This window comes from Gasterosteus aculeatus, chromosome 8 (assembly GCF_964276395.1).
Source record: "Gasterosteus aculeatus chromosome 8, fGasAcu3.hap1.1, whole genome shotgun sequence".
Lineage (NCBI taxonomy): Eukaryota > Metazoa > Chordata > Actinopteri > Perciformes > Gasterosteidae > Gasterosteus > Gasterosteus aculeatus.
Genome location: NC_135695.1, coordinates 11625762 through 11766724, shown reverse-complemented (window position 1 = coordinate 11766724; position 140963 = coordinate 11625762). Strand labels below are relative to the sequence as shown.

Here is a 140963-nt window from a genome sequence, read left to right as displayed (position 1 = left end):
TAAGCTCTGGAGCGTGCATTATGATTTTATGCATACAAATTGATCATCTTCAGGGCTATAAATGGAAAAAAAAAAGTTTAAATTTTTCACTGAGCATAGATGGGGATTTAGAAGTTGGTTGGCTACAGGCAAAGATGCATTATGGCTGATATGATTATGCCATCAAAAAATGAGAATCTAGGGCGAGTGAATCACCCCTGGCAAAAAGAGGCTTTATCAAAACTCTGGGACCGGGACTTCTTAAATCCTACTGGCTCTGGATACATTACCTACACAGCGGTTATAGGAGGATGCCGTAACCTGAAGGGGTCTCAAGGTCACAGAGGACCTGGATGGATAAAACAAATGTACTAATCACATAAAATAAACATCTATTCAAATGAATGAAGCACTAACTGCAGTGTTTACCTTCGTACCACAGCACCAGAAGCCACTTTGCTGAAATGGCATTTCTAAGGTAAAATGATAATGATAATCAATATGAAGTGTTATCGCAGTAAGGAGCCAGCCACTTAGTTGTATAGTTGGCCTGATGGCCTGCTTAATTATATCATAAAATGTCTTCCCCACCAAGAGCTGCTTTGCCAGAGTAATCCTTCAGTTGTGAGTTTGATCAATCAGCTGAGGTTAATAAAGCTCCAACGCTGCAAGCAGCAAGGTCACCCCACACAGTGGTCATTCTTCCCACTAGCTAATGCATCTAATGTGAAGCAAACGTGCGGCTATGTACTTATTCTGTAGGGGGAGATGCAGAAGAAGGGGATATATCTGGGGGGAGGGAATGGAATGAGAAAGAGTGAGACAGCTAAAGAGATGCAGAGAGATTGGTGTCACGTTTGGGGTCATTAGGCACAACACACTGCTTTCATTATATCAAACCGCATAACATTCATCAGCTCCTTCACTAATGGAGCGGTGCCTCATTCTGTCTGCTGCTGTTAAAAACAGCTCTTCTTTGGAGGAGTTCAGCGGGATGTTTTCCCCTCTCAACACTGCTGTATTTAAAGCAACCTGTGTGACACTGAACCTGACTAAATCCGTCCAAAGCAAAGCTGAGGTATTCTACTCACTTATGAGGGAGCGAGAGCGAGAGAGCAGTGCAGATCCCTGCTTAATACATTTATCTCATGCATTTTGCAGACTGTAAAGTGCACATATTAATGCCAAGCATCAAGGAGGGAGCTAATACAAGTATACATGGATGAAAATGGGCCCTTAAAATGGCCCTACTGCCATAGAAAAGACCTCCTGGATCGGAACATGGGCAAAAAAAGATCTTGGATCAACTTTACCAAACTGCAAAGTTCCATCTATTGTTTAAAGGGAAACATATTGTTTAGAGTTAGGAAGCTGTAGCACAAGTAAAGAATAAGATCACTGTAAAATGTGAATGTCCATGCAAGTGGCTCCTAAACATTAATTACTGAAGTATTTTGGACACGGTCCTGATGAGAGGAACTATTTAGTTTTCATCTCCACACCATCTCAATAAGCCCCAAGTTCCAATAGTCCACAAAAGAAACATTCAACCTGAAGATAAAATGCAGAAGTAAAAATGGCAGAGAAAAGGCAGAGAAAAACGCAAATCTTCTTGGAAATATATTCAGGGATGCAGAATTTTGGTCTACAACTTGCAACTCTTTTTCCATGCTAAGAATCTCAACATATAACACATGTCCTAAATCCCTAAACGACTATGCCGGCTGATTGGCAACCACAAATTACACGACCTGATTTCCGTAACTCAGAATCTTATCAACGATGGTCTCAAAGGGAACACAAACTAATTGGTGCGACGTTTACGTTGCGTTTTCTAATGATGGGCGCTTAATTAATCTTTGCAACGGCGGCTAGTGAGTGTGGGAGTTAAAGAAGAAGATGTCTGAGAGGATCAAAGTCATTCCAGTGTACTGGGGGGGGGGGATTAGGAAAATGTGGTGGAGACAATTCAGCATCCAAGCCTCCAGTGAGAAAAATCCTTTCAGACTGGGATCAAAATCTCAACTGGAGAAATCATCCCGACTTGCAGCGGCGCTAGCCGAGTTTCTGACTGACACGTGTGAGGGCGGTTATGTGATATCATGGTAATCCCACTGAAGTCCCCAAACACAATCCTTCTACCTCATGGCCAATGCAAGGAAATATACAGCGAAAAACCTGCAGTCCAACCTTTAATACTTCAAAACTAGGAAATGTCTTTGTTATTGTCGGAGATAAATAGTCTCTGGCACATTGTTGGTTACTTTTCTGAGGTTGGTGTTCATGCCTTCACTGTCAAACATAATGTTTTCCCCAAAAAAGAGCAACAAATAGAAGGAAGCAAAGCTTAGAATTGACTGCAATTCAACACAAAGCAAGTGGTGCTGATGCAGGGACAGGCAGGTTCTAGACACCAGAAAAGGAAATATATTGTCCTACTTTCTGTATTATGTTTATGTTTATTAGATGGTATTATACTTTTGGGTTGAGGTACACTTTCAAAAAAACTAAATGTGTTCATTAGTGGCATCTTTGTGGCCCTGTTCATTCATTGAATGATTCCAGATATACGGTAGTGAGGCAGCAGCATGTGACTGTAAATGTTTCAGCTGAAGCTTGTGCACATTTCACTTGTTTGTTCCTAAGACTGTTTGACCCTGCAGTCAAAGTGCGTTAGTCTCCATTGGTAATAATATGGCCAGTGTAATAAGAGTTTTTACTGTTACAAAGCAGCCATGCATTGATTTTTCTGGGGGAATTCATTACGTCTCCTGCAGATGTAATACTTCCACAACTAGTGGACTGAAACACAATCGCTCAACAGCTTTGATGGTACAGTTTCATTTTGTTGAGTATCTCAAACGTATCAAGTTTTAAATTTGACCCTCATTTATTGGGGGTCAGGTGTCTAAAATGTTTAGTGGTTTGGTTATTAAGGGTTTGGCACCAGTAAACTCTTATTTGACAGTAGATGTTTGCCTTCTGTGTGTACAACCACAGGTTTAGAAGTCCTCCTCTTTACCTCCAGTATCGCTTCTAAACAAGATGTCTAATTTTACAAAAAAAACTCCCTTTGCTGACTCTCAAAAAAAGAAAGAGGAGGCACCGCTGGGTGCATCAGTCTGCTCTTACAGTCGCCAGCTCAAGTTACCTCGACCAAGTGTGGAAAGGGACGCACATCGGCCGACAGCACTGCTCCACTGCATCACTCTGCAGCAGTGCTCGCAGGGAGCCGAGGCGGTCTGCACCTCACACACGGAAACAGACCCGGCCCGGCAGCTGAGGCTCTCTCCACACGGGCTTAATACTCTGTTAGGCTCCAAAAATAACCTTGCTTGCAATTCTTACAGCAGGACAACTCTGATGTCTTCTATTCTGATACATTATCAGGGTCATGGTGAGTAAACAGAGAGAGTTTGTTATGCTGTTAAGGTACAACATACAAAAGCGGTATAAAACAAACACACAGCAGCACTAACGTTAAAAGTGATGGCAATATCAATAAATAAAAAGCATGCACCTGCTCCATCCAATAGCATGGCAACTGACAGGGAGGCAAAAACGTGGAAATAGCTGGATGACATCATGAAGTTCAAAAACATGTGGTTACCTGGCAGATCTCATAGTATAGACCTAAACACAATAGAATATGCATAAACCAAAAATAAAAAGAGCCATCAGCCAATAGGATTCTGAAAGCAGGCAATAAAAGGTGCAATGGGAAAACAATTATAGCAGAAATGACTACAAGTAGCCTGGGCGAACAATATGGGAATATGTCTGACAGTCATGACAGGAGGCAACCGAGAATAAGGTCAAAACCAGACACTCGGATGTGACAACGTGAAGCCATTTTCCGGGATGGACGATATAATATTCAAAAAGCCTCCTCCGCACAGACACGCGATACAGGTCAAACCGGCTATTTACAGGCCGGTGGTCTCATAAAAGTGGTACTTTTGGGACGCCCTCGTGGAGACAAAAGAACGGTGCCGCGAGGTGCGCGCCGGTGCGGTACTCGTCTCGCTCCCCAGCATCACGTCCACCTGTCCTCTCTCCCTTTTATGCGCTTCCCTAAAACCGCATCGTGCACCCGCAACACTCCCACCTACCCAGTACACCGGAGGAGCCATGTGACGGGGCAGTGCCCGGCTCCGGCCTCTCCGCTTCCCCCTGCGGCGCTCGGTGTCGGTGCCGGGAGCTCTCGGCGCCGTCACCGTTGCCAGACGCACCGGCGGCGGCCGAGGCGCCCGTCGCTGCCGACCCGGTGTCGGGCATGCTCTCTATCAGCGAGGAGCCACGGAAGATGAAGGTATTCTCCGGGGAATTGTGCAATAGTATCGCATCTCAGGAGGAGGGCAACGCACGGGTGAAGTGCAGCGACCGGGGCGGGTTCAATGCGCGTGAAAGTGAAGTGAAGGTTGTCGGCGCGGCGGCGGATCCTGTTGGTGCTCCGGAGCAGGATGCGCGGCTAGATGGAGAGCTCTCCTCCTCCGACGAGTATGGAGGAGGGACAAAGAGAGGGAGGACGCAGGGGGAGGGGGGGCTGGGTGGCGCACGCACACACACACACACACACACACACACACACACACACACACGCTCACCAGAGCAGCCCCATGACAATACGAGTATCGTCCTCGTTGTCTCAGGAGGGGAATTTTAAAAGATATTCGGTCGTGATGAATTGAAATGTGTAGTCAGGTTATGTAGGTTGTTGTTTTTTCACACATGCATGTCCCTGCAGTTCTCCAGTAGACATTTATAGTTATTGTCCTACAGTGACCTCTGCCTTCCAGCAATTGGTTCCAAATATAGAATGTGACTTTTTCATTAATGATAAGAAATTGCGTGCTATATATTAATAATGTTTATGTGATAATGCAAAGGCCGTTGAGTTGTCATGTTGTTTTAGAAATTGTACCTAAACGCAATAATCCTGTTCGCAGCAGGTTTTATCAGGCAGGTGGTGAAAGTCCAGAAGGTCGCAGTCTGAGAGTACAGTGTAACCTGTCCTGTAATAGTTCATACATGTATAAAATATTTTTATAGATTACATTTTACACTGTCTCTCCACCTCAGTCCACTAAATACTCTCCATCATTTCCTCCCTCATATACATTTTGTTTAAGCAAATTTGGTTGTCATGTGTGTTCACGTTTGCCTTCTGATGGGCAAACAATAGTCACGCTATGTCAAAGCGAGCCTACGCCTGAGCACATCCTTCAAAACAAACACTGATGTTTGTTCATGAGCAGTTTTTCCTAAAGATGTTTACGTGTTCCTAAAAAAGAAAATTCCACTTTTTCGTCTTTAAGGTCAGAATGCTCGCGCGTTGACGGTGCTCAACAGCTGTGAGGTGGCAGTCGTCACACTTTGTGCACACAGCCTATAAATTATTTTGACCTCAGGTTAAAGCTCAGGGGGCCTCGGGCCTTGTCTTGTCAGCATGTATAGCCAACCTACCTGGATTGGCCAGTCCCCCTGAATACCATGTTTCAATGTACAGAAAGAAAGCAGGCAGCCCTTCCCCTTATGAGGCTCACTGCTCATAAGTAGCTAGACTTTCAGCATAAATTCTGCATAAATTCTTTACTCACCACCTCAACAGCTGCAAAGAGCTGCAGTGGAACACACTGTACATACATACAAACACAGACACACGTGTGCACACATACTTTTTACTCAGTTATTATATTTGGGATATGAACCATGAAAGACAATTGCCAAAAATTACCACCAATGACATACAATATGCGTTACACTATATGCAGTTTATCAGTTAAACAGAACTAAAGTTTAACAGCACTTCAATAAATATAATTCATACATTCTGTGAGGAGACGCCGTGGTTCAATATCATTTTAGAGACTGGTGCTGTTGAATTTTTATTTTTCGGATGTTTTCTAATATTCTCCGTGACAATTTAAATAACTTCACTTTCATTATTTTATATCGTCAGAAACACTGAAAATGGTAACAAATCAAATTAAATAGTAACCATTTTATGAAAGAAACATATTGCGGTATATACTGGATAGTTTGTATTTAAGAACACATATCTTTATCATGCCTTAATCTTTTTCCACATAAAATTGGTTTAAATATATTTTTCATTCTTTAGAAAGCCACCCTATCTATCTATCTATCTATCTATCTATCTATCTATCTATCTATCTATCTATCTGTCATCTCTCTTCCCCCAGAAAAAGACATTATCTGTCAAAGGTTTCCTCATTTCATTTTTGAAGTATTTGATAACCAAATGAACAGTTCTTTAACTATGTTGAGGAACAATTCCCTTTTTGTGATCTAAATGGATTTACATTGAAAATTCCAGTTAACAGCAAAGGGGAAGTTGTAAATCTTTCCAGAGCATTGTTGTAACCAAAAAACACACATGTCTCCTCTAGGGCAAAGAAGGGGGTGGTTTTAGTTTAAAAACAAATTTAATAATTACACAAATGCTTAAAATGGAAAATGATGATAGATAGATAGATAGATAGATAGATAGATAGATAGATAGATAGATAGATAGATAGATAGACAGACAGATAGACGGACAGACAGACGGACAGACAGTCGGATAAATAGATCGTCAACAGCGGTAGGTACACGGACTGAATTAAAGGGCGCACAAAGGGCGGGACTTATCAGAGATTGACAGGTCTTGAACCAATTAGATTTTAGAATACTCGACGCTGTAGAAAGTGCCGTCCAATTACAATCGAGGAAGGGAGCAACAGACATTTTGGTAACCTAAGTACAGACGATTGTCGCATTTGAATGTTGTTAAGCTTCAACAGAAAATAAATACGGCTTAATAAATGTGTCCGCCGGTCGGGTAACGTTCACTCCGACGTTAGTGTACACAGCAGTGAGGTAAACACAATGATTTTTTCAAAGACAAACGTCGGTGTCACTCTTACCAGGAAGCGCACATGAAGTGTTTAGAGTGTCAGAATCATACGATCATGCTGCGTTCAGTGTTCTGGAGAGCTGCTGTCCACAATCTGAGGCCAAGGTTTGTTAAATTAACTTACTCCACAACTTCTGTGTGTTGGCCTCTAACTAATGCAATTAGCCACTGCTAATTCAAAACCACCACTCTGTAACCTTGTATTTCACTTACCTTGTAAGTTATGAACATTCGATAGAAAGATTTAATGTTTTACACTTTTCGTGAAGCCCCCAAGACACTAAATGTGGCAATGCAATATTCCCAATATTTGCCTGACAGAAAATGTAGTTGAAGACATCAATACTGAAAAAAATGTAAAACTTTATAGTTTTCCTTTAACCTTATACCTGCAAGTTATAAATAGGAATATGTTTGTATTTTTTTTTGCCACTTACTTAAATACATAAAAACCACACTTGTGCTCCAGAATAATTACTATAAGTCTGTGCTAATTTGTAAAACAATGTCTGTTGCATTGTTTGGCCAACGATGAATAAAAGCATATTTGATTATTAGACCACTGTGAGATTAGTGAGGAGCTACGGGTTTCTTACCATTCACTTATCTCTCCTGCAGAAGAACTCCAGCTTGCAGATTAGTGTCCACCTGTGGCGGAGTCCCTGTTGCACTGGCCGACGCTGAGAGCATTTTTGCATTATCGTCGGGCCATGGCAGGTGTGGAGTGGCTGTGGTGCGAGCCAGTGGTCCCGCCTCAGCCACGGCTCTGAGGTGTATGACCGGGCTCCGTTGCAACCTGCCCCCTCCACGCAAGGCCCTGTTACGCAGCATCACAGACCCTCGATCCAAAGAAGTGCTGGACCGTGGACTTGTCCTCTGGTTCCCAGGTCTGTTCCTTTTGACTGCAGTCAAAAATAGTGCAACTGCAAATGTAAAGCAAAGCGCACGCAACCCCTCCCCAGCTTTCCCCTCAACGTGTTTCTTGAACACCTATTCGCTATGGCTCCCAAAAAGACTCCCAGACAAGTCCAGATATTTAGCACGCTAGATTTCTGGACTACTTCGAGGCCCCAACGGAACTCTCGGTTTGCGTCTTTGGTCAGTTCTCACATTGATTGGCTCTAATGGCAGCTTGAATAAGGGCTGCGTCCTGTTGTGTGAATTAACCATTAAGTTTCAATTCCTGCATAGCACGCTTTTAAATGTGTTTTTCTCTTGCTGCAATTTGGAATCATTAACTGTATCTTGACGTATTAGTATTTTGTCTATTAAATGACACAATGATATTGTGTTGTTGTGTTTCATGTATTCATATTCTTAGCGCCCCACAGTTTCACAGGAGAGGACAGTGTGGAGTTCCACATCCACGGCGGTCCGGCTGTCATCACTGCTGTCCTACACGCGCTAGGTAACCACATGTCATGTGATGCACCATCACTTTGCTGTATGTTCGGTTAGTGTGTGTCCGCAGCTTTGACTTCAAAGCTGTAAGCCTGCAACACAGTAACTATTTGAGTCGTGTGGCTTCCCATGAATCTGACTTAAAATATTCCTACTTCTAAGATACTTATATAATGTGCCTTGGCAGGCGTAGCAATCCTTGTGGGAATGACAATATTATCTGCAATACTCTCACTGGTCTTGTAGGGGGCAGTATTGTATCAGAGTAAATGTTAATAAAAGCTTGTTGTTAATAATGTAAAAAAGAGGAAAATGTAAGTGTTGACCTGCTTTTTTCAGAAACAGATAATAGTGTTGTTAAGATAAAGGTGAATAGTTTCCTCTAGTTCCACATCATGACCTACATTTACCAAATAATGGATGTTTCATTCAGTGTCTCCTACTGAAGTGAATTAAAAAGTATGAAAAGGTTGCCTCTTTAACCTTGACTTGTGCCTGTTTTCATTCCAAGTGAACCCTGAATGACACATTGACCCTACATTCAATCCTCCCCTGTTTGTGTGAGTGAGTTGTGTGATTCATGCCCAACTTGGGTCTCATTCATTTCTCCACGTTCTGTGTGCGTTCTGTGTGTTTCTCAGGAAGCGTGCCTGGCATGAGGCCTGCTGAAGCTGGAGAGTTCACACGGAGGGCCTTCCAAGCGGGGAAGCTGGGTTTAACGGAGGTAGTTCAACACGAGAATTTCAAAACACATTGAGACAGATATGCGCAGATTAAACCTCAAGAGCCTTTTACTGCGTAAGTGGCAAATGGAAAACGTCGGAAATGAACAGGGACTTCCAGTTCATGAAGTCAACAGTGAAATATGTCTCCTTACATATGTTGCCCTTTGGAGCCTTCTTTTATTGATCTGTCAAATGTAAATTTGCGGCTAAAGCTACCGGGCTCTGGTAGATGTTGATTTTCTTTAAAAAGCTGCCAAACATGCGTTCTTCCATTATTGAAAATGTTTATTCTTGATATACTGTTTACAGTCTGTTATGATTGAATACATTTTCCGCGAGTATTTATTCAATGATTGAAAATGTAAATGCTTTGGTGCCAGAAATGGATAAATATGACATGTGCAGCGGTGATAAGTTGTGAATGGCCCTGCAGGTGGAGGGGCTGGGGGATCTGATCCATGCTGAGACGGAGGCTCAGAGGAGACAGGCGCTCAGGCAGATGTCGGGAGAGCTGGGACGCCTTTATCGGGACTGGACCCACAAAGTGAAACGGGTAGGTCCGTCGCTTCCACAGCTGTTTCAAGCACAAGCAGGGTGATGCAAAAAGAGATGATTCCGGAGTCATCTTTCCTCTGCACTATAAACAATTAACTGAATTTATCTTTAACTTCCAGTTTCTACACAAAGATCGGTGGATTTGGTATCAGTGTAATCAGATGTTTTATTTGTTGTGCTTTTCTTGATCTCAACAACAACACCACCAACAACCCAACCACACCTAGTTTTTAAAGTGACCAGTGCACAGAGGGCCTTTAGCAATTTAATTTATTTGGTCTCATTCTGATTGAGCATGACGGCAAAAACAAGCCGACCTGCCGGAGTTAATGTTGTTTCTCTGAAAACCGTGTTTTGGAAAAAGTATGTCTGTCCTGTGCGACAATGCTCTTGTTTTTTCTATCACCACAGCTGCTTTTTCAACCCCCCATTGTGGATTAACTAATAGGAACCTGAGACTTCCTGTTTTTATGTTGCTTTGGCACATGTAGCACAATACCTACTCTGTATGGTAAATGTATAAATAATGTTTTTATGGGACCAGAATTGGAAAAAACATGAAACAACAAGAAATGGGTTTCATTCTACTTCAGATCAAAATATCATTCTGTGAAGTACAATACTCTAATCACTCAAATGAATATTTTGAATTACTTGGGAAGGTCCCTTCCAGGGAATATTAATAATTGTTTATTTCACAATAGATGAGAAGAGGTTTTTTTGACAACAATACATTATGATTCGCAAAACTTCTGCTCAACAGACGGGTCACATTTGCTAATTTGTTAAGACCCTACATGTGATTCTGTTTCTATTACTATTATTTTATGAGTGGAATGGCTCTGTGACAACAGCATCTTCTTTATTCAGAGGACCTTGTAATACAGATGTGTAATCCGGAGACCTCTTTGAGTTGTTAATTCTGACATTATGAGTAATGTTCTCTATTTTTAATTATTGACATTCTCCGCACACAAAGTTTTTGTAAAGCTGTGGTGTTGTTCCAGCTTCACTCCAATTTGTTGTTTTCTTATCTCACATGGAGCACATGTGGCTTTGTGTTGTTTTGGATGGATTAAAGATGAATTATACCACCCGCAGCTGCTACATGACCTAAAACAGCCACACAATCAACACATGGATTTATTCTGAGCACCAGAATTGTTGCTCTTATCTAAACCATATTTGGAACTATATACTAAATAATACAGATAAGAGTAGCGTAACAAAGGAAGAATGAATGAAACTGTGAAATTCACATCAGGGGTGAGTGACCTCGCTGATTAAAAGCTACATTTAGCTTATTTCATATTATGTCAACAGGATACACTGTTACAGGAGTTCAGTACGCGTATAAATCAGTCTCTTCTTCTGCCTTGTGCTTTGATAATCATGGGAGTATCTGTAGAGCAGACCTGTCAGCGCCCACGCACAGCTGTATTTTCCATTTGTTGAAGTAAATCTAGTATGGTGATACGGTCGCTTTGGTTAGGAAAGCAAAACGGTCAGTGGCTGCAAACCTTTGAACTGAGCCGATACTAACTTTAACCAATAAAATGAATGTGACACCCGCCTCTGTGGTCCACGCATCACGTTAAACCAACTGTCCATTTTTTAGCTTTCTGGTCTCAGCCCGCTCTGTATCTTGTGTGAAGTATTTGGGACACCTGACTTGTAGTACACTGTTTAACGTTCATTTATACACCTTCCAAATAAGCTTATTCCATGAGTAGCTTGTTCTTGACGATGTTGTTTGAATCCAAAAAATGTAAACAGCAGGTCATTGACCGCAGATGAACAATTCAACTTAATGGGTGCAGGCCAAACCCTCTACTGTGAATTGTTTAGAAGAATATAGCCAATTGGCAACAGATCTGACAGCAGGTCCAGGTGATCTCCCCTGAGAAACTGTTCAGCTGCTCCTCTGAAACTCTTTTAAGGAGAGTTCCTAGAACCCGTTAAACTACACCTCTACTTTGCAATCACATTCTTTGGAAACACTACAATCAGAAGTATACCATCTGCTTGATGCAAGGGGTCAAACCCTTATTTGACATTAAAACAATAATGTTTTTCTGACCGTTGACTTCCCACTTTTGTGTATGTAAGAATGGGAATCTGACGCTTCCTGTTTTTGTGCACCCTTAATAGTATTGAGTTAATGTACCGCTTTTCAATCAAGATACAGATTGGTGCTGCTCTGGAAATACTGACCCGATGTGCAACTAGTTCTTTAATTGTTCCGTTAGTGTCTGATGGTTTTGTACATGTGCTGCATTGACGTATGGCTGAACACTTAATCAAATCTTTGCATAATAGTAATATGGGCGAAGAAGCAGCTGCAGCGCCCACAAGATAAACTTAACATTGGCTCCCTGTTTACCGTTAACCATTAAGATAATTAGCTTAACTATTGGCCCTCAACTGCTGATTCTTCTGTTTTCAGTGGAACCAAGTTGTTGATTTCCAACACTGATTTCAGCCTCTTCCCTTCTGCGCAGTGTCTGGCTCATGTTGAGGCCTTCATAGACTTCAGTGAGGATGAGCTCATTGAGGACGGGGTCTTGGACAAAGGTTAGTGTACACTTTGTCGCCCTCATCCCTCGGCTTTCTCAGGGGTCTGTTTGGTGCACTGTATGGAAACGCGTAGAACCCAAACTGCCTAAATGACTGTTTCCTTTTAGGAAGTACGTAGATAACGCCAGGGGGACAGCAGAGGCGTTTGTCCTCGCTTCAAAGCCAACCTGACAGGCCAGTCCTCCAGGAACAGTGCTGTCAGCAGTAACGTACTGTGCTCAGCGTGCACGTGCGGGCGAACGCATGCTGTGTGCTTGAACAATTAAGTTTGGGCGTCGTTGTGTGCGTGCTGTATGCCGGCTGCGAGCGCGGGTGGGGAAGTGTGTGTCCCCCACCCCCGTCCAGGTCCGTCTTCTGCCACTTATCAAAGCTCGTTAGAAGGTTGTTGAGGAGTTTTGACACAATGAAGCCTGTTGAAAGAATGTTTGTTTCGGTGTCACAGAACGTGGACAAATCAAATAATAAAAGACTATGAACCTGGCGTATGTCCTTTACCATCGGAGGATACACCGCAAATTACATATTTTATATGAAGTTCTAGTCACATTCAGATTTTTTTTTTTTTTTTTCGCAACGCCGTGAATGTGAAGTTGTGTTCGTCAGTTCCCTCCTCCGTTTGTCTTTGTCTCCTTCCCAACTCCCACAGTGGACAAATGGGTGCGCGATCTGCAAGCAGAGATGGAGCGTCACCTACAGGATGAGAGGAGGGGCGAGCGGCTGCGCAGCGGAGTGCAGGTTGTCATCGCAGGAGCCACCAATGCGGGGAAAAGTAGCCTGCTTAACACACTCTGTAAGAGGACCACAAAACCAGCACACGCACCCAGCGTGATAAACACAGAGTGACTTCCTATCCTCTAGATACAGACCAAACTGGGCAATCATTCCGCTGCCAGCCATGGTTTTATCTATCATCCTATAAGCAGCATGGACGTGCAAAGTTTTGAGAAAAGTGTTATAAGTCTATACAAACATATGATGTGTTCCGTGCCCAGAAAGCAGGAAAAATTGTTTTCTTTGACCAGACGGGATCTTCTGCTGCATGACTTTTTATATGAAGTTGCTTTACTTCAACAACAAGGGTTTAGTTTCAAAACAACAGATTTACAAGTTCTTGTTCTTTCGTCAGAGGTCCGTGGATGTTTTTCCCAAAACTAGCGAAAGATTTAAAGAATCGTACAAAAGTTGTCTGTACAAGGTCCAATCATAGCTGTGCTGGAGCTTCATATTTGAGTTTGACAAGTGGAATTGGTGCTTTTCTGAGCACTTGTGCTACTAAACTACAAAAGAATGTGTGGTCAGGCACCATTTTTAACAGTCGATCCTGCTCTTGGCTCACATGAATTACAATAGTCCGACTTTTCCAGACACAGATTTAATCGCTTACAATTCACGTTCTGGCCGTGCACCAGACAATTCATTAACATTTTTTAATATATATATACTGTATATAGATGTAAACCGTATAAATCGTTGCTTTTAAATGAATTATTCCCTTGTCTATCCGCACCAGATGGCAACTTAATGAATCCCTTTTTTATGCACTAAGGTTATGTTTGTTTACAATATGGTATCCTTAATCATTAAAAATCACTCTATATAAGCTATCCTTCTAAAGAGGGGGCTTGGCAGGATCTCCTCACAGCTTCCTATCAGAAGAATAGACATATTTATCAAACTTCCGATACAATCAAGTTATCATTTCCTCTTTTGATTAGTCTTCCCTGGGGCCTTGGCTCACACCCAGCGAGCATAGACAATTATTCGGGAGTTGGCAGTGCTTTTTTACCACGGGATACATGGCAGTGGTCTGCCAAGTTCTTGAAAAGATGATATAAAATGGTGACAAAACCTCTTCTGTTTTGTTTGCGTGATGCAGAACTTACGTAAGTATAGATTTGTCTATATGAGGCTGATAAATAATGTCTATTTCTTTACGCAGGCCAGAGGCCTGCGGCCATCGTGTCTCCCATTGCTGGCACCACCAGGGACGTAGTAGAGACGGCGCTGGACATCGGTGGATTCCCGGTCCTGTTGAGTGACACAGCCGGCCTCAGAGAGAGCCTGGACCTGGTGGAGAGAGAGGGCGTCCGCCGCGCCCGCCAGAGGTTGGCGGAGAAAACACTTGTGATTAATAATATTCTTTAATATATTTAAGTTATCAAGTTTTCCTATGTTGTAAAAATTCCCAGAATATTGAGAAAATGGTAATCAGAATGTTTTCCGCTATAAGTGACGTCTTGTGTCTCGTTTAGATCAGCACTTCTTCACTTGAGTGTAACATAACATGTGTCCTTGAAAACAAAGAAAGGAAGAAATAAGTCATTGCTTTCCCCGGTAAATCAGTTATACTTTTGTAATGTCTATCTAACGTCCAGAGTTTATGTTATTGCTGAGCCGTAGTTATAAATACATGGCAATAACACTGTGAGGAGGTTGCGTAATGACGATACTCCTTTCCGTGTTGTAGACTATTTACCATTAAGAGCTTCTTCATGTGAGGTGTACGGAATTAACATGTATGACAATCCACTGACAGCTGCTTCCACTATTTGCACTAGGATGAATGAATGACAGCACTTTATCATGTACAGACAGAAACTGACTCTCCATCAGACATATGGGCACGCTAGCACATACATACAGTGTGTCAAATCAGCTGTTGGTGGTTTGTGACAGGATTTGGTGTTAGAGAGACGAGGAGGAAAAAGGGAGGTTACACAAAGGTTACGTTTCTAGTCTTGGTCCTGCTACTAACACTTTATTTACATATTGATTTAACCAATACAGTGAGTCTTTGACACAACTGGAAATTGGCCATAAGATCTACAGAATGTATGGACTTCAGCAACTATTCAGTATAAATAATGAACATTTTCATTCCAAGAAAGACACGTGTCTATTGTTTGCTTGTGTCCTTGGCAGGCGGATGAAGCAGCAGACACATCTATTAGATATTACATCGCTAAATCTGACCAAGACCTTCTCATTCTAAGAGAATAATATTGGAAACGTAATTCATGAAGTAAATGTATTCACAAAATGTAAATCCAAAGATTACTTGTCCACAGACTCAAAACACTATTTTCAGAGCAGAGATTCTGTATTTCCTTCATTGTTTGTTTAAGTTATTTGGGCGACCTGGTGACCCTATAGGAAGGGTGGGCAGTTTGTATTCTAGGGGGAACTTCTTTGTGCAGGGAGCAGGTCAGAGGCTTGTGACCTGGGTCACTACAGGAAGGACGTGGTGAGTACAAGCATCCGCTGCTGCTGCTGCTGCTAACTGCCCAGTGGCACCAAGTTAAAGGAGTGCTTGAAGTGAAACCATTCGGATTAGTTCATTCTATATATCAATGGCATTATTAGGGGGCTTAGCAGGGTCTCCTCACGGCTTCCTATCACAGGAATAGACATATTTATCAACAAGATGTGGGAAACATTCCTCAGATTTTTGACCATATTGACATGACGAGTTTACCGTTTGAGACGATATGAGCTTTGTAACATGGTGCATTATCCTGCTGGCGGTAGCCATCAAAAGGTGGTCTGTGGTCATAAAGGGAGGGAAATGGTCAGCAACAATACTCAGGTAGGCTGCGGCATTTAAACAATGCTTCGTCCATCCCTTTATGACCCCGGTGTATCCATCGGTACAAACTATACATCACAAAATGCTGTTGATCGAGAGTTGAGGCTATTCCCCTTTTCCAGAGTGGAGCAGGCAGATCTGACCTTGGTGGTTGTGGACTGTACTCATCTACCTTCTGATGCAAAACAAATTGCAACCTTCCTACAAGGGCACCTCAGCAGTGTCCTGCCCGCTCAGGAGCAGCCGGAGACCGGTAAGATATCTTGGCCTCACATGCTCCACCTGCACTGTCGGTGATGTTTTGAACCATATTTTGAAGTGGATTTCTAGCAGAGTGAAGTGCATATGGGATGTCCAGACTCTGCCAAAGTTAAAAATGCTCCCATTAAACAGACCTCTGTTCTTTGCTTGTAAGTCTTAGATTTATTTTGACACCAGTTACTCACTTATAGCCTCATCATGTATTATTAAATGGTGCTAGTGTAATTTGACATCTGCTTAATTTGGCTTGAAAGACTTTTTTTTGGTGCTGGAGACCATTCGTGTAGACATCTCTGTGTCGGAAGACGGAATAGTTGATCAACGTGTTTTCTTAATTCCTTTTTTTTCCCCCAGTATTCCCTGAGGACAGGTTTCTTTTGGTGCTTAATAAAACGGACCTGTTGCCTGAGGGAAAAAGGCTGAAGCTGGACAGCGAGCTGAGCTCGGTGTCGGGACTCCCTCCTGTATGTCAGATTTCTTGCAACACTAACGAGGGACTTGAGGACTTCCTCGCGGCGCTTCACAACAGTGTCAAGACTCTGTGAGTTTTAAACTGTTATAAAAAGCAATAGTATAGCACTTATTAATTAGTTTAAAAAAAGTATAGTATGTAAAAAAAAAGGACATAGGTGATGTGACAGAATTCTGTCAGTCCTAAAAAATAATAAAGGTCTAAATAAGTCATGATAAAGCCAAATTATCGTGTCAAAAAACTTGCAGTGTTTTGTGAAATAAATAAAAACGGTCATATAGTCAGTTGTAAAAATAGCATTTTAATCTATATATCCAATATTTCATTAAAGACGTTATAGTATATTACGTATATGTGTATGTTAAGTAATAAAGAAGCCCTTAAGTGAACGTATAGTATGTCATACAGGTCATAGTAGCGATAAGATGTCATAAAGTGGTCTCATAAAGGGCAATACTGGCGAAAGAAACAATGCAACTGTTTAATGGGTATATCCATCCTTTCTAAAGGACAAACTGGTAACTCAATTTCAATCATTTTGTTCTTTAACTTCCTCTCTAGGTGTGGCAACCCTCTGTCCTGTGCTCCCACCCTGACCCAGGCCCGCCACAGGGCCCACCTGCAGCAGTGTTTTGCAGCCCTGGCTCAGTACCAGCGATACCGTGACATTGACCTCGCTCTGGCAGCCGAGGGCGTCCGGTTGGCTCTCGTGAGTCTGGGCCGTATCACTGGACGTGTCGGGGCAGAGGAGATCCTGGATATCATCTTCAAAGACTTTTGCATTGGAAAATAGTCAGTTGAGTTCTAGCAAAAACATGAAATGTATTTCATATTGTTCTGTTTGCCTGCTCACAGAGGAAAGCTGCGTTCTTGTCTGATCCCAGAGTATCGGTAAAGAAAGGGAACTGCCCCATCGTTATGTCTCATTTTGAGATCCTACAAAAGACAAAAGGGGAAAAGGTATGTTCTCTGCTGCAGGGTCACTCTGACCCAAGACACCGAAATCTTTCTCCCGTTGATGCTGCAAACCGGACTGAAATAGTTCTCACAAGATGACAAGTGCCTCAGAGGCCTCATGTGCTCGACAAGAGTTTTGCAAGTCTGGAGGGTTAATTTAAAAATAGCTTCTTAAAGTCTTTGTTAGTTGGACATTGGACTCTTGGGTCCCAACAAAACTGCCGATTTAAAGCAAAGCCAGCTGCAGACCTCTGCAAGGTCAAGTTTTGGATGATGACTCGTACTGAAGGACAATGAAGATTTATTTGGGAGCTGATATCATTTGCGTGCGTGCGTGCGTGCGTGCGTGCGTGCGTGCGTGCGTGCGTGCGTGTGTGTGTGTCCTTTGAGTTTTTACTTGTCATTAAGTTTTTGAAGATTCATCATGTTGTTTCTGTAATTAAAAGTAATCCATTTTCATGATGTTCTGTAGCACATTTTATGCTTCATCACATGATGTGAAGTATCAAGGTACCTGTATTTAAAAGATTGAATTGGTACAGTCTAAAATCTTTGTTTGAAGTACATCTCTAGCCATAAAGCAGGTAAGATAAATCTACAACATTAGTACGGAGGGAAAACCAGAGTGTACCAGCTTCCCTCCTGCTCTGTGGGAAAGGGACAGTATTTGGAGGCAATGACTGTGCCCTTTGTTCTCTTGTCAATCTGGCCTCGATCAAATATTTATGTTCCCTCGTTGACCTCCTCACCCTTCTTCCCCAGTCGGTTTCTTCTCGCCCAGTCGCTGACGACAGTCGCCCTGCTGTACACCAGCATAACTCCCCGTCTCTATCTTTTTGTCTCTCTGCTAGCCGACCTTTCCTCTTTCCGCGCTGCTCCGTCAGCCCTTTTTTTTTGTTGTCCTCTTTCATGTTCCATCTGATTAATGACACGGGCGAAGTTAAAGCTAAATCGTGACTTGCTGTTGTACAAACAGTGGCAGCTCATTCTGGAGCTCGATCCTTCTTTGAAGTGGTGTCTGCAAGTGATATGTTATGCCGTTCTGTGTTTTGCTTGTTGGTGTATGGATTAATACTATATATTTATATATTTTACTTTCTATCAGTTTCCTGTAGTTGTCATGAATGACTGCCCTGAGATGGTACAGTTGCACTCTGTAGCTACTGGACTAGATGTTGGGGTGTGTGTGTGCGGATTGTAAACACTTCATGTTAAACAAAGGATTTCCTGTGGAGAGGAGGCAGACTGTCTTACCTGTAAGTCTCTTCTATTATTTTTAAAGCATAGGAACATTTGTCTCAATAAACACACATCATATTTCCAACCTTTTTTGATACGTTAACTTCCAAGGTGTATTATAGAAAATGTATTTGTACATAACCTCCAATGTATCATGAAGTAAGTATTCAAATTTGAAAGTGTTATAAATTAAACATTTCCATGAGTTGATAGGGCTCAGGACGGTCTGTAAAAAGCTATATGTACATACACGTAGGTCTGCAAGTGTTTTTTAACGATATAATAATCATAAAATGGTTCAAAGAAAACACAGCTGTTTCCAGCTGCAGTACTGTAGAGGCTCATCGCTTTGTGCATGTGAAAAGAAAAAGGAAGCAGTAAAGCTTGAGAACAGTAGTAGCTAGTAAACGTCTCATAAAAGAAAGTCATACTTCCAATCTTATTCATGTCAAATGTCATCCTACTGAAGTTTTTATGACCGCCAGCGAATGCAGATGTGTTAATGACTTTGTTGGTGTATGCATTGTAAATTGGGGTGTAGTAGAAATTCAAACAGACAAATAAGCAGCTGCTTCCCAGACCAAGTCTTTGTCTTTGTTGTGTTTTGAAAGACCGAGACGAACAGTACAGACGACAATGCAGCTCAAGATTGAGTCAGTTTTAATCATATTTCAAAATAATGATTTCCCAAACAGCAGAAACCACAACGAGTGACACAAAATTTTAAGTATTTACACCAGTGTCACAGAGATTTGTACATTTACCTTTATGAACCCAAGGCCATTCACAGCAATTGTAACTTTCACAAAGTAACTTTTTTTTGTAAACTGTAACATACAAATGAATCCACTAATCCTCAAAGCTGAAAAAGAATGCACAGAACAGCAAATATGTCATTAATATAAAGTCAGAGTTTTTACAAGTTGTATCGAATGAGGAATATATAAATGTTTCATGGCAACATGCTGATCAGCGTGGCACGTGGTGAGACGTGTGTCTTCCCTTTATCTCCCCTGAAAGATGAAGCATTGAGAATAACGTCAATGACAGCACAGATTCACATGAAAACCACCAAAGAACTACAACAAAAAGATGAAGCTTTGATTTATCTTCTCCTTTTTAGGCAGACAAACATCTCATGTTTACCAATCGTATAAAGATCTAATTGTGATCTCTTCCCACAGAAGGTTTACCGAGTTTTACTGATGTCAGCTTTGTCATTTAACTCCATAGACACACACATCAAATATGCAGCTTTATTATTGTGGGGTATTGTGGTGTTGGCATCTTGTGAATTTATGACTCCTTAAAAATGTTTTTCCGTTGTTATCTTTACTGTCCATCCTTCCTGCTGCTGCCCTCAGATTCCTCTTTTCTGCTGAGTCCACAGGCACCGCCGTACCTCTGCACTGCTGTCATCAGTGTCGTATATCTTATCAAAAGGACGGCTGTCACAGTTTGAAATAATTTGTGGGCGCTGCCTTCCTTTTATTACTCTCCTACGTCGGTTCAGAAATAATAGCTGGTTCTCTGTTTCTATTTTACCTTAGAATTTGGCGTTTGCTGGAGCATGTTTCTTAGCTCAATCTTCTCCTTCAGTAATTTCTCCACCTGAACAAAATAAACACGTTTCATTTCAAATAGAAACAATGTAATAAAACAAACAGGTTTGACCTTATTTTTCCCATGTTACCACATTAATCCTCACTATTTCCACCCACACTCAATAGCACACAATACCTACCGTGTTGTCATGAGTCCTTTGCAGCTCGGCTGCGTCAGCGAGCGCCTTGACGTACTGCTGTTCACAGAGTGAGCTTCGCACCAGCAGCTCGCTGGACTGTGCTTGGATCTCCGCCACCTGAAAGAAGAATATTTCTAAATAAATGTGATATAATCATCACGTGTGTCTTTTATGAGTATTTTCACTATACTGATGTTTTTCCGACCTACTATTAAACCATGACTATTTTGTGACTTTTGTTCCCCACAATGTTTTTTCGCACTTTGCTGCTGCATCAGCAGAGACAAAAGTTTTTTGCTTTGTCTCCGAGGTCGCCTCAGACGACATCTGGCTCTTTAGCTGTAGGCTTATTGTGAATGATTCACTTCCTCCCTTGAGAAACTGGTTTCCTATTCAATTTGTTATTTGGAATATTCCATCAGAGTTATGGAGTTTATAGGAAGGTTTGCAAGTACAAATTCGGAAAACTATCATTTTGAGGCACTTTAATTGAGTAATTCTATTTTATGCTCCTGTGATACTTCTACTACAGTTGGGAGGGAATTATTGTACTTTTTAATCTGCTAAATTGAATTTACATCATCGCGAGTTAGTATGGGCTTTTCCAATTAAGACAGAGAAAGAATAGGTTTATAAAATACATTTGTATTATGTAATCTTGTTGTATTTAAAAAAAAATTCCAACTAACTCAGATGGACATAACTTTTTGATGGACCAGGCTGTAGTGTCCATTGTTCTGCAGAACATGAGGTTACTTATTATTATTTCAGCACATTCTTCTCATAATAGGATTGTGTTTAGATCTGTATCTTTCTGTGTTGTAAAAGCTGTGCAAACAAAATAACCTCTGGAACCTCTGGAGGCGTTTTACTGTGGAGGATCTGAGTATGTCTTCCATCGCTGCTTACAAGTTGATGAAGACGAAATGAAAGTTCCTATTAATGTAAAACACTAAGTTGTATCACTGCCTACTCAATATACATAAGGACATCAAATTAACACACATAATATCTTGTGCATACCCTGTCGCCCACACTGTTTAAATACAGCTGGAACCTTTTCTCCACATCTCTGGACAGGTTTGTGCAGCTGTTCCTGATCGTCTCCATCTCGGCCTTCTGGCTTTCACAGGTGAGGTGAAAGGTCATCTTCTGGAGAAACAGCCTGTCGATCTTTGTTAGGAAATCGCTGGTGACGCTTTGTATCCCGTCCAAAGACTGAGCAAAGTCCTCTTTGCACTTCCTGGGTAAAAAAACAAAAACATCAGACAAACCACATGAGTATTTAGTCTTAATACTTTCAGTGACTCATACAGATGATGTGGCAAAACAGTACTTAGTGTAGGTGGTGAGCTGCTCCTTCAGCATGGTGGTCTCGCTGCGCAGGCTGCTGGCATCCTGGCGGTGTGTGTCTCGGTCTTTGATGGCGTTGTCTTTCTCTCTGCTCAGGTACTGGACTACGTGTGTGTAGTTGTTTATATCCAGTTCATACTTAGAGTTGAGGTTCTGCAACTTCTTAAGTTCAGCTGAAGAGTTCAGTGGAGAGCAGAATTATCACAGGAACTTTTCAATTTTAATTTTACATTTAGTAACATTTTCTGTGTTCATTACTATTCTGGTATCATTTATATTTAGATATTAAGTATTTTATAGATCAGTTATTAGACATTATTCAGGAGAACTTTAAAAATGCCAGGTTGTTCATTTTATACCAAAAGGGAAGTCATTAATCAATTAAAGGTAAAAAAAATATTGAAAGTATCATAGTATTAGATTAAATCTCCTAACAGTATAGAAGTGGAGTGCATACCAGAGTTACAGGGCGGAGAGGGCTGGTATGAAGTGGCAAGACGTGGGCACGATTGTTTTTGCTGTGAAACCCTGAAATCACAGCTAGTCTAGAAATGAAAAAGAAAAAAATATAGACATTTTTTTAAGGACTATTAATTATTGGCTTTCTTATTATTGCCATAACATGGTGGTGTCACTCAACTCATTACACACATTTACTCAACCAATATTGTGTTCATTTTATTCTTCTTTATACATTTTAGGTGGAAATAATAAAATATATAAAACCATAAATATTAAAACTTAAATGGCGAATGTTTCATGTTTCAAATATTTGTTGAGTTTTTTACTGAAACAATGAATGAATCAATGTGAAAAGGAATCTAAAGATTAATCAATACTAAAAAATCAGTTGCAGTTAAAAATAAAAATCCTCTTTTAACACAAACAAATAGTCGTAGTACCCAGATATATAAATATATAGCAGTTACAAGGGTCTTTTATTAGTTTTTGTACATTTTCAATGCATGGCTTTAACTTGTAGCCGAGTATCAGTACCTTAAGTAAAAGGTCTGGATTCTTGTTCCACCACTGGTCACAAATAGGCAAACTAAATAATGCTTAAAGAAATAATCATGTTGTATATTTTGCACAGTGCAACTTAGCTTAACCTTCATTGATACCTGTTGTAGACAACATTTCAAATAAAGATTTTGATGTTTTAAAACTACTACTATCAGCTGCTTAACATTGTACCGATCAAGTCATCTACTTACCTTCGCTTGCTTTAGGTCATGTGCTGATTTGTTAGCAATAGTCTTCAGACTTGCCAACTCGGTCTCCAGAGCAGTTTTCTCAGCCGTGTGAGCTCCCAGCTGAGCTGCCAGCTCGCCCTTCTCCTTTTGCAGCTGGAAGTTGTTCTCACTGATCCGGTTGAAGTTCAGCTCCAGCTCCTTCAGGATGAAAAATGGGAGCTCACTTGGCATCATTATCACGGTTACAGCTCTGAACATATATATTAGATCGATATTTAATATATTATACTGTGTGACAGCAAATATTGATGCTGCACAAAACCTTTGATCAAAAACTGTGCAGAAATGATCACATCTTATTCGTCAAGCCTCCTTAAACCGGACATATTATGGTCTCTTTTGGGTTGCATATTTGTATCTGAATTCATTGTTACATGTGTACATGCAAATGGATCTCTTAAAGTCCAGATTGCACAAAAAAAGGTATTTTGTTTAACTTTACTTAACTTTTTTTATGCATACCTCTTATATACACTGTATCAGACAAAAAATTCTAATTCAAACCAAAGTATAACATCACAAGTCCTTTAGCGAGACTTTTAATATCTAACTAAATAAACTATTAAATGTTAACAACACAAGAACAATCTCTGACCTCAACCATCTTTTCTTCTGCAGACTTCTCTGGCTGTCCGTAGATGAGGAAAAGCACCAAGCTGACGATGATCAGGGACTGGATCAGAGAGGAAAAAAAGAAGACGATCCTCATGTAGTAGCCACAGCTCTTCCCTTTGGGCTTGTGCTTGTGCTCCCTCGCCTCCAGGCCAAACTTGGCTCGGGAGTAGCTGGAGCTGTACATGACAGAAGGCAAATGGTGGCAGCTGATTTTTGGAAGAACTGAACAGATGTGATCTTTTGCTAAAAATCCACGAGGCTTCCGTTCAGATGTGATCCTCTCCGCACGGCAGGTGCTCAGGATTCGAGGTGGACACCAAGAGGAGAAGAATGTGGTGAGAAGTGTGTCTCCGCCTGCTACAGCTCTGACTCACTGTCGGGGGGGGGGGGGGATGCACGCGCAGAAATGACAACGGATGGCTGGATGTCAACGGTGACCCTTAGCTGTGTGAAGGGGCCATGTCTATAAATGCTGCTGGAGGCGCACTTTGACTCCTGGTTATCCTCCTCCTCCCGTTTACCTCTGTCGAAGTTTACAACTGTAAACCCGCCGAAACTCCCACACGTTTCCCTGGTTGAGACAAAAGAAGATTACTGGGGCTTAAGTATTAAACAAGCATCCCCTCCGCACATTTTAACATTTGTAGAATTACTCAGTCCAAAAAGTACCAATATAACTGATACAACGTCCTCCCTTGGGTATCTTTCCTGGATTAATACAAAGAGAAATTATTTTCATTGACCATGTGGGAAATAGCTAAATTGACTCCATCAATTTGGAAGTGCTTCACATTAGGACAGGGAAAGATTACTAAACAGCAAAGAGGCAATACAGGTCCCCTTAACGGTTAATTCAAGCCAGTTATTGGGTATTTTATTTTAGACTATAATATTTAATTCATTTTCAAATATTTAGCTAAAAAGGAACTAGTACACGTGACAGATAATTGCAATGGAGTATAATGTACAATAGTGTCCTGTAAAATATGGTGGATTAAAAGTAGAATCAAATGGAAGCACTCAAGAACATGCAGTAATTTTCCACCAGTACCTGGATGTGATATATTAAGAAACCAGAAAAGATCATCCAGCAGTGCCACAATTAAATATAGCAACTACAGAATTACTAATCATATTCCCTTGGTGGAAAACAATGTAAGCCATGCAAGGAGTAAAAGCAGAAAACGCCAAACAAACAAAAAAAATTCCACCATATCCTGTTCCGGCGAGCGCGGAAAGGAGTCATCGCAGTGGAGGAGTGAAAGAATGAAAACAATAGAGACCTGTCATTCTTCATGGATGAGGGAATAACAAATTGTCCCTGCTGTACGGACACACCGCCCCTCCCCCCCCGCCCCGCTATCTGCGATGATGACGTGAGGAACAGCCGGCTCTCCTAGGGAAGTGTTTAAAATGGGAAAGGCCCTCTGAGGCCGGGGTTTTCCTGCTCCCCATTGTGTCCCTGAGAAAGTAGCTCACCGGAAAAAAACCTCATTTATGAAGGTGTGTGAGTGACAGAAAATGAGTGACTGAAAAGAGTTAGGACAGACATCAGATCAACTCGTGGACAAAAACAGGAAACAGAACGGTTGAAGACTGAGATAAAAACACCGCTTAAGATAACTGACCAGACACATTTGGGTTCAGAGGGTGAAACTGTAGCGCTGCAGTAATACTCATTGGTGGATAACTGATACGGTGTTTTAACAATAAATGCAGATATACAGTGACGCCGATGAAGCTCGACAGTAACGATGTCTGCAGATTTAAAGCAGACATTTTAGTAAAACCCAAAAGACAGAAGAACGCTGATGAAAGCAGAAAATAATTATGAAAACTGACATTTGGATGTGGTATGAAAAACAACCCTGTGTCGTCATTGGACCACAGAACCTTCAGAGTAGGACCGAACCAGTTCAGACCTCGAGAGGGACTCTGCTGCCCCCTCCTGACAAAAATATAGAAAGCCCATGTGAAAATTAAAAACAGGATTCAACGTGCTTTCTTTTTATATCGAGAAACGGCTTCAAAAAGCTCATCTGTACAATGTGTTTCGACACAATCAATCCATCAACGACAGAAATGTCATTGTCAAAAGAGGGGCTGCTTCTACATTACTGTATTTCATTGTCTGTGTAACATACAAGGCTGAGAAATTAACTTAAGATAAAATACAACCCCTTATAAAACACATAATACATTAAAACAGGCAACAAAAAGGGAAAATCATAAACTACAAGGGGAAGCAATATTACAGATGTTGCGTCCTGGGTGATAAAGTTAATCATATTACAGCCGGACATTTGAGACAAATGTTTCACACACAGATCAGCAGGGTGAGGACTCAAAATAAAAAGGGAGCAAGTTTAACAAAAGCCGATGCTTTAACCATCTTCATTCTTTGTAATCCTTTATCTTCTCTTTCTACTTGCTTCTAGGTGAGGTGATATTTACTATATCACGTCCTTCCTTGGAAACCTCCAAGAGTATTAAAGCCCAAAAAACAAATAATTGTATTACTTCTGCAGCTTAAAACAATCATGACTTTGATTATTTTATGGAAACACACACACGTGTGATAGTCCTGTTGTTTCTTTAGAACTACAGCTTGTTTTAACAAATATTCTCACAAATTATTTCTCTGAAGCAGTTAATAGAAAAACCTTCTTTCTAGTAAACCTAAAATCCTAACGGGGCTTTATGGGTGTGCCATGTTTTAGACTGTTGCCTCAATGTCCTGGGGGTCTTCCCCCTCCAGCAGGCTGTAGGACGCGTGGCTCTGGAAAGGTCTTTGTAAAGGATGAGCCAAAAGTTTGGCCATGCAGTTGTGCAGCTCGATGGCAGGTCCACTCAGGGAGACCTCAAAGCGATAGCACACGCCCTTTGAGTCCAGGTTGCAGAAAGAGGTGTAGTTGTCCTGGGGAAAGAAAACATAAAAACGTGGATGTCATGCAGCACTAGAGCAATATATGGAGAATATCACCATGTGAAAAGCTGCTAAAGTAGAATACCATACTATGGGTATTACATGATGTTGATTCAGACATGACGGTGTGTGAATAGATTTTTAGGGTCCTTATCATCTACCACAAAGTCCTGTCCTGCTAAATGTATTTAGCAGTTGTTGTTTTTTATTTATATTATAATTTCTGTTCCCTATGCCGGGCATCATGACAATAGACTTTGGCCGTATCGCCTAAACCCTACTACACTTCTGCATTTTCATTACTTCTCTCTTGAGGCCAAGCGCCAAATGTTTTCAGTCGTTGCTTAACAGGCTGCGGCTGACTGTGTTGGTAGAAGCTGTTGGTCCGGACATTGTTGCATTTGTTTCTGTCAAAGGAAACCTGAGGCCAACTACAGCACACACGTTGGGATAACGCGTCTTTATTAGCGGATTCACTCACCCTCCAGCTGGTCTCATCCCCCTGCTCCTCCATCCCGTTGTGAAGATAGACCACATCGAAGAAAAAATATGGAGATTGCAGCATTTTCTACGGCAAGAGAAGGACACGCTAGACTTAAACCTTCAATGTAGAGGGGATGTATAGTTCAAGGCAACAAAATACTAACAGGAAAAGAAATACGTAGGGAAATAAAATTCACATTATGAAGAAACCAATGGACCAACTCAGATAGTAGAGTGGAACACAGATATCTCAGCAGTACTCACGCCAACGGCCTCTGATGGGCTAAACTGAAGCTGCCCTGCATGGCGGCTGTAGATGAGCACAGTCCGCACCACATATGGAGGAGGGACGGTCTGAACGTTGTCCATCGACGGCAGCTCAATCTTCTGACGACTTCAAAGCCAAAAGAAAAAAGACAGATGACCTTCAGTAGAAACTTTCTATGCAATGTTTCATAGATTTTAAGAAGGGTAAATAGTCAGATGGTACTTACATTACATTAAGAAGATCTTCAAGGTCTATAGAGAACAGTTAAGGCTAAAATCTAACAGGTAGAATTGATTTAACATCCTACTGTATGTATCGCTTCATTGTATGAAATATATTTTCATCATTGTTCAAGAGTTAGTTTTGAATATAAGGATACTGAAGGACTCGCACACATTGGTCTCAAGGTCATACAGACAGCTGCACAGCTCCCTGGGATCAGACGTGAAGCCTGACAACTGAGGAGCACACCAGTACATAAGAAGAAGAAAATATGTCACAAATTGAGGGGGGAAAAAAAGGGGGAATATTCAGATTAAACCATTTCAGTACTCACCCACAGGGCGTCGTCATTGACAACCACCAGGGCAAACTCATGTCGTTTGTCAATCTTGTGTTTAGTTCTGACAAACATTTCGATCATCTTCTGGGAAATGTTCAGCGCGTTTGTTTTAGACCTATTTGGAAAATGAGTGAAGTTAGTTCCTGGGTGATACGGGCACTGAGGAATGAAGGTCAACTTACCCGTTAAAAGACTCCAACTTTAGCAAAGACATCTCTTCAGAAAGGTCTAAGCAGATGATCTGCCATGAAGAAAACCAGTCAGAATAAGCGAAGAAGGTAGTTTCAAAAGTCATCAGTAAATCAGCTGTGACATGCTGGCATACCACTTTCTCTGGACAGTTAACCCGGGGAACTCTGAGCTGGTAATCTGCCGGTGGGAGGATCGGGGTTGTCATGGCGGGCTGCTGCTGCTGCTGCTGCTGTGTGGGCTTCGGCCTCTCTTTAGCTGCGATGGCAGCAGCGGATAGCGGCACTGTGGCACCGGATGCTGCCGCCGCCAATGCTGCCGTTGCAACGGGGGCCACGTTCTGAACCGCAGCTACTGAAAGTGTTGCGGTAGTGGAAGCGAGAGGACTGTCGTTGGTCGAAGCCTCACCCTCGCCCTCCACACGGCTCCCCACGGCAGGCTGGGCTACGTTGGGGTTACTGATCCCTCCGAGGCTGCCCGTGCTGCTGCGACGGTCCTCGGCACCTTCCGGGTTGGAGCGTGTCCGAGGTCGCAGCTCCACCAGATGCTCTTCTCCATCAGCTGGACCCGGCTCTGGCGTCTCCATGGATACACTAGTTGCTATGGAAGGAGGGAGGGGGAGAGGATGAGTTGGGGGGTTTAGTTGAACGCTCAGTGGCAATTCAAAGCAAAAGCTGCTTTTAACACAGATCGTACACTGGACACATGGCAGCAGCATCCATCGCAGATTCACCACCACCGTCACTACCAACTCTCAACTCAATCGTATTTCCGAATGTCAAAGCGATTCCAGTAACTGCTCCACAGTGCCGCTGCGACTCTGTCCGCATAGACGAGGAGCGCAGTAGACAAACGGACACTTGACGTCAGATGTTTGACAGTTTAGACAGAAATGCATCGATCGGTCCCGAGGAGGAGCGCGCACTAGCAACGTGAGCTGCTAGCATTCATTTTAAAATAATTATATGACATATTGGAGAAACACATTAGGACCCGACGTGTATAAGATGTTCATTGTTAAAACCTTCCGGTGGACTTACGTGACGAGTAGGTGCAAAACGTCTAGGATTCAACAAAGGTGAAACTCATTGAAAGTGGCGAAATATTTTACGTTAAACGACGAACTAGCATTTGTTTTGATCGAACTACTTCCTCATCGGAAATGAACGAAGCCGGAAGTGCCAAACCCTGTAGGATCATGGGTAATGTAGTTTGGTTACAAAGGTACGTTTTCTACCCTTTTTACGCCTTTTTTCCTCGCGGATGTTGTGATGTCATTTATAGTCGCAACAAATTTGAAGAAAAAAATATGTTTAAAAAAATAAAAGACTAGTAGTACATTTCCAACAGTGTACATCCAGAGTGAATGCTATTCATAGTGGACTAGGAAAAGGCATTAGAGCAAAATGTGGACAAAACAGGAAGGGACACAAAGTGACATGGAATGGGTGGGGATGACTTTCTGAGTGTTTCCACTTACTTCACTCATCACACTCAATGCTGTTGGACACACATGGAGAGAGCAGACGTCAGCAGTGGCTAACTTTAGTCAAATATTATATCAGGAACAGTAAGACTGAGGAAAGAAGTATCTCATTTTTTTTCCATTTTTGTAATTGGCAGAGAACAGAAACAACAGGAAGCAGATCACTGCGCGTGCATCAGGATCAAAAGCTATGGAGGTTAGTTGTGATGTGTTTTAGTGTTTGTATTACTTGTAATCGTCTTGCTACTGTAATATTATGCACTTTGTTCTGAAACCAGATCACACAATGGTTAGTAGTATTACTGACTTTTTATAACGGTTTTTCTAAAATTAGGAATGGGTCTTTAGCCTGGGACCTATCCACTGTGTTTATGTTATCTTTGGCCCATTTGTCTGTGTATCTTCATATATACAGTATATGCATTGTATATATGTCACATAATAGAGAATAGAATATAAGAGAAACGTATTTATTCTACTACATCTTTGTGTACAACAAAAAATGATTTGGCCGACAAATATTTGCTCCGCAGGAAGTTGGATCTCAGGATGTTTTAGTTTCCTCCTTTTCCGCTGCTCAAAACAAAACAGGGCAAATGTGCAACAACAAGGTCTGGTTAACACACAGCATGAAACAGGAATTAGCTCAGTTAAATAATGAACAGCTCTTCAATGGCGGCTTATTATTAACAATCAGACAGAAGTTTATGTCGGAAAACATATCAGTATACAGTACGGTATAGGAATATCAGTAAATATTTGTGAACACAGGGCAAATTATTTTCTTACATTCTAAATACAACTTAATGTGTTTGCAGGATTTCTGCCTGGTTCGATGCGACAGCCTGGACGCTGGTTCAGGGTGTGACAGAGAGGTGATGACCCTGATCGACCACATGACCCTTGACCCGGAGGGCTTTGATCCCACAGCAAACCTGGAGCCTTCGCCAGCAGAACTGGCTCAGTGCGAGGCTGAAGTGGGCACGCTGCTCAACATCATCGCTGAATTGAACAAGAAGATGGGTTCGCTAAAGGCACCAAGGTAACATTAGTGAAAGATTGACCGGGTGGGTATTATTAAAACTGTGACACTGATATGAGCCATAAAATGTACCTGAGTGAATACATTTGGGTTTACTTCAAATGCATATTTTGGTGATTTGTTACACATTTCCCATTAACACATTAAATATTGGTCTGCTTAGCTAGTCTAAAAATAAACAACGTGGTATTTACAATCAAAAATCTTAATGCTACTAGTATTCTGCAGTGACCCGGGGAACCCGAGACCACAAGAACTATCTAGACCTCTGGTTCCAGACCTCCTGTCCCACAGGCTGCTCAGAAGCAGCTCGGAGAGTAGTACTGCCTTTGCTGCCACATCTAAACCTTCACCGACTGAGCGAGGTTGGCACAGTAACAACATTACTTTGTTTTGATTTATAATGCATCTATTGGTTGTTTTCCACCTGGTTGCTTTCTTTTTAAAGATATATTTCCTCCAGTTGTATTAACTTAAATATCTACTCCATAGTCTGAACAAGACCGAAAGTGATTTTGAAGGAAATCAAACATTACCAATAATCTGACTTAAGACATAGAATCTGACTTTTTTTGGTTTTATTGTGTTATTCATAGTATTCATGTAAAACCACCACTCACTCATATTAACACGATTAACTGCATCTCTACTTTGCATTCACAAGGGGGCGGTGGTGTGGTGTGGACTAAACTACAAGAGGTTTTATCATCAGTGGAGGACTCCATCAGCTCTAAAAGGTCCTGGGCCGCCCCCATCACAGCTTCTGACCAATATAAGCACAGAGAGCATCTTCGAGCCACCCAGGAGAGTTGGGTTAAAGTCACTCAGGTATTAAAATTGTATAAAACTTGATTTCTTGACATTTTTGATTTTTTGTTATTAAAGCTGCGGATATTTTTAGATAAAATGTGCCGACATTTTTTGTTAAATATACTTGATTTACATGATTGTTACTCTCAAAAAAATGGATTAATTCCAAAATGGATGTAAATAGGGGTATTATAGCTGTCTTTTTTTATTTGATGGATCAATTTATGCAAAATATATTTAATTTCTCTCTTCTTTAGTATTGCATCTGCCCCTTCCATAATTTTAGCTCATTGGTTTTAGATATTGAAGGACATGGAAATAGAGTTTGGGATTTCATGCCCATCGGCCCCGTCAAATGACAACGGCGTCCTGGATCTGGAGAAGCGAGACTCTGCTCTCAGGAGCACCTTGCAGAGTCATCAGGAGGAGCTTGAGAGAGAACAAAGCACCTTCAGCCAGATGGAAGAGGACAAGAACAAGGTAGAAGATATGCTTTCGTTCATAACAGAGTTGAGAATATAAGAATTGTATAAATGCAAATTTGGCACATTAACTCTGCTCGTATTTCAGCTGGTTGGTCTCCAAAAGTCCTGGAGGTCAGGAGGTCGCTTCTCCTCCTACCGGTCCACTGCGGGGGCTCCCAGTCCCACCCTCCCCTCTCCTCCCCTCCCGGCTTCACCGTTACTCTACAGAAGAACAGGCAGAGCTGTAACACCGCTGTGTGTAGGCGGCGACGGTTCTCCAGTGGACTCCGTTACCTCATGCAGTCCCTGTCCGAGTCCCATCGGCCTGGAGACTGAGACGGAACGGCTGACCAGGTAAAAGGAGAGCCTGAAGTAATGAAAGTCCCCCTGAGCACACTTTTGTCTCAAATTGACAGTTTAAAAAGCAATTACTTTACTTTTACATCACACACCGTCACTAGAGTGTAGAGCCTACGAAGAGGATTGTGACTTATGCAGATACAGTGTTTTTGCCAACAGGTCTTTTGGCTTGATGAGTCAAGATGAGTTTGTCTGAGTCAACAATATGGTTAAACGGTTTCTTCCTTTTATAGAAGCTTCATTATGTCTATATGTAAAACTCTCCTCTCTCATCCTCTCTCTCATTATTGCAGATGCATCGAGAGGCTGAGGGCCAGAAACGAGCGTCTGACTGCAGCTCTGGAGAGACGGAAGGGAGAGACAGAACGACTCAGCATGACTCTAAACAGACTTGAGGCTAACTGCTCCGCTCTGGAGACGGCTCTCAGATACTGGTACAAACATCCGGCAGACAAATACAGAGGCCATTCAAGGATGTTCATGACAATGATCAGAAATCTGCTGGTTATTCTCATGAAGTGACGACGGATTTGGTCTTTGTGGTTGTGATTGACAGCGAGGAGTGTGAAGAGGCCTACAGCGAGCTGCTGTCACTCCATGACGCCAGAGAGCCGCAACGCATTCCTCTGCAGACAGACTCAGCAGGTGTTTGTATACCATGTTTTAATACCTACGACTATGTCAACCCCCCCCCCCCCCCCCACACACACACACACACACACACACACACTGTAAGGCTCACAGTTTCTCTTGTGATCAGAGGCAGTTGGTGACAGGCTGCAGCCCGACGGTCCCTCATCTCCGCTCATGGGAACTGAAGAGCTGTCCACCTCTTTCTCGACAGTCACAGAGGAGATGCAGACACAGAGTAACACGGGGCAGAGGTGACGTCTCTACGTGCTCCTTGTACATTCATAGGAACATTCTTGTATTTGAAAACCGCAAATAGAAGAATCGGAACCTCAAACGAATCATTGTCTCCCAGCACCTAAAATGGAAATGCCATTAATCACATTTTGTGGTGTTTTGAAAGCGTCAGAAATCAATGATGTGTGACAAAAGAAATAACCTTTTTGTTTACAGAAATAGCCATTTTGTTGACCACATTTATGCGAGGTCACTCACTACCGTCTAACCTCACAGGACAGCTGAGCTGGTGGAGCGAGAGGCTGTCCTCCGCCAGCAAATTGAGCGCCTGAAGAGAGACCGGGCAGCCATTTGTCGGCCTAAGCTGAGCCCAGGAGTGGAGAGCAAAATGAGCCCCGGAAATGGTCACCCGGCTGGACCAAGAGGGGGACATGTGACTAAAGACAACACCAAACCTCCTGATGCCAAGAAAGCCAAGGCTTCCCTCTTCTGTGAACTCATTTCTGTCAGGGTAGGAGCGTTGTGTCCTTAAATATAATTTAAGAATTAACATTTGAAACTTAATCATAGAGATGACAAAAAAGTGGCCTTGTCCCGATGTCATAGTTGTCTAGGATGATTTGTTGAAGGCAAAGTCAATATAGAACTAATATTACTAACTTTTCAAAACACTGTTTTTCTTGTGGCTTTACAGAAGTCGGGGTAAAAATGTTGTGCTTCTGCCACTAATACATACACAACGCTGCTTAGCTCGTATCTGCATTCAACTCTAGTCTGTTTCATGGTTTTACTTTTTCAGGAAGAAATGTCAGTGCTGCGAGCCCTAATCCGCCTCAAGGAGAAAGATTTGAGGCGTCTGGAGTGGGGCTTAATGTCCCAGAAGGTCCAGGAATCAGCCGCAGCCTACGTTCCAGAAAGCCTGAAAGAGGAGATGGAGGATTGTAAGACCGAACAACAGGTAGGACACGACTCCTCCTTTTTTTTAATTCATCAAATAATACAAAGTCAAGGTGAAATGAGCAAGCGGGAGCAGGACTTTGGTCCACTGTGGCAGACCCGTTTCAAATCTGGGTGTCCCACATGGGAAATCACACATCTACCAAAGCAGAATCCCTCCAGGCCAAGAGGGATATTTTGGTTCCACAAGGTCTTCTGCCGAGCTGTCCTGTCGCAGCAGCACAGATTCATCACACACCTCATCATTGGCCAATGAGAAAGAGCTGAGCAGCAACTTTAGGTTATCACAGCTTTCAGTCAATCGAGTGGTTTCAAAGCTGGTTTCTTCTCTTCCCCAATATTCATTTTGAATGGTTTAGAAGAACCACGCACGTGGTTCACCACTATGACTGACCTTACAGACTATTGCAATAGTTCAACCGAAAGTTCCATTGCTTCCAACGCTGAGGCAGCGTCGTAAATGACGTCCTGCCCGGTTTTATTCTCTACGTTTGGAGCAGTGGCTTCCAGTCGAGGGGTTTCGCCCTCGTAAAGATAGATAAGTCTGATATTCATCAGTACAGAATTTAATGGGGAAGGGCTGCCGAGCATTGAATAATAATAATAATCAAAATTGAATGTCATGTTTCAGAGGGTCTGTGAAAATGCAGCTAAACCTGATGGTGACGGAGACATCGCTGATCCTCCATCCAGACCCATTCTGAAAGAGCTGCAGGCCGTCCTTCAAAGGTGAGACTGTTTCATTTCTATGTGCACTGCAGTCTGCGTAGTGCTTTACGACACAATACTATTCATAAAGGCAACTATGATAATATAGTTAAATATTACCCTTTTAGAATGTTTTAACAAGGAAACCCGCAATATAATTGAAACTGATGTCATCCGGAGAAATCTGGGTATTCACTGGTAAATTAAAAGAGGTTCCTACCGAATGTAGTCAGTGTACAAAATGTATCATTCAGATATCTGAAGCCTGGTTTGATCTGTTGCTTAGAAACGCTGTTAGCAGAAATGCAGACTTTGGACTTAAAGGACATCTTGTTCTCTCCATCAGATGCTTCGTAGAGAATCCCATTCTTCTTCTGACCTCGAATAGTGAATACTTACACTGAACAAAGCGCAGCTGTCATCAAGACATGTAGAATATTTCGCATAGAGTTTATGAATGGTTGATGTGAGGAGCCTTTGTGCCTGCAGGAAAATGAATAGAGTTACATGATGATCTCCCTTTTCACGTGATCTTATCTTTGTTTTTAGGGAACAAGCCCTAAAAAAGAGACTGGCTTTAGTTCAAGACTCACTAAACGCGGCTCTGTCAGACAGCACCTCGCACAGGAGGGACAATGGAGACCAGATTGCCCGACTTACACAAGCTCACAGGTTAGCACCTCAGGAAGGTGTTGTTGCCCATCATCTTTCTGCTTGTACAACTTAAGGCAAACATCACAGGTCATCTTGTAAGCTCATTGTTTATGTGATAGTGTTAAATTGCTTCTTACTTGGTGGGTTTTCTTACGTTTCAGTAAAGCCTTGAGTTCGTACCGGCAGATTCGCCGGAAGTACCGGGAGCAGGTGTGGAGGCTGGAGCAGAAAGCGGCGGCCGTGATGGAGAGTCGCCATCTCCAGAGTGCAGCGGAGGCCTTGGAGGGGAGGAGAGAAGAGACGATTCTGTGATCCTAAGAAACAGCTTCACGGACTGCTGCCGTGGGTTTAGACTCTTCTTATTAAGATGTTTTAGTGTTACTTAGTTGCGCGTAAAGATATATGCACCTTTTTTATCTACTGCATGTATGTGTCAAACCATATATTGCACCAACAGCAGTGTTTTCAGGCATTCATTGGCTCAGAGAGGCCAATATAGATTATGTAGGTCAGTAGAACATGAAAAGCAGTTTCAATTGGCCTTTTTAACCCGAATGTGTGGGTCACCAACAAGCAGAAATGGGAATCCACAGCTTAACTTGTCCAACAGGAAACGCACGTCACAAGACACATTCCTTATTTCAGAGAAACAGCTGTCATGCAGTCACGAATTCAGGGGCTGAGCCCTCTGAGGAGCTTAGGACTGACCTTCGAGAGTGCACATGTCCTTTTTCCCATACAGGCTGACTGCGTAAAGCCCCTCCCAGCGAGCCGTCGTCACAGAGCTCAGAGGGGGGGGAAGGGGCCACGGCGATGGCCGATGGTCACACGGAATGAACGCCAAGCCCATTTGTCTTCTTTGCACGTGACAATCATTTTCTCTGCTGTCCACTATTTCCAATTCCTCGCTAATATCTTGAAGAAAAAAGGCTATCATGAGACATTGGTGTAAAACTAATCAGCTCGGAAGATTTTGTTTTACTTTTCAGACATAAATAATTGAAACCCTATAACATTATTGGGCTCGAGGTGAACAGTTGAATTCAAATTGGTGCAGCATTGAGAAAGCCTTTCGTTTTAATACGATCTGGCCAAACTTACTCTGATTCTGATTCTCCAACATTGCTGGAACTTTTCTTTGTGATGTTGCAGGTTTTGTGAATATACCATGAAGCTTAATTCCTTCTGTTGTTTTATCTTTTCTTTTGGAGGAGCAATAGAGTCTTGTGTCATTTGTAGTCAGCATGTACTGTATTATGTTGTATTTGCGCTATCGTTAAATGTCATTGTTCCCGGATTTGAAAACCTAATAAAAATATATAATATTAAAACCAAGATATTTTTGTCGGTTTGGGGGTTTCATTGTTGTCTATTTTTTGCCAATACAAAAAAGCAATATTTCTAAATCAAATAAAACAAATAAACCGACAGACACACCTGACAATAATAATAAGAAAATGTTATTTCACTCGTTTCTCTTTACCTCACTCACACCTCCGTTTCCTCTCCCCTCATCTTCTCTCCTCACTCATCTCTCAATCATGTTGATGCCCTCTCCCCCCTGCAGCCGTCCCCCCTTTACGCTGACCCACCCGAGTCGGTCAGCTGCAGCTGTGACCGGCGGTCAGGAGGTTAAGGCAAAGGTTGAGTGTCACGCCCACAGGGTCACGGCGACGCAGCGCTGTTGTGTTAGACTTTGAATGGAGGGTTCAGAGCGGCAGACGAGGTGGCGAGCCCCCGACGCCCTGACTCTTGCCTGAGCTTGCCCTTTCCCGAGCGGAGGTCATCACAGAGGGCCCGTCCTCGCCGCTCCCCCCATGCCTGCAGGTCACCGTCTCTATTGTTGTGATAGCTGCCATTAGAGCAGATGATGCAATCATCGTCCCATTGTGTGTTCTGTGTCTCTAAGATCTCCGTTGGGCTTCTGAGTTCATCGAAGGTTTTTAAGACGACGTGATTGTTATAACCTCCTGTGGACTCGTGTCAAACAGCCTAAATTATGCCGATCTCTCCTCTGGAAAGAAAAGAATATGGCTTGTTACCGTTCTTACCGTACTTCAATTATCAAAGTAAAATAACTCATTCTGAAATAAAAATGGCCCTGGCTACGGATTCATTACACTATTGTACACAAAGTTGGTAAATCGTACTGGAGCTGAGCTTCACTACTTTATATAATGTTGAAGTAGTTCATTTAAACCAGCGTATTTTGTTTTAAAACTTCAACGTATTATTTCTTAAATGTAAAATAGCAATAAGTAATGTAACCAGTGAATGTAGATTTCAAATATAAAAGTATAATATCCATCCATCGTCAAACCGCTTATCCTGCACACAGGGTCGCGGGGGGGCTGGAGTCCATCCCAGCCAACTTCGGGCGATAGACAGGGTACAACCTGGATTGGTCGCCAGCCAATCGCAGGGCAACACAGAGACACACAACCATTCACACTCACATTCACATTCACACATCTACGGGCAATTTAGAGTCCCCAATCAACCTGATCCCCAGAGCATGTCTTTGGACTGTGGGAGGAAGCCGGAGAACCCGGAGAGAACCCACGCAGACACGGGGAGAACATGCAGACTCCACACAGAAAGGCCACTGGGCGGAATCGAACCCAGGACCTTCTTGCTGTGAGGCGACAGTGCTAACCACCACGCCACCGTGCCGCCCTAAAAGTATAATATTTGCCTCTGAAATGTAGCAGACTGGAGGAGCAGAGAAGCATAGCATGAAAATAGTCCACCACTGAATGAGTTCCACACGATTGGACAGTACTAAAAATTGTACTTCTGCATCTCTCTCAGTATCTTCTTATTCTGTTCATTTACATTTAAATATACATTGTCTATGTCTGCCAGTGGAATACTTGAGTTTTTCTCTCAGACATATGGTGGAGTATATTAATCAAAAGGAAATAGTAAAAGTAAACTATTATTGAATAATTGTCCTGCAATGCAGTTTGTACGATCTCGGCCTGGAACTCATTAGACGGCTGGAAGTTTTTGCCTTCAAATAAATGTTATTCAAACATGGCTCAACATCTCTCTGTTGAAAGATTAAAAGACTTTCTTGACTTTGCCCCAAAATGAAAGCATGGAAAGTCTACTGGGATCTTTCCTGATATAATAAATAAATTCAGATATATGTGTGCGATGAAATTTATATTGAAATACGTTTTTTCAAAACCAAAGAAGAAGTGAGAAATGCAGACAAAGCGCACGAGAATGGACTGATTAGTTATTTAAATGGTGATGGTATTTTGCACGCTGCAGCGGCTGTGACACTCGTCTGGTAACAGTTAGACTCAGATGTAACAGCCAGCATTCAAGCCAGGGGACAGGGGAGGTTTTCAGCGCCTGGGAAAAATACTCAAACCATTATTAGTCAACGACAGAGGCTGTCAATCAGTGTGGGGGTGGACGCAATCTTGCTCTCTCCCACTCTCACACACACACACACACACACACACACACACACAAAACACTACCCCGAGAAGGGAGGGTCGCTGACCCTGGGGTTTTAGGTCAACTCATTTACTCTTTGCATCCGTTGCTCATTTTAATAAGTTGTCCCTCCGTAGGCCGCTTGAAGAGGTCACAGCCTGCGGCCTCATCCCCTTGCCCTCTCTTTCTCAAAGCCATTAGCTCACCTGTCACAACCACTCCACATACCCTCTCATCTCCCGCTCGTCTCTGTTCTCTACACTGACCCGACACCTCTCCTGAGTTTTCTGACACAAGTCAGGCCCACGTAGGTCAGGGGGATGGGCCTTTATCATTGAGAAGCACGAAAGGGATCTGACCTCAATCAAATGGCCGATCACATCCGTTTGGTGATCTTACCCACTCAGATAATGTCATTAAATAGCTCAGACCAGCCACAAAAACCACCAGACAAAAGACAGAAACCGTGTTGCGGGTGAGACGGATAATGGGGACTTACATGCCCGAGCTCCTATCAAGGGATTGTACGCCTGTTTAGAGGTTAAAAGAGTCGCTTGAAGCCCCAAATTCACCCTGGAACACCAGGCACACTTACTACAGGAAGGCTTTGTTTTATTAAGGCCTTTATTATTATTATTATTATTATATAAACAGAAATAAAATAGTCTGAAAGAAAGATGTTATTGGTTTGGAAAATGGTAAAACATTATAAAGACTAGTTTCATTTGAAATGAGTAGCATTATACTACTGAACATGTCTCAATGCACAGTATATTTTACTGTAAACTAATCAGAAAAATCTTTTTTTTAAACAGAGGGTCTTCTCGTGGTGATAGACAGATGTGATACTGGATATTTGATAGCAATTAATTTGTAGGATGCAAATAAACAAACTAATAAAACAACATATTAGTCCAGATGCTTATTAACAGGACACTTCCACGTCATTCAGAAAATCTAATTCAGAATGTCTGAATTCAACTTCATGTGGAGTTATTGTGGTTCACGTGATCCCACATGAGATGAACATACAGGATAAACGCAAAACGGATACCTTCATTCCAATGAATAGGATAGTAAACAGGATAGTGACAATAAATCAGTGTAAAAACATAACATACTGAGTTGCTTGCTAAACGAGATCATGTGAATGTCACCAGTTTTCAACCCAGTTGAACACCTGTCGGAGGTTTTGGATCAACAACGGGAAATCTGGAATGACATTCAACCAGATATGCTGAGTTTCAGAAACAACTGTTGCAACTTGTTATAGGGTATGAATGAAATATATGAATTCTCATCTGAACGGAGCTTATCATCGTTTTGTGATGCACGCAGGCCCGACCATTATCTTACATAGTGAAGTATTGCTGGCAAGCCGCTGCTGAGCACAGATCAGTGTCCAAACCAATAACACAGCAGATTATCGTAGAAGAGGTCAAATAGCTTTCCAGTTTGTGAGCGGTAGATTACAGCAATAAGGTGTTTCAAGGGGAAAGGTGGCAGAGGGAGTGGCCTCGTCCCAATCCACTAAAAGCTTTCGAGTCGTCTTCACTGAGCTGATTAGGATATTATCCTGCCGTCTCGAGCGCCGCGTTCGACCTATATGGCGCTCGCAGAGAGCGACAGATTGGACTCAGATTTAAAAGAGATTGAGTCTGGTGTTTGGGAACACGAGCAAATTGCTTTGGCTAGAGAGTTAATGCCCTCTCTGAAGATACATTTTCAAATAAGGCCTTATTTGATTCTCGTGCCAATCGGGTTCATCTTTGAAATGTATATTGACAAACCGCCAGCGATACTCATTTTACATCTGAATAAAAAAGGAAGCTCTCGCATAAATCAAGTCATAACTATACTTTTGCATGCCTGCACGCATCATTTATTCCTTATCTGCCATTTAGTTCTCACTGATGATCTCAATTTTGCTGCCACTGCTGGAGGCTGTAAATCATGATATCAGCTGGTTCCCTTGATCCAACCGCACAACAAGCCAACGGCCTTTTTCTATGAATATTAGTTTGATTTTAAAATCAATCAAACAACATGTTACATGAATGTTAAAGCTATGTTGGTCAAGGGTGTCATCTCTTTGATGCTTTGTTTGATGCTTTAGTCCCTCTTATAGTGGCGTTTTATACTCAAATCAAGGAACGTTTAGATCCAAAGCCAGCCATAAAAAATAATTTATCATTCACAATTTGACTGATTATAATCAATTGTAAAATGTCTATCGGCCCCACATGTATTTAAACAACGGGTCAAATGAGTAGACATAGAGAGAGTAACAGATTATTTGGTTAGTGGGTTAGTTGCCTACCATGTCTCATCAGCCTCATTTTTAGCTAAAGTAGCAAACAAGTTCCAAAATAACCTTGTTCACCTCCTGTCGACTGGCACAGTGCAGGTAAACATAGCTGAGCAGTTATCAGCTAAAGACATTTCCCTTGAAGGCTTTGTGAAGGCCAAACCAGAGCTGACAACAGAGTGAATATTGAACTCCAAATGAATGCTAATGTGCACGTAACAACTTTTATAATATTCTGCTGATAATACCTCATTCTGCCGCTTGAACAGAAAAAGTTGTTGTGTTCTTTCTCAATATCTCAATACTACGTCTCTGACGCTGACTGTTGTTGAGCGTTTGGTTTGCGTAAGAAGATCCTAATTGAGTCTCCTTTACCATTGTTCTTGTGCTGAGTGACACTTCAAATAGGGGCAACTTGCCGTGATGTATTTCCCTCACCTAACGACGTGGTTTAGTTTGACGTGGTTGAGCCAAAGCAACTCGGTTCTTATCTTAAGAGTAAACACATGTTACATTACATAGTTCTATTGACTCTTTCACCTTAAAATGGTTGATACCCGTCCAGCGAACACAAGGGCGCTGATTTCAATGACAACACACACCAAATGGGAAGTTTCCCACCATCTCCAGCAGGTCCCGGGTGGGGGAGGGCAAATATTGATTGGATGCCAAGTTGCTATGGAGTCACCCCAGCAGATGTTTTTCTTTGGCAGGTTCAACTGCTCTGTGTATCTTAAATTGCTCCGTCATTGGCTTGAGGTCAAAGGCCCGAGGATGGAGAGAATGATGTGTAGAGGGGGAGAGAGAGAGACAGAGACAGAGACAGAGAAGGGAAGACACGATACATTTCTTTTTCTATGTCCTGTGGTCCAAAGGGCAGCAGGGGTTAATGAGGAAGGAGCAGGGAGTCATGTGCTCCTGCTTGTTCAGCCACAGTTACTTCTCAGAGTTAAAGTTTAACCCTGTTTTCAAATTCCTCTCCACTTTAACTTATGCTGCTAACGCAATTCCAGACCTATAATCACCCAATTATTGGCCCAGAATCACATGAATTGTTACCAAAGTAACCAAAGCAACATTCTGTAAAAAGTAATACAGCCAGTACTGACATATTGCATGAGTATCTTACATAATGTGTAGTTTTATTGTATCAGATTCAAAGACCCACGTCTCTTGATTCAAGGTAAAGAGATTGAATAAGCCTGCAGGCCTTCAGCTGGTTGTATTGACATATACGTATATATGTGTGTGTGTGTGTGTGTGTGTGTGTGTGTGTGTGTGTGTGTGTGTGCAGTGTGCAGGTGAGTGTAATGGAGGTTTCTCTGCCTCTCTCTGGTGGCTCTGGACTCCTGACTGTGTTGAGAATGTACAGACTCCACCACAGTCGACTTCACACTGAGAGCCACTGCATTCCTGACCTGCAGTTCAAAGAGCAAAGAACACGCAAACTCACACCCACACACACACACACATGCACACGTGCACACACACACACACACACACACACACACACACACACACACACACACACCTAGATGTATACGGCATATACTTTGTATTTATGCACAAGGGCACATGCACACTCTTCCGTTTTTATCAGCATTCCGTAAAAAAGTAGCATTTACAAAATAACTTATATTTATGTGAACATTTCTTGTTCACTTGAAATTACTGGAATTTGTCCGTGAAAAAGGTCAGTTTACTTTTAACCCTGAAGCAGTTTCCTTTCTAACATTTAACTCATTTAGATTTGGTCACATTATCATGGTGTGATTGGTCGTATGAGATGAATGCACTTATTTTGCCACACTTTGACATTATTAACGTGTCAGCAAGTCAAATTCATATGAAATGAAAATATTTCACAATAAAAGGCACATGCATCGTTTATTTTTTAACTGCAGCAGTTCGGGGTAACATTGGCGTTTAAGTAACTTATATGGAAGATGGATACAAAATAAACAATAATAAATGTTTCATTTTGGTTACTGGACACTGAAAAAAAACATGTTCCACAACAAAATCTTTACAAAATTATCCAACCTCTACTAATACAAATGCACAAAGCGAGGCTAAAAGAAAAACAGTAATTAAAATGACAACAGCTTAGCTTGACCTCTTAACCAAACAAAAGGTTTATCCATGCACAATGAGTCTTGCTGTGACGGATGTGGGTTAGAGTTACCTTATGTTCACATTCAAAATGATTGAATTTAACGTCAGTGACATGAAACAAGTCCTTGCTCATCCCGCCAGCCTTGTTGTCAACGTTTACCTTTTTGCTCCTTTGACATTCATGTATCTTCTGCGAGGCCAAACATTCCGTTGAACAACACAAGGTCGGAATGTTTTCTCATCCTGGGGGAATTGCTGTAAAACCGAGCTGTGAGCAAACCATCTTTGTTGCATAGAGGTTCTTTTACTGATTCATGCTTGGAAGTGAATATCTCCTCGGTGGGTGTTGTTTTTCTCCTTAATTTGAAGGCTGTTAAACCTTCCAGGCCCTGATTGTTTATTTTGTCCTTCGTTCACAAGACTGCCAAGACGATGGATGACTTATAAGATTACTATGCACTGTCCACCTGTCCCTCAGATTAAATACATCCAAACACAAATAATCTGTAACAGCAAACGTGTTTTGAAGGACATTTAGGAATGGCAGGTTTAGGGGTTATCAACCTAAAGAGGAAACTTCCCAGCAGGACATAAACTATCGATGTTGCATATGTAAGCAATATGTTCACTGACAATTTCATTTGTCTTCATCACCCATTGAAACATATGAAAGTATATGAAAGTATGATGTGTTGGCCAGAAGCAGGAGGTGAACCCTGGTTACCGCTGTCACCTCCCCACCGCAGGCGTACCCTTCAGAACGGTGGCACCGCCTTTAAAGGAAAAAGAGTTTCCAGGGAATTGTTATTGTAAGAGTTCAGCCACTTGCTCCAAGTAGGACTGTTTCCCCTTGTGTCAATAAATAGACGAAGAGCTACAAAAACCTATTTTGTAGGATTTGTTAAGACTGATGTGGAGGTAAAAACTAAAAATATTAAAAACACAGCACGCCAAGCATAATTAGAGGGAGATCTACCACATTGAAACATTCGGTTAAGGTTAGAGAAAGATTGTGGAAACAGTTACTGAAGAAACAATCGTTGATTGTAGGTCTGTGAACTGGTGTGTGCGTGAAGGATCGACCACCCACCTTACGCCCTTCCCTGCATACAGTGTGGAATACTAAACCTCCCATGGCATCTCACAATTTTGCAATTGGACATAAATCATGACTATGCATGGATGTCGTGCCTGTGGCGACACACTCGACCTGCGACGCGGTGCGTCTTTCACAAAGACCAGTGAGCGCGTGCAGCAGGTGTGAAAAGGAGCCGGCGGCGTATCACGTAACCTTTGACAAGTTGCTCAACAACAACAGGCCCTCCCTGTTATTATTGGGTCAGCAAAGTCTGAGACATTCTTTGGGATTAGAGTGAAGTGGAGAACACGAGGGTGAGTGCCATGCGCTTGCTCTCTGTCAACCCGAAACACCACCGCCTTCTTTGTCTCACGGCAGTGTTGGGGTTAAATCCCCCTTTGCTTCCACGCTGGCTCGGGGTCAGGGGGGGAAACAGGCCCGCAGTCAGGCAGCCAGGCATTCTTTCAATGTGTGTGTGTGTGCGCGTGTGTGTCTGTGTGTGTGTGTGTGTGTGTGTGTGTGTGACCGCAGCCCACTCCGTGCTCTTTGACTTCACCGGCCTTATAAGGCATCCGGTGCCATGGCAACGGCAGGGCTTGAATAGCAGTGTCAAATCCCTTCAGCACACAGACACACGCTCACTCTCCCTAAAGGAGGGAGCGAGGCAGAGACGCAGAGACGGGATTGAGAGGAGCAGGCGAGGAGCAGGCGAGGAGCAGGCTATCTCAGGGCTGCTTACCACGGCGGCGTCTGGCTTTCACTAAAAGGTCCGTGAGCGTAATTTATTCCTGCAGGGGCCATCAGAAAGACGGCAGGAAAAGAAATAAAAGACGAGCAGAATAGTGAACAGCGGACCGGGTCACCCTGACTTGCTGACAGGGTGTGCGGAGAGGTTGTGGCCTCCGGTCGTTGCTGCTGGATGGACGAGCATTGACAAAACAAGGAGACAACACGTTGTGGAGCCTCAGGAGGGGGAACATTTCTCAACTCTGCGTCTGTTTTTGGCTTGTTGCTGTTTTTGTTTTTCTGTGACATTTGAGCCTCTGACACCACAGACTCTGGAGAGTTTGGGGAGCCACAAGAAAACAGACACAGGAGAGGAGGACATATTTGATGAGCTTTGTAGCTGCTGGGAACACAGAAACATCATTCCACAAGTGAAAGGAGTGTATTGTCTTTCTCAGCACTTCTGATGCTGATAACAAGCGTGGAATCTTTTTGGCTTTTTAACGAGTCCAACGTTTTCCTGGACAAAATACTTATTGTATTCAAAAGCTGATGAGGCGTTATTGTCGGATCCTCTTTGACTAACAAAGAACATTTAAACGTCCAATTTCCAAAACTCGCGATAAATTACATTTTTTCTCTTCACCCTGATCACCTTTGCATCTACAACAGCTCCGACAAGTCAAGAGTGCGTCTGGACTAGAACTGCCTCAGATCTGCAGATAACACCTCCTGCACGTAAGGAACTGGTTGGACTAGTTTATAAATTGGAGGAGAGGGCAGGGCAGTTTAACCCCGCCTGAAGGAGAGCTGCGCTCTATTTTCCTTCCACTTGCTTGTCCCTTTGAAGGAAACCGAGCACTGAGAGAAGGGCAGAGACTTTTTTCTTCATTAGGAGAGTGACTTCTTTCTTTTTTTTGTTCCGTATTGTTGTGCCCGGGGGTAAGGTGCTTTTTTAACCTTCCTCCAGGTGGGGGAGATGTAGAGGGAAAGTGGGAGGAAGAAAGAGAGAAGGAGTCAAAGTGTAATTTATTGTTTCCAGTGAAAAGAACGAGGCTGCACCCTTTTCTCCTGCCTGAACTCTGAACCACTCAATGTGTGTCTGAAGTTTTCTCAGACCTCGGGAGCCATTGATTGAAGGTCAGGGCAGAGAACACAAGGGTGAAAGACAAGAACAGAGAGAGCGGAGGGATTAAGTAAGATTTTAAAGAACAGCATTGGGAAGGACCTCCAGGTCGTTACTACCACACGGCAAAGGGCAGAAAGGTCAAACCGGGAGAGCCCGGGACGACAACTTTTCAACCCCAAAAAACTGCTTTTAATATAAGGAGCTGGTTTCTGGTCTAACCTCTAATCAGTTTTTAGACTGAAAGGCTAGTCGGAGGCTGGGGGACGGGGCGGGTCTGTGCATGATCCGCTTTGAGGGCTGCGTGTCTCAGAGAATATGGCCATGGTGAGCGGGGGATGGGGCAACCCCAACGGGGACACGAACGGACTGGGGGAGAAGGTCTACCTGAGGAGGGAGGAAGAGGAGGCCTCGCCTCAGGCCGGGAGCAGCGACATAGACGTCGGGGACGAGGACAAGGCCTGCGTGGTGGACTGCGTGGTGTGCGGGGACAAGTCCAGCGGGAAGCACTATGGAGTGTTCACCTGCGAGGGCTGCAAGAGCTTCTTCAAGAGGAGCATCAGAAGAAACCTCAACTATTCCTGCAGGTGAGCGCTGCTGGGAGAGTCAAAGGTGTTGTTGTGTTGACAGTTTGAACGTTATCATCTTTCATCTGTTTGACTTGTTCTCGTATGACACTTACCAACACGTTTGGTAACACAAACTGTTAATAACACACTCTAAAACGTAGTTGTCCACAGATAGTAACGTTATTAAGATATTTGCCTCGTCTAGTTGGTGCTGGTATTAACAGGCAATGAACAACATTTACTAAAAATGTAGACTTCAGATGTCCTTGCATACGCGTACATTTGGAAATGTAAACGTAAATCTTCAGACGGTTCTTTTTAAATGCTAAATGTACCGGGTTTATTTATGACATTCATGTTCATAAAAAGACACAGCGGATTTCTCACTCAAAGCGATGTGCTCCGGGCTCCAGGCATGTCTCACAAACGGGGTTATGGGGGAAAAAAGGAAAACAAATGAAAGCCCTGAAGGTCAGTCACGTGCGGATGGATTGCCTCAGAAGGTCAACATTCCCTTTATTCTTCACCACAAGAAACCAACGTTGCAACTTAACTCTCTGCTCTCACCGACGCCGCCGCCAGCCTCCGACGGCGGTCGTCTCTTCCACACAACAACGCACGTACAAATCGAAGGCGTCTTTCTAGGCAGCGCGTGTCGTCTGAAAAACCCTCTCGTCGAAATGTTGGCAGACTTCATTTTGCTGCGAAGAGGCAAAACAAGGGTGTGCGAGGCCGATGATTTACAAAGGTCACGGCCGTGATAGCTTTTCAGCCACACCAGCTCACGGAGCTCACTCACCGCAGGGGTCAATGAGGGCGTGGGGGAAGAGGAAGATGTTTTCATTACTAGAAACTCACAAAGCATATTTTTGTTTCCCTCACTACTGTGCTGTGCACACTGAATATTGTCTTGTGGCTTGATCATTTTGTTCCTTTGTTCAGATCAAATCGAGAATGCCAAATAGACCAGCATCACCGCAACCAGTGCCAATACTGTCGGCTGAAGAAATGTTTCCGTGTGGGAATGCGCAAAGAAGGTATCAAAGCTCTGCCATCCATTGCACAGCAGGTCAAGAGTAGAAATACTTTTTTATTGTCTAAGTTATTGTTGTACTTTTAGGTTTCACAGTGATGGAAGATCCTTTACAGCTGTTATTTTTGTATTAACCTTCCTGACTATTTGTAATGTGGTGAAAAACATAACTTTTATCTGGTTCCCTTCCCATCAGCTCAAAGGACAATTTAGCATTTTTCAGCTCACAGTGTTCAGACAGACACAGTTTGTGACCAAATAGCGAGAATTGCAGTCAGCAAATGACGGATATTTCCCTCAGGAGTTGGTGGAGACTGCGGTAATACCGTATGTCAGTGTTATGTTTACGGCATTAAGGCATTCAAAGTATTGACAATACACTACTTTGTTGTTGGGAAGGATTGATCACAACAGCATTTCTTATCTGGGTGGCATCGGAGCAAATTTAATTATGTTTAATTTGGTTTAACCCAAAATGTCACATCACAAAGGGCTTTAGAATCTGTACACACATGACATCCTGTGGTGACGTACCCTCACACCGGAACACGAAACCCCTCCCCTCTCCCCCCAAGCCAGTTTTATATATGCTGTATTTAAACTTTAATTAATTTCTTAATTTCTTTCTTTCTAAAATAACTGCAGCTGTCAAATAAATGCAGGGTAAATAAACATGTAAAAGATTTACTTCAGCGCAGTACTTAAGTACATGTACAAAGCCACTTTCCAGCACTGAGGTTTAATTCCTCTGCTTCACATACCAACAATGGCCTGATTCATGTTCAAAAAACCTTCAGTAAAGCATAAATGCCCAGAAACGGACATGAAAAACAAAGATCTGCAGAGAAAAAGGCTTATTTCAACAGAAAAAGCCACCAACATTTGCCAGTGTTTTAAGCAAAATATTTACACAGTCAACCGAATCATGTTGTCGCCCCGTAGCTCCAGGCTGACGAAACAAGAAAGAGGCATTTCAGTCCCTCATTATGTGTTGATTGATATCCATTATAATATGCTTAATTTTTGCAAGGCTGATCGGTATTAAAAACAGATGATTCTCTTTTTCCCCGGTGCACCTATTTTCATTCCAGCAATCCTACCCTCATTATCACATCACAAACTATTTAAAAAGCGTTTGCAATTGTACTCGCGTTGTTTATTACCGCTCTTGTATTTCAGTCAGTGTCAGTGGACACCACGAGCCTCTGTGCCATACATAATGTACAGTCTGCCAGGGGTTATATTGAGCCTGGTTATTAATGAACCACGCTGACCTCGGGCCCATGACGCAGGCGCAACTGTTTCCACATCAGATTCCACATCAGATGGCAACGTCTGTACTCCTGTAACCCTGTAACACGCTCGCTCTGTTAAGTGAGATGTACGCATTTGAAACAATTCATTAATATTCAAAACATCCAGAGTGTGTTTATTGAAGTTTGGTTCAGGGAGAGCAGCTGTCCATTAACCTCAGACACAGCACTTAGATCAAGATGTCGGCCATAAATTAAAATCAATTAGGACTTCAAACGAGGGCATTAATCTCGGAATTTATTCTGCTATTTATTCAGTAACATGATTGTATTGCTAAAATGATTCTGATGAAACCTTATTTTTGCTTTATTACATAATATCATCTTGATGCTGTCACAAAGTTCACACAGGAAATTCAAACATCTTTTTGGACATATTGTTTCTGTCCACAAAAAAATAATAATATAATTTAAATACAAAGAATTTAAGGAAAAACGCATGTCTAATATAACGTTCAAAACCTTGTCAGAGAGCTTTGAATGTTTTTTACAAATGATTTTCAGATGACAGAATGACATTCATTCATATTTCACACATTTTACTTCAGAAATGTCGATTTCTACAACCTTCAAATCCTATTTTAAACTAAACAGACGACAAGACGACGGCCTGTTTCTCAGAAAGCACACGTACCTCCAGCAGGATGTGCAGATCCTAATTCTGTCGTCCGTTATTTTGCAGCAGTCCAGAGAGGTCGAATCCCTCCATCTCACTCAGGTGTCAGTCCCAACTCCCTGGCCGGTGGGGTCGGAGGCGCGGGGCCCGGGCACATTGGGGCGGACTTCTTCAACGGGCAGCCCGTGTCGGAGCTCATCTCCCAGCTCCTCCGCGCTGAGCCGTACCCCAGCAGCCGCTACGTGAACCCGTACGGTCAGGCCCAGATGCAGGCATCTGCCAGCGGAGCCTCCGTCATGGGCATCGACAGCATCTGCGAGCTGGCTGCGCGGCTTCTCTTCAGCACCATCGAGTGGGCCAGGAACATCCCGTACTTTCCAGAACTTCCGGTCTCAGAGCAGGCGAGTCGAGATGTTCAGTGCCTTGTGACTTTTGGTTTTTCTGAACCACGTTACGGTTTCAGTGCATATCACAGCAAAACCTCCGGTTTACGTGACAAAAACATTGACTTCATTCTTTCTCATCCCTTTACTTTACATGTAGCACTACGATTTTTCTTTATCTACGATTTCTCTTTATCTTTGGTAGTCTTCACCTCTAGATATTTAATAAAAACACATGTAAAAATAATGCCATTATTCAGGGCTGAATTCCATTTAGCGGCTTTAGGCTCCTTGGCATACCGGGTCCCCTTTGCATATGACTCAATTTTGAGACTTGAATACAAGAGAGCCATTGTAAATGTTACCAGTAACAACTGATTTTTTCCTTTGTTGAATAACTCTACAGGTGGCGCTGCTGAGGCTGAGCTGGAGTGAGCTCTTCATTCTGAACGCAGCACAGTCTGCTCTGCCCCTGCACATGGCTCCTCTGCTGGCAGCTGCCGGGTTCCACTCGTCTCCCATGTCCGCTGAACGTGTGGTGTCCTTCATGGACCAGGTCAGGGTTTTCCAGGACCAAGTGGACAAGCTGAACAGACTGCAGGTGGACTCAGCCGAGTACAGCTGCCTCAAAGCTATTGCCCTCTTTTCACCTGGTATGTCTGGTTTTGTGACAAGGCTATCTGGGCAATCCAAGCTCATATAACTGGATGTCTTTGCTGCTGTAAACTGATCTCATGGGTCTTTGAAGTCGACCAACACAAAACTGTCTGTATGATGTATTAGTCATGGTCTCGTTTTCTGGGCCAGTAAGACATTGAATCCCATGTGGCTTTAGGGCTCCTTTGACTTGAGTGAATGTGACCTCTGACCTCACCGAAGCAGGAACAAAAAGAGATGATTTCCTGTAAATGAAGAGTTTGACATGTTATTCACTTGCCATGAGTATTATGTAAAGGTGGTTTCAACTTCTAAGCCCATTGAATTTAAAGCTACAGTGAGCCAGTTAGCTTAGCTTAGCATAGATTCTGGAAACATGTTATATCTTGTTTGTTCTTCTCCTTAAAAAAAAATCAGTCAAACAAAGCTGTGGGTTAACAGAGGGTTATATGACTATTTTGGCAAAGTGCAATAACTTTTTTAATGATGCTGGTATGCAGATTTTACTACCATTGGACAGCTTGCAAGCTGTAGCTTAATATTTGTAAAGGTGGGATCTTCTCAAACAAGAAAGCATTTCATCATACTTTCCCAAAGATATAGAACTATCCCTTTTAAAGGAACCAAAATTGTAAGTAAAGGAACAGGAAATTAAGAGGAACTTAAAATTAAAAATGACTTAATAATAAAGAAGCATATAATAGAAAATATGCAAAAATGTAGCAAAAGAAAAAAATCTAATGTTGATATTCCTGTTTTCCAGATGCGTGCGGCCTGACAGACCCTGCCCATGTAGACTCCCTACAGGAGAAGGCACAGGTGGCCCTGACGGAGTACGAGAGGTTGCAGTACCCCAACCAGCCTCAGCGCTTTGGCCGCCTGCTGCTGCGCCTGCCGGCTCTGCGGGCCGTGCCGGCCAACCTCATCTCCCAACTCTTCTTCATGCGCCTAGTGGGCAAGACCCCCATCGAGACGCTGATTCGAGACATGCAGCTTTCGGGGAGCTCCATCAGCTGGCCGTACGTACCGGGACAGTGAATCCAGCTGACACCGGAGGGAGGCAAACTGAGATAAGCTTTGATCCAGAGCTCACAAAGATGGCATATTAGGTACAAACTGAATGTTGTGAATACAAACAGATACACACACACACACACACGCGCGCGTATGTATGTATGTATGATTGCAGCACTTGTCGGTTTTGCTCTGACCTCCATCCGATCTCTCTCCATCTGATACTGGAAAAGAAACACAGGGCTTTAATTAAACATCAGGCTCTAATATGAAGCCATGTGCCTGTACTACCTCTTCCCACATCATCCCTAATGTGACTCGATTTGAACACTCTGTGTTTTCACTCTGCTTTGTTTAAAATGAAGCCAAAGCAGCAGTGGGACTTTTACAGGCACAGTTTCATATCTGGGACGTGTTGTTCAAATCAAACTAAGTTGTTCAACGTTTTATCTGTGGAATGGAATCTAAGACTTTGTTACCAAATGTATTTGTGTAAAGACTGAAAAGTACAAACCATCTACGGCATTAAAACAAAGAAGAGGCATGGGCATTGTATTGCATATTATACTATATGACGTACTTTGTACATAAAACATTTCTTTGTTTTGTACCTAAACGAAAAGTTTAACATTTTGGGAACTACACCAATTTACTTGCATAATTAGAAGATGCGGTTTATTGCAGTAACACTTGTGCATAAAGACTGGGAACAGGGTAAATCAGCTAGTCTGGTTCTGTTCAAAGAAAACAAAATCACTGCGCTAGCACCTCTAATCTCTAACTACTCCGCTGTATTCTTTGTTTAATCCAAACCTGAGGTGGAAAAACAACATTTATGGGGTTACGTGCTGGACTATTGCTATAACCTTCTGTAGTCTCCTCTGGTTGCAGCAGCTTGGCAAATAGAAAAAAGTACAAAAGTATGAATGGTGCGTCCCAAAATGTTAGTGCTTTTTATTTATTTTGGTATATTTTACATTATAGTTCTTGCAACAGGAAGTGGGGAATGTACTCAAACACACTTGGCTTCTCAGACAGTCACACCCTTCAATAACATTATTACCTCATATTTTATACATCAAAGACAGATATTCTATATTAATGTGCTAATCATAAATATAAAGGGATCAAGGTGTCTTGGCATTGAAACCGTAAACACTAAAATTCCCCTGTATACCTGTCTGTCAATATATTTGAGTATATTTCACAATGTAAGACACCCAAAGTTTGCCAAATCATTTACAGAAAGCTACACTTTGTCAAGTGAACTCTGTTTCTCTCGTTAATCTCAGCAAACTGGAGATTTTTGTTCACATTCTGGTCCCCCTTTTAAAAGCAGTGTGAAAGCACACGCTAAAGAGGACAGAGGTCACTTTCAGATAATTATTATGCTTGTGCAAGGTGCTCTGTATGTTTTAAAGTGTTGTAAAGTTGATTATGTTTGTTGGTACTGAGATAAAAGGGGACTATGCAGTCATGTTCACCAACGTGACCAATGCTTTTCTTGCCAAATTATCTGACTGAAAGAAAAGACAGGGGGACAACATGTGTTTTTGGTAAAAAACGTTTTGTATTCCTAAAGAAAAAGACAGGATCCCTGATGCCGTCAAGACCTTAATCAACAGCTCTTCAGACTATTCTTGAATAAATAAAGCATGCATTGACCATGCTGTACCCAAAAAGTGAAAAGGAAGTTCATACGAATGCTTATTTTTGCATTACGAGAAATAAAATAAAAAATGTACAAACTCTCTGGATGACTCTGTGGATGACTGAAGTCTTTGAGACATTTAGACACTGCACACATCTGTAAAAAAGTGGTTGGTCAAAAAGAAAAAGTTGTCCAATCAAGTCAAATTATCAAATTTAACAGGACAAATTAAAACATATTATAAATAAACATTTTTTCCAACTTGAAAATATTAAGATTCTGCTTTTCTGTGCTTCATATTATTTTTAAATCCAATATGTTTTGGACTGTTGGTCAGACATGGTGAATGGCAAACAAATGTTAGGTTATTTTATAATGAAAATGCTTTATTTAGCTCTTTATTGGGGATATGCATTTGTATTAAAAATGTTTAAAAAGTTAGGGGCTTCATGGGGCTTCAAAGTCTGTACAGTAAACGACATCTTCTGTCTTCTGAGACACTCGTCTTGGAAAAAAGAAAAGATCTCCCAAAATCCTTTTAACAGGGAAGACAATTAAGAACCTGGAGAATGGGGGAAGGATCCCTGTCCAGGGACAGGAGGACATTTAATAAATGTTTGTGCAGAAAAACACAATTTTAGATTCAGTGTAAATATAGTGGAAAATACATGATGCTGTTGAGAAACCTCAGTTAGAGAGATCAATAAGAGAGAGAGAGCGTACGCATTAAAAAGTATAATATATTAGGAAAATAATCTGCCAATGAAGTAGTTTACCAAAAGAGGGCAGCAACAGCTTACCTTTGGCTGACGGTGGCTCGGTCCCGGTTCCCTGGAGTCATCCTGCTCTCCCTGCTGGACGCTCAGTGCAGATACACAAAGCTGCAGCTGTCTGCAAATCACCAGGGTCAACGAAACATGTAAAACGTAAAAAAATAGACTGGTGCATCTCATTATAAGAGAATTAGAAATGTTTATTATTATTGAACTTTTTAGACATCATACCTTTTGGAAGTATACAGTTACAAAAAATGGTCTTATAATAGCATGGAAGACAATAAATTCGTACAAAAATAAATGGCTCGCAAAGGGTTTGTAAAATGACAACATTGTTCTTCGTAAAAATGCAAATGAATGAGAAATCAAAAGTGTGTCTGAATAATTAAAACATTATAACATCCACTAGATCCTAACACTTTGCACAAGAAAATTAAAACACACGGAATTAGCAGGTGATCGTTTTTCATTGGCAAAGAATCAAATGAAAAGATGAATGAAGCTTATAGACAATGATACAGTGTTTTCCAGTTTGTTGAGGAGCTTGCATGATAACAAACATTAGTAGTAGTAGTAGTAGTCAGGATTTTTCAAGCTATTTGCATAGCTTAAAATATATATTATTGTATAGTATGTGCAAATAACAGAACTAAGATATCCTCTGAATCTAATTTGTTCTTGGTACGTAGTATGAAAAGAATTTATTAAAAGAATATATAAAACAACAATGTCTCGCGTATCTCACTGCGTGACTTTGTCCTGTTTTTGGTCTCAATGCATTAATGTCAATCAGTGTAAAAATATTGGTTTAGACCAAAAAAAATAAAAACACAGACGGCAGTTTTTAAACTTTACCGATGTTAAAATATATTACAAACACCGACGGCAAAAATTAGAAAAGCACAACTAAAAATGTTGCTCCCAAAACAATCCCAGCAACCCGTCTCACCAACGACTACGTTCTCTACAATACTGTTCCACCGCTTATCTGTGGAGATAAAGCAATGAAAGGTTGGAGAGCAAACAGAGCCACGGAAACCAAGCACAACGTTATCACAGGTGAGTGAAGGTCAGGTGACCTTTATCCAAACCACACCCTCTGGTCCACACAAGTGGGTCAATACTGCCGACTGACGCATGAGAGTAAAGGCAGTGTTTGCTGTGGAAGTGGCTTCAGCTCAGCACGCTGCTTCCATTTTCCTCCAAAAAGAGTAGTAGTATTTATATCTGATGCTGTCTATGCGTATGTGTGTGTGTGTGTGTGTGTGTGTGTGTGGGGAAGAAGTAACTTTGGTCTTGGCATGTCACGGTGTTTGTGGTGTTACGGAGTGTACGGTGGTGTGTGTCTGTGGAACACAGAGCTCAGTGTCAGGACTCAATGGGTTCATCGGTCCATCAGTGCTTCTTGTCGTAATCCTTCACTATGCGTTTGATGTGGAACAGCTTGTGTCTCAGCCTGCGACACTCTTTCTTCTTGGACCGGTAGTCGGACGTCTTCGGAGCAGAGAGAACACCAGAGGAGTCGGTTAATAGTGTTAAACAGTACAGTGCATGAGATATTTATCAATTCTGACAATGACAATGATTGATCTTCTGCTCAAAAGATTTTTAAATAAAAAGCTCCATGAGACTGTCAGGGAAAGAAGAAAGAAGTTTTATGTGTCAAAGGATCCTATAAAAAATGAATGTGGTGACATTTTGGAGCTGTGTGTTAACTTCATTTAAAAAAAATAATTGCAATATATTTTTAATGAAGTCTGCTTTATAAAAAGTATTGTCAGAGATATCGGCTCACCTGCTTCAGATCCTTCAACTGATTGTATTCATCTGCTACGCCCTATGGAAAATGAGGGAGAAACATTTCTTTAGGATTCTGTGTCTGTAACAATGTTTAAAGAATCACATCTTTTCCCGTTTTACATTTGTTTTGTGCACGCAGGACCTTGATGATCAGAGAGTTTGGTCTTTATGTGTCGATGTCTTTGCAATGTTTAATTGCATCTCTTGGATGCTGTAAATAACATTGATAGAGGACAGATGACTGAGATGTTTCAACAACAACCCAAGACAAGGTCAAATACATTGGATAGGATATCTAGTTCAACTACTCAGTGCAGTGACTCAACAACTGATAATTATAATCATGCCAGAAGTTATGGGTGCATCTAAATTCACTTTAACAATGTGTAAAACTTCAGCACATTCAGTACATTTCTATATAAATGTGAACTGTTGAGCTGGCAATTTGATGTAACGTCAATCAGCAGTGCCACAGTTAGGACTTAGTATTACGCAATAATTAATACAATACTGTATTATTCATTTAGAATTCTTGCAAAGAAAACATTACAAACACATTTAATGAAAAAGAATGACGTATCATACACCCACATCTGATACTAGTATGGAACAAATTTCAGCATACGACAGCAGCAAAAAGTAGATCGCTGATCTTAATTTAAGTTACAGTGAAAAGGGATTATCTCGCGTGTTGCATTCCTGATTCGTAACTAAGGCTCATACATTCTCCTGAGTTTAGGTGGTAAGCACTGCATTAATCTGACCTGGTATTTGGCGGAGGTGTGATCCAGTGTGTCCAGCAGCCGGCTGAGTTTGTTCAACTGGTCATTAATGTCGTCCATCTCAGTACACAGGCGCTTGTATTCTCGTAGATCCACGTCAAACTCTCTCTTATAGTCTTGACGCTGAGCATCAGATGTTATATCTGGGTACGTACTGGAGGAAGAGGAGGAAGGAAGATAGAGATAAACCTCATCTAAAGCACCTTCTGCATGCAAACATCACAGCGTATGAGGGACCTCTGGAACGCAAAAGTCAATGAGGAATAGTGTAGGTGCTGTTCAATACTGCTGTGTTAGTCCGGTTGATCGAGCCACAGTAAAATATAACTGCTTTCCACTAAACTACAACAACACCCATGCTTTGTACCTTTGGCCCAATTCTCATTATTCCCGCGACCCATGTGAACTTGAATGCCTCAGAGGATTAAGGACTCCTGGACAGAGAGAAGCGCATAAAGACCAAAGCCTTTTCCAAGCTTTGCTGTTTGAGCATCTGTTTATTTACTGTTCTGTACTTCTATCTAAAAGATGTACGAGCTGCATGTTCCTGCAAATCATGTCCCACTGATGTGGGCTGATTTCATGAGATTACAGTTATTGATTTAAATCCAAGAATTTGGGTCTGGTCCTGAGGGAGAAACTGCAATCAGCATTCGTTGTTCCGAGAGAGGAAACATTTCGTTTTTTAATCCGTACAAAGCATGCTTACTTCTCCCACTCTTCTCCGTCCAGTTCATTGCCCGTTTCTCCTCCTGTGGTGTACTCCGTCTCATACTGAGACTCATCCAGCTCGGGGTTACGTCGGCGTCTCTTGCCCCGGTTGGCTGAGGGCTTGCGACCGCCGCCGGTCTCATCTGACGGGCTAGAGCTGGTTCTTCCACCGTGGGAGAAGGCTTCTGATGGTCTGCTGGTGGTCCTGTCCGAGTACCTGCAGGACAGCAACAGAGAAATGGGAGATTCTGTAATGATCGGCTTCCACTGGGGCCATGAATGAGAAACCATTTTTCATGAAAATAGCGTTACAGTAAACCACAAGTTAAAGAGGTTACTGAAACCCCCCCATTCCCTGAGGAAATTGTGCCCTTGATCAAAAATAACACAACCATGACTCAAATAACACCAGGAACTTTATTTAAAGGTCTAATTAGAACTTTATTTACAGGTCTAATGTGAGACAATGTCAAGAAAATAAATAGTAACCGATATGATCCAGACAGATAACATACTGAGGAAGTTAAACCCTTTCAACCACTGAGGATTATTGTTTCTTAAACCCTACAAGTCGCTTTAGTGCCACAGGAACGTCCTTCAGTGACCAGAACGCAGGTATAGAGCTTAAATCACGGCTGAGAGGAAATGCTCAACGCTCATTTGTTTCTGGGGATTTGCAGAGGAATCCAAATCCAGCAGCGCAGACACTTCTTGAAAAAAACCTGTCAACAAAAGAACTCCAACATTCTTCCAGTGTGGAGGATAGTAATGCAAATAGCGTTAAAGAAAAGGCAAGTACTTGGTCAAGGACATCCTGCCTTTTCTGGTCTAAGAGATTTCAAAGAACATGAGGAAAAAACAGGACAGCGATCCTATAGGAGCTCAAAGTTCACACACACAGCTTTTTTATGGGCTTTAAAACAGCAGTGATTAGATATCGCTTTATTGTTCATGTGGAATCTTTGCTTTACAGTGGATAGAGTTAAATGTTGCAGCTACTATCTTTTCTGAAATTGTATCTATTCATCCATCTATCGATCTAAATAGTGAGCTTATGCATTTCTCCATCTATCAATGTCTCCATTCTACGTATACGTCCATCTATGTACTGATCTATTCACCTAACCAGCTTTGTATCTTTGTATCTACCCATTTTTCTATGTATCCATCAATCCAGCTATGTGTATGTATGTATCTATCCATCTATCTATACAAACGTCTCTATGTTGTAAAAAGAATATATCTGTCGTAGAAATATTTTTGATGACTCCTCTTGAATTCTGGGGCTTAAATCAGCCCAAATAAACTTCATCCACCACGTATGTATAATTCTATAGTCTGAGCTGAAGAGGGGGCTGAAGCCACGGTTACCCACTCTTTATTGTCGTAGGTGTCCTCATTGTAGGAGCTGCTGTCCACCCTGGCCGGGGGGAAGGAGATGACACTGTTTGCTGAGGCGTTGAGCAGCCCGGCTCCCTTCTCGGACACCAGCAGGGTCGGGGTGTCTTCAGCACTGCGGCTTTCCTCCACATTGTTCACCTACAGCAGTCAGGAAACAGAAGAAACGGACTGAGCGAACACAAACAAACCACTGGAGCGCTCACAAAGAAAAGGCTACAGACTTCTGTTTTTGACTGGCATCCTGTGAAAGAAACCATTATTTTTCTCCTTGAAAGAAGTCGGGTGTGTAATTGTACAGCACAGACCAAGTCCTCAAATGGAGGTTATCTGTTCGGTTCATTGTGCTTTAAACGGGCAAGACAAGAAAAACAAAGGATGAAAGCTTTTTGAAAAATAAACCCAATACAATAAATAAAACAAAAATACCATTAATGGCCTTTTGTTTGCAGCATTTCTTTAAGATTGTTTCTAAAAGCTGTATAGCTTCACAAGAGTGCACATAATTGAGGATATAATATAAACACCGAAAGTATCTGGCAATAATTGAATGATGTCTTCATTGACACCTGGGACGGATGTGTTCGTCCTTTCTGTCTCCAAAAAAGTCTGTTGTGTAAATAAATTCCCCTTTGTCTTTATTTCCTTTCCTAAGTCCTTCCTGTGAGTTCAGACAGCGTGCATGAGGGAATTCCTCACAATGAAACCTCACAGGGGGGTTACTATTTCCCCCAACGGTTCCAGTAAACATGTTAATAATTTGTACAGCATCAACACAGTCTTACGTCTTCTCTGCTATGAGGAGGACTAACTGCCTTTGTCACTGAGCCTTTGGCTGTTTTTTTTAATGTGATCACACAAAGAGGAAGTGAGGCCCATGTCATCGACTTCTAACACCACATAGCACTGAAAATGCGCGTGACGAATTGAGTTCCTTTGAAATAAGACATCTAACATCTAGTGTACCTGCAGAAGAGGGCATTTGTGTCCGCTGTTCTTTTCTATAATTCACTTCACAACCAGGAATGTACTCCTCTGACTTTATACAACCCCATAAAAACATTCACCCTTCTGCTTACTTGGGCGGTGCATTACTGAGCATCAGCCTAGCCCCCGAAAAACAATAATCATGGTGGGTGGAGTACATGCAGCTGCAGCAGAATCCTATTTGACGACTGCATTACATGCAGGAATCCCAGCAATGCCCTCTGAGGGTGCAGCAGAGCTGCTGCTGGGCTGTAAACAGTGAGTGTGAACAAAGTAACCTGGACCTGGTGTAAAGCAGCAGGAAGTCAAAGATGGAGAGAGTCAGCAAGACCAAGCTGTGGATATAGATGTGGAAAGAAAGGAGCAAAGCAAAGTGACATAGAAAGCGAGGAAGGAGCTTGTGTGATAAAAGGAGAAGGAGAAGGGTGAAGAACGTTTGTCAACGTATTCAACGTTTTATTGAGCAGCAGCGCCTGACATTTAAAATAGAAAATGCAATGACTGTAATTTTCTCAAGAGCACGCTGGACTTTGGATCTGTGAGGACGAATCACGTGAGGTGTATATAAGCAGCTTAATTTGTGAACCGTAGCTGTAGGTTGTCTTATGAAGAAACATGTGCTTGATGCTATGGAGATAATAAAAACGCTCCCAAAATTCATTTTGATTAAAAAAAGGAAATCATGAGGTCATCAAAACGGAAATCCTTGTTGAATAGACAATTGGTGAAAGTAGTTGCATTAACAGCACTATTAAAAAGCATTATAACCCAAAGCATTATTAAGGGCCAAACAATAACGCCACAAAGACCAGGCATTCGACTTTGAATAAATTATTTACAAGCAATGTGTGGCGGTTAGAACCTTAATTTTAGCACAAAACATAAAGAAATGAACTAACATTATCAACAGGATGTGAAGTAGTAGCAGTTCTGACATTATGTCAAATATATTCACTCTGCTCTCACTCTTACGAAAGAGGACAAAGACGTAGAACTGCACCAAGAGAGCTTGTCATCCACGCCGGGGTACAGGATTGGTGTACTTTTGTATATTGGATTAAAACACGCGGTCAGGTCTAACGCATAGCACCTCTGATGTCTCCAACGTGTAACGTTTTAACAATCTTAAACAACACTCACTCTCAATTTGGAGGTACGACACCTATGATGCTCTTACTCTCAGCCGTGCAGCTTTCTGGCACACTGACAGGCCTGCAGAGACTGACTCTGATGACCTCATGCGGCAGCTGAATGAAGCCAGTGTGTGAGGTCATCAGAGCATGCCAGGCCTCCCTGAGCTCAGCATCAGAGACGTGTCCAATCTCAATCCAACCACAGCCTAAGACCGTCACTGGCCTGTGTTTAAGGGAGTCCAGCAAACCCGATGAGTCATTTCGTGCAGCTAGCGCATCAACAAAGAAAATGAGAAACTGCTGCGTGAGACAAATATGAGTGGAATTAGTTTAATTCTACCACACTAAGATACGCGGTTTATTGCTGAACAATAAAATAAGTAATTATAGATAAGAAAATCATCAAAAGTAGGTATGATAATATGCAGAAAATGCAATCAGTGCAATCAGTGAGCACGGCTAAAATAGCAATATTAGTTTTGTTCAATATTTTTTCAAAAATTTGGCTTTTGTCTGTTTATTTGTATTTCTTTCAGCCATGTGTCTACACTCCTGACACTCCAGTACATTTTTAAAACAAATTGAATGTGGACTTAATGTGTTGGGGGGGATGCTGACTACTGGAACTCGGCTGCCCTGTCGGTATTATTAATGACCATCAATTACAAACCTGAGCTGTTGATGTGAACTCATTGTCATTCGCTGTATGAAACAGGCACCATTTGAAAAGTGGGAGGTCGAGTCAATAATCAACCCATATCTCTCATGTCTCGGGTCTCATGTGACTGGTGCGGTGTTGACGCTTAAAAACCCTGAAGGCCGTCCCTCTAGAAACCGCCTGCTTGCTTATTATCTTCTCCGGTGGTTAATTATTATTCAGAGTGAAACCAGGTAGTCGAGCATGAGCAAACAATCCCTGACCCCCAGCAAAGTGACTCAGTCGGAGGGAACACGGTTACGGCAGAGTGACCATTTCCCTGCTGCGGCCTGTGAACTCATGAATATCCGTACATGTACTTTGCACTCAAACAATTAAACGTAAGAGTTTTTACTAGTAAACAACATCTGGACACGTTGTGTCACACAACAAGCGACAAACCAACTTTGGTCACGTGCAACTCTATTTTACTGCATCACCACCATCACCTGGCGTATCTTTATAACTGATGACTGCGTCAGGAGAGGAATACTTCACTGGCCACCGACCTCCCTCACCTACTTTACATCAGCGCTGGCAGAAAGTCAGTGTTTCCTAAAAGATTAGATCCCATCTCTGCTGTTTGCTGTCTGGGGAATGTCTGCACGTGTCAGTAGTTTTTCTTTGTAACTGTCGGCTAAATGAAAATAACTGGTGTGCATCCGATTTCTTAAATTGTATTATTGAATGTTATGTATATTGTATTTATCCACCACATAATTAGACAAGGAATTTAGTTAAAATGAAAGACGGAACCTGGGAAAAAAGAAGCCTGATTTGATCCGGTGTGATCTAAACGCCAAATGTTGTCTAGTTCCATCCTCTAATCAAATCCGTCTGGGAATATTGTATTCTATCATCTTTCTTGAGGCTGGATTCAAATCCGCTGTGATCCTCTTGTGTTCATTTGACTGCAAGCTGTGCGTGATCAAACTCGGGGGTCAGCTGGGTCAGAAATGTGATTTTTCTTTGTAAATCCCATGTAAACCCACTCTTATTAAACTGTGACCAGCGTCCTGTTGTCTCTTACCCATTCCTCCACGTCTCTGCCTTCTGAGGCTTTCCCGCCCGCCAGAGGCTCCTGCCAGTAGATATTCGGTTTACCGTAGCGCCAGATCTTCCCTCTTGTTTTGTGCGCAAAGAAAGCCGCAACTCCGAAGGCAATGACCACCAGGAACCCGCACGCCATCGCAATCCCCTAGAAAACCAGGAACAGGAGCATAAAATCTGTGACTTCATTCAGCAAAATACACATGACCATTTGTAAATTACACTACTGCATAATAACATCATATGTGATAATATGTGAATATGCTTTACGGGTACACAAGTAAACACAAAAAATTCCAACTAGATTAATTTTATGAGCACAAACCTAATCATTAACAACATGCAATCTGAAAATGAATTATTAATTAATTGAATAAAAAACAATGTCAAACATTGTAACACATGTTGCAGCTCCAGAAATGTCAGGATTTGCTGTCTAATATTACTGAATATTGAGTATATTTGTGTTTCTGGCTGTATTTCAGACAGAGTAGTTAGTTGATAATGTTTTGTGGCCTTGACTACTTATCCAATTTAAAATAACTTCCAAATTGACATTTTATTTAATAAATACAGCCTGATCAATTAAATCCTGTTTTAAATATTCAAACGACTCCACTGTTAGTCACTTTATTTGTACACACCTCCTGTGGGTCAACAAAGCAGTAGTGGTAGAGATACTGGTTGTAAATGGGGAAGCCTCCCACTCCTCCCATCTGTGAGTAGGAGGTCTGGTAGAGGTTCTGGCACATCATCAACATGGGATTGTACATCATACTGGAGGTGCCCTGGGCCATGGGGTTCACCCCAACAATGTAGACGATGCTGATGATGCCCTGCAACAAACCATTGAGAACAATGAACACCAAAAACACACATATGAATGTGTGATCATGCAAGAAGGAGATGCTGATGTATTTCACGCTTCCTGTTAGACACTAACAGTGTAGAACCATTAATGGACCTTAACAGGTCAACAATCTGTGTGATGCTGCGTCTGTACCAGGTAGGCAGGTAAATCTATCCCATTTTAACGACTTGAGTACATTCATCCTGCATCTTAGTTGGATGATGATAACTTATCTAACCTGTTTTAGATAGGAAGTATTTATGGATATTTACTACAGAGCTGACAGACTTTGACTTCCCATTTTACTACAATGTCAAAAAATAAAATAAAATAAAAGACAAACAACTGTGGATATTTTAGGTTTGGGAAAATCAGTAAAGCCGAATTTGACAAACCGTAACTGATCTAAAGTTATCTAAAGTATGTTCTACTCAAAATTGGGATTTCTGTAATATTTTGCTACAAGATGAATCTAATGCCTCAAACGATTGGCACAGTCATGTTCATGTTTGCTCAATATTACGAGACTTCATAGTCTTACCTGCAAGACACCCATAATGATGCTGCCTATCATGACGGCCAGAAAGAACTTCCTACTGTGCACCGTGTCGGATTTAGAGAAGGTGGCAATGAAGAAGACCAGCGCCCCTACGAAGTTGATGGCTGCCATGGCAATCATGGTGGTTTTGGCCGAGTAAGGTGAGACGTAGGAGCCGTAGCTGTTGCCGTAGCCTCCTCCGTAACCACCGCCGTAACCTCCGTAGCCACCGGAGCCGTAGCTACCGCCACCGTATCCGCTGCCCATTCCCATTCCCATTCCCATTCCCATTCCATACTGCATGTCCCACATCAGCGTCGAGGCAACGCAGGCAAATATCGCCAGACACAAGACGATCACCGAAGCCATCATGGCCTTGATGATCCCCGGAGGCGACAGCCATTTGTAGAAGTGCTGCGGTTTGTCCTCGATGTAGTAGGATCCCGGGGGAGGAGGGTAGGCGTTGTAATCGCTGTGAGGGCCACGGAAGCTGCCGCCGGGGCCAAAGCCGTTGTTGGACGGCGAGCTGAAGGGAGGACTGTAGACGGGTGGACTCTCGTAGTGCTGCTTGTCAAACATCGCTCAACGATGTCCCGAAACTGCGGGCAAAAACGAACAAAACAAAAAGCGTTTGTGGAGGGCAGAGAGGGGAGTGTAGGATTTGTCCTTCTCTGATTTCCCGTGGCGCTGATATGAGTATCGCTGCGTGCAGATATGGAAGTTAGGCGTGACCGTCTTTAGTGGCAGAACAATGTCAATGTTTTACCATTTCAAAGAGGGTGATTTATGAGGCCCGATGGAGCAACTGCTTATTGCCGTCAGGCTGCTTATTGCCGTCAGGGCGAGGAAGGTTTTACGGATAACCAGAAGTCCAGACATTAGCATATTATAAACAAACCTAGAACTGCTAATATATATAAATATTAGAAGGACGGCCTTAAGCTTTGATGTTGGTGAAGCAGCAGGGTCAGGATCCGTGTGGAGATGTCAGTACCAGGACAGGGAGGGCGGCCAAACAACAATACTTTCCTGTTTGCCTCCTCACAGAGTGGAGGAGTCTCGCTCCAGCCTCCACGATGTCCAGCCAGCTTTCAAACATTTCAACTCGCGCTAATCCACAAGGCACATTTTTCTTGTTTTCCCTTCTCGTTATAAATCCAACAAAGGGAACTCCAAGGCTACGGCGTATAGGACCTAACAATGACCCTCCTGTCTCCTGTCTCCTGCAGTTACACAGAGGGGCCGCCGACATGTTCTTCAGGGAAAAGGAATAAAAACATCGAACAAAGGTTCTGGAGAATTCTAATCTCAATAAAGGGTTTGACCAGAATGCTGAGTCCTTGTAGCAGACGACATAACAACAAGGGCAACAATTCATTAATCCAAGAGGTCAGGCTAACCATAACTCTTGTTAATTCATCTTTTTTTAGGGTGGGCGCCGCAACAACCATTTGTAACGCACCTCTCATTCAAAAGAGCCTCAAAGTGCCACAGAACCAGTACATTCCAATGAAAACAATGTTATTTACACATTTTATTTAAATGTTTCCAAAGTAACGTCCAGCGACACTGAGACGCGGCGGGAGAGTACGATGCCGCAGGAACCATCCAAGCGTCTCCTGCTCGCCATCGCACGTCATAGCGGCTGTTAAAAAATGTGGAGACACATGAAGGGACAGAGAGACGTCCCCCCGGTCCACAGTAATAACTCTCTCTTCTTTATGGGACACTGCGGCAGAAGAAGTCTCGCCTCATGGCCTCCACCCAAGACACCTTCCATTATTCCTCCATCTCCTTCCTCCCCCACACAGTCCCTCTGGTCCGGAGACTCTCCCCCCCCCCCCCCCCTCCCTCCCTCCGCCGTCTCCCCCTCCCTCCATAACTCTTAGCCTTTGTTTTGGGAGGGGGAGGGGCAAAAGTCAAGGCTGCTCGTCACGGGAACAATGTTGCCATGGAGTCCGCGTAAAAAAAAAAAAGGAAAATTGGGGCAAGTGTCCAGGGAGGATCAAACAAGGGCTCCTCTGTGCCTCCACAGGCCGGGTGGAGCACAGGTGGATGTTGTGCACACGGTGTCAGGTGTCCTTTAATGTTGAAGTGGCCGTCTCCTAAGCCAGTGGGTCTTATAGTGGGGAAATTATACTAAGAGGGAGCAAATAATTGTAAGTTCCACCTCCATAGGAGCGAGATATGACACTAGGAAAAGTACAACATGTTGAGGACAAAGTGTGTATTTGACAGACGCAGAGGAATCCAGAGCTTTATAACGTTTGAATACTAAATCTTAAAACCCAAAACGTCTTTTCCACTGTCTTAAAGTAGGAATTTTCTAAATGGGGCATTTGACAGTAATGTGAGCTGTAATGATTAATGGTTTAACTCAAAACAATGTACAGGAATATGCTGCTTAGTCTTAGATGTAAAAAGCTTCTTTCTGTCTTTGGGTTTTGAACTGAAAACATTTGATGACATTAATTTGGGATATTGGACATTTTAGCTCAAGATAAAGATGTGATTTTGTCTTGCACATTGATTGTTAGAGCTCAATACCACAATGTTGCATCTGGGACGTTTGCTTTGCATTAAGGAAAGTTATTTTCGTCACAGATTAATCTGTTGACTACTTTTTCAAATGGCCAACAAGTTGTTTGGTCTGTACAATGTTAATGCCCGAGATGACCCTCCTCAAATGTCTTGTTTTGTCAACTGTCAAATAGGTGAAAGGAAACCAGAAATAGTTTTCTTAGCAAATTAATATTTGACAAATAATTGAACTATTTCCACCTAATCGCCCAATCTTTAAAAGTCTGTGGTGAAGCTTTTCTGTTGTCTACCAGCAGAGATTGTTGTTCTCTCACACTCAGTTGTAATAGTGTTGTTTGTCTAGAACTGGCACACGCGTTTTATTTTCATGCTGGGCAGAAAGCAGCGAGTCTGGAGCGCCGTCACAGGTCAGGTCAGACGCCCACCGGCCGCAGCCGGAGCTCCTCCACAACACAGAGGTTCTATCATCTGCGGCTGCTGATGGCATTCCAGTCTAACAGTCACATGTCTCACATCTGTCAAAACAATTAGGGCCGTGCCCGCTGCAGGCTGGGACCCACTGGCACACACACACACACACACACAAGACTTCCTGCCCCCGAAAAACACCCCCCGCTGAAAAATACCTGAGAAAATGGATTAAGAGAAAAGAATCATGGAAAGAAACATGATGTGTATTCTGTTGCACGTGCTTTTGGTATTACTTTTCTTAATTGAGTGCAGGTTAACACACAAAACAGTTTGGGATTTGGACGAAACTTAATTTATAATATGGAGACTGTTGAGTAGTTGAAGGGAGTAATTATAACGAGGGGGGTTGTAATGCTGCTAAATCAACAGTGTGTTTTCTTCTATTAGTTTGTTTGTTATGAACCAAGTTGTAGAGACCCATGATCTTCAAACGCCACCTTGGTTGCAAGTCGTACGTTGTATGTCCTTGTGTTGACTTTATGTTTTGGTTGTACTTTTCATGCTCACAGGATTTTATTAATCATTATCAGTTTAAGCTTGGTGCACCTAATAAACACCTGAGTGTAACTAACAAGTCACGGCTATTAACAAAACCAAAACCTGATTAGTAATAATTATGCAGTTAAAGTAAATCTTTGAGTCAAATTGATGGAGGAAGCCTTTAATCTCACTGCACGGCGGAGCATTTACTGTGTTTTCATGACAGTAGAGGAAGAACTGCCGACGTCGGCGCTAAGCTGATCCCAACAAGGACCCGAGGCTGGTAATTAAGATGCTATTCGGTTTTAGGTCAACGAGTGATGAAAACGTGACGTGACGGGACATAAGTGTGCTGTACGGTTGTGTGTGTGCCTCCTGAAGTAAGTGCTGCAGGAATGATTCCTAAAGCCCGGAAATGAGAACAAATATTTGCACGTCCCCTCGTCTCCAAGTCAGTGGGTATTTTGAATGGGCTGAAGCTCAAGAGGTTTTCCTGCTTGTGAATGTTGAGGTTCTTCCTTGTGGTGAAAGAAGGGGGGTTTCTACCAAGCGGCTAATTGAGACAACACAATGTTATCAGACCACTTGTGTTCTCCGCTGTAGTTAGTAGAAGGGCGGACCACTAATGGTCCACTCAGCATTAAAACACATGTCTCAGAAGCAGCTAGTGGACTGTTCACTTTCGTGTTGTTTCCTTCTGTCAATGTGGCAAATGGTATTAGTTCGTTTAAAATGGGAAAAACACTTGTTTTGCTGTTTGCTGCAGCTAGTTTTTCTGTTAAAAAGTCTTTGAGACCGATGCAAACCAAAGAACAACAACTGGTGGCAACTTTCTCAAAATGGTTGCCAGGGGGAAATGGTTAAAGAGGAGCCAGTTGTGCTATGAACACACACACACACACACACATTTAACACACTTCACAATCATCATCACCACAAAACTTCAAAATAAAGGCTCACTATACATAAATACTGTTCCTTACAGGGGGAATGTTGAGGTCTTGATGGTTAATGCTTGGAAGCCAACGCTGTACTTTTTGCTCTGCGCCAAATATTACCAACTAATCGACTAAAACATCCTGATGTATCATTAAATAAAGCTGCAGGCGCCATGACACGTGGTGCAAACTAGTGTTGCCTTTGCGTTCACATTAGTGCATCATTCTACAGGATGATTACTTTTACGTTTGGTAATTAGTATATTTTTATACAGTGTGCTACTTTAACTCATGTAACAGATCTGAGTAACGTTTTCTTACTTTCTCCATCATTCCACACTTGATACAAATCTCATATTTTATTTAGACATATTAAGTCAGTTATCAAAGACTGGCACTTTGTCCTTGGTGTTGATTTTGTGGTATTTCTGGTGCAGCAGTGAGGTGATAACGTGATGACCTGTTTACTCGCAGGGAACAACTATGAATGTTTAGTTGTTACATTAAGCCGACCTGCTATTATTTATATCTAATGAACCTGTTGTGTGTTTTCTTACCTGAGGAGCGCCGGAGGAGTCTCTGTTCACGGTCCAAACTCGAACCTCTTCTGAGGAGTTTGCAACACTTGAGAAAAGAAGAATACGTCCGTCGGGAAATGAAGCGAGTGTTTAAAATAATATCAAAGTAAAGTTGTTGTTGTTGTTGTTGTGAGACTAAATGTGAACGTCGCCACTGCGCTTCGAGCTGCTGTCCCGGGCGGAGACAGACAACGGGCTCCTTCGCAGTCAAACAGCTTCAGTAACAAGTGCTTTGTCCTCCCCTGTCCTCGGGGCCACAGCACCGCCTGAGCACCGCCCAGATTCATCCGCCAGAGGGCGCGCTTTTACGGCGGGAACCGGGAAAGCGTTTCACTACAATGAATCAATAATAACATCATCAATCATCAATATGATTACCAAAGGTTAACAGGTCATAATCCTTCCTAACGAAGCAACTTAGTGAATATTTGCTTCAATCAGTGATGGAATGCAATGTTCTACTTTTACTTGACTGCTGCAAATGTGTAATTCTAACTCTGCAACATGTATCCGACTGCTTTAGTTATTAGTCTTTATAAATAACACGGTTATTCTATATTGACAAAGAAGATAACAGTGCTAAAATCTGTTTTTTTAAATAAATTAAATTACCTTACAGTTCAAAAAGTCTTGTTGAATCGTAAAGTCAAATGACTTTCTCAAAATGTTGTACAAGCATTGAGAAGCTGTGAATTCAGGCAATTGTTTGACTCACTATTGCAGTTATACGATACACCGTGAAGTGAAAACAGGACTCAAAAATGAGGGTTGAAAGAGTTGATTTTCCCATTTCTATTAAAGGAAGAATAAATATTACAGAAGTGGGTGACTGAATTATGGGGTTTTGAGATCCTTAAACATTTCAATTAGTGATCAGTTGGCTACTAAATATTTTGGGCCAAATTGTGGTCTGTGTCCAGTGTTTTTCATGAGACGACAAAGACAAACAATATGCAGCGGGAATGCACAAAAAATGTATAATAACAACTAAAGTAGACTGTAGACATAAACACTTATGTCTACAGTGTCTCTCTCTCTCATACAGAGGAGTCAGGTTCACTTAGTTTGGATCGGTGCCACAATTGCTGCCAGGTCAACAAATGGCTTCATTCGCAGTAACAAATGATAATGTCCCGTGTGTATCATTACGAAATGTCTGTAAAAAAATGAACTCACTTAGACTTCTAAATATCTATACATCAGATACTTTTACATCTAGGAGTGCAACTGATGTACTTATGAGTCAATGATTTTATTGCTTTCTTTCTCACATTTGAATCTATTAAGGATCCTTTTGAAGGGACACGTCCTGTCATGGCACATGTGATTTATTGACGTGTCCGTATATGTCCTACAGGGAAAGCAGTGTGGTGACTCATACACTAGGTGGTAGTATGGCTTCATCCTCTGCAACACTCCCCTTTGCTTTTCATTAAAAAAACCTCAAACAATCAAAGTAGATAGCGTTTAATGTTTGTCAGATATTTTAAAAGTTAGTGAGAAAGGCCTCTGTGCAGCCATGTGGGTCTTTTCACAACTTAAGCTGAGAAAAAGAGACTACTTAATTCCTTTTGTAGAAAAATAAATATCTACATATACATAAGTTAAAGGATACAGCTGGTGTTACTCTGTACGTTTCTCTCATATCTCTCAATACCTACAGATTTCCAATCTTCTTTTCACTTTTCTGGGGAATAATCTGTAGTTTCACTAAACTGTTTCTGCAAAGCCACCCTTTGACAGCATGAGCTGTGTAAGTATTAAAAACTGAATCATTAACAAGTTGTGTCACTCTGTGTCCTTGCCGCTCTCTCTGGTTTTTCTGCTAGTCGGCCTGTATTTCTTAGGTGCAGCCATCCCGTCTTTGCAACTTCTTTGCATTTGCATTTGTTACAGTTCTGTTTGATATTGTTTTACCGTGTGTGCGTGTGTGTGTGTGTGTGTGTGCCTGTGAGTTTGTAATGAAGCTGCACCCCATCAGTAGCTCCACAGGGAACCACTGTTTTACAGCGTTATTTATTTGTGAAAAAGACACAAGACTCTCTGCAACATTTAATCCGGTATTTTCAATCCTCTCTTTTGACACAGTGTGAGTGAAGAAAGACAGAACACTACAAAACCTCCTATTTACCTTCACAGCTGACTACTAACGTGGCACGTGACCAAACAGACTTACCTATCATACTTTAGATCTTCAGTTGTCCTGTGACTGGATGCTGATTCTAACGTGACATTTAAAGCAAAAGGGCAGCTTCCTATTTCCCTCTTTTGATGACATTTATCTTGACCTTTGTCTTGCACATTAACCATTAAGAGAAACTCACTTACTTTTGAAGTGAATTGCGAATGTTATTGCTTGTTCCCTGTGATGACCATTCAGTCCTACTGGAGAGCTTCTAAACAAATCAGAAAGACACTCAAATGATTTTAACAGAAGTGTGGACTTTCTGCTTGAACTCCTTCACTGAATCACAGGAGAAGGCAATGCATGCTGGGATCCGCGGATTCATGTCCGTGGATCAAACTGACGTAGAATATCAGGAAAAAACAAAGCTCCAGCACCCGAAACAATGAGGGCCGGAGTCTACGAACAAAGAAAGCGGGATTAAGTGCGAATAGGGATTGTGTGTTGTGTCTCCGTACCCTGAACAGCAGTTCGTCCTCCCTGACATTGTGCCACAGAGTAAACCGCGATGCTGCTTACAGGAGGAGCAATATAACTTGTTTTTTACAGCTTTAACCAAACAATAAAGCTCATGTTTGCTTCTATATCTGAGCAGTTTGGGACAACATGCGGAAGCGAGTTGCTAGGTTACTACACACGGTACTTCTTTTATTTCTACGAGGAATTTGGCTGCTATTTCTGCCTCATTGTTTCTCTTTCACCACAATGAAAACATGCTGTGGCATGAGTCTGCGATTAGCTCGGACGGAGCATTACAGGAACTTCAGACAACTTTTTCAATGTGGGACTTGTTTGTGAGGAAACAAGAGAGACTAGGAAGGAAGCTGGATGGATGAAGAGAAGGAAAACAATGAAAGATCAGATCCCAACGAATCATGTTTTCATATTCAGACAATGTCAAATATTCGCGTCTGAAAGCTGTGAACCCATGAGGACTTTCACAACTTGTTACTGAACAGATAATTAACTATTTACTCCTGATACTTTTGCTCCCGACGGCCCAAATCTCCACTGTAAAGTGCTGCCTCAATAACCTGCTCATGAGCACCGGGAAGAGTTTTGTTAGGAATATTACAGTTCTACATCAAGTTGGACCATGTTCCACTGCCAAATCATCAACTACGATTGAGATGACTGAATGGAAATGTGCGCCTGCAACTGAGGCGCCACCTCGCTGCTGCTGCTGGACGCGAGGATGAGGGAGACGTGTGACACCTCAGCATCTGGCCAGCACAGCTGGAAGATGATCGCAAGGTGCAGTGAACCACCTGAACCCACTGAGGAGTGTCAATGGTTATTATGTTGACTTTGCATTGCCAAGTGAAGCATTCTGCACATTACATCTGAAATCTCATTTACTGAGGTAGAGACTGTGCTGGTGGTGCTTTGTTTTATCGCCTAAGCTACTTCACTTGAATAAGCTATTTCCATCTAATTAAATTAGAGGAAGACAAATTAGCTCTAGTATGTTTAATTAATAGCTGCTGATATAAATAAATAACATATGATGAATTGTTATGGATTAAATGTACCAACTGTAAAACAGTAGAACGTCCCTCAGCTTTATTAAATGCTGCTTCACGTTGTTGAATCAATAATTAAATACTTATATAATGTAACTAAGTATATTTATACAAATTAAGACTACCATCTCTGAAATTGTACTTCAACTGAGTATTTCCATTTTATGCTTCTTTATAGTTCTTCTCCATCACACTTTGGAAGCAAATATTCGGCTATTTTGCAGATCTAAATTAATTAAAGTTATGATTCATTACCATCGATTGTGTGAGCCAGCGTTATGTAAAGTCATTTAAATGATCCCTAGTTACCGAAGAATATGACTTTGTTTGACTTTGAGGTTTAACTCCAATTTGACAGTCAAACGTGCCAACTAGTTTGAGCCGAGGAGGTAAAATGTTCCTTTCTGTACGTTTCTCTGGTACAAACCAAGTACAGGCTGCCCAGGTGATGAGTGAACCACACACAGATTATCCACCATTGATCCAACTCCTGTGATAAAACTTCCTTTATTCACAATTAGAGATCTGTCGTTGTCATATTTACAAATACATAATGCAAATAGATACACTAACAGACGTTGAGCAAAAACACAGTTCAACCTTGGTCTGAGCATCTCCAAAGAAAAAAAAAACAAAAAGAAGAAAAATCTCAATTATCAAATCATTTAATAAACGCAGTGTAATGGATTATGCCAAGCTGGGGTCAGCTGAGCCGGTTTAGCTTTCAGAGAATAATTTAATGTGCCAACAAAAGCATTTTCTGAGCTATCAGCGTCATGTGGAGTAACACCGGACTGCGTCGTCCTCCGAGCAACTGCATTCGTTTTGTAGAGTTATACAGCGATGCAATGTACACGCCTACGGTGCGGTATCAATTCGATGCTTGGAGGCTTTGAAACGCACAAGTTACAACAGGCCTACAGTTCCCACACACGGCTGGTTCCTCACACGATGTGCGACTCAAGCAAGAACCCATTAGATTTGTCCAACTTAAGCTTTGACAAAGACAAATATCCATCTATCCTTCATACCCTGAAATCATTCGGGTCGCCTCCCTTGCTCCCCCATGCAGACGTTGAATCTGAAATTAAAAATAGCATCTCCACTGGCCTCTGATGTATTTGTATTCAATCCATCAATTTGGATTTAAACATTTGCAATGTATTATTTAATTGCCCTTTTGTAATATTTTTGCAAAAAAACGACCAAACCTTTTAATTTTTGACACACGTTGTGTGGTCGTGTTCATCATTCTCATCACACAGTCGTGATGTTTGCTGCTCAGTCAGTGATCTAAAGTCAGACTAGAAGGGATCATAATAATGAAGCTCAAGTGGTGTTTCTTTAATGGGAAACTACACTGCTTTCACACATGACGTTTAGTTCTGTGTTCTTCAATAAGCCCAACTGAAGATGTGATCCTTCTGGGCATGCGCACAACTTCTAGCGGGACGCCTGCATTACAAACTGGGAAAGTGGCGTTTAAAGGAAGGTGGATTTTGGAGGCAGGAAATAACCAAGGGAAGACACCCCATTTGCATTATGGGAAATGTAGAATCCAGTAGTTAGTGGAATTGGAAACAGAGTCGATACCTTGAATACTGCTGCTTCAATTTAGACCACTTTTTTATTTTAATGCCCCTTGTGAGTCAGCCACTTAAAGCAAGCGTAACGGGAAGTGTGGCCGCGGTGCTCCTTTAAATAACGGAGGGCCATACAAGTTGTTATCTTTGATGAGCTTAAAACGTTTGGAGAAATTTGAACACAGACAGAGCATCAAGCCACACATACATCTTTCATCTTGGCCAGGAAACAATGAGCACACATAAAACAAACAATCAAAGAGAAGAATTAAACTACAGCTGCAACGATTACAGTGATCCCTCGCCACTTCGCGGTTCACTTATCGCGGATTCGCTATTTCGCGGATTTTCATATTGCATTTTTTTTTTTTTTGGTGCATTGTGCTCTGCATTCTGATTCGCTAAAAACTCACTCCCGAGCCGTTCATTACAGTTCTCCAACGTAATCGATGGTGGCATGTCGGTGTACAAGGATCTTTTTGCAAAGAAGAAAAAAGAGCGACAACAGCTGCCTATCCTATGTTCTTCTCCCGAACAAACACACCTGCACCGCGGGCTTCAGAAGAAGAGAACACTGCAGAGCGCAGTCAGGATGCAGCGGCCCAGTCTGAAGAGCAGTGAAACGGCCTACACGCGAGTCACTGTATTTGTATACATGTAATAGTTGCTAATTGTAAAAAAAAAAAAAAAGTTTTCTATTTCGCGGATTTCACTTATCGCGGGTCATTTTCGGAACGTAACCCCCGCGATAAACGAGGGATTACTGTATAGTCAATCAAGATTATTAATCAGCAGCTATTCCATAAATCAATTCATTATTTCTCATTTTTTTAAGTAAAAATGAGAAACATTGATGGTTCTGGGCTTTCAAAATGTGAACTGTCTCACATTATAATTCATTTAATATTTTAGTGTTTGGACAGTTATTTGGAGAACACAAGACGTATAACTACGTGGGGCCCAGGGTGACATGGTCAGTTCTTTGCAGTTTTCAAGGCCAAATGGTTATTCAAGAAAATAGTACACAGATTAATTGATCATTAGTTGCAGCCCTACATGAAACTACAGTTGTTAGCAGCAGCGAGGAAGTAAAAAAGGGGCAAACAGGTTTTCCAGGTGAGTACACTGACATTTTGGAGGGCTCCTGCAGCCCGTTACCTCCATAGACATGATGTACCTCATGGAAAGTAAACCTCATTGAGCGTCACTGGGTTGTCTGTGATACCACACACCGCCACACACACACACACACACACACACACACACACACCTCTCCAAACCAAACAACACCTCTGTACATGTGTGTTGATTGTCACAGCAGATGAAGGGAAGGGATGTACACTGCTCATGTGTGATGTGAACATTCATTAAACACATTCCCTTACACACACACACACACACACACACACACACACACACACACACACACACACACACACAGAGACAGACAGACAGACAGACAGAATAATCCAGTGGGTATTTGGGACAGATTAGATAAAATGCCACTTGAGCTTTAAAACTTGTACTTAGAAAAGGCACGAATTATGATTTCCTGGTAAATTATTTTGATATGCAAAGTAAAAATGAAAAGACGTGTCTTGTTTTTCTTTACGTAAATTGACAGCATTTTTTGGCCATAACTCACATATAAGCGTTGTGAAGGACTCTTCCCAAGTCAGTCTTTATTAAGTTATTTCCTTAATTTCACACCTAATGTTTTCCAATGTTATTGTTTTCTCTATTTTTTTTCTCCAAAAGTGCAATAATAATAATAACAAGAGAGCTTAATTTCTCCCAATCTTCCACAGTACCTGAGGCCAGTGACTGTGCTACAAATTCCACATTGACAAACAAAAAGAAAGCCAGAGTGAGCAAAATAATTCCAGAACGCTAAAACATAAAAATACATTTTCAATGCAGGGCGTTGATTTCAAAAACTGAGGATTCAATTACAAAAAAAACAACATAAAAATCCTCCAAATTCTGTTTTATAGATAAATTGCTTCCTGTGTCACTCAAATTTCACATCAGCATCAGTTTACCTTGATCCCAAAAACACACACCAAAGAAAGAAAACGACAAAAAAAGGAAAATAAATCCTACAGAGCAAGTTTCTTTCACTTGAACCACTCCAATGGTTCCCCCTGATCAACAGCTGACACGTGGAATCTAGAATACGCGGCGTCTCAACCAGTATCTTTTTTTCCTATTCACGCCACCTGATTCGAGTTTCATTGTTACAGCTTTTTTTAACTTTTTCCCCACTCCACCCCGTTGTAATGCAGATATGTTTATTTTTCGTTGATAAAGGAATCAAGAGTCTGTTGTGGAGTCAGTAGAACTGCAACATTCCTTTCACTCGCCAGTGGCCGGGGAGCACTGGGAGCGAGAAAGAGAGCGCGAGGGGGGTGAGGTACAGAGTGACAGTGGGAATTAGAGGAGGGATAAAGAGGTGAGGGGGAAACTGGAAAGAGATAAGGGACAGTGGGTCTGTGTAGTTGCTTCCGTTTAAAACTCGACAATGTTTCAAGTTCTCTCCACTCTCTTCTATCACTTGTGCCTCTGGAGGGCTTTCCTCTTTCTCCGTTTGAAGAAACAACAGCACCTGCAGAAAAAACAAAGCAACATCAAGAATTTAGAAAAATAGTGCATTTGGAGACCCGTCAACAAGCGAGCTATTGATACATCAATACAAAATTAACAATAACCAATGCATATTGGTTCAGTGAGATATCAAACAAAGAATTCACATTGGCTTATATTGTCCCTTGAGTTGTGATATTGGGCTGTTCACAATAAAATGCTACTATCCCCAGCCCAGCACTGTCTTTTAGGCTTCTGGGAAGCGGTTTCATACTTGGTTTCGTCAGCCACTTCGACCTCGGTGGGAGCGGTGATGGGAGCGTTGGAGTGTCCGGCTGTGGGATCATCAGTGTTCAGCTCGCCGTTCGTTGAGCTCATCACCTACACGAGTAGTGGAAGAACACCGGACTGCTCATAAACACATTCATTTGTGACTGCAGGGCGGAGATGAACATTCATATGAAAATATGTAAACTTAATTATCTGCAATGATTTGCCCTCTCAGATAAGGTGAGTAGTTCAGCAGGTAATCTGGAATGCCCCAACTAAAACTTCAGAAAGGATTGATTCACATTCAAAAACAGTGATACAGTTTGATTTAGTTACAGTAGTTAATGAAGCTCCTCCTTAGCGCGAGAAACTGTCTACGGAAAAGTGAAACCGGTAATCTCATGTTAAAAAGATCCAACAAAATGAGGCGGATGAAACATTTGAGCAGATCATGGATTATTCTTCTTTTCCCTCCCCCTCTTTTAGCATCAGAAGAGGAAAATAAATTCTCTTTCAATGTACATACGGGCAATCGAATACTGTTTGACAATTGACTTGAAAAATGTGACGGCATCCTTTAAATGCTGCAATTGTATTAGCCAACACTAGGTGTTGCATTTGAGCCACATCTCTGTTCTTTTGTTGACTTAAGAATCCTTATTTCATGAGGTGTGCATCACAGTTGCTGTTGGATATAATGGCCCTTCCTGTGAGCTGCATAAGCAGCCAATGAGGTGAAAGAAGCAGTGCGAGCAAGCAAAACAGGGAAAGCACTGGCACACTGGGATTCCAACAGTGATGCAGACACACAGAGAGAGAGACAGACAGACAGAGAGACAGACCGACAGAGACAGAGAGAGGGAGAGAGCACCTGACAGGCAGGCAGTGTGGAGGCAGTGTGAGAGGGGACACACACACAGAACTACATGGCTTCATGCATTAACCACCAGAGCAGCAGCAGCAGCAGCAGTACCTGAACAGAGCCCCCCAGCCGCTCAGCTGTGAGGTGCGACCCCAGAGTCTCCTTATTGGTCACTGGAGTGGGCTGAGACTCACTTCCTTTGGGCTCAGGCGACTTGACGCAAAGAGCAAAAAGGGTTGAGGCAGATGGTCGTGAAGTGATGAAAGGGAGGGGGGGTGAAGGATTGTACGGGTGAGGGGGAGGCAATGTGGTGGGACGGGGTGAGGGTAGAGGTGTGGTGGAAAGAGGAACAAGGAGGAGGGGAGTGAATGAAAACAAATACAAAAAAAATAAATTATAGAAGACACCTCACAAGCAGGAGCAGGCTTGTTAAGACAAACTATGTTAATAGAGTGGAGGGAGCAAATATTTATGCCAAGCACAGATCAACTCACCAATAAAGTCATGCAGGAGTAAAAGAAAACAGCCTTGATCACCTCAACTTGCTACAAATAACAGTCAATTGTCTGGTATTGTATATCTGGATAAGGGCATTACTTAAACCTCAACCTTTTGATAACACTGACAGTCATTAACAACGAGAATGCGACTGGTGGTTTTGCTTTGAAAGCTTTAAAATGGTGGAAAGTTGTTGCCAAGCCAATTACAATGGAGAACAATGAAAAGTGGTTAGAGTCCAGTGAAATAAGTCAATCGTAAAATCAAAATCACCCCCCTCCTGGTTTTAAGGGGAAACAGAGTCAGACTCCTCAAGCAAAATAAGAAGATTTTTACCATGATATGAGTTCATAGGAACTATTTTCTACTTGAGCTCTTGATTTATTGTCCGTCTACTGAACAAACAAAGAAAACAAGGCTTGGATTGCATGCCGAAATAACAAATAAATACTAAGTCAACACTTTGTCAAACACTAAGCATAAAGCTCGTCATTACTCGTATGAACAATGCAATTTTTGCATTTTCAACTCATGCATGCAATGACTGGAGCTTAGAGTGGCAACGTGTCAAGAATAAAGCCAAAAACGATGCTTTATTTTACAGCAGTATGACATCCTGCCTCATGATTGTGCAATATTCGGCTCATTTCTTGGTAAGGCACACATTTTGTACAAGTCTAATTCTCCAACAGTGACCTTGAGGACATGTGATGTCACTGCCAGTCATACTGTTGACAGTAACAGGAATGAAGCAGGGGTGGAACTGAAAAGAAGCCATTTCCTCCAGGGAGTGCATGTGCACACGATAATAGAAGCTCAGCGGTAGAACTCGAATGACAGGGTCGGTCGGTCGGTCGGTCATTCGGTTGGTAGATTGGCGGTTGGGTGTTGTTTTTGTTGTGTTTTTACTGCTGTCCTCACCTGGTTTTTGGTCTGCTGTTGTGCCTTGTCTCTACTGCTGGGTGGCAGGGGCGTGTCACTGGGGATGGGGCCTATAGGTGTCGGCTGCAGGTATCAACAAAACAAGTATACAGTCAAAACAAAGACAATTTGAAGGTAAAAAGAGTAAAACTTCACAGTGGAATTCAGGGAAACCTGAAAGTATTCAGCACCCATAGTTTGAGCAACACTAGATCAATAGGTTTGAACTGGTGCCGTGATACTCAAGGGTTCAATCCCAGGATTTAAGAGGGAAAGTAGCGGGGGGGTGAGTGGATCGGGTAAGAGGCACTCACAAGTGACTTGCCAACCCAGTCATATTCGTAGTCGAAGACATAGCTGTTCCTGTCAAAGAGATCGGTGAAGAGTTTCCTCAGGTAGTCATAGTCAGGTTTCTCAAAGAAGTCCAGCCTCCTCACATAGCGCAAATAGGTTGCCATCTCTTCTGCAGCAAAGGAGAAAATGTTGTTTCATTGGAAGTCTGATTGAACCAGGATAAAATGAAATAACACAGTAAAGGGTGGCTGGGTGAACTGACCTGGGAAGCTTTCACAAAGCACTTCAATGGGCGTCGCTCGTTTGGTGTCTCCAATTTTCTGATACCTCTCTTTCAAAGTATCTGCCTAAAAAGGGAACAGGAAAAACCACACCTCACACTTAAAACTTGAGACGTATTATTACATCCCCAAATGTAAATATATACAATATTGATCAAAATCGCAAATGAAGTCTCCTTGGTTACACATGATTCCCACCATAGGATAATTCTTATCTGCTACAACATTGCGTCCATGCATAGTTATTTAAATACTTCGACCATTTGAGAAGTGAAATGTTGGCCCTTCACACGCTGGCCTGACATTTTGCTATGAACTATGAATGCAAGGTTCTCACACTTAATCTAGTGTTGTTGCCTGGAAAAAAAACGTCCAATCATAAGGAGCCCAGTGATGATAATTCTTCATCCACAGTTTCACACATAGGTGACCCTGAATTAAAAACTGTCCCTTTACTCCTCCACTGTATTTAAATGCCAACTGCCATTTTGCGTGTTGGTTCCAACATCCCCCACAATAATACATCCCTCACATTCATCTACCACAAGCTTCCTCCCACATAGCAAATGTTCAGAAGAGGTGTTGTGTCTTCTACTCTTTTCTATGCACACCTTTGATTTTGACGCCTGCAAAAATCCCAGAAACTCTGTAACTATAGCCTGCCCTCTTTGCACCGGTAATCAGGCCTTTGCTTCCCAATGCTTTAAATTGTTAATGACCAAGCTGTTCAAATGCAAAGCAAGTGTAGAGCAGTCTGCTATTTTTTTTAATCAAATGCTGTAAGATTTGAGCACTTATGCTTGAACCTATCGTGAAAACAAAGACAAGTGGTGTGTTGTCTATTTACAATCAGAAGTTGATGGCATATTACTTAATAATAGTAGGGAATATTAGTTATTATTTAGGATGTCAGAGCAGATAAATCAGTAAAATGTCTCTTTACCAGCTGTGTCCTATGCAAAAACAAGCTGTTCTTTTTTCAGTTTGAGCTCTATGGGAGGACATTATATTTAAATAGATAATAGATAGAAAGAAAAGAACAACATGCTGAAAATATATGGATTTGATGACACTTGTGGTTATGCTGTAAGTATGATAAGACTAACAGCATAACCACAAGTGTCACTATGTTGGGTGTTTAATCAAAGAATAACCGACTTGGGACAGAGAACACCACTTTGCATCATGTTGTCTTTGTCTTTTACACCCGAGTGCCTTATCATTGTGCATTAGGCCGCCACAAATGTTAAACAACAGCGAAAGAAAGAATCACAAAGGTTTCAATAGTTCCAGTGTCATGTGACACACAGGGTCTTTAAGGTGCCATAAACAATACAGATACATCAGTGGGGAGAGATTGAAATGTCCCCAGTGTGAACGCATGATGAACAGGCTCTCTGTTCCTACGGTCATGTGGATGCTAAGTATGAAAGAAGTACTATAAGGATTACAGGAGTCTATGTAAGTAGTGCGTTTGGTTAATGTCAAACAATACGCTACAGTACCTTTAGGCCCTGCCAGGGGAGGCTACCTCGGAGAAAGTACATGAACATGTGACCCAGTGCCTCCAGGTCATCCCTTCTGCTTTGCTCTGAAAGAGACAGACGAAGATAAAAAATAAGGTTACCCGTTGAAAAATACATTCATTTTATGCCTGGCTGGAAATGAGCAGTAGAAAATACAAGATAATAATGGTCCAGGAACCAAACAAAGAGTTAACGTAACATGCACGCAGTTGAATTTCAGTCAATGGTTGGCTATCACGGCCATTGCCATGTATTTGTAGCCTATATAAATAGGGCTGTTAATAGATTAAACAAAATTAACTAATTCATCTCCCATTGTGAAATCGAGATTAAAAGTAATGAGTAATCACCTTAAAAAGTGTGTATTTTAAACACAAAACTACACACATTTGACTACCTTGGACTACCCTGTTGAACTAGTGACTCTTCCTGCTGTCCTCGTGCAGTTTGCTCTCAACTCTCCATCATTCGACGGCTGTGTTTGAAGTGCTCCCGACATTTAGCCACGACGTTTCCAATCCACTGTCTTTTTGTTGACACAGTGGTGGTCCTCGGCAAGGTCATGTTGAGATGGAAGTAGCTTAGCAGCTAGCTTAGCCTAATAGTCTGTAAAGTGGTCCGTTTGCCACTCATCCCTCTTCTGTTTGACACGTGGAGGAATGCCTCAGCACATTTCTCTGCTGTATATTGAGACTCTTTTACTTCCAATGCAAAAAACTCTCTCAGTCTTCAACGACCGTCTCAGTCTCTCCTCTCTAAGTGACAGCAGCAGCGCTGTTTTTTTTGCCGGGGTCGACTTTGTTTACTTCCGACACGCAAACAAAGTTGGTTTAACGCCGTTAAAATATTTTAGCTCCTTAATCTCGGCCACATTCCCTGCATAGATTAACGCGTTAATGTGACAGCCCTAGTTTAAAACGTTAAAGTCAATGTAAATCCGGAGGGGTTACCAAACCATAGCCCTGCACCAGACACTTTCTTACCCTTTCCCAGGTGTGTGTTGATGCTCATGTAGCGGGCCGTCCCAGTCAGACTCTTGTGCTCCCGGTAGGGGATGTGTTTTTTGGTCTCGGGGTCTATGTACTCTTTGGCCAGACCAAAGTCAATGATGTGGATTGTGTGCTGCCTCTTGCTTCCCGGCCGCCCGACCAGGAAGTTTTCTGGCTTCACATCTCTGTATATCAGGCTCTTGTTGTGGACATACTCCATCCGTGTTATCTGGCCGAGCAATAAACAATATGAAGTCAATTTGAATCAATGAAAATGTAAAGCTACTCAATTATCCTGACATTTCAAACCGAGTATTAAGTATGCAATCGCTAAAAACTTCACTTGAGGCTACACAGAAGACACCAAAATACCACAATACTTTGCATAGCTCCTTTTAGCATTCCCTCCACTATACGTTTGTAATGTAGTCAAAGTTGCACTTTTCTTTCTGTTTGGCTTGAAATCCCAAAAGCTAACTCATTGCATTTAAACCACACCTGCTGCACTTACCAGCTGTATGGCTATCATGAGGACGGTCTTGAGGGAAAAGGTGCGATCACACAGGTCAAAGAGATCCTCTAGACTGGGCCCCAGCAGCTCCAGCACCATGGCGTTGTACTTCCCGCACGGACCAAAGTAGTACACCTGAGGGATTCCCTCTGTTGAGAAATGAAACAGAGTAAGTGAACTTGTGTAAAATGTTGGCCTGGTAATTATAGAACAGCATATTCTCTTTAATCGCTGCTTTTACTCTTCTTTGAGAGTATATCTTTTGCTCCTTCAGAGATAAAAGTGCAGACTGCAAATGAAATAATATTATTTGTTTTATTTAAACAACCAAAGTTTATATACAACACTGCAATGTTTTACTGGAGTATTGAAGTGGAAAATGGATGAACATATGAGCGTTTTCACAACATGACAAAACCCAACAGTATGTCCTTTTGTAGGAAAAATAATAACCATATTTCCAATTGTGCAAAATTATCCAATTCCAATTCCAACTAGGTGACACACGTGGTACTAAAAACCACCAAAAAACAAGCAGACGCACATTGGCCAAAAGCTGTTGCTTCATAACGATGCTGGCTAACAGCTCTTTCAAAACAAAGTGAACTGCTGAGGCCTGTGAGGAACCAGCATCATATTTCACAAGCAACTGTTACAACAGTTCACCGGAAATAAAAACTCATTACCTGGAATATCAATCAGCTCTCTGGTGTTGACATTTCAGAAACACTTTATAATTCATGGACATTGACCTCTAATCCCCAGTCAGAAAGATTATTCGGTGACACTTCACCCACGATCAAAACCACCAGTCTCCAGGTTCATGGTCCTCGCTACCAGGTTAGTCAGTCAACTTCATTCTGTCACCAGGAAGCCATCGGGAAAAAACCTTTGAACCATGAAACCTGAACCTGGAAGCTCAGTAATCATGATACATCACATCGCTGCTGCTCCGACAGCAGACACAGACAGATAAAGAGAACCAATCAGATTAAGATATGGATTAAAACGGGGGACAGGGATTGAGAGACTGGCCAAGCACGTCTTTACTGTACTCGTCTGTAAGGAAAAAAGGTTGTGTGTTTGTTGCGAGCCACAGAGTTTACAAGTCGGGTTTTCCTGATTTACAGTTCATCGGGGAAACAAGACATACAAGGAAATAAACTGACACACATATTCTCATGCGCATAAGCGCATACTACAAGCACGCACACACACACACACACACCTGTCACGCCCTTTAGTCTTTAGGATTTCCAAGGTAATAAAGCCAGTGACGGATGAGGTTGTGACACAACATCCCTGGAAGGGTTGACTCATCAAAACTTGGTCCAAATCTAGAGGGCATTCAAAACACAGTCATCCCAGGAGGAAAGAGCACACAGTGTGTGATAATCTAACGCTGGTGGATTTAAGCAAAGGGCCATGTTTTTCAGCAGTTCTAAGCACCAATCTAGTAATGGCAAAGATGACAACATTAAAACTGTTTTTTTTTAAAAGAGGAAATGACTCTTCCTCAACGGGAACTTGTGAGCACTTCCAATGCTCCAGAATGACAAAGCAACCCTGCCAACCATCATCCTGATCAGGCAAGCCTTTCTTTTCTTCAGTAGGTTAAAGCCAAACAAACAGCAGTCGGCTGCTCTCAAATATAGACAAGAAGTAAACAGACTTGGTTCTGTGATTCTATTACATAATAGAAGGCATTATCCCCGCTGAAGGCAATGTTTTCCTACAAAGAATCGTCGGTTATTGGCCAAAGAGGAGTGCAGAGAAGAGAAGGACAATAAGTGATTTTCATTTGGCTAACACATTCATTGACTTTTTATTAGTACAAATGTTCCAAATGGCATGAATATGAATCCATGATTTAATAACTGCACAAGCTCTCTGCAGCCATTTGCCTGACAACAGTGCTAAAGTGACGGATGCCACAAACTCTTACGCTCACTAACGCAAGACTTGCTTACCATCACTATCACAGTTTTGCAGCCATTACTATCAACAGCATCTTACTCTTTTTACCAAAGATGTGTGGGCTGTGATGTGCACCTCCCAACTAGTGGGATGTGTTCAGGACAGAAGAGAATTAAGACTGCGCAGATAAGCTCCTCTTGGGCGTTAAGTGCTGAGTCGTCCATGCTGTGACATATTTCAGGCTCTTGGCTTGAGCAGGACGAACGGGGTCACATGTCCCCATTTAGCAAAGTTTACAACATAAGTAGATCTAATCTTTGGCCTCGACTCCTCCCATGCTAAAGAGCCATGTGTGCCTTTCTGTCATGTCATCGCGAATCAGCAGGTCATCAGCTGGGACGCTGTGGTCAAATTATAGATATATTTTGAGATCTTTCTCCCCTGAATCTATTACTAATCTCTATTTATTTTATCTTTTTATATTGCGTGCAAATTTTTGCTTTTGTTAATAAAATGAAAAGATGTACTAAATAGATTAACGAAACAACTAGTGAACATCCAACTCCATAACACAGCAACTACTATCACCCCACCCTGTACAAGCACAAAGTCACCACGCTCGAGTGAATCATATTCCTGATATCACAATGTGGGCCGATGTTTGGAGCGAATGAAGAACCCAGACATTAGTCCGTATCAGAAGTTCATACTGTCCTCTGTCCTGCTCACCCTGCTGAATCTAGGGGTGCCCGCTCTGTCCCGGCTAGCGAGCTACTTTACAACCGAACAAGTTACAAGCAATCTACGCTGCGGTCTTATATTTATGTTGGGCATCCTCCTTCCGAGTGTGTTAGCAGTAGCTGCACAAAGTATATAAAACAAAGCACAGTCACAGTTTTTCCTCTGAAGCCTGGCTACTGGTTGCACTGGCATCAGGGAGCAGAGAATGAAGTTGGACATGAAAGAGATTGGTTCTTCTGGAGTGGGAGTGAACACCACAAATGAGCAGCAACTGTTCTATATTAGGAGCGTAAAAAGTTATTTAGGGCCTACCAACAGTGCGGTTAATCACAAAAAACAGGGTTGTTGCAGACATTGAAACTCTCAATGATGGCAGAGCCGCTTGCACAGCTACAAGAGCCTCTCAAAACGAGCATGAACACGCTTCTAGCCGTTGTCAAGGCTCAACTAGATCCCCTCGCTTTCCCACAGAGAAACGAAAAGTCTGACAGTAGCTTCTCATGGCTGGTTAGCTCTGACTAGCGGCTCGGCATCTCTGTCCATGCTACACTGAGCAGTGGTCAGTCAGTCTCTGCATCCCCATTTGCTTCCTACACTCACTGCTCCTCAGATCTTTATTGCATTTTTTTTTATATTGGGAGAGAGGTTCAAGCCGAATCTGAAGGCGTACTCACCTTTTAATAGACTTCTTTTGGCTAAATTATTAAATAAAATATCAATTAGGAATTGATATCTCAACTGCATTTGGTAAATTGACTTTATCTGGGAGAAGAGACAAAACAAGTCCCGATTGGACGTGTGGCTGGTTGCAGAGTGGGAAATGGCACAAACCTAAATGACCTTTTCCTGTCATCAGTTTCACTCCGTAATGGGGAAATGTTTCCATGTGTCGTCTGGATTAGAGACTGAGCATGAGAGTTGAGAGCCAACCATATGAACACTCGCGATAACAGAAACATGGTAAGTGAGCCTTTCCGAAAACAGGCAGCCACGTAGTGTTGTGAAAGAAAATAAAGTCCAGAACCCTTCTGACTCTCGTCTTCTCCCCCTCCCTCTGAAACGCTGTGACCAGCCAGACCAGATGAAAAGAGCTGCTGCCCTTGAGCCACGGCTGTGCATCATAGCACAGTAAACTGTTTGGAGCAGTGCTGTAGGAGGGGAACAGTCAACGTGGGTTGATGTGGGAAGACAAATTACTTGAAATTTGGCCCAAAGTACAATGGGAGCCGTTGGTGTTGTTTTCATGCATCCGTTTCCACAATGGTACATATACACATTTGAAAATGCATAATGCACCATGCACGCAAATTCCATTTGAGAAATTTTACAAAACAGATACTGAATCTGAAAACAGAGGTATCACATTGCAAAGCAAAGGAAATCTGAGCTTTTTTTAACTGAACACAATCGATGCTAATTATAAAACTTCAGAGGAAGACAAATCATGTTTGCCATGGTAGAAAATCAGGAGCATTTTTTCCAAAATACAAGGCATGTTTTACATTAGAGCAAACTAAATAACAGAGGCAAGAAGAAATCCACTCAGTTGAGTACAATCAACATATGTAGCACCAAATTTGAGTGTGAACATTAAGAATTAAATCTTTGTCTTCTTCTGTTGCTCGCTTCCATTGCTAGCTAATTTAACTATATAACAACAACAATAATTACGTAAACAATCCAGATACAAGTGTTCTCTTCCTGCCCAATCTCATCTGAAAAGGCCCATTCACATTTAACTCTTTATTAAGGGGTTCTTACCTGAGGTCCCCAACTGTTTGTAAAATCTATATTCCAAATGGAGCTGCGGTGCTCTGGACTTTATAGGTTCCTGAAAGAGAAGAGAGGAGGAAAAAAGAAAGAAAGATTATTAAATAGAACGTTGACCACAAATCGCCAATTGTCAATATTCTTCTTTCTGTGTTGGTTGGTTGGCTTTGAGCAAAACAGACAACTGTATTTTTTCTTTTTTTCAAGAAGCGAATATATAAAGTAATTTTTAAACACCCATCTTTGCATGACCGTCACAGTCGAGGGGAATTATAGACTCACTAAAATTCCACAAAAGCAGCAGAAGGTAGTTTGTGAGCGGCAACCTCGCATGCACGTTATCAGGATAATCTTGGCCAGCAATTGACTTATAAATGACAGTGGTCCAATGTTGCCATTTATTCTGTGCCTAATATAACTTAAAATCAGTTTGAGGACGGATTGTGGGTAGGATGAGGATAAAGAGCATTTCCAGCTGCTGAACAGCAGGCTTTAGTGATGACACGGCAGATAATCAACCCACCGGGACACATTGTTCATTACATCGCCAGCTCCAGCTTTACAACCTAAAATGTAATCTGATTAACCCCACTCTTGTGATGACAAGGGCATTATAGACAAACGTGAGAAGGATAGAACAGACACACACCCAACTTAACTCCTTTCCTTAATCTTCAGTAGCTGTGCCGCAGACTGGACTAAAGCCCTTGTCTCCAATAGCAGCGTGCAGTCGCCCTTCTCACACACGGCCGACCAGCACAGGCTTCACACGAGTCCAAAGGTGTGCGTTTTGTTGTTGTTCAAATTGATAAGTAAGCTATAATATTGGAAACGATATTAAACAGCCATATGTAACATTACGCTCTATTACAAGACCTTTTTATTTTACACACACGTATAAAAAAAGGCCTTGGAATGTATTTAGCCTAACAGCTTCTCGATAGGTGCTTGAAGTAAGATTATATCTTCCCCATGTGTATTTAATTTCAAAGCACTTCAAATTATATAAACTAAAAGCTCAGCGCTATTAAGCTGCCACAGTCACTCCATTAGGCCTTTATTAAATCAGAAGCGTTTCTCTTCTAGTGCCCTCCTAACACGTAGGAGTGCACACACAAAGTATGAGCTGTATTGTTGAACACAATAGAGAACTTCTTCATCCCTTTGAAATAACGATTCTCTGTAGTCTGTGGCGTTACTTCAAGTTCATTCAAAAGATGCTTCAGGTAACAACCAACTTTACTATGTGCCAAAATATCCCCTAAAAGAGACATATATTATATGTATGTTATGTATAACTGAATTTGTTTTTCATTGGCTTTTTACAGAACAATAAGACCTGTGATTAATTACATTTTTGAATAAAACAACTGAAAAGTCTCTTTTTTCAACTTGTTGATTTATTTAAGTAGCTGTCATTTATTATGAGCGCTGCGCTCTGGATGCTATACAAAGATGTATTGGTGTTTTGAGGTGAAGGCAGAGAGAGCAGGAGCCCCACTGAGATTTCTATTTTAACACGTGGCTCTGTGTTTTGTGGGAGGGCCTGTGTCAATGTCATCAAACACCTGATTGGCTAACGTTAATGACCAGCTTTCTATGATCACAGGGAACATGCTGCGGCTAACAACAGAAATGCTTTTGATATTTTATCATTTCTAATATATTCAGGCCTACAAACTCGTAAGAGACCAGATGCTTTATCATGTTCCCACATGATGCTAAGAGGTACAAACTCAGAGATTACATAAATGTTTTTCCATTTTCTTTGGGAAAAACCAAGACTTCAAAATCCTGCTCTAGCAAGTGGCAGAAAAAGTAAGCAGCCTCTGTGCATAATGGAGGCTAGAAATTGAGAATGGAAGACAGGAGGCTATACACAGGAGCGGAGGCCTGTAGGAGGAAGACATGTGAGTGGGAGGCGGGGCGGGGAACTGCTGCAGCGTCATCCACCTCCCACATGAACATGGCCAATGAGCATGTCACCAGCAAGTCAGACCATGCCAATGAGTAGAGGAAAAGAAAATATATAAACATATAAATAATGAGTCAAAGCAGATGGCGCCAAACCACAGGGCCCTTTAAAACAGCTTACAATGGGAAACACGGGCTTATGGCAGCTTTACGTACTTAAGAATCATCTCCTTTCGTAGCAGATGGGCCAAGGACCGGGACCAAGCTGATGTCAAATCAAGGACAAGGATTTTTGACAGCCCCCGTTCATATCAAATCATCTTTGATCTGCTTTGTGTGCAGACATGTTCCAAGGACACGGCAGGCCAGCATCCACAGAAGCACTTGCACAGAAGGGAATCTAGTGGGTGTACCGATATACTGGTTTTAATTTGTTATGCAATTCATGTTTTTACCATATACCTCCACATTGAGGATTACTACGACCAGGGAGACCCTGCGAGTGGCGTTGAGAGGGGACATATTAATATTCGTGTTCCCTTTGACTCACAATGAATAGCCCACGACAAACTCTTTTGACGTGGTGAAACAACATGGCACACCAACATTTCTGACACGTAAGCAATTTGTAAAATTAGTAACTGTACATTCGAAAACGCGGTCGAATGGGATGTTGGGAAACTCTATAGCCGCTAGCTAGCCAGGAAATGCACTACAATAACTTGTGTTCAGGAGACGGGCGGTGTCTGTTGTCCTTTTCGGTCTTAAAAAGTTGGAACACAGTGTGATTACGGTCACTGAATTCAAGGCGGTCAGCAGCACCAGGGAAACAGCAACGCCGGAGAAAGGGTCAGACATCGCTCGACAGGAAAAGCAGGCGGTGCTGTTATGAAAGCAATAAATATCCATGCAAGGACATGGTCCTGCCATCCTGAGGACGGGATTAATGATTAAAAACACCACATTCAAGGTATGTCTGGCTGGGTCAAAAGTACTTCAGCAAAATTGCATTCTCAACAACGATTGTTACGCTCGCCCACTTTTCTACAACAACAGACCTGTGGTCAGTTTTACAACCATCTAAAAGAGAAAGAACAGAAAGCTATTGACATATCTCACAATGATATCAAAATCATTTATTTTACTACTTTAGAGTTTTGCACGCAAAGAAATATGTTAACATTGTGCAACTTAAATATTGGGAGTGCCAAGCAAACCCATAATAATTAAAGCTGTCAGAATATTAAGTCCATTAAAATGATTGCAAACACCTGAGTGTGCCACACACACACACAAAGGAATACAGTAATACACTCTGAAACCAGATCGAGATAAAGAATTGGTCATTCTGCCCGGAACTAATTACTACTGATAACTATTAAATTCATTTTGTTATCTTAAAAACTCCTGAATTTGGTATTTATTTAGTGCCGTGACATTTGCAGGGCAAAATAAAGTTCAAAAACAAGTAACTTGATTCCTTCTGTTATACTTAAATACAGTGTACGTTTTGGTAACGTTTTACACGCAGAAAGCCGCTTTTTGCCAATTGTGTTGGCCTGTGTCCGGGGCAGCTGACCCGCAGGCCACAAGGGTCCTTCCATGTCCAACCTGCTGCTACAGCGGCCTCTCCGCCTCAGCTGCTCCACAGGGTTTAACTGTGTGCGTCTTTCTGTGGATTTGGGAACAACGCATCAGCGCACAAAATTGTCTCTGCGTGTCAGTAGAAACAAAACATGTCTAACGAGCTTTGAGAGCCCACAAGATTTCATGACCACAATCATGGGCTCCATCGAAAATCACAAGGGCTGCATTTAGGTTGAGTCAAACCATTGGTCTGGACTTTAATACACATGCTGCGAGGGCTACAGGGATGTATCCCGATATGCTTTCTGGTGACCGCCCCGGATATCGTGGTGTATTCTGTTGCAATCGCGCCAGCTAGGTGTTTATTTTCTATGAAATAATTTGTGGCGGTTTGGCTGGTTTCAGCAGTGCAGTGGATATTTTGTTTTCTTCATAGATTATTTATGGGCTAGTAAAGACTAAAACAAAATTGTGACCAATTTCTACCAAAAGCTACCAGAGCCCATGACAACATTTGTATATGTCCTTCCACAAGTCTAAAACCTAAAGACGATCACTTCACAATTATAAAAGGAAATCCTCACATTTTAGATGCCATAACTAAGGATTTATCTTGCAAGCCTGCATGATATAAATAGCTCAAAGTTAATACATTATCAATATTAGCTGTGCAACGGATCATAAAACTCACCAGTTCAAAGTATCAAAAGATAGGATCGGTACAAAATAGGTGTTTTGATTCTAGCAGCTGGTCTACAAGGTTTCAGACTATATTTTATTTTGCCACCATCCCACACATCAGTTTAACCGCTCTGAAGACAGTGTAAACAAACACAAATCAAATGTCATACTGTTATTTTAATGTGACCATTTACAGTGTTACACGCATCATAATGTAGCCAAAAAAGAACCTTTGTTCTTCACCGACTGGCACTATGAGAGAAAAGCATGAACGTAGATGTTCCGATGGCCATCTGCTGAATATTGGTGGGTGGTGATCATGAGTAAAACTTTATTACATATTTGATCAGTATCACACCCAAAAGGACATAATCTGATAAATCCCGTAGTCACGCACACTGAGATGCAATTGAAAAATGGGTTAAATCAAACTTGAAAAGGAAGTCATCTTCTGTGCCTCCAACAGCTTGTTTCATTGCTGATTTGTTTGTCCAATTTTTGGAGTTATTACTGTTAATTTCCTTACAACCAAACCGATACAGCCATTCTTTATCCCCGCTCGTCTGCTGGCTCCTCCGTCAAATCCCAAACATGACTGCATAGACGATTGACATGAGCATATAAATAGTTACGTGATTTATACTGGCTGCTGCTGTTGATAACAGAGCTTGCACCAAACACTTCCCGAGTGGGATCAAATGATGTAATTACAACATTCTGAGGATGCGTGTGTTGCAAGCCATTTCAAGGACCTCTCAGAATAAAACACGTATTGCTTGCATAAACATATGATTATGTCATGACGGATTAGGTGGCGATTTCTGTATTCGAACGTGTGGTAGCCTCCGTAAACGTGTGGATGGAGCGAGCCATCCGCATCACACAAAGTCCTCTTCCCGGGATTAACCAACTCTGCATATGATGTCATCTGTGCTAAATCTGATCTCTGCACCAACACAGCTGAGGAAGCTCAGAATTGACCTATGTGACAGGTTGGAGTAACCACAGCTAAGTGAAAGGAGCGGGTCATTAAATAACAGATATGTTACAATAAAGAACAGGCCTTTACACCTTGTGTACTCAATACTTTGAAGTGTGGACTGTTGGTGGGATAAAATAAACAATATAAATAAATAAACATGTTTTTTTTTTTCATTCATCTGACATTTTATAAAAAGAAAAAAAAAATGAATCAACTATTTTACTTGCAGGCCGACGGCAATTTTTTGTCAAGCCAAAGGGGACACTTGGCGTGCCTCTATGTTTGCCTATGTGTGCCATATTCAAGGGGAACCTACCCGGCATTATACGCGAGGCCCGGAATAGACGGTGACCTTTGCCTGACATCCTGTACACCAACTCACAGAAAACAACAGGCAATGCGACCTCTAGGACAGAGACACGCAAATGTCTAAATAGTGCCATCTTCACTCAGCAGCCCTCCCAGCGGCAGTGATGACGCCAACTGTGAAGCTAAAACAAAATGGAGAGGATTGAAGTGTGCGTTTCTCCATTCATGCACTCTTTATGATTTGGTCGGGAGGCGGCGTAAAGGAGAGAGCGGTGTCGGAGAGCAACAGCCGGCTGGCGTCCAGCGCTTCTCCTGTTTCAGATCAGATTTAACACACCCAGATTGAGCCATCAGCTGCCTGCCAAAATGCAGACGGGTAATTCTGCGCCGTTTGAAATCAGACAAAATTAGACATCGATTGATCGCTCTGGAGCATCCGAAGACAGTTGGGGGGGGGGGGGGGGGCTGAGGCCTTTGACCCGGGTTCACTTCATGCGACAAATTGAACAAACGATCATGATTTAGCCGAGGGGATTAACATTGGTTGGGTTGAAATGGAGTTGAGCCATTTTATTTAGATGGGTGCTGGGGGAGAGATGTGGTACTGCTAAATGAATGGAGAGATGGCATCGGGACAAGCAGCAGTGTATCAGATTATCTCACCGTCAATACTAAAGATGGCTTCCACAGAAGTCCATATACAATGTCCATCATCCTCCTAACGGGTACCGATAAGACTGATGTAAATACCCGGAGTATCGGTACGGTCAAGGGTTAACTGCTCTGGTACTTTCAAAGTTCTGCGGCGCCGTAACTTCTCCTCCATCACATTCTCTACCTCGCTCAGCGACTGTTAGCGATGCAATACGGAGTCTAAAGGAGTTGTTGTTCAATACAGAGCTACTGATAAGGGGAGCAGATGTGTGGTTGAACTTCTATAAAAGCATCCGACAATTTAATGCATCAGCTCTTAAGTCAAATTTGGGGAATTAGAAGGCAGACACGGGGCACAGTGCTGCCAGAAATAAAACCAGGCAGGGGAAGAAGCCCCACTCATCTGAACCCAAGAGGCGAGTCTCCTTTGTCATCTGATACAGGAAGCGTGGCCTAATTTCGAGGTGACGTATAGCTCATTTTTTTAACCTCGAGCTAGTATCCAATATAAATGTTTTTTAATTTTGGGTCCTGATATAGTTCACTAAGTAGAATAGAGTTACTTTTGGTTGTGTGCTTCCTGTACTGTCAAAAAATGTATTGCGTTTGAATTGAGCAATGAGCAGATTGGTGGCCCTGTCGTCCTGAGAGATCATCACCAATGAGCTCAGGCTTCGGAGAAGACAACAACTGCAACAAAATTGTATTTGCTTAAAACAATGTTGCTCCCTGATCAGTGCCCTGTGCACGACACGGTCTACATTTGCCACAATACATCACAACACCATCAAATTGAAGCGCAGTATTTTTCAAACGCCTTATTGATTTCAAATTGAATAGGCTTCTACAGACCCAAAACAAGAGCGTATCCTTGTCCTAGCCCACTACATTCCCTGTCCAAGCATCACATTTTATTTCCCTCTTTTGTGGTATGGGTTTCTTTCATTATAAATTATTCTGTCTCAAAAGCAAACCAAAGGCCATTTTGTCGCAGCTCTTTTCAAATTACCATCACTCTGATTTCCTTTGGGGGGGGGGGGGGGGGGGGCGCCCAGGCTTTTCACTTCAATGATGAAATTTTCACGAGAGTTAAGGCATGACGTGTAAACCTTAATCATAGAGAATGTGAGGGAATATTTGCAACTGTTGCCATGGCACTGACCATAACATAACTTATGCTTAACAAAACAACATAACAAAAATCCTTTGTCAGTGAAACACATTCAAAGAAAAACACAGAAAAGGTGAGCGTCGCAGTGAACTACGTTGTACACTTACAAGTAGAACATTGTCCCTTGTTTGTTGCTCTTAATCCGAGTCAGTACATTTAGACTCTCCTGTGCAGATGTTGGGCCTACACTATAGTACTGAATCCTCCTCAAAGCAAAAAAACAAAACGTACTGTGTTGCTGCTGGCTACTGATTCATTAGAGGATTAACTAGTTGACTGAAGGTTGGTTTTCACAAGCTGTTGACATCAAAGGATTTATTCATGCAGCTGCTCAGAGGGCTCTCTGGAGAGGTATGGGAGAACCCAAATCGTCAAAATGTCACTGTAATTCCAGCCAAACATGCTGATGGAGCGTTTGTTTTTGGGGGTTCTTTAACAACTGCCCCATCGCCGGCGGCTGCTGCTGTAAGCTGCTGAGGTCGACTGCAACAAGAGTTGCTTATCGTGCTTCAGTGGGAGGCAGGCAGGGGACTTCGGTACAACATCTCAGATTTCCTGACCAGCACCAGGAGCGGCTTCACTCACACCAACAACCGTGCTGCTGTGCCCCTGCATCAGTGACTCAGCTATAGCGAGAAATGAAAGCCCTGCCTTCTCCAGACACACAGAACAAGAACATGGCACACCGTGTTTAGGTGCTCTTTGAGAGCAATTCACACAAGTTATTAATGAAATACTCGATTTAGGCCAATTTGAAGCAGTCCTCCACAACGAGATGACAATTACCTCAAAACGTTGTTGTGGCTGACGTTATCTCCCAATCTACACGTCTAGCAGAAACTCAGCTATATCAACAATCCTTTCATATGAGATATCTGGCAACATCTGCTTTCTTTTTTTTAAAACAGCTGCCTAATGCAGCCGGAAACAACACTGATAAGAGAAGTGAGACCTAAGAGTCAATTGGAAGTTTTTGAAGTGAAACAATGAGCTTGAATATGCTGAAACTAAGTGTAGAGCCACGGGGAAGCACAGAGACAGGTGTCTGAGGGACTCCAGAGACTCCACTCACCGTTTTTTCATTGACGTTATACTATGAGCCTATACATGACGGGCCAGATCATTTGCTCAGATAACACCCACTCTCTGTCTGTCGTGTTTCTTTTAAAGAGCAAAACAACAAGTGTTAATATTTCAGACAGCAGCCAGGCCTTTTCTTTTGTCATCTAGCCAAACTTTGGAATCGTGGAGGTCCACAGACAACACTCGTAGTTTAAGCATGAACCATCCTCAAGTTCAAAGGCTAATAAGATGAATCCCGGACTACCATTGTGTTTTTAAAGTCAAAGGGCGGTTTCATTTTTAAGTCCGCAATCAACCCGTACTTTGAACAAGCCCTGGCAACGTACAACACTACTCTGTATGTACATGGCTGGCACACGGTGCACAGTTGGGTCTCTGTGTTTGCCTCACTGTATGGTCAGTCCAATATCGGCCCCCTCTCGCTTTGTCTGGGGAGGCACGTTATATACAATTCTCTTTTTACACTCCTCCCATTTGCAGATAATATTACATCTACTTGTTGTTGTCAAAAGTGTTTGTTGACACAATAAAAAAAAAGCCTCCAATTGGTTTATCAGTCCCAGCAGCACGTCTCACAAGTATCTCCCATCCGTCAAAGACTAACTACATGCAAATTACCTCTACTCAAATACACGCGGTTACATTTGGAACTTCAACTGTTTGCAGAGTGGACTGCTAGAGGCTCAGTGACAAACCATTCAGTTGGATTTATAAGCTCAAAGAATAGATTAAATAGGTGTGTGTGTGCATGTGTCCTGTACCAGAGGGTTCATTACCTCAATAAGAAAATACCCTGAAGGTAACCACACACATACACACAGGCATTAAAATAATAATAGTATATTAGAGTGATGAGATAAGCGTTTCGTAGAAATAGAGGATTAGACGGTTGTTTTCTCAGTGGACAGTTATGTCACCGTGCCAGGGGCGCGCATCGATGGAGATAGGGGCTAGTTGCTACGCCAAGCATGAGACAGAAAGCAGAATGAAATGCTGCTGTTCCTTTAAGACAATGTGATCTCCCTTTGGGAGTAAAGCCTGCAGTGTACATACAGCAGCGGCTACATGGTCCTGCCTCCATCACATAAGCGTTTGTCAGTGTGAGAAAGCATCCAGCTGAACTAAAGACTGAACCACTGTGTCCCAACAAGGTCCGCAAAACAAAGAGGACCTTTCACCACTCAGCAGTTTCCCCCTTTCTCTCTTGCGGCAGCATTCACAGCGGTTCCAGATCCACTGACAGAGGATCTTGTGCATCTCCATCCCTGCAGTCACATGGTGGAGCCGGGCGACACTGGCATACACCTTTGTCCCAGGTGCAGGCAGGCACCACCCACGTGCCCTGCTCTGCAAGTTGGTACACAGGACACTCAGCACTTAGAGGCAGCAGCTGAAGGAGTGAGTATTATGAGGCTTCCCGCAGAGGCTGCCATCTACAACTCATTAGGTTGCAACAAAGGAGAGATTAAACTAGATTTAACCAGCCAGATAACAAGTCACACTTTGTTAGAGGAACGTTTCCATATTGGTTGCTAGCGGAAAGTAATAATTGGCATACTTCCTTACAAGTTTACTGAGATCAACAGTTGATCAGTTAACAATGAACTTGATTTTAAATAATTAATTTGGTATACCATAAGTATTCAAATTGTGTTTTAAGTATGCATGAAAGTGTAAAAAAATGTGTTGCTATATATCCTGTTAATGTAAATAATAATAATACTAATAAATATAAATAATAATAATAAAATAAAAAATTGAATTTAGTTGCAACCTTATTGTAACATTAGGATCGAGAAATAATCCATCCCTACTTGGGTCGGGTCATGTCAAATCTTGATAATAATACATCACAATTAAATAATATCATAATTTTGTATAGCTTTATGTGAATGTAATCAATTAAAACTACTTATGGAGGATTTTGTCTTCTAATTAAGCAAGTTAGCATGTCCTTTCTTTAAACGTAAACAACGTAATTCAATATGTAGTTTTATCATGATACGATCCCATTCAAAAATACATTTTTATATAGAATTATGGCCTAGCCCTTCTCCTTTCACATGAAATAATAATTATAAAGTTTCCTTCATTCCAGCAAACTGTACAACATTCTTAAACATCAACAGATTCTTGATGAGTCTTTTAGGGAAGCTAAAAGCTAAAAACATAACCACAACTACTTTCTTCCTATGTTTTTGTCTCACACTTATTATTATATCCAAGTTAACGGAAACTTTCTCGAGAAGGTGTTAGCAGATGATAAAAATGGATAGCATGGCAACTTTGATTTGGACAAAACCAGTCCTACTTGACAGCCGGTGACATTCATTGGTCACCCAGTGAGCTGCAGGAGCAAACTGCAACATTTCGTTTCAGCCCGAGAATTGGAAAGTCCTCTCTACATCAGGTGTAGAAAACACCAGTAAAAGGGTAGAAAACTACTTTGAAAATATGAGACATGTTTTTTCTAGTTTGTTTGGAAAATCGAAATCCATAAATAATAATAACAATAAATGTATTAAATTAAGCGAAAGGAGTAATCAAAATTGCTCCAAAAATGCAACAAAGAAAAATTCATCTTCACCTGAAATTAGGAACATTTTTAAATGAAATATAATTATTAACATAATTAATCAGGAGTACAAGCCGTTTCAGTAACTGGGCTTTGTTGACACCATTACCTCACTTCTGATTCTCACTTGAATAAATTCCAATAGACAGTGTGTCCAGTGGGCTACAAGATCCAAGGAGCAATGAAATGGCCCTAATGCCAGATCCAGATATAGCTGGACACCATGAGGATAAAAATACCCAAACAGATGGGAGGGTTCACAGGCAATGTCGAAGAGGCAGCCAGCACAACTAGAGATTTTAGAGAAGAGAACTGTTATTACAGCTTTTTGCTAACCTCTGCCTTCCATGTGGTCAACAGAGCCTTCTGTGGATGCCCATTCAGAGATAATAACTTTGCTGGGAGATACAATGCGGTGGAGGTGAGGCCATGCCCTCCAATCAGCTGTAGTGCTGACTTATGCATTGCTTACTTTAAGGCAGGGCCAGAGAACGAAAAATATCTTCCACTGAACAGAGTGCTACAAGTAGCAAGATATTTATAGCAAAGAAAAGATGCGATGAAGGGAAACGTTGACGACCGGAGGAAATGGTTGGTCAGTCACTGCCTGGCCTGGAAATGGACAATCACAAAACAGATCTTTGACATTTGATGTGGTTTCTCACAACCTGTCTAAATGGTGCTCAACCAGTGCCTCTGAAAAAGGGGGTTTGTGCCGACACAAAACAAAAATGTTGTATATTTATTGCTCTTTGGGCCTGGTGTGAGCATCGTGAATGTTTACATTTAAGGAAACCTTAAATGTAAACATTTCAGTCCATAAGACACCAAGTTAGCCACACCACACTTACTTCTTCAGAACAACTTTGAGGAACTAAAAATAGTCATAGTTAAAAAAAAGAATAATAGTTCATCGACCGTTTAAGAGGTCATCCAATCTACCCGTCTTCATCGCATTGATAAAGACAAGAATGGTTGACTCATTAACAGAACATTGGCCCAACCTGTCAGAGGAGGGAGTGGCTGACAGTTCCGGTTTACTTCCTTTGTTTAACTCTTAAAGTCAAAGTGCTGTTGAAAAATCAAATATTAAAAAAAAAAAAAAAACACAACAGGTGAGTAGGATTCTTCACATAGGTTAAGGTTTGATGTTGGAGTAATGTGGTGCGCACATGAAACTGTCAGTTCATTTTTTCTGTGTTACTTAACAAACCCCAAAAATGCACTTACCAATTTGATGGCCACATATTCGTTAGTATAGAGATTTTTTCCCAACCGGAGCTCTCCAAAGTTCCCGCAGCCAATTTTTTTACCCACACGGAAGTTTGGCCCAACCATAAGAACTCCAGAATTGGCCCCCGAACTCCGGCCCCCATGTCCAGTCCTGCTGCCTGCCGTCTTAGACATCTTTTTGCCTTCCTCTGTCTCTCCCTTGCCCCCTCTCTTATCAAAGTCCATAAGCTTGTGATACCCTGGCCTCTCCACGGTTATTCTCCAGCCATGCAAACCATAGAAACTCCAATAACTCTTTAGGGAGGGGTAGGGAGATGAAAATCTCACAGGACAGATGGAAGGTGTTGTTGGTGCTGTTAAAATGGGCAATGGTTCAGAAGAGACTTAAAAGCGCCCTGTGGTCCAATCCAAGAGCTCTTCTGGTGAGTGCTTCCTTTTTACTATGCGTTCCTCGTTCACCGGAGGGACTCCAATCTTGAGTTTCTCCAGCTCCAGTCTCAGAGTAGCATGTCCCTGCCTGAGGAATAGGCAGGTTGTGCTAGTATATGCCTGCAGACGCACATACAATACTTGTCATAAAAAAGCACTCCAAAACCCAGCTACTGCATCCACAAGGCCTCTTTGGAACATCTCCTGGAGTTCCTCATTCCTTCTGGTCAGCCTTCAGTGACACAGTGATCACTCCCCATGTTGAAGGGTGGCATCAGGCGTGGCAACCCAGAGTCAAAGAACAGTGAGGCGAGAGACGGGTCACTGATGGATTTGATGTCTGGTGGATATCTAAAAAGGAACAGACAGAAATCAATTTTCTGTATGTACAACAACATGGATCCTCAGTCACAAATAAACACTATTTATTTATACTAGTACTTTTATTTCTATTAAATATACTGGCCAATATGTCAATGTTCTATCAATACAGTGATACGAGTCTAGATTTCTTACAGGGATAATGTAGATGCAACAGACAACAATTCACGGCACAATTGTGAAATCACAAGCATAATTTCAGGTTATATTGGTTGCTGTAAGTAGACGATCTCTGTGCTGCTTTTAGCCAACAACTCCATGTTGACAACTCTGTGCGGAGAGCAGGTAATACAGGCACTTGCATATGGCAGCAAACCCTTTTCTATAGAAAGTCACTTACACGGATCAATAATACGGTTTCAACGCAGTATAACATTTACATCATTGGGAAATATATTAATAACATATTATTGGGAGGCTTTGGATAGAGCCTCCCTTACAACTAATTCCACTGTGTCTGACAGCCTAAGAACTAACATAACCCTCACAGGAGTAAAATACACTACAATCAAAACATAAGGAAGACATTTAGTTGTAAAATATTAATTAAACGTTTTTACACATACCGGATAACTTTGTGATATTAATCTGAGTAAAGAGTTTGTTGCCCAGACAATTGGAGGGATGACATATTATATCAAAATGAAACTACAGTCTTCGCAGTGTGAGATACTAAACATAAACACAACACACTAAAAACTGTGAGAATGTCTGTACTCTCTCAAAAAGAGGACATTTAGTATGTAGTCAATCATTAAGTCCGTCTTCCTCCCTGCAGTGTAAAATGAGAAGAAACTAGCCTGCTTGTTCACAAGATTAAGAAGCACAATAAACATGGTTGGCAAAGTCAACAACTGCTGAAATGGGAGGGTGCATCATCAAGGTGACACGCGGAAATGCACTTGTACACTTTTATGATCATCTTTGAATATGAGATCTAAGTAATCTAGGGTCTGCGGGAACGTTTGGTCACCCTGTCCCAAATGTATAGGCTGTGTCATCTGAGGAAGTTAAGTATTGTTTTTAGGTCAACTGTTTGATATAACTCAAGTTGTTTAAAACGACGACTGAATGAGTAGTCACAGAACTCGCATTGAGGAAGCACATGCAATACAGAGATAAAAATAACTGAATGATACCTCGCCGAAACAAAACCTTACGTCAGCCTGCTACATTCAATGCTTTGCTCGATTCAGTTACGTTAGCTGGAACGAACACGATACAAGACAATTTCAGAGTAATTATATATATATATCGAGCAGCAGAAACAACAAATCGAAAATGAACACTGGCACCTAGAACAAATTGGAAAACGTTTGTTTCCAGTGGTTAAAGAAGCTCGCGTTATTGCCGGCTAGAAGCTAACACTAACTGGCTTAGTAATCGACTAGTGGATAGCGTCTGTCATTTTTCGCTAACGGTTAGTTCCGGGTATTAAGTACCATGGTACTCCTTTTCATGTCATGAAGTTTATTTAACAATACGATATTTTAAAAGTAATGCAAGCAATCGTATTCGTACAGCGTGAGAAACCCCAGGGTTTACGTTAGTAACGTTAGCGCTCTTGTTCGGCGGACAAGGCCAGATACTTGTTTAGCAAGCTCGAGTTAGCCTAATATCTTCGGGGGCCAGTTTGCGCATTATCTAAGTTTAACGGTTACTATTTCCTTGGAGTAACGTTGAGTAGAAACATCATTAACTAAATAAATGAATATAGCTGGAGTGCCGTTGGGGAGTTTATCTTGACGTTGCTGCTAACGTCAAATCGAAAAGCCACATAGCAGTAAAAGCTAACCTAGCTAGGACCTACCAAAAACACCGCTCCTCTTGGCCCGACGCCTCATAAAAAAACACCTAACGTAACGACGAAACGCCAGCTAATCTGTTAACACTTCACCACGAGAACACACGCTTACCAAACAGTTATTATTTCGAGTAAACAACTTTAACCTGGACAGAACATAACATATGAATAGATTGCCATTCCCTGTGCAATGTTAACCTGGTTAGTTAGCGTTAGTAAATGCTTAATAACAGAGATAACGTCCCAGGCGAGGTTGTAACTACTTAACGTTAACTTAATGTCACCAACAGGATAGACGTTCAAATAAAAAAAGTGGTCTTTGTTTCACCTGTAAGAGTATCATTGTCAAGAGTTCAGATTCCTGCTACAGCCATTATCCTGACCACTGGTGGGCAACTCCTTAATCCCGAACAACCGAATGCACAGCAACGGCAGCCTGGGATCTCTTACCGCTTAGCTCGCCAGCTAGCTATTTAGCAAGCTAACGCTAGCAGGCGGAGAGACCAGCGAGAAGGTTTTACCTTCCGGCGGGGCCGCCGGCCTCTTAAAAACAACCGTCGCGAATGCATTTCTGTCGCCAAAGGGGAAGCGCGTTACCTTCACATTTCTGCTATTTCCGCAGTCGAGGTCATGTTTCTTCGTTTGAGGGTATGTTCTCATTTCGTTTCTCTTGCCCTCAAGTTCCTACGGTTTTGCTGTCTCTTTAAGCCTCAGCCAGCCGCCGATACCCGGGCAGGCGTAGCGTCACGCCGGCTCACGCAGTGATACGGTGGAAAACTTGCGCAACTGGTTTGAGGAATTTAAAAAAAACAGCAGGTATGCGCAGCTAATTAGGTAGCTGCAGCAAACTGGTCGATTTAGTTGACGTACTTTTAACATGTTTGAGAGACGGGTGAGGATGCAATGGAGTGAAGACACAGAAACATACACGGGCCACGCGGTCATGTTTTCTTATTGAACGCCACTCAGGTTTTTCGTGTTCTAAATATGATCCTCGAACCGGATTAGTGACAGGACGACTTTAAAAAGTGTGACAGCTGTCACCATTTTAGAACAGCTGGGATGGAATGGGCAATCAAATGCTATAGAGCCTAAAAGTCACCCATCCAAACTTTTATGTACCATCGGCTTCAAGTACTCCAAAGAGTACTCGTTATGCAGAGTACATAGCATATTTTAGAATTACATTCATCGTATGAGAGGATTATAACATGTATGCATTAATGTGGACATACATTTAATGTTGACATGGCTACAGTTGAACTACTATTCACATTGCTGCCACTTGTGAACCTCGGGCATCAATAATGTTTTTCTCAATTCAAGATATTGAATCATAACTGATGTGTTGATTATATTTTTATATTATATTTTTCATTCATATTTTGAATGCGCTTAATAACAGCTAAGTAAAATCATAAAATAAATGTATTGGAGTAAAAGGTACAATATCTCCTGTTGGAGTATTAAATAGAATAAAATGTGACTTTTGCGAAGACAAAAATTTAATTGGAATATGTTTATTTAGGCTTGGGGAATTGTAATGGTCATTGTTTTACTGTTTTCTGACGGTGTGTATACTCAATAAATCAAATTATGTTACAGAATGAAAAATTAAAACATGCTATTAAGTCATCTTAATTCTGCTGTTCATAGATGATAAAACTGAATCATCAAGTAATTTACCACAACAACAAAAAATTACAACTGATTTTATTTTAGATTTCCATGTTGCAATGCCTGGTTACAATTAGGAACTTCTCTCAAATAGTTTTACCATCATTATAACTATGTATCTACTAGACAGTGTAAATGGAAATAATGCTGAAAGAGACAATTATATCTGTAAATAGTGTTTACGCTGCTTCCGGAGGATTACATTACAACCTCTTTCAAGCAAACTCGCTGACTTAAAGCAACCTGTAGATGTTAATAATTAAGGCAGACCCTATATCAGTTTTACGTCCCTTCAGACATTCAATAAAGCTTTCTAAATAAATTCACATTCTGTCTGTAGTCAGGTCTACAGGAACAAGGCAGTAAGTGCTTCTACCTCTTGTATTTTCCCACACACGGTTGCTTCAGGTGTACCCGAGTCCGCAACGAGCCAAGACCTCTGACTGATGGAGGACGACGCTACATTTGCAGCCCCAGGTGAGGGTGTGGCACAGCTCCACTGGAACAAGCCGTCTGGGGGGAGAGGCTACAGTTTTTAGTAACTTCCAGTGTGGAACTGTGCTGCCGTATAATGGGCCAGCTCGTTGGACAGCACTCCAACAGCTGGCTGGTGATGAGGGTGGCCGTAGCGCTCCCCCGTCATGAAGGGAAAAAGTGGAGGAGAGCAAAGTCTGAGGGGGCACCGTGAAACATCAGAGTCCGATGGTGCGTAAACATCCCTCGTTTTACCCACACGAGGTGGAGGGAAGAAACGAGGACGGGTGTTCCTGTCAGTACGGGATGTGCTTATGTCCTTTTGGTCTTCGCTCCGGACCTCTTCCCGTCCCAACATGGTGCAATGTGTTGCTTCCTCCGAACTTTGGTCTCTGGGGAGCGGGGAGCACCTCTGACCTTTACGAAACTTAGCCCTCCTGTTCTTGAACCACACCTGGATGGCAGGGAGAAGGTAAACGGTCATGGCAGGCCTTTGTGAACATGGGTAGAAATCTAGAGGCAATCCCGATATGAAAATGAAAACAATGATTTAAACAAAAGCCATCGTACAGATGGATGGATCTGCGACAATAAACCCGTTTTAATGTGCAAGAATATGCATATATTTGGTGTACTGACTATGCAGCTTAATCCATGATCGCCGGCTCAATGTTCTTCGTCAGTAGCACCAGTGTTGCTTTCAGCAGGTTTTGCAGCCAGGGTTTAGGGGTAGCGTGGCCTCACCTGAATGCGAGCTTCGGGCAGGTTGATGCAGACAGCCAGCCTCTCTCTCATGCCGACATCTGGGTACTGAGTCTGCTGGAAAGCTTTCTCAAGAGCCTGCAGCTGCGACACCGTGAACGCTGTTCGGCTGCGGCGCTGCTTCTGCTGGTTCCCATATCGAGCCTCAAGAATGAGCTCTGGCAGGACGGAAAGAAAACAAAATGTCAACACCTTGATGTAGTCAGCAGTAAGTTCTCATGAGAAGAGTGAGAGGAATGTCATTTGTATTTGTTCTCAATATTTCCATGTTGTTGTTTTTTCTTATCAACAATGCAGTAAATAATTGACCTGATTTTAGACATATGTAAGAGGTTTGTTATTTTCTTCTCTGTCATGCTCCTGTGAATATAAAAACTATGAATTCATAGTAAGCAAGTAAACAAAAATATTACATTACACGTGATAATTATCAACAACATAATGCAACAACATGCATTAATATGTAAGTAGTTCTGTAATGCTAATAGTGTACCTACATCCTTTTAAAACATATAATATGACATACAAAATCTTTATCTGCAGTCCGCAATGGTAAAAGAAGTTTGAGCAATACTAGAGTGTAGAAATACTCTGTAACAAGTGAATGTCGTGCATTCAGAAAGTACACAAGTGTTGTAATCGAAACACACCTCCGTAATCTGTCAAGTAGCTCCAGAAAGTAGCAGGTTGATTAGTGACTAGAAGTTTAAAGTATCTGAAAATTAGCATCTCAGTATTGTTCTTCGGAGCTACTTCAGTAAATGTATTAGTTACTTTCCCACCACATCAGTTTTCATTAAACTTTTTGTTATCCCTATTCATCAACCGGCGACCGGCATCCTTTTTTCTAATCACAACATCCTGGTACTTTATTCATTATTCACATACATTTTTAGCAACAAATTCCTGAAAAAAAATAGAAAATAATGTTGAACCCCGGAGACTAAGCTGTTTGTCTGGAGAGTTGAGGCCCAGGACGACCCACCTGCCAGCCTCTCGGCCACAGACAGGGTGTGTGCTGTGGGGCAGGCTGCAGAGTAAACGTGGTACTGCTCCGCCATCTGGTGGTGGAGGTCAAACAGCATGGAGGGAACGCCGTGCAGGGGGTACACACCACCACCGCTGGACGTCCCGCAGAAATTCATGGCATTCATATTCAATCTATGGAAGCGGAAACACGTATTGACTTAATGAAGGTTGTGTTTTTATATGCAAAGCATTAGAATGTACTTGTGTACCGACCGTATTGCAAAGTAAATTAAACATTCTAAACATGCGTTTCATATTTTGGGTAAAAGCCCTTTGAATTGCCTTGTTGCTGAAATATGCTACATAACTTGACTTAAGCTCAAATGTACGATTTAGGAAGCAATTACTGCTGATAAGTAAATAAATATGTTGACTTGAAGCCAACAATCTCCACATCTACGAGTTATTACTGACGGGACTAACAATAACCCTGAATGCTCTTTAAATTAGAATTATTATTATTAGGTATTCACCTGCCGTTCTCATTCCTTGGCATATATTTATTCACCGTCCAGATAATAATATTTGTATTACTTAATATCGCTGTATGAATCAATAAACAATTGGTGGAGAATCCACATTTTAATTAAAAAAACATAATTTTATTGAATTTCTGGTGAGGTTTTTTAATCTGCAAAAATACTACATTTCAACACCTACAACCGTATCTCCATTAAATCGGCATTATAACTCAAAATCTACTTCCGTTTATATCCATCAGACAATTTAGGCACAATCCCTAAAGGAAAACCTCCAATGTTGGCGGTTCGTTGGCTGTTTACCTGAGATCCGGAGCGTGGAACGAATGTGCACAGAAGTCTGCCTCTGGTGAGCTGTGTACTCCAGTATTTCCTGATCCAGTCTGGCCCTTAAATCCTCGCACACCAGCGCTCTTTGTCGCGACACCAATCTAATTCCCTGAAACCATTCTCACCCACGACAATTTAAGAAGCATTTACCCAGGCTCCCCTCAGCCATTAGCCAATAGAAAGAAAGGTATTAGCCGGGATTAGGTGGGATGAGGGAAGCGATGGGGGTTGCAAGGAGCTCAAGTTTTTGAAACTATTGAACTTGAGAGATTTATGCCAAGGATCCCCCTATAAGCGAGCGTTTCATTCCCTCCCGTTAAAACAATTAAAACAATGCGGTGGGCTAATCTCCGAGGCAGGCCAGATTAAAATAACAGCCTTTGATTGTGCTCTCGCTCTCAGTCCTCTTTCTCCAAGACCGCTGGCTTTGACAGTCTCCCTTCACAGGGTTTTTTTTTCTCTCTCCAAGGGTTTGTTTTGCTAACAGGCACCATATTTTGCCCATAAACTGTCACCATGTGAAGTTAATCTGAACCTCCTCAATGAGAACTATTCCTTTCAAATCCAGCTGAGCTCAATCAGAAGTCTTCCCAGGGACAGAATGCAGGGAAGAAAACTTCCAACGAGCTGCTGGTGATCAACACTTCCATCACCTTCCGTCACCTTCAGTGACTCCTGGTACGTTTTAGAAGCCATACTGCATTGGTGGAAAGTGGCTAAATGACTTGGCCATACGGGTTTTAGGTTGTGTGTTCTATCTCACGCCACTGCTAATTTCTACAATCAATTGGCTAAAGTTACATAACATTCGTATTTAACAAAACAACATTAATTTACACAGTATGCATGCAGCCGCAGGGCGTTCACGGTTTCATTTGTTAACAACTATAACAATTCTACTTTAGAATACTTGAACTGTTTTACTCATCATCTGTTTATAAATTAGCCTCTGAGGTATAGTTCTAAATAGGTTTAAACAACCTGTATTTAGCTTTTTTTAAAGTTATAATCCATTTACTAGATGTTTAGATATACACTTCAGAAAGGGGTCATACGTTATTGTTACTCAAAAACTTGACTTGAATACAGTTTTTAAGTTGGTACTTAGTTCTACTCAGCTACATTCTGAAGATTAAAAAAAAAGCTCTCAGACAAATTATATTCAATGCATTAATAATATAATTATAATAGTCAATAATATTTTCTATTATAGAAGATATCTCATTACTTCTTCCAGCCCTGATTTCTGATCAGGCCAAGGCCATAAAGTCCAACAACACACATCAACATCAACGTTTACATCTTCAATTTGGATGAGAAAAACTTCCCCAATAAAGAACCACTTTCAAATTTGACAACTACATCATACTTAAAAATGGAGGAGACAGGAGTGTAATTATTAGTTTCAAAGTACATTGTCTTGAAGTTGATTCAACATGTGATTGTAGTTACTAACTGTTTTTGGTTTAAAATGGGAAAGTAAAGTCCCTGATTGTTTTTCTGTGAGCACAACTTGTTGCACATCATTAAGCACAGCCGAGCTTCCTTTCGTTCAATTTCAACCTTCACATTCTCATCCAACAACATTCATAAAGACATAAAGACACAGATCATTTTTGCAATGTGAGATGTCTCGACGATTTCTGCAATTTCTGCAAAAACTCCCCTCTCAGACTGCTCAGACTTCCAAAACACCTCAAAATGTTTGTGCTTTTTTTTCTCCACGATTTTCTTTTCCTCCTCCTTTCGCCGTTCTTGGCTGTCAAGCTATATTAGTGTCCGATAGAAATAAGTCATTTAGAAGAGGCTCTGTCGGCCAGCCCCTCAGCCCCACTAAAAGCCCCAGGATTAGGTCCCAGAGGTCTTTGTCTCCGCAGCCCACAGGATTAGGGGAGATTTACTGCGAGGAGAGAAAAAAAAAAAGTAGTTATTTCATGGCACTTTCATGATGAAACCTGGCCAAAGCTGTGTTGGCTGGGGGGATTAGAAGCACACAAAGAGTGCGGTTGTGTGTGACCCTCCCCATCCCAGAGCTGCCACCACTGACTCACTCAACGCCCCCCCCCCCCCCCCCCCCCCTCTCTGGATCGTTTCCCCTTTCTATGGGCCGGGCAGGGCTTCACCTCGAACCTCATCAAGACTACCAGGGTTCACGCTAAACGGCCTCCTGCCATCCAGAACGTGCAGACTGACTCTGAACGACACTAACATCATATTCTTTTAGTAACATCATATTCTTTTAGTAAGTTTCAAAACAGGGCTCGGGTGCAGCGGGTCTAATCACCAGTGTTTTGCATTAAAGACTTAGGTCGAGAGGTAAACGAGAAGCTACTGGATGCGAGTCCCTCCTGTAGTGTTAAAAACCCGCTTAAAGGGAGTTATCCTGCTCTTAGAGGATCCACTTACACATGCGTGGATTACAGTGAATAAAAGACTAAAGGCTGAGTCACATCACCAACAGTCTCACCGGCAGGTTTAATAACTGTTGTCACGCAGCGAGATAGAATTACAGTAAGAAAAGAGCGAATGTCAAAACATTCAGTCTTCATCCCACTTGATGGAAAATAACACAAAGTTGCTAAAGTTCAGAAGGCGTATCACATATTTCCTGTGTTGCTGCAAACATTGGCTGAGTTGCATAAGATCTGATCCTAGGCGACACCTCCATTAACAATGATTAAAATCGTTTGGTAACAGCTCGTATGTGTCACCCTGTTGTAAAATAAATCTTTACATTTTTTGTTCAAAACCGCAGTGTTGAAGAAAGAAACGCTTCGTTAGTGACCAGGAAGAAACCGATAAACATTCATTAAAGAGCAACAACATTTTATTACTGCAAACGTTGAGGGAAAAGCAGCTTCCAACAACAACTTGTATTACCAATCATTAAGAATGTTAAAAGTATAAACATTTTAAGAAGACAAATTGAGCAGAAGACAGTACCAGAAGCAGAGATGGAAATTATTATTATCATTTTTGCCTTAAAATTAGTGATTACGTTTTCAAACCAGATCATTCGTAGAACAAATGTGATGTAAATTCCTTTGCCCCTTGTGAATAGCCACATATTGGAAGAGCCATTTAAAGCTCCAGTTCTTTCATTTAAAGTGGGTTTATCAATGCAATTTGAGTGACACAGTAATTGAATTGAGGGCGGAGGGGGAGTCCATTTCTTCCTTTCTTGTCACTAAGAGTTTTTTGTTAATATCTTCTGTTTAACAGATGTTTCAGAAAGCAGTCCTCCCCTTATGTTCAAGCTAGCTTTCTTTAATTACTTATCAATAGTGGAAATTTGTATTGACAAGAGCCCATCAGGAGGGGACCTTTTGTACTCGTCAGCTATCTCAAAGGAAGAGCCCCCCCCCCCACAACGGCTGGATCGATCGGCATGCAGGACACAATTGAGGGGCGACGGCACGGGAGCATGTGGACCGAAGAGGGGAGAGCTCAAGGCTCCTTCGTCGGGGGGGAATCGATGGGGCCGGCTGGCCTTTGACCTGAGGGAGACAAGGCGAGCGAGCGGCGGGTCAATCGGTCTTCTTAAGCCCCGGGATCAAGCTGTGAGGCCTGACACCGGCTATGACACACTCGGGGCTTAGAGTGACATTGACCCAGCTGCAAACACACACACACACACACACACACACACACAGATACACACACATGTGTGGCTCTGGATGAGAGAGTTTAAACGAGAGGATCATTTTATATGAACAAACCGATCCATTGGTCTGATATTATTGATCAAAAGCAGTCTCAGAGATGCATTACACTCTAATAAGACCTGGATACTTATTACATTCCTTTTAACCTCATATGATCTTCTTTGTGGCCAAGCAGCGACACCACGAGATCAATACGAGGCACTGAGTAAAGATCAGACTCCTAATTGTGCGTTGAGTGTTATATGTTTAAGAGAAGGGGACTGAGAGCTGTGGGTCAAGGGCACACAACGTGGGCCAGACTGGGGTGAACTCACACCAACAGAGACAGACAACAGACCCAGTTAAAGCCTTCTGAGCACCATCTGAGGACCAGTGATAATTCAAACTCAGCACACGGAGATTTAGGTTTAAGTCTCAGCAAATGAGGATGAGGATAGAAGGGAGATAGGAGGGAAGAATTCAACTACAGGGACGTATGAACACTAAATATGAAAAATACAGGCCCAACTCCAGGCAAAGGGAAGTATTTTGATCATTTAGAAAGCTTTTCCAAACCATCTTGAGTCAGTTGATCATTGTTCTTGGGAAGGGTCGACAGACGATTGTATCGCAGATTTTAATTTCAAGAGAACACACATTATGTCGAGTTTCCATTATCAGGACAGCATAAATTGTCATATGAGAGACTGTAAAAGCTACCTAGCTCACATCTCGGTAGAGAAGGAAAAATAGAGCGGTTTATTTAATTAAAAAGGACTTGATTATTTCTTTAACTAAATGTAAAGATTATAAATAAATCTCATTTAAACACATAGATTATATAAATCTATGATCACAGCACGTTTTAGTGCTGGTTTAAATAGCATATATTGATGATCATCAGTCTATTTCAACTAATAATTTTGAGTTTTGAGTTATGGTTTTTTTAATCTCTCCCGCGCTGCCGATTTGCTGTTTAGAGATGGTAGAACGGTGGTAGAACAGATTGTGTAACCATTTCTAAAATAACTCTATAGCTGAAATGAACTATTAGTAGATCGGCAGACAACTTAATGGTAATTATTATGATAGTTGTTTGAGTCCATAATAAAGCAAAAAGGAAGATATCTGCAGGTTACAGCTTCCTTAATTTAAGGGTTTTCAGTTTCACTTTTGTTATATGTAATAAGGAACTGAATATCTTTAAAAGATGATGCTCGGACAAAAGAAAAACAGATAACAAGATGTAGCAGCCATGTGCTTCTAATCAATAATCAAAATAATTGCCCATTCATTTTCTTTAGCGGGACGGTTAATCAGTCAATAGACCGATTGCTCCCCTCTGCAGGCACCGAAGTGTTTGTTTGCTCTGGCTTTTTGCCGAGATAATGCAGCTCCTCCATCTCTCAGCATGGGGTGGGTTGAGGACCCCCGCCAGTCAAAAGGTGATCACGGTGGGAGAGAAAGCGAGGCACTGATCGAATTTGATAATGAAGACGACCCCTCTAAGCTGCTTTGCTCCACATGTTCAAAATCTCTGCAACACTCAATAAACACTAGGAAGCCCCCCTCTCTGTCACTGGAACATTGTGTAGGTATTGATCCCAGCTAACTGGCTCTTTTAATACCTGGGTCCGTGGCGCGGCCCGGGGAAATGCATACTGACATGTGACGGGAGGAGCTTAACAGGCAAACACACCGAAGAAAGGATGGGCCTCTCAGTTTAGCATTTCTTTCCCATTTTTTCTCAATTTACACATCTGCTGAAGAAAGGAGAATTACGGCAGCTGCACCTGCTGTTGGAAAGGGACATATAGCCTGCACGAGGCACGGCACTGTACTGAGAAAACGCTGTCACACTGTCAAAAACTATTTGTGCAGCAGAGGAAGTAGCCAGATATTTTACTAGAGCAAAGAGTAGCAACACAACTGTGTAAAAAAAAAAAAAAAAGACATCACAAATAAAAAAGGTGCCAACGCCAAAATGTTATGTACGTTTCAAAAGTAAAAGTAAAGTTTTATTCATTTTAACTTCATACCAGAGCACTGCATTACATTAGTTGTTGCTCTGCAGTCTTTTTTGTAGTTAATTACTTGTACAGCTTAACAACTCATGAGACACCTTTGAACTACTTATTCAACCTGAGCTCAGTTCAATCCCATTTTTAAAGGCAGCAGTGGAATTTACGTTAAGTTGAACCCTCTTAAAATGGATTTACAACAACAATGGATCTGTAACTAAAACACGGTTCAAATATTCTGAAAATAGATTAAAAATATTAACAAGCCAAGCAACCAGTAACTATAACAAGAAGTGAGATAATGTAGAGCAGCAGCATAAAATGGAAGTGAAGTACAAATATCTCAAAATTGTACTGTGCTTTAATAAATACACTTATATTATATTGTATTATAAACACAGAGAAACATACCTTTGTCTAATATCTTTTAATATAAAAAAAAAAGATTAACAACAAAAATTGAACAAATACAAAAGGAAATGTGGAGTATGTACAGGAGTCAAGTATTTCTCAGTCATTTTCGACATAAAAGAGCAGAGATTAGCTGGTACTCCCTAATTAACCCGGGACAACGGGTTAACAACTTCATTTTGTCTTCATACCTGCTATCACAATGTTTCATTCCATGCAGTGCACATGACACAGAGATACTGGATATTGTATCACTATTTCATATATATACACATCTATATATATGAAATACAGAGAAATATTCCATCAGCTAAACCAAATAGGTAGCAAGCAGAGTCTTTACATTTCTGCTGAGTGCCTTTTATATGATCAAGTATTATAGGATTAGTCAGGTTTGAGAGCCAACCAACACAATTAACTTGCTAAACAGAGATCAGTGACAAGGTGCAATGTGAAAAACACAAGTGCCTTTACACAGCAATGATCGAGAGACTAAGACATCAATGCACTTAAGTGTAGCTAAGAACAGGTAACGTGTTATCCATTATAAGTGAATGCTTTTAAAGCACAGGTGAGGTGCCCAGAAAACAAGCATTTCTATAGTGCAAATTAAGCTGAAGACACAGCTTGGTATGATATTAATCACCATCGTTCAGCGGACAATGCCCCGACGCTCATGTAGATCTTTTATAGAAAAGGTTTATGCATCAATTGTTTGAGGCTTTAAAAGAGACACTGCTCAACATAAACACATGTACATATTAACTAACATTATTTACAACTGAAATACAAATTGTCAAATGAAAACTGTTACTTTGAGCTCCTATTGCTTTGACTGGCAGTTCTCTGTGAAGTAAAGTCGGCAGCAACAAGCTCCTCCTCCCCCACCGACGCTCTGACCGTCACTCTGTGAGAGCGGGGACAGGCCCCCTGAACATCTGTCCCCCTGACACCAACATCAAGACTGCAAGTTGAACTGAGGAAAGTTGAGCAGAGGGGTCAGAGGTCATCTTTTCACCTTTGCATCCTCCTTGATCTTCCAGAACATGAGCTCCATGCAGGCACACGCGTCTTCACTCGAGTCGTGGCCCTCCACTGAAAACACAAGGAGAAAATGATTGTTGTTGTAGCCAAATACAGAGGCGGTGAATTTAAAATGTATACAACAAGGATAATCCAATAGGAACAGAAACAAACATTAAATTTGACTTCTGCATTCTGCAACTCATCCTAAGCATGGAAGTGTCCTAACCAGACCGTAATATCTCAGAAACTCATCAAGAGGAGTGACGGAGGAACAATACTTTTTAAAACGTTGAGACAATTCAATCAGTCGAACGAAAGTTGGGTTTTTTACAATGTTGTTGCATGACGACACCTGCTGGTGATACGGAGGAACTGCAGTGCAACTTCAGTGGCGTTCACTGCTATGATATTTACTATATTACTATCACTGGCCTGGGAGAATCCTACTGTTAAGTCTTCCATGCTTACTATGACAACTTTCTACTGTCATGTTCCTTAAAAGCCCCACAGTAGCCCCACGCATTCAAATGAACAGGTATCGCTCTTTGAATTTCCCCTTGTTTCACCATTTTTTATTTGGGGCATAAAGCTTTTGAATCCACTGCAGCTCTATAAAGCCCATTAAGACATTGGGCTACACACGTGAAACCTAACATTATTTTGACTTAATCTTTTGAAACTTATTTATATTAATAAGACTCGTCTGAATCTGTGGGCGATGCTAAAAAGAAATGTGCTGTACACATGAAGATGTAGAGCTGTTGACTGATTGCATTCAAACAGCAAAAGATGAACCAATGTGATGAGTCGATTACAGAGATTATGTGATCATGCTGGTCAGGGGTCCGGTTGTGTAATTGGGGCCATGTTCATGTGACGGGGGATTATGGAAGTGTGCAGTGTGGCTGATAAAGACACAAACAACACAAATAACCCAATATCAATAATGCACAATATTGGGCTTAAATAGTTTCTGATTAATTGTTCTCACTTCCCAGTTTACTTATTTGAAATCCTACAAATTTGATCATTCATGAAATATTGATACACATTAGTTGATGAACCTCACTAGTCAGAGCACCTATGCACATGAAGAGTATTCATTACAAAATATGAAGGAACACGCATTAGATGTTTGAACTAGACAAACTTTTTTGTTATGTCATCACAAAAACTAATGGAAAATAGTCTTTAAAAAGCAACATAACCACTTCTGCAAGCTCTGTGCGATTTCCCCACCGTTGTCCTGGATGATGCGTTTAAGGTGTTCGGCCATCAGGTTCCTCAAGGCGCGCTTGTAGGGCAAGCCGATGCGGTGCGGGAACACGATGGCGGTGTCGATGACTGAACTGTGGATTAGCTGGAGGCAAGAGAGGTTTACATCAAGAGGTTTTCTTTTATTTCCGCACACTAGGCTGCGGAAACACAGCATCTAGGCCTACAAATGTAGATAAAAAACAAAAACAAACACACAACCTTTCTTCCTTTGAAAACAAGAATGTTGTAGTTATAAGATCCTTGAGTTTCAGCTGTAATTGTACACAAAAGCTACTAAATGAGGTTTTGTTAATGGCGTGAATTATTTTGCCTGATTATTTGCACTGGTGCTAATCTACATTTTTGTTGTGTCAGTACTTGTTTAATGTGGAATGACAATTAAGTTGAATCCAATCCATCTATTTTTTATAACACATACTTAAGTATGAATCAAGCCGAGATTTAAACAATTTAAATAAAACTAATTTGTCACCAGAGGAATAACTCACAATGTTGCAAAAGCTGCCAGTGAATTCATCATTTCAATAAAATATCTTGCAGATCAATGAGGGGCCTCGATACCTTGAGAGCGAGGAGATCGCTCTCCAGACTGTGTCCTATGAGGATGGATTCAGCACTGAACATGCTGAGCAGCACGGCCTGAACGTCCCTCAGAGTGATGGTGGCGCTCTCCAAGTCCTCCTCCGTCACACCTGAAAATCTGAGAATTACATTTGAGATTTGCAGTACATACTGCGTTTAAAACACTGTGACCCTTTCAAAGACACATTTAAGACAGACGTACAGCCGACAACTTAAACGCCGGCAGTTAAATCCAATGACGGACGCGACCCACGTGGCGTAGAGCCTGAGAGACAAACTCACCGCGTGTTGTAATCGACCACTTTGCTTTCGGGTTTCACAAATGTATCGTAGATGACTTTCAACTGGGAGTCGATGACAGTCACCCTGGTCAGCTCCAGGCCCTGCTTCGTGTAACACTGTTTCAGGGGAGAGAAAACAACAGTTATTGGGACTAAGCCTAGAAAATATAGTGACAGTGACAACTTTTTATTTTAGTTTTATTTTGACTCATAAGCACGGAGTCTCTCCCAGTCTCATTCTTATCACACTCGCCTTTAATAAATGAATTCTCGATTCAAACACGCACACGATATAGTAAACAAAGGCCTAAGTTTGCATTCAGCAAGTAAAAACCTGTCTGGCTCACCATCTCACAGTCCAAAGCAAACACCCCTCCGTTGCCATCTGGTGGTAGAGCTTTACTAAACGTAGTGACGTAGCCATCGAAAGTCTCTTTACGCCCGTCCTGAACATGTTGCTGTGGAACAGAAAATGTTTGGGGATGTTGAGATAATAAGCCTACATTAGCCCAATAGGTCATGACAGTCCATACAGTCCATTTGGCTTTTAACTTGTGAAGAAGGTAAACTAAAGACTGTTTGAAAAGAATGATACCTTGCAAACTTGGCAACCCGGAGCACCGACAGCCGCAGCGCAGCAGCTGTAGTTGGTCTCCCATCCTCCGGCGCCTGACAGAGAAACCAGGGAAGAACAAGGAGGACCGAGGTAAATAAAAGTTGAGGAAAGTAGAGGGAATATGGCAGCATTAATTAAAAGAAGAAAAAAAATGTGCTTTCATAATATCATCAAAAAGGCAAACAAACGCACCTTTACTTCTGCGCAGCCGTCCCCAATGAAAGCTACATTCCTCTTTCCGTACACAGTTGCCATTGACGTTGATCTTATACTCAGCTCCACATCGACAGCATATCTTGTTCAACGCTGGAAAAAACATTACACAGTGTCAGCTGAGAGTCAAATAATTGTTGACATGATTTCGTATTAGTTCCAGGCGAGGTGAAGGTCACTCACGGTCTGAGGTGGCCTTTTTCTCTGGGAGGTTATAGATGACAGCTTTGCCGGAAACCTCAGGATTGGTTCTCGGGTATCCGTGCTCCTGGAGCTGCTCCTCCGTCATCAAGTACGCCTGCAGCTTCCTGTACAGTGTGGCTCCTACAGCGAGACACCGCAGCGAGTTAAGCTAAAGCTGTTTATGTACAATGAGGTGTTAAAACTGACACTGCAAGGGTGCATAAACACACAAAGGAGATGAAAAGAGAACAAAGTACTTATGCATGTGGCAAGTACAGTACATGTTAGGGCTGGGCGCTGTGGCCAAAAAGTCATAACGGTATTTTGTATGATTCTGGCGGCATCTCGGTAAAAACACATTCATTCATTGACGCCGAAAAGGGGGGACGACAGCAGTGTCATTTTATAAATGTACAATTATTAATATATCACAAACGGTTGTGTTGTGGTGTTTTACTCTGTTAAAGAGCGCTGTGGGTTATTCATCGTTGTTATCAAGTTATAACCTTGACTCCGTCCGCTACGCCCACTACAATAATATTTAGAATTTTCAGTTGACCAAGCAACCTATCACCACCTAATTATGGATTATTTATGATATAAAAATGGGAATTGTCTTAGATTAGTAGCATTTCCCTTTTCAGCATTACTACAGTCTTGAATGTTCCCTCTGACCTTTCTCTTGTAATCAGGACCTACAGATTGTCACATGTTATGTTATTTTAACAGCTTCAGTGTTTTGACACATCACCAACAATAACAGTTATTTCAGTGTTTTATATTTATATTTCATCAAGGGACTGAAGAAAAAAAAAAGAATGAGAGAAAAATGGAAAGAGAAAAATATGTTGAAGAAATACGTCCATAACAGCTTTAGAGAAGGAGAACTGAAAACACTGACTCACTCCTGAAAACGTACCAGTGAGTTTCTCTTCCAGCTGTTTACCCATTCTGTTGACAGTGAAACTGGTTGTAGCAGCATGACGACCTCCAAGAACCTCTTCGTGTGACTGAGCCCTCTTGTTGGCAACTAACCCTGGGTTCTCTGCAGAGAATCACACACAAGAAAACACCTTACAACAGAAATACAGCTGAACTCACGCATAGTAAAAAACTGCAGGGCTTTCACAGAACGCAGTTACTGGCACATTTCAGCCATCCTTAATGTTGTGTGCAGGTTCTTGTTGAGGAAAGCGTCGTATACGTGTTGAGTAAGAGCAGGTACTATGAGGTATACTGCACGGGGGCCGGAGGCGCGTACTCGTGACAGGCGATGGACATGAGGTGCTCTTGCTCCGCAGCTTCTTCAGAGCGTTGACCGCTACGTTGAGGTAGATGTTCTTACTGCTGCTGCGCTCATACACCAGTTTCTCCTCGTCGAGTGCCTGAAACCACAACGTGTTCAACTGAGGCTCTTATTCAATGTCCCCCCTTCATTCAAGACAGGGTGTGACTGGAGCCTCACAGGACACTTTCATAAGAAGCATTTTCCAAACTACCAGTATAAAAGCTTCATAAGCTAGGCTAGGTTTATGTATGGCAGGTCGGAAGAAAATACACAGCCGTCCACAGGTGAACAGGGTGTTAATCTTACCAGCTGGAAGGCAACGTCCTCTGATGGGCAGAATTTGACACATTCATCTATGAAAGTGGTGAGGTAGCGCTGGCGGACGTTGTTGGGAACCTTGGCCCCGAACTCGATAGGGATGACGGGGCGCTTCAGTGAACTACTCTGAAAAGTTCAAAACAGAAAGAGGACATCAAATGAATGGGAGCGATAAACCATCTCCAGCTGCAGGAAACTTCTCTCTTTAGAGAGAAAGCCCTCCTGTGCAGGACACTGTTGGGGCTATGAAGGGAGGGATGGGCAGACTTGACAACACAAAGCAAATATTCAGGAAAAAAACACAAAACAGCGGGCAGCTTTACCAGATCGTGTGCCCTGCGCATACCTTCATGGTGGGTGTGTGTGCCATCCTCTTCTGCGTGACGGTCGACATAGTCTTGGGCAAGATGCCAGCGGTGGTTTGGGCCTTGACGGTATGCTGGGTCTGGCTGGGGGATAAAACTCGACTGGCAGCTGGTTTAACATCTGCAGGACCTGAGGAGACACACGTGACTTTCTACTTAAACAATCAAATTATTAAAGGAAAGCGATGGTCAACTTTGGCTAAGCATCCTTCCGAAGTTATCCTGCCCCAACATAGAACGTGCAGCCACTCGTACTTGTTTTGGAAGATGTTGTCGGCGGGTTGGTGCGGTGAGCTATTCTCTTCTTCTCTCCAGAAAAGGAGGCCACGGTGACTGAAGCAGACATCTGAGCTGCTTGCTGCTGAGCCATCTGCATACGCTTGTAGCAGACCTCCTGGGCGGAGAGTCTCTTGTGCGGTCGTGCCACAATCGCTGCGTCAGTCTGATTAAAAATAAAGTAAAAGCACGTGAAATAGTAAAAGTTCCATTTTTTTTTTATTAATACAGTAAATTATGCAGCTGAAATGACAAGGATTAAGTAATGTTATTCGTTGGCTTCCAGGATTAAAAAATAGGTCTATGACTGCAAAGTGGTTTTGGATGAAGGAACTGAAATGTGCAAGTTGAGTAGTGAAAGAAGTAACGGTACTTTCCACAGGACAGCTACCTCCCTGTGGAACACACAACTCTCAAATGATAATATGAACAAACAACTGCATATTAGCAAAAAGTTGGTGATGCATGGCTGCACACGTTAAAAGTTGCATGTTTAGGTTTGATTTACCGTTTAAATGGAGGCTGTATTTTTACATCTATGTTTAGTTAAATTGGTTAATATAAAATATAATACTAAGAAGTTTGTGTTTGCAATAATGATAAGGGCAAATTAACATATAATTTATGATCAGTTAAGAAAAACACAGAATGACAGTTTCCAATCAATAACCTGAGCTCTTGTGTATATTCCTCAAAATGACCTGACCAAAAACAAAACAGAAATATACTGCAGCTTAAATGAAGCTCCCCCCAAACAAATCCGAAAATTCCAAGCGTGTCATCAAAAGAAAGCCAAATATCTTTTTTTTTTTTAAACATTTAAAAAATACAGCATGTACTGTGCAACCATTTAATATTGTTTTTTTAACAATTGAACGTAGCTTATTTACATTCCTTATGTTGTACATTCCCATGTGAAGTTCGTACTCCTTTAAAACGATTTCTGTTCCGTTCACAGCCTTTGATAATGGGGTCATTGATTGCTGTATACTGTGGTGAAAGCATATGTTGTGACTTCATGACCGCACCAAAGAACAAAGAGAGATCAGGTAAAACTCACACTTCCTTTGGCAACAAAATGGGAGACTCTCTTCTTTTGACCGGGAAAGAGGGTGGTTAAAGTGCTCTCTGTGCTTCTCTCGTCGTCCGAATGCCTAGAGGGCTAAACGGGCACAACATGTTTCACTGGCCTGTGTGCATGTGACAGAGTAACAACACATACCGTTTGGTAAAATGATCAAAACAACTTGGCAAGACAGAAATACCTGTTTAGTTTGCCTTCCCTTGTCTTCTGTCTTCACGTCCTTGGATTCATTGAAGATCCGCAAACACTCCTCCATGGGGTCGGAGTCGAAGTCCAGATCGTCCTGGTAACTAGAGAAGTTGATAGTGACCTCGTCGTTACCTGCCCCGTGGCCCTCCGCGCCGCGGACCCCTTCGTCGTCGGAGGAAGACGGAGTCAGCTCGGACACTTTCCTCTTGTTCAGACGGCCCCTCTTCAAAGCATCAGCAGACTTCCTCACCAGCACTTCTTCGTCATCATCGTCGTCGTCGTCGTCATCGTCATCATCATCCACCACCATCGGTTCAACCTCCTCTGGGCTCTCATCCCCAAAGAGATCCGCATGGCTAAGACTCAGACTTCGCCGTTTCTCTTCGCGCCTTTTCCTATTTGGTGAGCTTATGTTTGGCTTCACCTTGTCTTTACTCCCTTTAATGGAACTGCTGCTGCTGCTCCCACCACTTAAACTGCCTTTATTAACTTTCTTTGCATCCTTTTCTCTTTTACTGCTATGAAGTTGACCATTTTTGTGTTGGGGGTCCTTGCACTTGCTTTGTTCCTTTTCAAATACCTTGAGTTTCTTGCTTTCCCCGGAACCATTTTCTGTAACTCGAACTCGTTTACTCGAGACCGTTTTGCATTTTTCCACAGCTTTGACCTGATCATCACTTCTCTTTTTGTCTCTGCCTTCCCTCTGAACTTTAGCAAGTGTCTTAACCGTAGTTGTGTTTGTGCTATTGTCTCTTTGTCCATGACTCTTGTTCTCCTTCTTTGCATTGTCCTGGGTTGAGCTCTGAATTGACCCTTTGTCTTTACTGCTGCTGCTGCTACTACTCTTTCTGTCAGTTGATTTGTTTGCTTCTTTTCCAAGTTTATGCACTTTCTCAGATTTGCCACCTTTCTTGGAACTAGTTTGACTAACCACCTTCTTTTTCTCTAAACCGTCCTCCTCTTTCACCTCTTCCTGGAAGTCTGAGTCCATGTCCTCTTTATTTCTTTGTGTCAGTGCTTTAAGGTTACTTTCTCTCCCATCCCTCTCCTTCCCCAAAGCACCCCAAAGGGACCCACTATTGCTTTTTTTCTGCTGGAGATTACTAAGCAAAGTGGGTCGGTACTCTGTTCCAGAGCTTTCCCCATCAGACTCAGAGATAGTGTACTTTTTGGAGTCTACAGGCGGCTGCGGAGTTTTTCTCAAAGCGACAACATACTCCTCGTCTGACCTATCCGACAGTTTGTGCTTCTTTCTCAACTCCGTCTTAGAAGCCTGTGCGTCCCGATCCTTCTTCCTTTTTGCTGCAATTCCTGCCGAGTAGTTAGACATTGGATCGTACTCCATGTCTGTAGATGGTTTTGAATTATCCACTGTGTATTTACATTTAGAGGAAGATGTGCTGTACTTTGGACTGGTGGGAGGAGACGGGGGTGGATGCGTTTGTGTCCGAGATAACAGCTTCCTCCTCGTAGTAGGAACATATTCCATGGAGTTACTATTTTTTCCGTGGTGGTCTGAATCCAAGGTATACTTACTGCAGCCAGGTGGGGGGTTATAACCTCCAGATGTCATCTGATAACTCCCAGGGTCATACGCCATGTGGGAAGGTGGTGCTTTCCTTTTAACAGAACTAGATAGTGATCGTTTTTTGCTCTCGTTGGGATCATATGGTTCATCCCCAATTCGAGAGAGCTTTCTTTTCTCCTTCTCCACCTCGCCGCGGACCTCCTCGATGGCCTTGTTGACCATTTCCAGGGCCCCGCTGAGGTCCCCCGAGTCAGGAGACTTTCCATTCTCCTGCACCTGGGGTCTCACCACTTCTGGGTTGAAGGGATCATAGCCTTGTTCTAGAGGAATGCATGAAAGAAAGTACCAATGTTAACTTATTAGTAGGTCGGTCGGCCCAAATATTTGTACCTTACTAAAGGATCCATTTAGTAACAGAAGGCCTCCATCAATTTCAATTTCTGCAGCCTTACATAAAGAATTTCGGTAGAGTGACTCTTTTAAATTTAAGTTTAGATTCTGGGATTTTTACTTTTTGGCACTCAATCCAAGGAACATACTCGACAATATGCAACTTCAGCACGCTGAGATGTTCCATGGCTGAATAATATTAGAATTATCCAACCTATGAATGTTAGAAATGTCTACAGCGTCAATACAAACATCTAGTGAGTCAACATTCTTCCAAGCGTTTTGTTTGGATGCCACAAGTCCAATAAACATTAGGGTTTTGCTACCGGACTGATGGGCACAGGGAACTCGTGTGTGAATACACATTCATTTACGTTGGTTATGTTACATGTATGTTCTGTTCTGTTTAGGATGTAACATGCGTTAGCATGCTCACAATGTGGTACCAGGTACTCATTCTAAATACTGTGCTTTGTTTCTTTGACACTTCCTCGTGTGGGCTCAATACATCGGTTACTTCGTTCTATTAATTACCTCAGTTCATCTTAACCATGGGGACCATTTTAAAATAAAGCAGTGTTTTTTTTTGCCCCCAAATTCCCTTCACACCGTTAGTGCGACGTGCCAATCCACACACGCGTGGTCTCTGCCGACAGATAAAGCATTCAGGTGAATGGACGGGGTTCAGTTGAAGAATACTCAGCACCTTTCTTCGAGGCGTGAAGGTCCTTTTGCCTTTTAACATCCGCCGGTGCTCCGCAGGACGCGCGTCTCTGCTGGCGGTGCCTGAAGTGGCAGTACGGTCTGTTACACCCATTTCTGCTTCCGTTGCCTTCGATGTACTCCGTGTAAAACGGGCAGTCAATCCCTCGAAAAAAGCCGGTGGATCTCAGCATTGTCCCCCGGTGTCGCTCTCATGCCCGCGTGAACACACTCGACGCGCTTCCTGCGTGGTATTTCAGTCGTACAGCGGGAGCTTGAGGAGGCGACGGAACAATAACAGAGTCTCTACGTCGCCATGTTGGATTGGTTTTCGCGTGTGAAGTCTCGCGTGATTTCTGACGTGTCGCTCTGCATTACGTCAGAGGACGTAATCTCAGCCTTCCGGATGTGAACGTAACGTTCGGCTGTTCAATTTGACCCCTGACCGAACAACAGCTAGCGAAAGAAACGTCGTGTTCTATGTTAAATCATTAACATGTAATGCAATGAGGGTATGTTGTAAAGCCAATGCCATATGAATGAACATGCTCAGTTATCGGTCTGATATCTTACTAACCATTAGCTCATTATCCGTATTAACGGAACAGGCCTGTGGGCAACACGGCCTTTGTTCAAGTCAAGGCTTAGCCGGCGTTGCAAAATAAGACTGACACATTTTTCAGCGTTTTATTTCACAACAATAAATGAAAGGGGTTGGTCTTGCAGTTGTAGCAGATGAAGAGCTCATAATCCTTGCAGTCAGTCTGGATCTCTTTCACAGGAACTTTTTTTTTGAGGTGTCAGTAGGAAAAGGACAGGTGTGTTTTATTAACATTACAGCAACTGCGTTAAGATTTAAGTGACACCCACGTTAGTCTTTTTCCTTTATTCATAGAAAAGTAAATCGACAACTTTACATTTTCTTTTAGAACCCTAGCAAAATGTTTTATAATCAGTGAGGTGAAAAATACTGCATAAAGACTACAAACGTACCTCTGGCCATAAAACAGACTGAGACATCTTAAGAACTAATGAGACCAAATGAAAATGTTATATTAAAAAAATTGTTACCAGTTAAAATGTCAGCGGTGCTTTTTCCCCACACTATGGAAAGTCAAAATGACTGAATATATTATTTACTTTTCAGTTTACTGACATAACTTACCTTCGGTTGCTGAGAATTTCAAAATGCATTAGATTTGCCTCAACTAGCCCAATACAGCTGCAAAAAAAAACAATTAAAATGTTGAATTAAAATTAAAACTTTGAAATTTGCGGTTCGTAAATTGGCTTTAATTAGCATTGATTTCCAAATCATTCAACATTAAACAAGTAATTGTACCGAGTTTATAGACACAGTGAACAGGTAAAAAATTAAAGATTGATAAAGCATCCATTTAACAAGCCTTATCACCTTCATTCATTGTGATGAAAATCACACAGGTTCTGAAAGCTAGTTCTAAAAACAAATTTAAACAAACACTTCTTAAAATGCTGCACAATATCTACCTCCAGCTTGCCTTCCAAACCGCTGCCTCACGCCCGCTCAGGCTTTTTGTGCTTTACAGCAAACAAAGCGTTGCAATTAGAGCACAGGCCTGATCTTCATGAACATCAGGTGTGCTGGTAATCAGTGATGTAATGATTGGCATCTCAGCCAGTGAACACTAAATTGTCTTTTTTCAGGTCAGGTTGTTTAAAAACAAGAAATACCTAAAATGATTGAACTGATAACTATCTTTTTAATAACAGCTGATATATGAGTTTGAATAATCACACAGGGTTGAATGGCACGCTGAGAGTGGTGGCAAAACATGACACAGGTTTGTGTGATAGATGTGAGGTGGTGGAAACGGTTGAGCATGTACTGTTTGTCTGTGGGAGGTATGATAAGGAGAGGGTGGTGTTGTATGGTAGTGTCAGGGAGACGAAGCGGGGCTGGGACTTAGGTGGGGTGCTTGGGGGTGGAAAAGGGAAGGAGGCAGCAATGAAGGCAGTATTTCTTTTTCTCAGGAACACGGGGCTGTACAACAGGATATAGAAGGGAGGCCGTGACCGGCCTCACACTCCAGTGCAGTAGGTGGCGGTATATGCACCTTTAAGTTGGTTGCGATCTGCCAGTAAACTAAAAGAAGAAGAAGAAGAAGAAGAAGAAGAGTTTGAATAATATTGGTGTAGTTCAGCTTTTTCTGCTACTAGCAATTGTTTTCTTTTCAGTTTAATAAAGCTTGATATTTTTATTCTGGTATTATTCTACAATGTAACATCAATACAATTAATATTTATTTTTAATCGAAGAACAAAGATAGCCTCTTGAAATGTATCCATAGGCTTGCATTACGTATACACAATATTTGCTAACGCAAAAATATGCCAAAATACTATTTTAGATTTAAAGTGATTTCCTGGGGAATTATTATTTCCTCAAAATATAGTCTTAATTAGATATTTTGGATAGCCCAACTTCTGATATCACAGTTTCATGGTCGGCAAGTAGCCTATTATTTTTCTAAATAAAAAACATATTTGTAGAGAATTTTATGTCAAGTGTTAAAAGATTAAACACCTGCAAATCTCAAAGCAGAAACAATGGTAATCCATTAATCAAATCACAGGGTCCATTTAATTTAATGTTGAAATGTCAACCAATAGGAAAACTACAGGTGTAAATGATGGAATGAACGATACTTCAGGGTATTGTGCAGGCTGGCTCGCTGACACCCTTTGACAGAAGGTCGCCATCGTTATGGACACCTGTGTCTCTCCTGCTGCATAAGGGTGTCTGCTGGGCGAGAATCCTGCTGCAGGACGGATAGCAGCTTACACGTTTACGTTAAACTCTGTTTACTGTAATTGACCTCAGCGCATGAGCAGGTCACGCGTGATGGTCGACGTATCGATCTCGTGAAACGATGAGATGAAGAGCAAAACGAGGTAACTTCAACCCTTAATTACTAATTTAGACCAGATGGTGTGACATTACAAGAATTTAATAAATCAACCTGGAAAGTTCCCTGAAAGACTAAGCACCGAGAATGTAAACTTCCCCTTGAATGTTCTACTCGAGGGTTCAATTCACGTTGAGCAAAGCATCCTCTTAATCATTGATGCAGCTGCTGAACCGTCTCAGCTATTCCTTGAAATATTTCATCATGTTTTAGCTAAAGCTTGAACACAAACTACAGTAACGCTTTGGTCCAGCATTATTTTTCTTTTTATGTGCGAAGTATTGTCGCTTTTCCTTTCACTGGTATTTTATTAGTATCCCTATTGTTATATCAAATTATAATTCGATAATCTTCTTTTGATAACTCCTTTTTCATTGGTGAAGAAATTAAAAGTTCAGTAATAAAACTCAATAGTTCAAAAGTGTAAAACATATAATTCACATTACAATGTTTCAAATAATACAATAATGACTTTACATTTTTAAAAGGCACAAAGAGAAGATCCCCATTCTATGAATTGCTTTTTGTGTACACAGTACATGACTAATTCACTTTGACTGCCTTTTGGATCTGAGAAAATCTCATGACTTGAAATCCCATGATCTGTGGCTCACACAAGGCTGATCTATTCCTCTCTGAATTATTCTGAATAGTCTTCAATTTACTCTTTGCAGTGCGACTCATCTGTGAGAAATCTCCACTGGAGGGAGGCAAACGCATGTGAAGCTACTCAACCATCTGCATGTACAGACTATCCTCTGCAGTTGCGTCATCTTAATGTCCTCCTGCCTCATGACGTCTGCAATGTTGAAATAGAAATTATGCAATCGACAGTGTTTTCTCTGTATTTACATTTTAGGGGCAGCAAAGAAAAATGTCATACACATAACACATCAAATGTCAATGTGTTTTAGAAAATAGTACATTGATAGTTGAGCTCAAAGTATCATTTTGAGAAATCATTAATTGTTGAATGATGTAATCAAACAAATTCCAAATATTTGCTGGTTTCTGCTACACTGAGGATTTGTTTTAATTTTGAAGTGCATAATGAGTTTTATACGATTTTAAAAAATTAAACTAGTTGATAAATCTGACACAGTATAATAAAAATAATCCCTTCTTGACAGATCAAGCTCACACACACAGTGCCAAATGGTGGTCCTGATGGTCTTGTTTTTTTGACTGTATACATTATGATTTATTTGAATCACATAAAAGCGAATCCCAGCTTGACGCAGTGTTGAAATGGCGCACCGGCGTTCAGTCATTGTGTAGTTGTGGGCAGATCATGAGATGGCACATAAGAGGCTCTTGCAGCAGGTTGCATCAGTCTTGTAAGATCAGGCCTGTGCAGCTGTGAATAGCGCCGCGCCCTCCTCCTCCCACCCCCCAGCAGCAGCTCAGCTCGTGACTAAGAAGGTGAAACCACCTCACATTTCAGAGCGTGAAGAGACGACTCGGCTCATATTTACCAACAGCCAAGGCCGTGTGTCACATGGTGAGCTCAGGTATCGGAGCTACAGATTAGGATTAGGGGATTAACGGCACCAAATCAGACGAAACGCCTTCAACCTTGGGTGAGAGATAAGGTAGTTCATGTGGAACTAGAGATACTGTAGAGCTCAAAGTAACATTCTCACTTCAGACAGAACGACAATCAGACAAATGTGTAGTTCAAAGCGTTTTATTGCATTTTTTTTTTTTTTTTGAAAAACAATACAAAAATTCTGTAGCAACTGTCAACAATGTTGCCTTGAGTGAACTGCAATCACTTGCGTGGTACAGTAAAGTGCTTTTCTTAAATCAAAAATATTTTTGTATTAAAGGATGTATGTATTTTAAATTTTTACCCATGAACACTACGGTCTTGGGGTAACTCAGTGTTAAAATATCCACTCATTCAAAATAAAGAATCGAGGACTGAATCAACCGAATAACCCCACACCATATTTATGAAATGAACCACTTAGAAAACATTGGATCAATGTTGCTGGATTGTAAATGCTTTTGCCTGTGGGCTACATTCAAATGGTGGTGGGGTGGTTGATGGACAGTCTGTTCGAATGACAGGATAGAACACTTCCTTAGACATACAATATAAAAGGCTTAAGGATACAACTTTATCCCCCCCCCCCCCATCCCCAATAAAAGGCAGTCTAAAAAGCTACTGCCATTTGACAAAAGTAGAAATGGTCATGACCAAGAAAACTCTCATATCATTGGGATATTACGGAGTATGGCCAATATCTGTGCATTTGAGTTTCTAACCCTATCAAAAAAAGGTAAGAACCAACTCGTTTGATGCGCAATGGGGAGGAAAAAGGCAGAATACTGAACTGTATAGGTATTTTCTAAACCCAAAGATTGCCTTGATCAGCTTAATGCTGTGAGATTAGTGGGAGCAAAGTAGTTTCCCAAATGAAAAAAAAACAGCTGCAGACACATTCAAGTAAGTCTTATTATAAGACATAAAACTCCCGTAACGACGCATCTGTAGAATTATTACAGTGTGTCATCACCATCAGCATATTAACACCAAGAGAACAAGTTTGAGTACCGGTGCTGCATTGTGGCAACAGGGCATGGACAATCAGAAGCCCCCACTTCCACTGCGCGGTAAAGATCGCATGTTCAATGTCATGACTGGAACCCTCTTTGGTGACATTGCTAAAGTGTTGTGAGACGACCTCATCATCAGTCTATTTCCTGGCCATTATAGAGTGAGCTTCAACCCCCCCAAAAAATAAAAAAAAAATCCAATTAAAACAAAGATTTAAAGAAAAAAAAATATTGCCAACTCTCAAACAAAAATTAAACTTAAACTTTAGCTTTAACTGGGCAAGAACGCTCCAGAACCACTAAACGCTTTCCACACCTCATACATCATACTCTGAACGTTTAAAAACAAAAAAAATACATAAAGGAAAACATCCGGTGTTTCACTTGAACTCGTTAAAAAAAATTGAACAAAAAAAAAAAAAAGTTTCAAAAAGCTTAACCATACATACAAAAAAGAAAAAAAAAGTGGCACAATGAAATGGAGTTTCCTGAAAAATAACGTAAACTTAATACAGCTACATGTCTATAGAAGACTTTATTATTTTTCTGGAATGTTTTTCCTTTTGTTTCTCTTTTGAAAAATCTCATTTGCTTCTAATTTTTGTAATGCGCATTCATACAGACACATGGGTCATGTTGGCCAAAATGGGCTTTTAAACCCCTGAAACATTTAACATTTACTGTCAAATAGTCAGGGTGAAATCTAATGCATAAATTAATTATTAATTTGTAGGCGCAAAAACTAAACAAAAAAAATTATACAAGTTCTGGTTATGGAAAGGGGACAGGAAATGAATTACAATGAAAGTAACAGAACCAAATTCACGTACAAAGCCATTTAACATTAAACTTGTTCCAACCATACATCGTAATACAAGTAAAACAGCTTAATTCAATACCATTCAACTTGACTGGTCTCAAACACTGAAAGATTTAGCCACAGATAATTTGGCATATATATATATATATATATATATATATATATATATATATATATATATATATATTCATGTGAAAAACTGTATGAATGGTTGCAGCAGAAGTCATGGCTGGGTACAGACATTCTTTGCTCTCGGAGCATTAAGTGCAGGGACACTAAGCTAGATGAGTGCTTGGTTTTATCTCAGACATTTACAGGAGGAGGCTCAGCGATGAGGAATTTATCTTAAATGGAAACAAAAAGCTTTGAAGTCCCCAGCCACATTAATGCTCTGCACCAGGCACGGACAGCATCGGCTTACAGCCCTTCAAACCCTCTTGTACTGAATCCCTTTCGAGACGAGAACAGCCTTCATGTTGGCATATTGCATAAGCTTGTACCTATGTGCAGATGGGCCATTGTATATACATACAGGCAAAGAAACGTTCCAGATAACTTAATTCACAGTGGATCCAGTTGTAACGTGGGAGCAGCACAAAAGGTTGTCCTTTGGTGTCCAAGCTTAGTTTTGAAGATAAGTGGTCTGCTTACTTCTGAACTGAGTTTTATGAAAACAAAAAACTGCTCTCAAATCATGAACTGGCCCTCCTCCCAACCTTGACATGCATGTGTTTGTATGCGTGTGTGTGTGTGCATGTGCGTGCAGGCCCTGGGCTGATGTGCTTCAGAAGTGCTGTAGAAGGCATTTAGAGGAAGGACTGCGAGCAGCATCTCCCTTTACAGCGAGGCGAGAGAGCCTGAGTGACAGAGGAACCAAGGCCAGCTAGAGGGAGAGAGGGGGGCCAGCATTGGGGACAAAGAGTCTTAGATGGGGGGGGGGGCTTAAATCTTAACGGAAGGTCGGAGGTCACGATTGACAAAGATCAGGCACAATCTCCCACAATAACGAGAGGGGCCAAGAGTTGACGAAGCTCTGCGGCAGAGACGGGCCCCGTCTTGAGCTGGCTGGGTTGCTGCCTGCGCCGGGCCAGCCTGGAGTTGGAAAGAAGGGAGAGGCGCATGGAGGAGCCAGTAGCGGTAACGACGAACGGGACTTCCTGGTGCTGCTGGTCGTCTATGCCATCTTGTTCAGCCAGCTGCCGGTTTACGGCCATGGCCTTGTCAGCAAAGAATGTGAGATCCCTGGCTTTGCTGGATCTAAAATGGAAGAGACACAAAAATGGTCATTACATTTTAAGCTCAAAATTTGGAAGTTGGTTTATCTGTTGTAGCTGTAAACAAATGTTCTCACCTTTGATGCAGAATGGATGTTGGTAAAGTGTCACACGCACCCTGAATAAAATAAAAAGTTACAACTTAAGTACTCAACTACCTTTAAAACTTGAGTTTCCATCAAAGACATGCATTAGAGGATTTTTGACTTACCCCCTGGACCCAGGGGTGGTGCAGCACCTGGCGGGCACTCAGGCGGTTTTTGGCATCTCTAACCAGGAGTTTGGAGATTAGGTCTTTGGCACTTGAGGAGATGTGAGCCCAGTCTTTCTCTGGAAACTCATATTTTCCTTCCTGGATACTCTCAAAAAGTGTGTTCTGAGAGGAAAGAAGAAAAAAAATGGGGGGGGGGGGGGGGGGGGGATTAAAATCTGCAATGTTTTTAACTTGACCTGACCGGAGAAGATTTGTCGTTTTACTCCCACTTCTGTCCCACAAAGGGGATGAATTATCCTGTCAAATTCTTACCTGGCAGGTGTGGCATGGCTCCCCTAATTCCCAGCCACAGTCACCTCCACAGCGGCCTACAAAGGGAGGGTAGCCACTCAGCATGATGTAGAGGATGACCCCAAGGCTCCACAGGTCGCAGCGCTTGTCGTAAATTGTGGCCTCCTCACTGAACGCCTCAACCACCTCGGGTGCCATGTACTCTGCTGAGCCACACTGAAAAGGAGAACACGAGACTGTTAGTTTTGGGCCCGCATACCCTCGTTCAGCAGATACCTCGTGGTTGCAAATGTCAGAGCTTAGGAGTTTCTCTTGAGCCTATGTGACAGTCACATGCTTATGTTCAGAAATGGAGTCATTTAAAACGGGTGTTAGACACCTTTTCTCAAGGTGATAACCGACACAAGTGGAGGTAGCGGAAGGAGGGGCTACACTACAAAGAAGCAGGCTCTTGTGCATGGGCGGCAGCAGCAGCGACTCCCTGCTTTTACCATCCAGCTGTACACAAGTCAGGCCGAACAGGCAGAGGGAAAGTTTGCTCAGCAAAAAAAAAAAAAAAAAAAAGATTTGTCCTGCGGAGCCAGAGAATGGACTGAGCAGTCGATGGTTACATGACTTAGCGACAACAACACCAAACTGTTGATATTTTAGGAACAGGTCACCAGTTGCATCCTGGCCTACTTCCTTCCATCTGGGTGGGTGAGCAGACATCTATATCCCAGCTGTCCCCTCACTACTCCTCCTCCACCTCTCTGGACCATTATTATGTAATGGCATTTGCTTCACAGGAATCTCATCTCAAACAAAGCTGCTTCTGTCAGAGGCCCCAACCCCCACATTTACACCATCAGCGTCATCACGTCTGGCGCGACTGCCCCCGCAGACAGACCCCTGGTTTCAGGCTAAATGCAGCTGCCACAGAAATAAAAGGCAGTCACAAAAGAATAGTTTTGCCTACTAAGTTGCTGCACAACTAAAAAGGCAATGTGATAGCTGTGCTAAGCAACCATCACCGGTTCCAAATTCAAATCAAATGGACAAGTTAGGGTTACGCAGTCCAGAACTGTCAGAACAGCAGCAAAATAACATGTGTGCTTCCTGTGCTGCAACCACCTTCTGAACTTGCTCACTCAAATCCTCCTTGAGACTTTCATGCAGAGAGTTTCTCGGCAGCGGCAGCTACCACAAGATTTGATGGCAGAGCAACCTGGGGCTTTCCTAAAACCATGTGACTAGTCAGGCCATACTGACACCACAGATTATCGGGTGAGGCTTAGAAGGGAAAAAAGACTTGTGTAGTCATGCAGCTGCAGGTAATTTGTGACAACACCAGAGGCGGTCCTTTGATTTCATTTTTTTTGACTGTCCAAGTATCTTTTGTGTAGTATCTCCATGTTGCGGGTCATCCCAGTTCCCAAGTGCAGCACACAAGAGCTGACATTTGATCAGTCAAATTCATTTCAAGCCGAGCTCGTAGGTAGGCAGTGATTTGTGCAGTGCCTTTGCAAACTAAAATTAGCCTGGTAAAAATCTAGGTTTTAAATCCACCCCTAGAAAGTTTATTTGACATTTTCACTCAGATGAGGAACAGGCAGACAAAGTGAAAAGGCACGTTATGTGCAGCAGCAACTGTAGGAATGTGGGCAGGGGGGAGTAGGGCAACAGTGAGATGAAAATCCGATAACATTGTTCCTGTGATCAGGACATTGAAAACAAGCAACAGCGCATGAGCAGAATGGTTCTTGTCCCTCCCATTTACCCTCCCCCTCCCGCTGCTGTAGCCAATCGTATCCCAGTTGCTAGGTATGAGGGGAAAGACTAACATTTCTAGAACAAGCCCCGTGCACAGCCTTTGTATACAGAACATAAAGAAAGCGCAGACCAGCGCAAGCGCCGTTGGGGCCGGTGGGTGGAGACTAGGCAAAGAGCCTGGAGGTTGTTTTTTTTTTTTTCCTCGTACCACAGAGAGAAAAGTGAAATGAACAAGAGTTGTGTGTTTTGGTTTCAGTGCAACCTTACACCGCAGGATAAGGCCTTGAAAGAGTCACAATGAGTCCCCTGCAGCCTTCAGGGCGCTCACATCGTGCTCAGTCCTTGGGCATAAACTTTTCTTCCACTGAAATCTTAGCATTAGATAAAGTCTTGGGGTTGTGTTTAACAACTTCAGGGATAAAACAAATCCACATCAAACACATTTGTGCACCCATCTGCACCAAACCCACACAAGGTTGATCAGGCCAGACATCCAAGGCTAGAATGAACACAAAACTAAAAATCTCACCATCAAACCGTACAGGGAGGGGCTCTAGCAATTCGTTCTGCTAAAGGAAGATCAAGTTACCAGTGTTAAACCCCCGCCATACATTCCTGCGGACTAAACTGCTATCCTTCACCTGCTCTGGTCCATCTATCCACCCCCCCAAGACGGCCAGCAGACAGGCTGTGCATGTTGACAGAGAAAGCCTGTCAGTTCAACGTTACCTAGTCTCCACAGAGTTCACAAAGGGTCCCACTTCTCTGAGCAGTGTTTGCTTTGTGTTGCAACAGCAGGAGAGCTAAACTATCAAAGCCCAGAAAAATGCATGGGGCTCAACTGATAAGCAGAAGGATGTTGAAGTTTAACTGAGCGATATCTATGGAAGTTTGTTGATAATTGGCGTTATAAGGCAAGGTAAAAGCTGCCCGATTGAGACATTCAGGAGGCAATGCATCTCGTGTCAGATAAAGTGCCCAACATTGAACTACCGTAACCTCACAACGCTTCCCCTCTACCAATCAGAGGGCTGCCCTGCAGCCAACGCCACAAGATTGACCAACAGGCGAGCAGACCGCAGGACTTGAGGAAAGGTAATGTTTTACAACCCGGATCTATAGTCTTAGCCACACTCCTAAATGACTGTCATGCATTTTCCTTCTGTAGCAACCTCCCATTCACGGCTATAAAAGGGCTCGGCAAACAAATTAAGCACAACATGAGGGTGGACTTACAGGGGTGAGGAGCTCAGGGGTGGAGATTGGCGAGCTGTCGCTGTTCAGCTTGATCCCACTGCCAAGGTCAAAGTCACAGATCTTGACTGGGGAAATCTGAAGATACAAGTTCAGAATCATTTAATGATATTTACATTTCGTGGTTTTTGATCTTTAATTTTTGTAGACCAGCTACTTGTGGGGCCAGAGAACTTTTACTGCCATTGATAATTACCAGTGTTCCTGTTATCATTTTAGAGGGCCTTATCGCACGTCATGAGATGCCTTTTGGACTAACTGTGCTGCAACATGGTTGTAGTAAACTCACCTTGTCTGCACTCTTGCAGAGAATGTTTTCAGGTTTCAGGTCTCTGTGTGCCATTCCTAGAAACATAAGAACAGCTTTAAAAACAACCACTCATTTGTATCCCAGGGCCAACAAATGGGGCTTTGTGTCCTTTAGTTTGAATATGAATATATGAATATGAATGAGCTAGCGGCAGCAAGCGGACGTTTACGGGACCGGAAGTAAACAAATGTACGTTAACTACGTTGAATTATTTTGTTGTTTTGCATTAATCTCTGCCACATTAATAACAGATTAATGAGTTTATGTTTACAGCCCTAATGTATATGTGAAAATGTTCTTAAACTAGGGTATTAAACCCATGTCATTGATGTTGATCTTTTTTTGGTGCTGATGACGAGCGCCAACATACGTGACTATCTTGTACAAGTGGTCTTACCCTTGTTATGCAGGAAATCTAGAGCACTGGCGATGTCCTGCACAACAACACTAGCTTCCTGCTCACTGAAGTACCGTCTCCTGTGGATATGCGCCAAGATAGACCCTAAGGGGGCAAAATAATGTGAGTATTTAAGCTGTATTTGCAAGTGTACCATCGCTAGTCTACAGACTGTACACTTGCGTTTAAAAAAAATAAGCATCTTGGAGCAGCTATAATTCACAAACCTCCTCTAAGCTTTTCAAACACCAGGTAGAATTTGTCTTCCTCTTCGAAGAACTCCACCAGCTCCAGGATGTTACTGCAGAAAAGAGCACTGTAAGCGCCTGTCAACAGTCATCTTGGGTTGGTCAGTGGTACTGTCCCCATAAAGTCATCATTTGGCATTACTTTAGTTGGCTATGACAAAAAAAAGGACATTACCTGTGGCCCTGGCACTGATAGAGCATCTCAACCTCACGGAAGACACGGTTGCGGCTGTGACCCGGTCGCTTCTCAATGATCTGTAACGGAAAAACATGTTCAGTCCCGTTATCGCATTATATTCCACTGAAGAAATTAGTGCAACCTTTCAACAGCAGTAGGATAGAGATCACAACTGACAAAATGTAGATATGAACCAATAATGATATTGGATCAATAACAAAAATTTGTTTACAATCCAGATCAGTTAACATTAACGTGCATATGATAAACTGGTCAAAAGTCAGATCGGCGCATCACTAGAAAAGGTGAGCGCTCATGTTTCAGTGAATACCATCCACTCACGCTGCACCCAAAAAGCCCACCAGGTGTTGCGTTTGCTGTATAAAACAGGGTATATAATACATATAACAAGCGTGGGGGCGTGTGTCCTTCCAGACCAGCATTATCTGCTTTCCTACCTTTAGCCGCCCCCCCCCGTGACACAGTTCTAAAGATAGTCAACCTACTTCCAGTGCCACCTGCCAAAGCAGAAAACGAATGAGAATGTAACAATCTATATTTAGCACTTCACACATGACCCATATATAAATCTTAGTGCTCTTAGGGAGCCAAGTTTGTGCTTTAAGAACTTTTCATCGGCTAATCAAACCATTGCTGGCCACAAACCACAAGCTGAACGACCCCCTGCCGAGCGAGCCAGAAAGACAGACTGCTGACACCAAAGAAAAAGGCCTGAATTTTCCGGCCCTAGTTGGTTATTGTCTGCTGGAGAGTCTGTGCATGTTTCTCTTCCTGGTAGCTGGATTACAGTTGCTATTGAAGCCCACTGGGGCCAGAGCTGCAGTGTGAGAGCGTGTTCAGGATTAATAAACGAGGCCGGGGAGCAGTCCAAAGCCTCTGGCACTGTTCTAGTGCGAGTGAGCAAAACAAACAGACCCCCCCCCCCCCCCCCCCAAAAAAACCCCAACATGCCTAGATTGACAAGCAGATAAGAAACAGCCCAAAATCGCTGAGAAGCGCATCAACATAAGTGGGTGGGCAGTTATTAAAGTACTAGATTTATGGTAATTTGTCCTAATAAAAGATCAGAAGTACCGCAAACTGCTGCAAAACAAGGCCCAAACAAGGCCCAACCAAGTCGCGCTGCCACTTCCATGACCAATTGGAGAATACCTTAAAGCATAAGGATTTGTGGGGAAAAGCTTCAGATGGCATGCAGGGCACAGCCCTCGGCTCACCCTTGGTGCTCTGAGGCTTTTGTTGCAACACTGGGAGCCCACACATGCCACTCACCCCAGTCTGGAGGGGGAGGGGCGAGACAGGACATCTGGCAGCAGCCCCCTCAGACTCCTAAATGACCTCCAATAACTGCCTCCTCCCCCAGAACTGCAAAGGCCCAAGGGATCTACCAAACTATCGAGGTAAACAACGCCAACGGATTGTTGTCACACGACACATGAATGTGTGCTGAGAATCCCCTGAAGTATTAATTAGTACGATATGGACACTTGTCTGAAGGGGAAGCCCGTGACTTGATAAAAACACATTTTTTAAACATCAACAGAACTTTACTAAAATTAGAAATCAAGCCACAGTTTTGTTTTTAAACTTAAGGGCCAAGTATTAAAAAAAAAAGAAACTTACCACAGCTCTACTTTCAAGTAAAGAAAGATCTTTCAATGTGTATGTATATATATATATATATATATATATAAAAGCAGAAAAAGGGAAGTCAACAGGAGTCAAGCTGTGTATTCACATGTCCAAATCCCCTTGACAAAAAAGAAAAAAACTGAACGGAACTGAGAAGACTAACAAAGCTGTACAAAACACACTGGGTCACAGCCCTCACCCGGCGCCCCTCCTTCCACTCAATATGCATTTTGTTTTGGCACAGTAACCAGTACATTATGTTCTCACAACGAGCGTCCTCTGTAGGCAATAGGAGTAAAGCAAAGAGGGGGTAGGTGTACCCCTCAGCTCTGATAGGCTGGCCATCTAAAAACATCGAGGGGACGTGTCTAACATGTGCACACTCTGGAGGAGAAAAAAGAAAAGAAAAGAAAGTGCAGCAGTAGCACACCACAGATTAGAGCCTGCAGACATTCACTCTAGGAAGCTCATTTTAGAAAAGAAATAGACTTCCTCTCAACACGATTTCTAAGGAATGTACAGAGAAAATAAGACCACGCCAACTCACATCCTGCAGGAGGCTTTTCTTTCATTTAGCAACAAAATCCCGCGTAATGACACTGTACAAAGGCATGTCATCATTCTACTCCCATCTCAAATTTAACCACGGGCAGTCTCAAAAATGTGACGCCTCTATATTGCTCACCAGCCATGGTGCCCCTCACAGACAACAGGCAAGTGCCGTGCTAGGCTACGCTACGCTACGCGGCAACGATGACATCCACAGACTCGTGAAACCGAAGCAAATACAACGCGGTCATACATCACGTGTGTTAGAATGCCTGCTTACCTTCACAGCATACTCTTTGTTGGTGATGAGGTTGAAGCATGTTTGCACTCTGGCATAAGCACCTTCTCCTAGTAGCTCTTCATGCAGCCTGTAGACATCTGTAGCAGAGTTTGCAGCGTCAGGAAAACATTCAAGCTGAATCTCTCAATGCGCACCACACTTAGTGTAAGGAAGCGTTTTTTTTGCATGATGCTAGAAATAAAAGCCTTTACCCTCGAATCGTCCAGAGAAACTGTCCGTTGCCCTGCAACGCTTTTTCTTCTTGTTTCTCTTCTTGGCATCGGGGATGTCAATAGGCTGGCTGGAGGGCATGTCTGTCGAAATACGAGTGCCGACATTATCATGTGCTAGTGAAAAACAACCCAAATCAACTTGAGGAAAGCACCAAAGAGGCAAACAACCCGTACTCTTGAAAGAACTACGATGCCCAGTTATTGTATTATTGCATTGTTGATTACATTGACGAACAGATAAGACCGTTAAAGATTACACTTAAGGTTAAAAGGCTCACCATGTCTTGGGGAGGAATCAAAATTAAATGACGAATCCAGAAGATGGGATCCATTTTTGGTGAAGTCATCAGATTCAAAGGGATTTTGGACCTAGAGAATGAGGATTAAAAAATGTGCTTGTTAACATTTGACAACTCAATCTACAAGATATTCCAGGGAGAGGATACATTGTTAGTCGTAACTGGTAGGAGCATTTGTTATCTCTCATCCTAAAACGATAAACTGTCAAAGTTGACTCACAACAGAAAAACAGCTGACGGTTTCAAACTGAAGGTTTGCTTCAGTCACGTAATGCAAACGCCTACAGCGGTCCATGGTAACAATACAATCGTGGATCTTGCGGGATTCGAATGAGGGCCACACATCCTGCAACAGTCCCACAACTCTGCCACCCGGTCATGGCCCACCTCCATGAGCATTACTGACTGTGCACGTGCAACCAGACCACACATTTTGGTACGTGGGAGGGCAACAGATGTGTTTATATATAGCGAGGTGGGGTCCTTCTCATGCATTCTGACAAACGTGCTCTGATTATAGAGACTTCACAGAAGGGCATGGTGATGATTGCAGCTCTGCGTTTTCATCCTCGAATGATTTTAAACTCACCTTGAAGGAGCGATGGAATCCAGTGACTTCGGTCATCTTGTTTTGCACCATATTTGTTTGGGTTTTTTTTTTTTTGGCGGATATGCAGCGTCAGTGGGCTTTTTAGTCGGTGTATCAATTTACACGTCTCCAGAAACAAAGTCGTTTCAGAGGGAGAGTCGCAAGTGATCAAACTGCGCTGTCGGCTGCTGCGGCGTTTTATACGGGAGCCCTGCGGACGACACGAAACACAAACGCAGCGTTAAAACCCCCAACTCCGCCATGACAGAGCACCCTGAAACCAACGGAAGTCTAATCTACAAAGAGTTTACACAAAAGCTTCAGCTGACGAACCCAACCACGGCAGAAAAACATTAGCTGATGTTCGTCAAATGTTCCCGAAGACTCCGAAACAACAAATCAAGAGAGCAGCAACAGAGAGCTAACAGCGCCAGTCGTGTTTAACCGTTACGTTGCGTGGCAGCCATTAAACGGTAAACGAGCCAAGTTAAGAATGTGTAACATTGCATGTCCTACAATAACTACATTTTGGGCAATATTAGAATACTATATTTAATAAAGCAACGGTGTATTTAGTCCAACAGTGACGGAAGCAACCGTTTCAACAGGCCGTTACCGTCTTTAAGTGAACACTGAGTCGCAAAGGCTTAACGTCACACGTCTAACTTGGACGTTTGATAACTTAACGATGATTATTTAACACTGTGACGACGAAGTTGTTCTGCAAGAAGAATTATAACATTTTCCAAACAAGTGGCGAAATGAAAACCTGTCCAAATCATTTTTTTTTCTTCTTGGAACTCACCCCGTTGTTGATATTATAGCTCCAGCGTTAGCGTCGTTGTTTGACCCGCTGCTTCATAAGCCGCAGAGGACGGTCGAGGGAAGGGGTCGCCTGATCGTGAATGCGTGGAAGGTGGTGGAGAAGCTACAACGGAGGTGTTTTTATAACCTCCCTGGTGGCTCCTCCTAGTCTCCGCCCCCTGCAGGGCACACTGGCTCACGCGCTTTCTGAGAACGGATATGTACCATTTCGTTTATCTACGACAACTGTATCGCTTCTCAAAGCAATGCGCATGTATAGCTGCCCGACGTGGTGGACAAGTCATACAATAATACAACAACTCCATTAATTATGTAATTTAAATAGTTTAATATAGAATATCGGGGCGTAAATCAAGGAAAGGTCCAGGAGAAAAAGATTGTGACCCACGAAATGGAACCCAACCCGGGGGCTTTGTTTTGCTTGAGGGGCCTCAGCATAGGATGTACAGTGGAAAAAAACGACGTGAACGTGCACATAAACACGGTCAGCGCCTCCGGGTGTTCCGTGTAAAGAGACCTTGATGGAGAAGGAGTGAGGCGGATCAACCCGTATAACAAACCAGATCCACCGGTTTAAATATAGTGTGCGTTTAAAAAGCGTTTATATCGTAATAGCTGTGTGTTGCTGTCACTGGAGGTCAAGGCCATGTTGAATAGAAGCTGACCTTAAGAATGGCTTGTTGGCAAGTTGTTCTATGTTAAT

The 140963-nt window shown here is 42.1% G+C and overlaps 11 protein-coding genes and 1 long non-coding RNA gene across 23 annotated transcripts in view; 4 read left to right on the top strand and 8 right to left on the bottom strand.

Moving 5' to 3' along the window:
• Positions 1-4495, bottom strand: part of ano8b (anoctamin 8b) — a 27781-nt gene extending 23286 nt beyond the window's left edge. For both annotated transcript variants that reach the window (XM_040184076.2, XM_040184080.2), the window contains exon 1: positions 4092-4495. In XM_040184076.2, the coding sequence (XP_040040010.2) occupies positions 4092-4257 (166 nt within the window). In that variant the 5' untranslated portion in view covers positions 4258-4495. The remainder of the gene's footprint in view (positions 1-4091) is intronic.
• A 2175-nt stretch (positions 4496-6670) lies between these two features.
• Positions 6671-18879, top strand: gtpbp3 (GTP binding protein 3, mitochondrial). Its single transcript, XM_040184089.2, has 11 exons — positions 6671-7003; positions 7517-7785; positions 8220-8306; positions 8941-9023; positions 9458-9577; positions 12081-12153; positions 12803-12946; positions 14096-14261; positions 15865-15995; positions 16358-16544; positions 17037-18879. The coding sequence occupies exons 1-11, from the start codon at positions 6921-6923 to the stop codon at positions 17266-17268; spliced, it is 1575 nt and encodes a 524-aa protein (XP_040040023.2). The 5' UTR covers positions 6671-6920; the 3' UTR covers positions 17269-18879.
• A 435-nt stretch (positions 18880-19314) lies between these two features.
• On the bottom strand, positions 19315-26358 carry plvapb (plasmalemma vesicle associated protein b). The gene is made up of 8 exons (XM_040184094.2): positions 23617-26358; positions 22983-23159; positions 22226-22313; positions 21752-21941; positions 21439-21658; positions 20416-20532; positions 20217-20282; positions 19315-19684 (listed from the first exon to the last, which is right to left on the bottom strand). The coding sequence occupies exons 1-8, from the start codon at positions 23818-23820 to the stop codon at positions 19676-19678; spliced, it is 1071 nt and encodes a 356-aa protein (XP_040040028.2). The 5' UTR covers positions 23821-26358; the 3' UTR covers positions 19315-19675.
• babam1 (BRISC and BRCA1 A complex member 1) lies at positions 25628-29262 on the bottom strand. Its single transcript, XM_040184093.2, has 9 exons — positions 29105-29262; positions 28201-28664; positions 28058-28116; positions 27870-27990; positions 27693-27771; positions 27540-27564; positions 27310-27439; positions 27044-27130; positions 25628-26553 (listed from the first exon to the last, which is right to left on the bottom strand). The coding sequence occupies exons 2-9, from the start codon at positions 28648-28650 to the stop codon at positions 26353-26355; spliced, it is 1152 nt and encodes a 383-aa protein (XP_040040027.2). The 5' UTR covers positions 28651-28664; positions 29105-29262; the 3' UTR covers positions 25628-26352.
• Positions 29149-36747, top strand: ushbp1 (Usher syndrome 1C binding protein 1). 2 transcript variants are annotated; one of them, XM_078108192.1, is made up of 15 exons: positions 29149-29288; positions 29688-29746; positions 30369-30592; positions 30821-30957; positions 31257-31420; positions 31703-31882; positions 31973-32220; positions 32520-32660; positions 32783-32871; positions 32987-33110; positions 33370-33604; positions 33893-34051; positions 34682-34779; positions 35308-35430; positions 35574-36747. In XM_078108192.1, the coding sequence occupies exons 2-15, from the start codon at positions 29741-29743 to the stop codon at positions 35722-35724; spliced, it is 2079 nt and encodes a 692-aa protein (XP_077964318.1). In that variant the 5' UTR covers positions 29149-29288; positions 29688-29740; the 3' UTR covers positions 35725-36747. The 2 variants fall into 2 exon arrangements, with proteins under 2 accessions (XP_077964318.1, XP_077964319.1); XM_078108193.1 differs by lacking the exon at positions 29149-29288 and having other exon boundaries at positions 29489-29746; positions 31991-32220.
• Positions 36748-44863: 8116 nt separating this feature from the next.
• LOC120823855 (nuclear receptor subfamily 2 group F member 6) lies at positions 44864-53552 on the top strand. 2 transcript variants are annotated; one of them, XM_040184275.2, is made up of 5 exons: positions 44864-46802; positions 47727-47821; positions 49813-50147; positions 50536-50782; positions 51550-53552. In XM_040184275.2, exons 1-5 carry the CDS (start codon positions 46534-46536, stop codon positions 51822-51824), a joined length of 1221 nt encoding a protein of 406 aa, XP_040040209.1. In that variant the 5' UTR covers positions 44864-46533; the 3' UTR covers positions 51825-53552. The 2 variants fall into 2 exon arrangements, with proteins under 2 accessions (XP_040040209.1, XP_040040210.1); XM_040184276.2 differs by having other exon boundaries at positions 44987-46802; positions 49816-50147.
• An 851-nt stretch (positions 53553-54403) lies between these two features.
• Positions 54404-69448, bottom strand: LOC120823854 (occludin). The gene is made up of 9 exons (XM_040184274.2): positions 69161-69448; positions 64177-64772; positions 63430-63621; positions 62766-62933; positions 58896-59059; positions 57519-57737; positions 56792-56963; positions 56023-56064; positions 54404-55721 (listed from the first exon to the last, which is right to left on the bottom strand). The coding sequence occupies exons 2-9, from the start codon at positions 64750-64752 to the stop codon at positions 55623-55625; spliced, it is 1632 nt and encodes a 543-aa protein (XP_040040208.2). The 5' UTR covers positions 64753-64772; positions 69161-69448; the 3' UTR covers positions 54404-55622.
• Positions 69449-76132: 6684 nt separating this feature from the next.
• csnk1g2b (casein kinase 1, gamma 2b) lies at positions 76133-103226 on the bottom strand. 8 transcript variants are annotated; one of them, XM_040184001.2, is made up of 12 exons: positions 103036-103226; positions 99822-100604; positions 87627-87696; positions 83208-83356; positions 82691-82925; positions 81687-81772; positions 80163-80247; positions 79921-80069; positions 79607-79690; positions 78299-78400; positions 77330-77436; positions 76133-77077 (listed from the first exon to the last, which is right to left on the bottom strand). In XM_040184001.2, the coding sequence occupies exons 2-12, from the start codon at positions 100047-100049 to the stop codon at positions 77023-77025; spliced, it is 1350 nt and encodes a 449-aa protein (XP_040039935.1). In that variant the 5' UTR covers positions 100050-100604; positions 103036-103226; the 3' UTR covers positions 76133-77022. The 8 variants fall into 8 exon arrangements, with proteins under 8 accessions (XP_040039935.1, XP_040039938.1, XP_040039936.1 ...); XM_040184004.2 differs by having other exon boundaries at positions 79921-80066; XM_040184002.2 differs by lacking the exon at positions 103036-103226 and adding an exon at positions 102767-103024.
• Positions 103227-104134: 908 nt separating this feature from the next.
• Positions 104135-107303, bottom strand: dmbx2 (diencephalon/mesencephalon homeobox 2). The gene is made up of 4 exons (XM_040184007.2): positions 107163-107303; positions 106337-106512; positions 105334-105509; positions 104135-105043 (listed from the first exon to the last, which is right to left on the bottom strand). Exons 2-4 carry the CDS (start codon positions 106503-106505, stop codon positions 104651-104653), a joined length of 738 nt encoding a protein of 245 aa, XP_040039941.1. The 5' UTR covers positions 106506-106512; positions 107163-107303; the 3' UTR covers positions 104135-104650.
• A 5963-nt stretch (positions 107304-113266) lies between these two features.
• Positions 113267-123984, bottom strand: rexo1 (REX1, RNA exonuclease 1 homolog). Of its 2 annotated transcripts, none has more exons than XR_013468595.1 (16): positions 123589-123941; positions 120957-122812; positions 120752-120853; positions 119671-119857; positions 119397-119545; positions 119039-119176; positions 118706-118829; positions 118364-118489; positions 117445-117585; positions 117241-117354; positions 117028-117101; positions 116780-116890; positions 116434-116549; positions 116131-116261; positions 115531-115651; positions 113267-114360 (listed from the first exon to the last, which is right to left on the bottom strand). XR_013468595.1 is itself a non-coding variant. In XM_040184590.2 (16 exons), the coding sequence occupies exons 1-16, from the start codon at positions 123776-123778 to the stop codon at positions 114272-114274; spliced, it is 3777 nt and encodes a 1258-aa protein (XP_040040524.2). In that variant the 5' UTR covers positions 123779-123984; the 3' UTR covers positions 113267-114271. The 2 variants fall into 2 exon arrangements, 1 of the variants encoding a protein (XP_040040524.2); XM_040184590.2 differs by having other exon boundaries at positions 116131-116269; positions 123589-123984.
• Positions 123985-126256: 2272 nt separating this feature from the next.
• On the top strand, positions 126257-127626 carry LOC120823770 (uncharacterized). Its single transcript, XR_005712877.2, has 2 exons — positions 126257-126518; positions 127207-127626. It is a non-coding gene; the product is annotated as an uncharacterized LOC120823770 (long non-coding RNA).
• A 577-nt stretch (positions 127627-128203) lies between these two features.
• Positions 128204-140458, bottom strand: mknk2b (MAPK interacting serine/threonine kinase 2b). The gene is made up of 14 exons (XM_040184054.2): positions 140241-140458; positions 139436-139646; positions 138826-138916; positions 138527-138628; positions 138315-138412; positions 135830-135909; positions 135634-135707; positions 135407-135511; positions 134989-135044; positions 134682-134777; positions 131715-131909; positions 131400-131564; positions 131266-131306; positions 128204-131171 (listed from the first exon to the last, which is right to left on the bottom strand). The coding sequence occupies exons 2-14, from the start codon at positions 139484-139486 to the stop codon at positions 130898-130900; spliced, it is 1428 nt and encodes a 475-aa protein (XP_040039988.2). The 5' UTR covers positions 139487-139646; positions 140241-140458; the 3' UTR covers positions 128204-130897.
• Between the last annotated feature and the right edge of the window lie 505 nt (positions 140459-140963).

Excerpts from the sequence above, each read along its gene's own strand:
- gtpbp3 (XM_040184089.2), top strand. The coding sequence starts at position 6,921 with ATGAAGTGTTTAGAGTGTCAGAATCATACGATCATGCTGCGTTCAGTG. Across the intron at positions 7,786-8,219 it reads ACTTGTCCTCTGGTTCCCAG|CGCCCCACAGTTTCACAGGA; the intron begins GTCTGTTCCTTT and ends TCATATTCTTAG. Across the intron at positions 14,262-15,864 it reads GTCCGCCGCGCCCGCCAGAG|AGTGGAGCAGGCAGATCTGA; the intron begins GTTGGCGGAGAA and ends CCCCTTTTCCAG.
- plvapb (XM_040184094.2), bottom strand. The coding sequence starts at position 23,820 with ATGTACAGCTCCAGCTACTCCCGAGCCAAGTTTGGCCTGGAGGCGAGG. Across the intron at positions 21,942-22,225 it reads CTCTCCGCCCTGTAACTCTG|CTGAACTTAAGAAGTTGCAG; the intron begins GTATGCACTCCA and ends TGAACTCTTCAG. Across the intron at positions 20,533-21,438 it reads TAAACAGTGTGGGCGACAGG|GTGGCGGAGATCCAAGCACA; the intron begins GTATGCACAAGA and ends TTCTTCTTTCAG.
- babam1 (XM_040184093.2), bottom strand. The coding sequence starts at position 28,650 with ATGGAGACGCCAGAGCCGGGTCCAGCTGATGGAGAAGAGCATCTGGTG. Across the intron at positions 28,117-28,200 it reads TTAACTGTCCAGAGAAAGTG|ATCATCTGCTTAGACCTTTC; the intron begins GTATGCCAGCAT and ends TCTTCATGGCAG. Across the intron at positions 27,440-27,539 it reads GAAGATCTTCTTAATGTAAT|TCGTCAGAAGATTGAGCTGC; the intron begins GTAAGTACCATC and ends TTGGCTTTGAAG.
- ushbp1 (XM_078108192.1), top strand. Across the intron at positions 32,221-32,519 it reads GAGACGGAACGGCTGACCAG|ATGCATCGAGAGGCTGAGGG; the intron begins GTAAAAGGAGAG and ends TCATTATTGCAG. Across the intron at positions 33,605-33,892 it reads GTGAACTCATTTCTGTCAGG|GAAGAAATGTCAGTGCTGCG; the intron begins GTAGGAGCGTTG and ends TTACTTTTTCAG.
- LOC120823855 (XM_040184275.2), top strand. The coding sequence starts at position 46,534 with ATGGCCATGGTGAGCGGGGGATGGGGCAACCCCAACGGGGACACGAAC. Across the intron at positions 46,803-47,726 it reads AACCTCAACTATTCCTGCAG|ATCAAATCGAGAATGCCAAA; the intron begins GTGAGCGCTGCT and ends TCCTTTGTTCAG. Across the intron at positions 50,148-50,535 it reads AACTTCCGGTCTCAGAGCAG|GTGGCGCTGCTGAGGCTGAG; the intron begins GCGAGTCGAGAT and ends ATAACTCTACAG.
- LOC120823854 (XM_040184274.2), bottom strand. The coding sequence starts at position 64,752 with ATGTTTGACAAGCAGCACTACGAGAGTCCACCCGTCTACAGTCCTCCC. Across the intron at positions 59,060-62,765 it reads GCAGAGACGTGGAGGAATGG|GTGAACAATGTGGAGGAAAG; the intron begins GTAAGAGACAAC and ends TGACTGCTGTAG. Across the intron at positions 56,964-57,518 it reads GACGGAGAAGAGTGGGAGAA|TACGTACCCAGATATAACAT; the intron begins GTAAGCATGCTT and ends CTCTTCCTCCAG.
- csnk1g2b (XM_040184001.2), bottom strand. The coding sequence starts at position 100,049 with ATGGACTTTGATAAGAGAGGGGGCAAGGGAGAGACAGAGGAAGGCAAA. Across the intron at positions 87,697-99,821 it reads AATATGTGGCCATCAAATTG|GAACCTATAAAGTCCAGAGC; the intron begins GTAAGTGCATTT and ends CTTCTCTTTCAG. Across the intron at positions 77,437-78,298 it reads GGCTGGGGGGCTCTGTTCAG|GTGATGAGCTCAACGAACGG; the intron begins GTACTGCTGCTG and ends CTACTCGTGTAG.
- dmbx2 (XM_040184007.2), bottom strand. The coding sequence starts at position 106,505 with ATGAATGCCATGAATTTCTGCGGGACGTCCAGCGGTGGTGGTGTGTAC. Across the intron at positions 105,510-106,336 it reads TGTGGCCGAGAGGCTGGCAG|AGCTCATTCTTGAGGCTCGA; the intron begins GTGGGTCGTCCT and ends CCGTCCTGCCAG. Across the intron at positions 105,044-105,333 it reads TGCCCGAAGCTCGCATTCAG|GTGTGGTTCAAGAACAGGAG; the intron begins GTGAGGCCACGC and ends CCTGCCATCCAG.
- rexo1 (XM_040184590.2), bottom strand. The coding sequence starts at position 123,778 with ATGCTGAGATCCACCGGCTTTTTTCGAGGGATTGACTGCCCGTTTTAC. Across the intron at positions 119,177-119,396 it reads CACACACACCCACCATGAAG|AGTAGTTCACTGAAGCGCCC; the intron begins GTATGCGCAGGG and ends TGAACTTTTCAG. Across the intron at positions 114,361-115,530 it reads ACGCATCATCCAGGACAACG|TGGAGGGCCACGACTCGAGT; the intron begins GTGGGGAAATCG and ends TTGTGTTTTCAG.
- mknk2b (XM_040184054.2), bottom strand. The coding sequence starts at position 139,486 with ATGGTGCAAAACAAGATGACCGAAGTCACTGGATTCCATCGCTCCTTC. Across the intron at positions 138,413-138,526 it reads TTTCTCTGGACGATTCGAGG|ATGTCTACAGGCTGCATGAA; the intron begins GTAAAGGCTTTT and ends ACTCTGCTACAG. Across the intron at positions 134,778-134,988 it reads TCTGCAAGAGTGCAGACAAG|ATTTCCCCAGTCAAGATCTG; the intron begins GTGAGTTTACTA and ends TTGTATCTTCAG.